This window comes from Zingiber officinale, chromosome 9A (assembly GCF_018446385.1).
Source record: "Zingiber officinale cultivar Zhangliang chromosome 9A, Zo_v1.1, whole genome shotgun sequence".
Lineage (NCBI taxonomy): Eukaryota > Viridiplantae > Streptophyta > Magnoliopsida > Zingiberales > Zingiberaceae > Zingiber > Zingiber officinale.
In genome coordinates, this window is record NC_056002.1 from 13986296 (window position 1) to 14130474 (window position 144179).

General features: G+C 37.7%; 7 protein-coding genes, 3 long non-coding RNA genes and 5 other non-coding genes across 16 annotated transcripts; 13 read left to right on the forward strand and 2 right to left on the reverse strand.

The window, feature by feature from the left end:
* Positions 1-52906: 52906 nt before the first annotated feature.
* Positions 52907-56536, forward strand: LOC122020866 (protein FLX-like 1). Its single transcript, XM_042578896.1, has 5 exons — positions 52907-53328; positions 53419-53651; positions 55031-55194; positions 55979-56061; positions 56139-56536. Exons 1-5 carry the CDS (start codon positions 52954-52956, stop codon positions 56235-56237), a joined length of 954 nt encoding a protein of 317 aa, XP_042434830.1. The 5' UTR covers positions 52907-52953; the 3' UTR covers positions 56238-56536.
* Positions 56537-57062: 526 nt separating this feature from the next.
* LOC122020928 lies at positions 57063-60831 on the forward strand. Of its 2 annotated transcripts, XR_006122374.1 has the most exons (3): positions 57063-57441; positions 58173-58219; positions 60535-60831. It is a non-coding gene; the product is annotated as an uncharacterized LOC122020928 (long non-coding RNA). The 2 variants fall into 2 exon arrangements; XR_006122373.1 differs by lacking the exon at positions 60535-60831 and having other exon boundaries at positions 58173-58950.
* LOC122021993 lies at positions 57725-57808 on the forward strand. Its single transcript, XR_006122744.1, has one exon. It is a non-coding gene; the product is annotated as a small nucleolar RNA SNORD36 (small nucleolar RNA).
* Positions 57961-58044, forward strand: LOC122022211. The gene has a single exon (XR_006122917.1). It is a non-coding gene; the product is annotated as a small nucleolar RNA SNORD36 (small nucleolar RNA).
* LOC122021996 lies at positions 58198-58278 on the forward strand. Its single transcript, XR_006122747.1, has one exon. It is a non-coding gene; the product is annotated as a small nucleolar RNA SNORD36 (small nucleolar RNA).
* On the forward strand, positions 58420-58505 carry LOC122021995. The gene has a single exon (XR_006122746.1). It is a non-coding gene; the product is annotated as a small nucleolar RNA SNORD36 (small nucleolar RNA).
* Positions 58676-58757, forward strand: LOC122021994. The gene has a single exon (XR_006122745.1). It is a non-coding gene; the product is annotated as a small nucleolar RNA SNORD36 (small nucleolar RNA).
* A 520-nt stretch (positions 60832-61351) lies between the features above and the next one.
* Positions 61352-74162, forward strand: LOC122020104 (polyadenylate-binding protein-interacting protein 11-like). Its single transcript, XM_042577867.1, has 10 exons — positions 61352-62150; positions 62281-62391; positions 71074-71118; positions 71197-71269; positions 71350-71462; positions 71592-71651; positions 71739-71786; positions 71961-72029; positions 73767-73828; positions 73918-74162. The coding sequence occupies exons 1-10, from the start codon at positions 61359-61361 to the stop codon at positions 73973-73975; spliced, it is 1431 nt and encodes a 476-aa protein (XP_042433801.1). The 5' UTR covers positions 61352-61358; the 3' UTR covers positions 73976-74162.
* A 1247-nt stretch (positions 74163-75409) lies between these two features.
* LOC122020092 (spastin-like) lies at positions 75410-81378 on the forward strand. Its single transcript, XM_042577841.1, has 13 exons — positions 75410-75812; positions 75900-75991; positions 76102-76118; positions 76540-76738; positions 76839-76934; positions 77013-77128; positions 77244-77324; positions 78511-78634; positions 78749-78798; positions 79904-79994; positions 80086-80121; positions 80200-80300; positions 81114-81378. The coding sequence occupies exons 1-13, from the start codon at positions 75502-75504 to the stop codon at positions 81228-81230; spliced, it is 1431 nt and encodes a 476-aa protein (XP_042433775.1). The 5' UTR covers positions 75410-75501; the 3' UTR covers positions 81231-81378.
* A 585-nt stretch (positions 81379-81963) lies between these two features.
* On the reverse strand, positions 81964-84242 carry LOC122021893 (pentatricopeptide repeat-containing protein At2g45350, chloroplastic-like). Its single transcript, XM_042580064.1, has one exon. The coding sequence runs from the start codon at positions 84164-84166 to the stop codon at positions 82268-82270; it is 1899 nt and encodes a 632-aa protein (XP_042435998.1). The 5' UTR covers positions 84167-84242; the 3' UTR covers positions 81964-82267.
* A 4341-nt stretch (positions 84243-88583) lies between these two features.
* On the forward strand, positions 88584-92572 carry LOC122021376 (protein cornichon homolog 4-like). Its single transcript, XM_042579502.1, has 4 exons — positions 88584-88771; positions 90803-90984; positions 91999-92121; positions 92202-92572. Exons 1-4 carry the CDS (start codon positions 88706-88708, stop codon positions 92233-92235), a joined length of 405 nt encoding a protein of 134 aa, XP_042435436.1. The 5' UTR covers positions 88584-88705; the 3' UTR covers positions 92236-92572.
* Positions 92573-98031: 5459 nt separating this feature from the next.
* On the forward strand, positions 98032-98346 carry LOC122019045 (non-specific lipid-transfer protein EPAD1-like). Its single transcript, XM_042576553.1, has one exon. The coding sequence runs from the start codon at positions 98032-98034 to the stop codon at positions 98344-98346; it is 315 nt and encodes a 104-aa protein (XP_042432487.1).
* Positions 98347-99680: 1334 nt separating this feature from the next.
* On the forward strand, positions 99681-100262 carry LOC122019046 (protein DETOXIFICATION 48-like). The gene has a single exon (XM_042576554.1). It carries the CDS (start codon positions 99681-99683, stop codon positions 100260-100262), a length of 582 nt encoding a protein of 193 aa, XP_042432488.1.
* A 373-nt stretch (positions 100263-100635) lies between these two features.
* LOC122021135 lies at positions 100636-109580 on the reverse strand. Its single transcript, XR_006122458.1, has 4 exons — positions 108931-109580; positions 101349-101410; positions 101163-101259; positions 100636-101056 (listed from the first exon to the last, which is right to left on the reverse strand). It is a non-coding gene; the product is annotated as an uncharacterized LOC122021135 (long non-coding RNA).
* Positions 109581-127687: 18107 nt separating this feature from the next.
* On the forward strand, positions 127688-128407 carry LOC122021315. Its single transcript, XR_006122502.1, has 3 exons — positions 127688-128001; positions 128076-128177; positions 128308-128407. It is a non-coding gene; the product is annotated as an uncharacterized LOC122021315 (long non-coding RNA).
* Positions 128408-144179: the final 15772 nt, after the last annotated feature.

Here is a 144179-nt window from a genome sequence, read left to right on the forward strand (position 1 = left end):
TCTATTTGATAAGCCCAAAACTAAACCTGAATTTAACACAAAGTTAAACCAAACTCTATAATTGAACCTAATTCATCTCACAAAATTATAGAATTCCCTGATTTGAAATCTAGATCGGGTGAGATGACTAAGGATTAAATTAAATCATAATTCAAATTAAAGTAATAATTAATAATTCAAATTAAATTAATAATTAAAATTCAACTTAAATTAATAATTAAAAATTAAATCAAATTAACAATTAACAATTTATTTTAAAAACTTATTTAAAATTATTTTTAAAACTTATTTAAAAATCTTTTAAAAACTTATTCAAAAATGTTTTAAAAACTTATTTAAATTTTATTTAAAAAAAACTATTTAAAATGTTTTAAAAACTTATTTAAAATTTTTTTAAAAAACTTATTTAAAATGTTTTAAAAACTTATTTAAAAATCTTTTAAAAACTTATTTAAAATGTTTTAAAAAACTTATTGAAATTTTTTTAAAAAACTTATTTAAAATGTTTTAAAAACTTATTTAAAAATCTTCTAAAAACTTATTCAAAATGTTTTAAAAACTTATTAAAAAATCTTTTAAAAACTTATTTAAAATATTTTTAAAAACTTATTGAATTTTTTTTAAAAACTTATTTAAATTGTTTTAAAAAACTTATTGAAAATTTTTTTAAAAACTTATTTAAAATGTTTTAAAAACTTATTTAAAAATCTTCTAAAAACTTATTCAAAATGTTTTAAAAACTTATTTAAAAATCTTTTAAAAACTTATTTAAAATATTTTTAAAAACTTATTGAAATTTTTTTTAAAAACTTATTTAAAATGTTTTAAAAACTTAGTTAAAAATCTTTTAAAAACTTATTCAAAAATGTTTTAAAAACTTATTTAAATTTATTTTAAAAAACTTATTTAAAAATTATTTTAAAAACTTATTTAAAAATCTTTAAAAACTTATTTAAAATATTTTAAAAAGTTGTTTAAAAATCTTTCAAAAAAATATTCAAAAATATTTTAAAAACTTATTTAAAAAATAACAATTCTAATAGCGCCAAATGAAGGCGCCTCTGCGCTGGCAAAGGCGCCCTCTAGGATCGGCGGGAAAATTCCCGTCGAAATCGACTGAGGCACCTCGGACCGAGTCCGAGACGCCCTAAACGCCGCGTTGGAGGCGCCTTCAATGAGATTAAAGGCGCCTTCGATACCGAAATATGCAGCGAACAGAGAGTTCGCTGCAAGTTGTCTTCTCGCCGAAACCAGTGATCCAATGCGCCTTAAACCCGGATTTCCACCCTTCAACTCCTTCAAATACCCTACAATGCCTCCTAGATATACTCTAAACTATCCTAAATTATCCTTTACATGTTTTTAGTGCTTGTTTTGCAAATTTTTATGTATATGGTTGAAATTAGGAAGCGACGCAATGTTGCGTCTGTAACACCCACAAAATTATAAGATAAGTATATGGGTGTTAGTTGCTTTAGAGCATAAAGGTTAGAAGAATCAAAAAGAAAAAGAAATAAGAGAAATAAAAGAAGAGGTGAAGGTTTGAACCTTGAACCTCTCACAAAGGATAGAAATAAAATTATGTATGATAACCACTAGGATAATGAATAACATGTGAATGGGAAATGATGGAAATTGTAGTTAAAAGTAAAGATATAATTAAGTGAAGGAACAAGAGAAAATCAAGTAACTTTCTTCCCCTTGTTTACCTCTTGGTTAAGAAAAAGGAGTAGCAAAAGACAAGTTGTCTTTCTTCCTTTTTCTTCTCTATTTTTGTGGAGCTTAAGAGAACAATGAAGAGAAGAGTTAAGGGGAAGGAATGAGGACATATTCTCATTAGAAAGATACATGCATGAATTAAGGAGGAAAGGAAGCAAAGTTCATCTTTGTAACTTCCACCCACTTAGCATAAAAAGGAAAGGAACTAAAGGATTTCATTTTTTTTTCCTTCTCCCTCACCCTTGCCGAAACTAGAAGTCTCCTCCCTCATTTCCACAAGCCAAGTTTAGGTTTCTCCCTAAGAGAAAACTAAACTACAAGAAGGAGCTTTCAAGGTGTACCCTTCCAAGCAAGAGAAATCAAAAGGAGTGCTAGAAGAAGAAGCTCCCTTCTTCCTCTTCACCAAGGGTACCAATTCTTTAAAGATTTACAAGTGAACACTAGGTAAGCTTCCCCTCACCTGTGGTACAATAGTTTATATGGTTTTCCATGAAGATAGATCGCTTAAAAACCTAGGACTTGCTTTATGAAAAATTCGGCCAAAACAAGAAGAAGAGCCTAAGAAATTTGTAATTAGATATGCTCATTATTTTTCTTTGTGACATGTATTTTTATGTAAGAGGTTAATCTAAGGGTTCCACGCTAGAATAAATAATGAAAACTTAGATCCATAAGCCTTAGACTCTCGGCCAAGCATGAACAAGAAGACTAGGTAAGTTTAAGACTCAAACTAAGCATGTTTCCTTATTCTTGTGTTATGTACCCTATGATAATGAGGTTGTTAACTTTTTCTATTACTTGTATGTTGTTTGAAACTCCATTTCCATGCTCATGAATATTCGGCCATGGAAGAAGTAAAGGCCTAGGAGAGTTTTAAACCTAAAACTAAGCATGCTAAGATTTCTCCTAAGACAAGACATGAAGCTAAAATGTTATGCCATGATTGTATGTTAGTTATGAATCTTATTTCATGCTTATGAAGATTCGGTTATGATGAGATTTGAAGTCTAGGAAAGTTTAAACCAAGGCTAGGAGGCTCATGACCTTCTTGATAAATGATATGAAACTAGTTGATGTTTTTATGGTTGTTTGTTACATAGAATTTTGGTCACATGTAACTTTCGGCCACACTAAGTTTTAAAGCTAGGATGTGTAGATTTTTAACTAAGTTTACTCATGTTGTTCCTTGTTATGATGCCATGAGAATTGGGTAGGGTTTCCATGCTTTTAGGCCATATGAAAAACAAAACCAAGCTCACATGTTTCGGCCACCTTTGGATTAAAGGCCTAGGAAAACTTAGAACCCAACTTACATATGTTCATGATGTTTCTTGTGATAAGTACTATGAAATATAGTTGTGGTTTCCATGCTCTTATGCCACTAGAAACTTAGTTTCATGCTTGATAGGTTTCGGCCAATACTAGTGTAAAGGTCTAGAGAAATTTTGAAACCAACTTATATATGTTCATGATGTTTCTTGTGATAAGTACTATGAAATGTAGTTGTGGTTTCCATGCTCTTATGCCACTAGAAACTTAGTTCCATGCTTGATAGGTTTCGGCCAATACTAGTGTAAAGGTCTAGAGAAATTTTGAAACCAACTTATATATGTCCATGATGTTTCTTGTGATAAGTATTATGAAATGTAGTTGTGGTTTCCATGCTCTTATGCCACTAGAAACTTAGTCCCATGCTTGATGTGTTTCGGCCACTACAAGTTTAAAGGCCTAGAGAAAATTTAGAACCCAACTTATATATGCTTATGATGTCTTGTGATGCATGCTATGAAATGTAGTTGTGTTTTCCATGCTCTTATGCCACTAAAAACCTAGTTCCATGATAGGTATGGTTCGGCCACTATAAGTTAATGGGTCTAGGAAGTTTGAAATTTAAAACAAATGTGCTTATGTTGTTCCTCATGAAATGTATAAGATATTGGCTTAAGGTTCAACACTTCCATGCTACTTGTAACCTAGAATGAGACATGCTAGGGTTCGGCCATGATAAGATTAGAAGCTTAAGGAACTTAGAACCCAAACTAAATATGCTTAAGTAGTTCCTTATGAAATATGATATGATATGGGTTAGGGTTTACATGTTTGCATGTTGCTTAGAACTTGATTTCTCTTCATGAAAGGTTTCGGCCATGAAAGAATTGGAAACCTAGGAGGGCTTAAAAATTTAGGTTAACATGTTTATGACCTTTCTTATGCTAGTATGTGAAGATAGCATGAGATTTTTATGTTTGTATGTTGTCTAGAAATCATGCCTCTATTCATGACTTTCGGCCATATGGGTTTAGTGACCTAGATGTACCTCACATGCTATGAATGAATCAAGAGATGTTATTTAATGATTCCATGAATGGTTATGTCTTTTTATGATAAGTGATATGCTCTTTTATGTATGCTTATGATCCATGTATGTGCTATGTGTTCAATCATGCATGTTTTAGGATATGATAAAATGATATGTTCATTATGCAAGCTTATGATTCATGCATGTGTTGTGTGCCCAAATATGCATGCTTTATGATATGATAAGTGATATGTTCATGTTGTATGCTATGATTCATGCATGTGCTGTGTGCCCAAAAAAATGCATGTTTTATGATATGTCAAGAAACATGATATGCATGAAAGAATAAGAACTATGATATGTAGGACATGCTACTTTACTTTATGTATGACTTGTACCAAGGGTGGGCTCCATAAGCGCCCCGGGGTCGATGGACTAAGAAACGGGCCTCGTTAGAGATGAGCTCCTAAGTGCCCCTAGGTCGATGGACTAAGAAACGGGCCTAGTATGTATGCCTTGTAGGGTTCAAGACTTGCTACCTTGGACCTACATAGGGCGCGCGCATTTATGTATGTGGTACAAGCCGGGGCCCCAATCATGTTGAGATTATGTTTAAGTATGTATTGTATAAGTTTTCAAAAGACATGTTGCATATGTTGCATGATATATGTTAGGAGTTTACCATGCTTATACTTTATGATTATGCCATGATAGTTATGATGATGTTATGCTATGACAGGATACGTTTGATGATTATGTTATGTTATGCCATGATACTTTATGTTATGTTACGATATGCCATGATCTACTCTTGACATGATACATTTGTCTTTATACCTTATGACTTGTGATTTTAATATGCTTTACGGTTTTTGTGAGTAGTAAAGGAACTTACTGAGCCATGAGTGCTCACAGCTTACTTTCTTGTACCACAGATAAAGGCAAGGAATGGATGTAATAGGGGAGCAGCAGGAGGGGCTAGAAGGATGTGTGCGGTAGTGGACTGGCTAAAGGAAAAGACCTGCTTTTGTTTAATAAGAAATATGCCATGTTGATGTTTTCATTTTATGACTCCATGACCTTAAGTATGTGTTTGGGTATCAAGACTAAAAAAAAATTATGATAGGTATGCTATGTGGTTCCTTTATGTCTATGGTGATTTTTAAGTAAGAAAAGGTTTTTAAATTCTCTTAGTAAGACTTTCGCTGTGTTAAGTATGTATGTGTCGCAAGTAACCCCCGTCGCCTTAGCAGGAGGGGCGGGGCGTTACAGTTTGGTATCAGAGCCAAGTTAGCATTTCCACTACACACATGTCAAGCTTCCATCCTGCCGCTCCAAGTAAGATTTTATATGCTTAATGTAATTTTTGTTTTTGATGCTTTAATATTATGCATGTTTACTTATTCTTGATTTAGTTAATTTAATTTTTTTTTTTGATGCTTTAATATTCTGCATGTTTATTTATTCTTTGATTTAGTTTAATTTAACTTTTGTTAATGCTCTAATATTCTGCATGTTTACTTATACTTTGAATTAGGATAGGTATGCATGATGGTAGGATAGGAATAGTAATAACCTTATGACAGCGAATAGGGATAACGATAATTTGTTATTGTTTAATGAAGATAAGCATGGCTAGGAGACGTACTACCCGAGCAGACGAGGCAATCACTCCACCAGATCTGACTCAGGTAGTCACCGACCTTCAACGTCAAATCACAGAACAACAACAGTTGATCACGACCTTGATGGGTCAACAAGGAACCCCTACCACCCCACCAGTAGTTCAGAACGCAGTGCCCGTTGTGTCAATAGTTGCACCAGTACCACCGGTAGCTCCTGCCCCAGTGGTTCGACAGGAGACCTACTTGATACAGGAGAACTTGCGAGCCGTGGGATGCCCAGGCCTGGTTCAAGACAGTAGAAAGCACAGTGGAACTTTTGGACTGGCCTGAATCAGAGAAGATCAAATGCGTATCTTTCTGCTTCTCCGGAGATGCGAGAATGTGGTGGGAAAGAGTTAAAGCTAAAAGGCAAATTAATCTGATGAATTGGACGGACTTCAAGACGGATTTCTTTGAAGAATTCTTCCATACGCAAGTGACGAACCGGCATTACGACGAGTTCACCGAGTTCCGGCAAGGTGACTTATCAGTGAACGAAGCAGTAAAACGCTTCAACCGTCTAGCACGCCTTTGTCCCGAATTAGTGCGTACCGAGAGAGAAAGGGTCAGACTGATGCTGAAGATGCTTCGACCCGAGATAGCACTGAATGTGGCCGGTGGAGTTAATAGACCGCAGACTACAGAGGAATTAGTCAGCAGTACACTGATTACGGAACATTATCAGAAAGCAATGAAGGAGAATACAGGTCAGACATGAGCCGAGGGACAGAAACCTCAGAGTACCAAAACAGGCTGGAAAGGAACTTCTATCGGAAAAAGAAAGCAGTGGGACAATGCAAAAAGTGGGTCAGTAAATAAGCAACCGAGATACCCCTAGTGTTCTATTTGTGGGAAGCTGCATTCCAGATTGTGTCACAAAGGTACAAGAAAGTGCTATAATTGTGGACAGGAAGGACATTTGGCCAGAGACTGTCCTACTCAGATGCAGGCACCATTCCAGCAGAACAACCAGAACAGGGGTGCCCCTTCACAGCTACACCAGATGCAAACAGCTATAGAAGGGACTTCGATCAGCCAAGGGAGGTTGGAAGACCCGCCAACGACGACGAATGCCAGGGTTTTCGCGCTTACCAATGAAGATGTGGCGAACGCCTCTACCATCGTTACAGGTCAGCTGCCTATTTTCAATCAGCATGCTTTAGTATTATTTGATACTGGGGTGACACACTCGTTCGTCTCAACACCATTTACAAAGAAATTAGACATACCACCTCAAACCCTAAATGGTACATTCTTAACAACCCTACCATCCGGGGAAGTTATGCCATCGGATCAAATGTTGCGGGTCGTACCTATCCGAATCTCAGACAGAGAACTCTACTGCAATCTGATAGTACTTGACATGCGGGATTTTGACATTATATTGGGCATGGACTTCTTGAGCAAGTACGGCGCCTCAATCGAGTGCCGTAATAAGAAGGTAGTCTTCCGACATGAAGCTGAACCGATGTTTGAATTTATTGGGGAATCTGGGAAAGAAACTGAAAGATTCTTATCAGCGGTAAAGGCACGAAGTATGGTAGATGAAGGTGGTAATGGATTTCTAGCGCAAGTGGTTGACACAAGATAAACTGGAAGTCAGAAACTAGAAGAGGTCAGAGTGGTATGCAACTATTCGGAAGTATTTCCTGATGAACTACCGGGATTAGCACCCAACAGAGAAATAGAATTTACAATTGAGTTAGTTCCGGGTACTAAACCAATTTCCAAAGCACCTTACCGAATGGCACCGACTGAGTTGAAAGAACTTCAAGAACAGCTACGAGAGTTACTCGACAAAGGATTTATTCGTCCTAGTCACTCTCCATGGGGAGCTCCGGTACTGTTTGTGAAAAAGAAGGATGGATCTATGCGAATGTGTATAGATTACCGAGCACTGAACAACGCGACAATCAAGAACAGATACCCCCTTCCGCGGATCGATGATCTGTTTGACCAATTGAAGGGAGCAACTGTCTTTTCAAAGATTGACTTAAGGTCCGGCTATCATCAAGTGAAGGTGAAACAAGAGGATATACCAAAGACAGCCTTTCGAACAAGATATGGGCATTATGAGTTTGTAGTTATGCCCTTCGGAGTGACAAATGCTTCGGCTGTGTTCATGGATTTGATAAATCGGGTCTTTGCGGCGTATCTTGACAAATTCGTGATTGTCTTCATTGACGATATTCTCATCTACTCGAGAACCCAAGAAGAGCATGTCGAACACCTGAATACGGTATTACAGATCCTTCGAGAAAAATGACTATATGCAAAATTCTCCAAATGTGAGTTCTGGCTTGATCGAATATCATTCTTGGGTCATATTATCTCCAAGGACGGAGTAATGGTAGATCCGAATAAGATTGAAGCTGTAAGCAACTGGAATAGGCCAAAGAACGCCAGTGAAGTCAGAAGTTTTCTTGGACTAGCAGGCTACTACAGGAAGTTTGTAGAGGACTTCTCCAAGATAGCAGCCCCGATGACCGTTCTCACCAAGAAGAATAAAAAGTATGAATGGACGAACGACTGCGAGAAAAGTTTTACGGAACTGAAACGGAGACTGACCAGTGCTCCGATTCTTACTCTTCCGGAAAGCAACAAGGACTTTGATATGTATAGCGATGCTTCCTTCTTAGGACTCAGAGCTGTACTCATGCAAGATGGCAAAGTCATTGCCTATGCCTCTAGACAACTCAAAGAACATGAAAGGAATTACCCCGTTCATGATTTAGAGCTAGCAGCGGTGGTCTTCGATCTAAAGACATGGAGACATTACTTATATGGGGCTCAGTGTAGGATTTATACAGACCACCAGAGTCTAAAATATTTTTTCACGCAGAAAGACCTAAATATGAGACAACGCAAATGGCTCGAGCTAGTCAAGGACTATGATTGCGAGATCTTTTATCACCCTGGTAAAGCAAACAAGGTAGCCGATGCACTCAGCAGGAAGTCCGGCACTACCTGACGGAGCTATTTTAAGTTCGAGGACGAACTTTCTATGAGGTATGGGGTATTGTAACACCCACAAAATTATAAGATAAGTATATGAGTGTTAGTTGCTTTAGAGCATAAAGGTTAGAAGAATCAAAAAGAAAAAAGAAATAAGAGAAATAAAAGAAGAGGTGAAGGTTTGAACCTTGAACCTTTCACAAAGGATAGAAATAAAATTTTGTATGATAACCACTAGGATAATGAATAACATGTGAATGGAAAATGATGGAAATTTTAGTTAAAAGTAAAGATATAATTAAGTGAAGGAACAAGAGAAAATCAAGTAACTTTCTTCCCCTTGTTTACCTCTTGGTTAAGAAAAAAGAGTAGCAAAAGACAAGTTGTCTTTCTTCCTTTTTCTTCTCTATTTTCATGGAGTTTAAGAGAACTATGAAGAGAAGAGTTAAGTGGAAGGAATGAGGACATATTCTCATTAGAAAGATACATGCATGAATTAAGGAGGAAAGGAAGCAAAGTTCATCTTTGTAACTTCCACCCACTTAGCATAAAAAGGAAAGGAACTAAAGGATTTCATTTTTTTTTCCTTCTCCCTCACCCTTGCCGAAACTAGAAGCCTCCTCCCTCATTTCCACAAGCCAAGTTTAGGTTTCTCCCTAAGAGAAAACTAACTACAAGAAGGAGCTTTCAAGGTGTACCCTTCCAAGCAAGAGAAATCAAAAGGAGTGCTAGAAGAAGAAGCTCCCTTCTTCCTCTTCACTAAGGGTACCAATTCTTTAAAGATTTACAAGTGAACACTAGGTAAGCTTCCCCTCACCTGTGGTACAAAAGTTTATATGGTTTTCCATGAAGATAGATCGCTTAAAAACCTAGGACTTGCTTTATGAAAAATTCGGCCAAAACAAGAAGAAGAGCCTAAGAAATTTGTAACTAGATATGCTCATTATTTTTCTTTGTGACATGTATTTTTATGTAAGAGGTTAATCTAAGGTTTCCACGCTAGAATAAATAATGAAAACTTAGATCCATAAGCCTTAGACTCTCGGCCAAGCATGAACAAGAAGACTAGGTAAGTTTAAGACTCAAACTAAGCATGTTTCCTTATTCTTGTGTTATGTACCCTATGATAATGAGGTTGTTAACTTTTTCTCTTACTTGTATGTTGTTTGAAACTCCATTTCCATGCTCATGAATATTCGTCCATGGAAGAAGTAAAGGCCTAGGAGAGTTTTAAACCTAAAACTAAGCATGCTAAGATTTCTCCTAAGACAAGACATGAAGCTAAAATGTTATGCCATGATTGTATGTTAGTTATGAATCTTATTTCATTCTTATGAAGATTCAGTTATGATGAGATTTGAAGTCTAGGAAAGTTTAAACCAAGGCTAGGAGGCTCATGACCTTCTTGATAAATGATATGAAACTAGTTGATGTTTTTATGGTTGCTTGTTACATAGAATTTTGGTTACATGTAACTTTCGGCCACACTAAGTTTTAAAGCTAGGATGTGTAGATTTTTAACTAAGTTTACTCATGTTGTTCCTTGTTATGATGCCATGAGAATTGGGTAGGGTTTCCATGCTTTTAGGCCATATGAAAAACAAAACCAAGCTCACATGTTTCGGCCACCTTTGGATTAAAGGCCTAGGAAAACTTAGAACCCAACTTACATATGTTCATGATGTTTCTTGTGATAAGTACTATGAAATATAGTTGTGGTTTCCATGCTCTTATGCCACTAGAAACTTAGTTTCATGCTTGATAGGTTTCGGCCAATACTAGTGTAAAGGTCTAGAGAAATTTTGAAACCAACTTATATATGTTCATGATGTTTCTTGTGATAAGTACTATGAAATGTAGTTGTGGTTTCCATGCTCTTATGCCACTAGAAACTTAGTTCCATGCTTGATAGGTTTCGTCCAATACTAGTGTAAAGGTCTAGAGAAATTTTGAAACCAACTTATATATGTTCATGATGTTTCTTGTGATAAGTACTATGAAATGTAGTTGTGGTTTCCATGCTCTTATGCCACTAGAAACTTAGTCCCATGCTTGATGTGTTTTGGCCACTACAAGTTTAAAGGCCTAGAGAAAATTTAGAACCCAACTTATATATGCTTATGATGTCTTGTGATGCATGCTATGAAATGTAGTTGTGTTTTCCATGCTCTTATGCCACTAAAAACCTAGTTCCATGATAGGTATGGTTCGGCCACTACAAGTTAATGGGTCTAGGAAGTTTGAAATTTAAAACAAATGTGCTTATGTTGTTCCTCATGAAATGTATAAGATATTGGCTTAAGGTTCAACACTTCCATGCTACTTGTAACCTAGAATGAGACATGCTAGGGTTCGGCCATGATAAGATTAGGAGCTTAAGGAACTTAGAACCCAAACTAAATATCCTTAAGTAGTTCCTTATGAAATATGATATGATATGGGTTAGGGTTTACATGTTTGCATGTTGCTTAGAACTTGATTTCTCTTCATGAAAGGTTTCGGCCATGAAAGAATTGGAAACCTAGGAGGGCTTAAAAATTTAGGTTAACATGCTTATGACATTTCTTATGCTAGTATGTGAAGATAGCATGAGATTTTTATGTTTGTATGTTGTCTAGAGATCATGCCTCTACTCATGACTTTCGGCCATATGAGTTTAGTGACCTAGATGTACCTCACATGCTATGAATGAATCAAGAGATGTTAATTAATGATTCCATGAATGGTTATGTCCTTTTTATGATAAGTGATATGCTCTTTCATGTATGCTTATGATCCATGTATGTGCTATGTGTTCAATCATGCATGCTTTAGGATATGATAAAATGATATGTTCATTATGCAAGCTTATGATTCATGCATGTGCTGTGTGCCCAAATATGCATGCTTTATGATATGATAAGTGATATGTTCATGTTGTATGCTATGATTCATGCATGTGCTGTGTGCCCAAAAAAATGCATGTTTTATGATATGTCAAGAAACATGATATGCATGAAATAATAAGAACTATGATATGTATGACATGCTACTTTACTTTATGTATGGCTTGTACCAAGGGTGGGCTCCATAAGCGCCCCGGGGTCGATGGACTAAGAAACGGGCCTCGTTAGGGATGAGCTCCTAAGTGCCCCTAGGTCGATGGACTAAGAAACGGGCCTAGTATGTATGCCTTGTAGGGTTCAAGACTTGCTACCTTGGACCTACATAGGACGCGCGCATTTATGTATGTGGTACAAGCCGAGGCCCCAATCATGTTGAGATTATGTTTAAGTATATATTGTATAAGTTTTCAAAAGACATGTTGCATATGTTGCATGATATATGTTAGGAGTTTACCATGCTTATACTTTATGATTATGCCATGATAGTTATGATGATGTTATGCTATGACAGGATACGTTTGATGATTATGTTGTGTTATGCCATGATACTTTATGTTATGTTACGATATGCCATGATATGCTCTTGACATGATACATTTGTCTTTATACCTTATGACTTGTGATTTTAATATGCTTTACGGTTTTTGTGAGTAGGAAAAGAACTTACTGAGCCATGAGTGCTCACAGCTTACTTTCTTGTACCACAGATAAAGGCAAGGAATGGATGTACTAGGGGAGCAGCAGGAGGGGCTAGAAGGATGTGTGCGGTAGTGGACTGGCTAAAAGGAAAAGACCTGCTTTTGTTTAATAAGAAATATGTCATGTTGATGTTTTCATTTTATGACTCCATGACCTTAAGTATGTGTTTGGGTATCAAGACTCAAAAAAAAAATTATGATAGGTATGCTATGTGGTTCCTTTATGTCTATGGTGATTTTTAAGTAAGGAAAGGTTTTTTTTTAATTCTCTAAGTAAGACTTCCGCTGTGTTAAGTATGTATGTGTCGCAAGTAACCCCCGTCGCCTTAGCAGGAGGGGCGGGGCGTTACAATAACCATGCTTCACCATGTTCAGGACCTAGGTTTAACATGCTTATGACCTTTTTTATGCTAGTGTGTGAAGATAGCATGAGATTTTTATGTTTGTATGTTGTCTAGAAATCATGCCTCTACTCATGACTTTCGGTCATATGGGTTTAGTGACCTAGATGTACCTCACATGTCACGCCCCAGGTAGTCCCTGTCCGAAGAAATTTCGGCAGCATCTCCCCTGTACGGGTGACAATATGAATCTCAGTATACATATATCAATACCTCGGCCACACTCGGCCGGAACAATACAGACAAATAGTAAAACAATCCACGCAGTTATATTCGATATTTCTACGCAGATATAATATGATCAATCCACGCAGTCATATACAGAAAAGATGATATAGAAATCAACGAAGATATACGTACACATCCTACCCCACTACAACGAAGAAACGAAATCCACGAAGTAATGAAATATTCGCAGCGGAAAACAAAAGTAGTAAACCCAATGTGCGTCATAAAGTCCACAATACAAAATCCACATCACAAGTATATAAGATGCAAAAACAAAACAGAGCCCGACAACAGGCAAATCCTCGCGATAAAGGGGCTAGCGACTGGAATCTCTCCTGACGGCCTCAACCTGAAAAATAGTAACAACGGGGTGAGTTCAAAGAACTCAGCAGGTAATCCAATAGATATGTACAGCAACATATAACTACCAGTAATATCCTAAGGTACAGTCTCCTAAACCATAGGACCTACAGTACAGTCTCCTAACAATATAACAGGTATGCATAGCTGAATAAACTGTAATGAGTAACCAGAAGCATTTTACAGCAAGAATAATACGAAATGCATAACTGAAATAAATCAACCTCAATGAAGGAGGTGCATCGGTACATACTGATAAAGATAGTCGGAACAAATACGCATGTATCCTATATGTATGTCAATCATATGCACCCAAGTGCATCATCCAATATGCAACAATCACAATAAATGCAATGCATATGATGCAATATGACATGGTCACCCCGACGAGTCATCTCACACACAATGGTGAGACCGCGTGGGTAGGGCTGCACTCCGCCGTCACTACCCCTCAAGAGTGACCGAGTGGACGGGATGTTGTCGGAGTACACCTATCCTCCTACCTCAAACATAGTGAGGGAGCGCAATGCTCTCAACTCCCGGTACGCGATGACGGGGAGGGATCCCGACTGCAACCCCGCTGTATCGTGCTACCCATGAGCACCCCGGCGGTGCACCACCGAGCAACCTGCCATACACACCCTGAGTGCTGTGCCACTACCCATGCAGTAGACACGTTGTGTGCAGGCCCTCATGTAGCCGGCCGACGAGCTCAACAATAATGGAGTCGTCCATCGCCCAGAATGCAATCATGCGGTATGGTGCATGCGGCTACAGAATGTCATACCTGAACGCATCCTCCTCCATATACGTAGGTGCCAAAAAGGTAAACGTAGATATATAACAGAGATATAAACAACATGAATCCAACAATATATAACAAGTATCTCCAGCATCTAATCATGGGTAGATAAGCACTATAAGTAACCATAACCACGAACACATATACACATGGCAAGAGATAAAAGTAAACCAGACTAATGTAAAGCATCTAACAGTAGAAGCATGTGATAGGTATCAACTAAGCTAAGACCAAGGAAGAAATAAATCTACCATCTATCACTAGTAACTATATATAAACTATACATATCATAAGACAGTATCAAAAGATAAGTCAAAGGGTACCCGCCTCAAATAGAAGGTACAATCCAAATCTGAAGTCAACGTCGAGACGCCTGTCTCAAATCAGACTCCTGCATCAAACAACATATATATTTTATTTAGCTAAATCCACGTGAATAGCTAAATAAAATCTCTAACACTAAATTAGGGTAAAACCCTAATCCACAATCTCAACTTACCAATTTAAATCTAATGGTCGATTAGGGTTAGTTACCTAATCCCTAATCACCAATTAGATTAGAAATCCAACGGTTGATTAGGGTTAATTACCCTAACCATTTCATTAGATTTCTTCTACACAATTAAATCTACACACATGTATTAACTAATCATGGATTAATCCAATGCATTTCTAATCCAATACATGAATCAAATTCATCTAGAACAAGATCATCAAACTAATATCCAATTTCAATACATGATCTACAACAAGATCAATTATCCTATTCCTTACCTCGAATCCAAGGTGATCACCAATAGATCACAACCAAAGGGGTTGCTGCCGGTTAGGGAAAGCTGCTGGATACACCTCAAAGATCACAATCCCAGCCTCACAGCAACAGAACTCACCTCACTGATCGGATCAAGAGAAGAGATCAACAAGGAGATCACATATCAACAAGAAATGGAGATCTCTAACCAAGCAATACCCAAATTCCAACAAAAACTCACCTCAAACCGGGACCTCAGTCAACAGCAAGGAGGTGGAGGTCCACTGATCCGATCAAGGGAAAACCTAGCACGAGTCTGATCCGATTCCTTCCCCTAATCCAACAACACCTCCCTGATTCCAACCTCTCCAAATCCGTGACCTAATTCCACCGCCAAGAAGATGAGGATCGGTAAACAGAGAAGAAAACCGAAGCTCTAAAATCCACAGCTAGGTTTAATAGCTTACCTTTGAAACCCTAGGGCATCTTCAAGCCGGCGATCGAATCGGGGAAGAAAGGATCGACAAAACCGAGAGGAAAGATCGGGAAAGGAAAGGCTCGGGGAAGACCTGAGAACAGGAGATCAGGAGGACCCGCCTCCTTGTTCGACCTCTAGCAAGGTTCCGGCGACCTCCTCCCCAGGCGGTGAAGACGATTGCAAGCCCGTCGGCGTCGAGTTGTTTGCGAGGAACAGAGAGCGATCGAGAAGAAGAGAGGGGAGAAGGAAATCGGGGAGATCGAGAGGGTCGGGTCGGCGCTTTTGGGGGAAGAAGGAAATAAAGAAAAGGGATTATATAATAAAAGCATTTCCTCTCTTAAATGGGTATCCCAAATAGGCTTTATCTAAACCCGAAATTGATCCCCTCAAAACCCGTCTTACGAGTTCTGAAAAATTCCCAGAAAATTTCTAAAAATTCTGAAAAAATTCTTTTAAGGCTATTTCCCAAATAACCTTATTTATTTAAATTTTTCTGAGATCTCACATCACATGCTATGAATGAATCAAGAGATGTTATTTAATGATTCCATGAATGATTATGTCTTTTTATGATAAGTGATATGCTCTTTTATGTATGCTTATGATCCATGTATGTGCTATGTGTTCAATCATGCATGCTTTAGGATATGATAAAATGATATGTTCATTATGCAAGCTTATGATTCATGCATGTGCTGTGTGCCCAAATATGCATGCTTTATGATATGATAAGCGATATGTTCATGTTGTATGCTATGATTCATGCATGTGCTGTGTGCTCAAAAAAATGCATGTTTTATGGTATGTCAAGAAACATGATATGCATGAAAGAATAAGAACTATGATATGTAGGACATGCTACTTTACTTTATGTATGGCTTGTACCAAGGGTGGGCTCCATAAGCGCCCCGGGGTCGATGGACTAAGAAACGGGCCTCGTTAGGGATGAGCTCCTAAGTGCCCTTAGGTCAATGGACTAAGAAACGGGCCTAGTATGTATGCCTTGTAGGGTTCAAGACTTGCTACCTTAGACCTACATAGGACGCGCGCATTTATGTATGTGGTACAAGCCGGGGCCCCAATCATGTTGAGATTATGTTTAAGTATGTATTGTATAAGTTTTCAAAAGACATGTTGCATATGTTGCATGATATATGTTAGGAGTTTACCATGCTTATACTTTATGATTATGCCATGATAGTTATGATGATGTTATGCTATGACAGGATACGTTTTATGATTATGTTATGTTATGCCATGATACTTTATGTTATGTTACGATATGCCATGATCTGCTCTTGACATGATACATTTGTCTTTATGCCTTATGACTTGTGATTTTAATATGCTTTATGGTTTTTGTGAGTAGCAAAGGAACTTACTGAGCCATGAGTGCTCACAGCTTACTTTCTTGTACCACAGATAAAGGCAAGGAATGGATGTACTAGGGGAGCAGCAGGAGGGGCTAGAAGGATGTGTGCGGTAGTGGACTGGCTAAAGGAAAAGACCTGCTTTTGTTTAATATGAAATATGCCATGTTGATGTTTTCATTTTATGACTCCATGACCTTAAGTATGTGTTTGGGTATCAAGACTCAAAAAAAATTATGATAGGTATGCTATGTGGTTCCTTTATGTCTATGGTGATTTTTAAGTAAGAAAAGGTTTTTAAATTCTCTAAGTAAGACTTCCGCTGTGTTAAGTATGTATGTGTCACAAGTAATCCCCGTCGCCTTAGCAGGAGGGGCGGGGCGTTACAGCGTCCACCTCGGGCACAATCCCATCCACTGACGCTAGATTTCCCACCGAGCAGCATAGACTTAGTTTTTCTCAGCATTCATACTCTGTCATTAAATGTAGACACCTAAGTAGACCTTGTTTCATGACTTATTGTCCATCTGTCGTAGAGATGATTGCCCACTATCAGTTGGACAGACTGGTTTACTGCAGTCATGCAGTAAATCGAGATCTGTGTGCCCAGTTTTTCAACAACCTTGAGCGAGTTGACGATTTGGTCTATTCTACCAGGGTTGATGGAAATGACATCTAGTTTACACCTGCTTTATTACGCACCAGTTTAGAGCTTAGACAGTCAGCCTGCCCTTTCCTGTGCTACCCTAGTAGGGATCTGCCATTTGGCGACCCCTACTCCCACATTACTCTAGATACACTCTATGAGTATTTTTTTGGTGAGGAGAGACCACTTGGAGTCTCTGATTTTAGGTCAATGTCTCTCAGGGTGCAGGATTACGTCATGTATAGAGTCCTCACTGCATGCATTCTACCCATCACATCTGGGGACGTCCCGAAGATGCGTCCTTCCCACTCTTTCTTTTTGTATGCATTATGTCATCATCTAGATATAGACATTGCATTACACATGTTCTCTAACATAGTTCATGCAGCTAGTCTCGTCACATCCCGAGTAGTTCACATGCCCTACTGCCATATACTGACATCCATCTTTTCGATGATAGAGGGAATAGATGTGACTCGGGGGACGATCATTCCTCTTACCCGTTATGATGAGTTTGAGCTGGGTTCTCTTAGGTTAGTGCATATAGATGTCACTACTCAGGGGGTCCTAGCATGGGTGGGCAGGCCTTCGCCAACGGCCGAGGATGAGCCAGTTGCTTCGAGAGGGCCCGAGGCAGATGCCGAGTTTTTTTGCCTTCTTTGCTCCAGCCGAGGGAGAGGAGTGGTTAGAGTTCACAGCCGAGGGCATTCATGGATAACCCTCCACTTCGGCGGGGCCCTCGACCTTGACACGACCATCCACCTTCTTATCGGTCGAGGACCGACTTACACGTCTCAAGATTTACTCCGCATAAACTCGACGACTTATCCTGGATGAGTTTTGCATGCTTCGCGCGAAGATAGCCTCCGGCTTTTCCTCTCTTCGTCAGGGACAGTCTACACCCGAGCAACCTCTTGCACTACCTCCAGCTAGCGACCCTCCAGTTGATGATCCTTCTGCCTGACTCTATATATTGTATTTGATCATACACACTCATGCATTGTATATTGGATCTGGACATCCCCTCAGTACGTTGGTTGCTTAGATGTTTGATTAGTTGGACTATCGTCTATGTTAGCACTTATTTGATTTTGCTTACTCTCAAATTGGCTTTCAAAATTGTAGGAAAAATAATATTTTCAAAATCCTAATTTTACTAGACTTTCAAAAATTTGGTCTTAGCCTAGGCACTAACCCTAGATATCATGTTCCCCTAGATTTCTACCAGAGCATCTCACAAGCACACTAGGCTTAACTTGCTTGTGTTTGAAATAAACTTAGAACGGCGTGAGATGTATAAGGTACAACTTAGACTTCAGAATGCTTATCTCTATGCATCGCAATAAGTCTGGGCGTTAAAAACCAATAATACAGTAATCAAGTTAAGTGATCCTGACTTAGTCAAAACTAACTGGATCAATTAACTTAACTTGACTAACCAAGTGAAAGCTACTGTCTTTTGACAAACAGCTAGTAGCTAAAGGTTAGACAATTGGTTAAGGATATTAAAATTTGGTTATCCCACGATTAAGTGTACTCATGCTTAGACTTTAGGGTTCTGATACTTCGATAAAGGAATTCATGTTTTTCAATAGGCCAGTTATCATAAAAGTCTTTTTAAATTTTTTTTTTTTTTGGAATCTCAAATTTCACAAAACTTTTTTAGCCAATTTTGTTTTAACTGTTAAATTAGCTAAGTGTTCTTAAAACTACTATTCTTAAAAATTTGGCTAAGTCTATTTTCAATATGTCTACTTTCAAAAACTTAGCTACAAACTTAGCTATGTCCCTTTAAAACTTATTCTCTTCAAAAACTTTAGCTAAATTTTTTTTACCACTGTTATCAAAATATTAGCTAAAGTTATTTATCAAGCTACTATTTTCATTTTTGCTAAGTTAAGCTTTTTACTCATCTTTTAAATGATCTAAGTTCTTTTAACTAAAATTTTAAAGCATTCTTTTAAAGTTAGCTAAACTTAAGTTAATTTACGGACAACAATTTTTTGAAACTTTAAAAGAATAACTTTTCTATCTTACGTTGCTTTATTACATAACTTAAGTTTTCCACACACTTAACGGCTTTTCGTTTATCTAAAGTTATTTTCCTATAACCAAGTATCGGAAAACAAAAACATCTTACTCTTTCCCTCCACAAGTTTTTGATATATGGCAATGGGGGAGAGTAGCATAAAATTCAAAAGAAAGCTCTAATTAAGGGGGAGCCTCACACTTTAAAGTTTTAGCTTAAGCTTTGGTTGCATCTAAAATTGCTTACTTATGCTTGCTTATACTATAACTTTAAAAATTGGTACTTATGCATCTGTTTACTTATGTCTGTTTGTACTTAACTTTGAATTTCAGTTGTCATAATCAAACAGGAGGAGATTGTTGGTGCGGGAAGCATCCGACGATCAAATCTGTGTTTTAATAATGACAAAGGGTTCAAAGTTAAGTTGTTTTGTGATCTAACAGTTTGAATGAGCTTGCAGGAAAGTCTTAAATGTACTTAGGCAAAAGTCCTAGCTGCGATTAGGCATGTGGAAAACCTTAGGGGGTGGTAACCCTAGGTCATAGGGGGTGGTAACCCTATGAGGAAAGTCTTGGCGGGTCGAGGGCTTCAGGCAAAAGTCCTAGGGGGTGGTAACCCTAGGTGGAAAGTGTTGGTGCAATCGACCTAGGTTTTGATCGGTACAATCATAGTTTTGATGTGTGTGTCAAAGAGTTTAAGTTAGGTTCACCCTTGTATCTGATATGTGTATTTGAGTTGTGCAGGTTCGCAAGATATACATGCGACTCAGGTTGATGGCTTCGGGTCAGGTGAAGGATGAAGCATCCGAGGGACCGTGGGCAAGGCAGCGAGGATAAGGGCCGAGGGAAGCAATTTCGAGGCATACGCGAAGGATGGCATTGGGGATGAGCCGCGAGCTTGAATGCATCTGAGGGACGAGAGCCAAAGAAAGTATGCTTGAAGGTTCTGTTAAAGCTGCAAAGGAAGCATCAAAAGAGTCGTAAGGGTGAGGGTACGAGTGCACGAGAGATTGTACTCGGAGTAAAAGCATAAATTTTAGGGTTTACTGAAGTAGTACTGTAGCAGTCGACTGCATGTTTTAGCAGTCGACTGGGCGTGAACAGAATAGTTCTATTCGTTCGGTCGGTGTGGATCAGTCGACTGCACCAGTCGACTGCTAAAACTAGCAGTCGACTGGTAAATGACCGTTGGTGCTGGAAAGTAGTCGTTGGCTATCTCTAACGGTAACACCAGTCGACTGATGGTTTTGCCAGTCGACTAGTGCCGAGATGAGTTGATATGATGATCAACTCTCTCCTCTTATTTAAGGGAAGCTTTGGGACTTGAAGGAGATTACTCATGCTTATTGAATAACTCCTTGTCATTGCCCAAAGCTTCCAAGCCTACTCTCTTCCTCCTAAACCTAAGTTCATCATTGTAAAGAGGAAGAGATCCTTTGTGAGAGGTTTGCTCCACCGAGAAGGAGAAAGCTCTAGCCGGAGATTGCCGGGGATTGATCCACCGAAGGATCAAGGGCTCGTCCACCTCAAGGACACACCGTGGAATAGGAGCAAGCAATCTCCGAACCACGTTACATCGAGCTTGTTAGCGATTTGGTATTCTTTCTTTATTATTTTCATTAGTTAGTTGTATTTCCGCGTGTGCACTAATCTTTTGTAGAGAAGAAAAGAAGTTGGGGGTGGCCTAGCTATCCAACTCCCCTTCTAGCCGGCCACCGATCCCTTACAAGTGGTATCAGAGCGAGGACGCCCTTCAACGGACTAATCGCCGAGAAGAGCATTTCATCAAAATGGTCGGCTCAAATATTCATCCACCCAAATTCGAAGGGGACTTCTCTTGGTGGACGAAGAGAATGGAGATATTTTTTAATACCGATTTTGACATTATGCTAATCATGAGAAGTGGTTTCGAAGAGCCCAAGGATGAACACAATGAGACAATCGATATAACAAGATGGACCAAAAGGCAAAAAGAAGAGCATCTAGCAAATGCCAAGGTAATCCATCATCTACACAATGTTCTTCCCCAACAAGAAATAACAAGGGTTGGAACCTACTCAAGCGCCAAGGAGTTATGGTAAAAGCTAGTGGAGCTTCATGAAGGGACATCAGAAGCAAAATTGGAAAGAAAAGACCTCCTTCGAACTCAACTCAACAATTTCAAGCTTGAGAAAGGAGAAAAGGTGTCAATTTTACATTCTAGAATTAAGGAAATTATTAATGGACTAACAAGTGTAGGTGAGACACTCTCAAATCGAGACATGATGATGAAAGCCCTAAATGCTTTCCCAAGAACCACAACTTGGAGCTCCATTGTAGATTCATACTACATATCAAAGGACCTAGAGAAATCCTCTCTAGATGAACTCTTCTCAAGAATGGAGCTCCACGAAACAAGAGTTGAAGGATTAGATGAAGAAGCACATAGATCAAGAGGAGTAGCCCTTGTGGCAAACAAGGGAAAGGGAAAGAAGAAGAAATCTTCATCACCACCATCTTCCTACTCCGAAAAATCAAGTGCCTCAATGGATAGCGATCAAGAGGCATATATGGTAAGGAAGATGAGAAAGGCATTTAAATCTTTTTCTTCTAACAAATCTCGTGCTAGGAAAAGTACTAGAAGCAAAAGTAGGACAAGGAAGATCATTTGCTATAATTGTCAAGGAGAAGGACACATAAGAGATGATTGTCCTCTCTTGAAGAGGAAGGAAGGGAAGAAGAGGGAGGAGGAGAAGACAAAAGAAAAAGGGAAGAAGGCTCAAAACCTAAAAGCAACATGGGATGATCCTTCATTATCATCGGAGGAAGAAGAGCATCATGTAGTCAATTTTGCGCTAATGGGAATTGATGATATAGCCTCCACCTCATCCGAAAATGAAGAGGGAAAGAGCTCAAGTGAAGATGAAGAGGGGAGCTCAAGTGAAGGGGGAGGTCAAACATCGGATTCGGACGTCTCGGTAAGTGAGGTACATAATCTTCCTCTTCATGTCTTAATTAAAATTATTTCAAGCACAAATGATGATTTGTTTAAGGAAAAAAGAAAAAATAAAACCTTGAAAAATGACATTTGCATGCTTAAAGAAAAATTAGAATCCATGTCTATTAGGGATGATGATATGCATGCTTCTTCTACAAGTTCATATGATTCATGTTTAGAAGAGGAAAATAGGAAATTAAGGGAAAAGGTAGAATATCTTACCAATGCCCTTAGAAAATTTGAAATTGGCTCTAAAACCCTAAACATGATTATTGGGAGCCAAAGGGCAAGCTTTAAGAAAAATGGGTTAGGATACAAGGAACCCAACAATGAAAATACCTACCATTGTCTACTTGCTAGGGGCCAATCAAAAACCAAGACTATAGATAGAAAATGGATCCCCAAGGAATATTTGGTTAACCCAATTAGAAAGAATTTCTATTGGGTGCCAAAATCAATCCTCAAGGGTTAGAGGATTTTAGGTTAGTCAACCATTAAAATCATAGTTCAAATCCTTGAAAAATGGTTGACTTGAGACCTTAAGGGGGAGCACTTAGCCTTGATAGAAATTCATGATCAAGGGGGCTAAGTAGGAGTTATCTTCATCTCACAATGATTTGTATTATTTTCTAACCTTAAATGTGAGATGATAGGATGATACAAATAATTCACTTATGCTTATAATATCTTGATGAGTTATGAGATGTATCAATTTTTAGTGATCATAGGCCAACTATGGGGAAAGCAAATGTTTAATTAATGGACATCTTGCCCATAGATCATAGTTGGATATTTCAAATGTTTTGAAAAACAATTCTATGTTTTATTTACAGTGGATAGTTATTTTGAAACATATGAATTCAAAACTAGGGTTTAAGTTGATACAAACTTGAGTATTTTTCAAGGTGTTTGAGTTTTTATTAAAACTTTAAAAATATGATGAATTTTCATGGAAACATATTTTTCCTTGTTAAAGAACATTATAAGAAATATGTGTTCAAAATTTCATGATTTTTCAAATTTTCTAGAATTTTCTATGCATTTCTGAAGTTGGCTGTAAATTGCTGAAATTCGGGTTGGTTTGTGCCAGTCGACTGCGACAGATAGCAGTCGACTAGTAGCTGTTTTCCAGCACTTTCAAGAGCTGGTTTTGGATATTTTTAAGTCCACATTGATACCATAGTATGTCTACATGTTTGGTACAATTTTTGATGGTGTCAAAGGGGGAGAAATGCAAAGGTTTAAGTTAAAACCTAACTATGTGCAAAACTTGAAAATTATGGTTGAGAGCATATGTTAAGGGGGAGCTTGGGTATTATGCTTCATGTTTACATATTGCTTCTAATTTTCATGTTGATATTTATGCCTAACTTAAACATATTGCCACACATCAAAAAGGGAAAGATTGTTGGTGCAATCGACCTAGGTTTTGATCGGTACGATCATAGTTTTGATGTGTGTGTCAAAGAGTTTAAGTTAGGTTTACCCTTGTATCTGATATGTGTATTTGAGTTGTGCAGGTTCGCAGGATATACATGAGACTCAGGTTGATGGCTTCAGGTCCGGTGAAGGATGAAGCATCCGAGGGACCGTGGACAAGGCAGCGAGGACAAGGGCCGAGGGAAGCAATTTCGAGGCATACGCGAAGGATGACATTGGGGACGAGCCGCAGACTTGAATGCATCTGAGGGACGAGCGCCAAAGAAAGTATGCTTGAAGGTTTTGTTAAAGCTGCAAAGGAAACATCAAAAGAGTCGTAAAGGTGAGGGTACGAGTGCACGAGAGATTATACTCGGAGTAAAAGCATAAATTTTAGGGTTTACTGTAGCAGTACTGTAGCAGAACTGTAGCAGTCGACTGCATGTTTTAGCAGTCGACTGGTGCAGTCGACTGGGTACGAACAGAATGCTTCTGTTCGTTCGATCAGTGTGGATCAGTCGACTGCAAGTTTTAGCAGTCGACTGCACCAGTCGACTGCTAAAACTAGCAGTCGACTGGTAAATGACCGTTGGTGCTGGAAAGTAGCCATTGACTACCTCTAACGGTAACACCAGTCGACTGATGGTTTTGCCAGTCGACTGGTGCCGAGATGAGTTGATATGATGATCAACTCTCTCCTCTTATTTAAGGGAAGCTTTGGGGCTTGAAGGAGGTTACTCATGCTTATTGAATAACTCCTTGTCATTGCCCAAAGCTTCCAAGCCTACTCTCTTCCTCCTAAACCTAAGTTCATCATTGTAAAGAGGAAGAGATCCTTTGTGAGAGGTTTGCTCCACCGAGAAAGAGAAAACTCTAGCCGGAGATTGCCGGGGATTGATCCACCGAAGGATCAAGGGCTCGTCCACCTCAAGGACACGCCGTGGAGTAGGAGCAAGCAATCTCTGAACCACGTTACATCGAGCTTGTTAGCGATTTAGTATTCTTTCTTTATTGTTTTCATTAGTTAGTTGTATTTCCGCGTGTGCACTAATCTTTTGTAGAGAAGAAAAGAAGTTGGGGGTGGCCTAGCTATCCAACCCCCCTTCTAGCCGGCCACCGATCCCTTACAGAAAGTCCTAGTGTCGCAAACCAGGTGGAAGACTGGACGGGTCGGGGAGCGGGCGTCTAGTAGAAAGTCCGGAAGCATCGAGCGCTGAGCAAAAGTCCAGTCGATCTGGAGGATTGTACTTGCAATAGGTAACTCTTCTGAGAGAAGTAGGTGAGGGCGTGTTTCCTGTAGAGGGAACTATAGGCGTCGGGTCGACCTAGGGTTTCCGGTCGGAAATCCGAAATCAGACCCGGACAGTCCGGAGACTGTCAATATTTTATTTACTATGACTATTATGTGCTAACTTTGTTTTGCAGGGTATGTGTTTGGGACTAACACATTTTGCAGGAACAAAGGAGCAAGTCACACCTCGGATGAACAGTGTCCGAGGCACCACCATGGAGCTTGGAGGCGCCTCGGGTGCAAGGCTGAAGCTGGTTGCGAAGTGGAGCTGGAGGCGCCTTCATGGGGATTGGAGGCACCTTGAACAGCTGCTTGGAGGCGCTTTGGAGTGGCGTTGGAGGCGCCTTCAGATAGATAACGAGCAGCGAGCAGAGGCTTATCACAGAGTTGATTTCGGGATATAATTTTGGGTTGGAGGCGCCCTGGATCTTGATGGAGGTGCCTTAAACACCCTATATAAGAGGGTCTCGACCAGCAGCTAGAGATATCACATTCTAAGCTATTCCTTTGTTACAAGTTGCTAACGAGACAATCCCGAAGTGCTGCAACAACATCCCGACAACCCGGAGCTTAAGTTTTCAGTATTCTATTGTCGGTATAAAGTTTCTTTACTGCTTTTACATTGTACTTAATTTGTAATAACATTTTTTGAGCTTATAGTTGTTGTCCACCGGAAGCGATCAACGATCGAGGGCCTTGGAGTAGGAGTCGCCACAGGCTCCGAACCAAGTAACCAACTTGTGTTAGCATTTGTTCTTTTCCTTTCCACTGCGTTTATCTACTCGATATGTTTTAACTTGAATGAAATAGCCACGAGCGCTATTCACCCCCTCTAGCGCTTCTCGATCCAACAATGTGAGCCTATGACTATCCAGGCAAGAGGTGGTTTCGAATATTTTGTCTCTTTTATAGACGACTATTCGAGATATGGGTACATTTACTTGATGCGCCACAAGTCTGAGTGCTTTGATAAGTTCAAAGAATATAAGGTTGATGTGGAGAAACGTCATGGTAAAAGTATCAAGACATTACGGTCTGATCGTGGTGGAGAGTATCTCTTAGGAGAGTTTAAGAGTTACTTATCAGAGGTCGAGATTCAATCCCAATTGTCTACACCTGGTACACCTCAACAGAATGGTGTGACGGAACGAAGGAATATGACTCTTATGGAAATGGTTAGATCAATGATAAGTTATTCAAAATTACCAAATTTTTTTTGGGAATATGCTTTGGAAACAATGGCGTACATTCTAAACTTGGTACCTTCTAAGTCAATACCCTTTACTCCCACAGAATTGTGGAATGAGCGTAAGCTTAGTTTGAAACACATTCAGATTTGGGGTAGTCCAACACATGTGCTGAAGGAAGACACTGATAAGTTAGAATCACCTATAGAAGTTTGCTTGTTCGTGGGATATCCAAGAGGAATGAAAGGTGGTTTGTTTTATAGTCCTAAAGATCAGAAGGTCATTGTTAGCACCAATACCCAATTTTTAGAAGAGGACTATGTAATGAATCACAAGCCCATGAGTAAAATTGTTCTTGAGGAAATAAGAGAGGGCACTTCTACTTTAGTACCAATGGTACAAGATGAGATACCACAAGTAACTGCAACACGTGTCACAAATGATGCACAATTACAGGTAGTGTCTCGTCGTAGTGAGAGGGTTGTTAGGCAACCTGAAAGATTCATATTTTTGGGAGAGTCTTTGGACTTGATCCCAGGTGAACATGAAGCTGATCCCTGGACATATAATGAAGTACTCCAAGATAAAGATGCAGCATCTTGGCAAAGTGCAATGAACTCTGAAATAAAATCTATGCATTCTAATCAGGTTTGGGAGCTTGTAGAACCACCAAATGGTGTAAAAGTCATTGGATGTAAATGAGTCTACAAAAGAAAAAGAGGAACAGACGGGAAGGTGGAAACCTTTAAAGCGAGGCTTGTTGCGAAGGGGTATACTCAGAAAGAGGGAATCGATTATGAGGAAGCTTTTTCACTGGTGGTCATGCTTAAGTCTATCCGGATCCTTTTATCTATTGCTGCTCATATGGATTATGAGGTTTGACAAATTGATGTCAAGACAGTTTTCCTTAACAAAAGTATTGAAGAAACCATCTATATGAAGCAACTAAAGGGATTCATTGCGAAGGGCAAAGAGCATCTTGTATGTAAGCTCAATCGGTCCATTTGTGGACTGAAGCAAGTTTCGAGATCTTGGAACATCTGGTTTGATGAAGTGATCCAGTCTTATGGATTCATTCAGTGTCCGGATGAGTCTTGTGTATACAAGAAAAGTGACAGAAACGTGGTGGTATTTCTTGTATTATACGTAGATAACATTTTACTCATTGGTAACAATGTCAAAGTGCTGTCAGACGTAAGGGTATGGATATCTAAGCAATTTGATATAAAGGACTTGGGAGAATGTGAACATATTCTTGGGATCAAAGTAATAAGGGATCGTAAGAAAAGGATATTGTGCTTATCCCAAGCTCCATACATCGATACTATAGCTAGCTCATTTTAGCATGCAAAACTCCAGAAAAGGTTTTCTACCTTTTCAGCATGGAGTACCTTTATCTAAAGACATGTGTCCTAAAACATCAAAGGAGGTAGAGGAGATGAAGACAGTTCCTTATGCTTCGGTTGTAGGAAGCCTAATGTATGCGATGCTATGTATAAGACCGGATATCTATTTTGCGGTGGACATAGTTATCAGATATCAAAGTAACCCAGGACAGGGATATTGGACTACCGTAAAGCATATATTAAAGTACCTAAAAAGGACTAGAGATTATATGCTGGTTTACCAGGCAGATGATTTGCTCCCTGTGTGTTACATAGATTCGGACTTCCAATCACATAGGGACAGCAGTAAATCAACCTCGGGGTATGTGTTTACTTTGAGAGGTGGAGCCATAGCATGGAGGAGTGTTAAGCAGAAATATATTTCAGACTCCACTATGGAAGCTGAGTATGTGGCAGCCTCTGAGGCAGCCAAAGAAATTATATGGCTTAGAAATTTCTTGATGGGCTTAGATGTGATTCCTGGTTTGCCCAAAGTTATCATAATTTATTGTGACAATAGTGGTGCAGTAGCAAACTCGAAGGAACCATGAGCCCATAAGGCAAATAAATACATTGAGCGCAAGTACCACCTGATACGAGACATCGTAAAATGATGAGAGGTTGTTGTCGCCAAGATTACATCAGTAGATAACCTCGTAGATCCTTTCACTAAGGTCCTTTCGGCGAGAGCATTTGATAAGCATGTTGAGGGGATGGGAAACAGATGTATGGCAGCATTTATGACATCATAGTCTTTTAGTATAAGTGGGAGATTGTTGGAATGTATACTATAAGCCTAGCTTTTGTATGAACATCTGTTTTGAAATATTTTGAAATGAGAATCACTTTAGTAAAATGTTTGCATTTTATATTTATATATATGTCAATGCAGTTGTCCATTTAATTTATATTATAGATAACATGATGTGTGGTGTCACACAGAAGATCATGTTATCGGTTCCTTATAAATTATAAATAGTAGCTCACAACCAAGATGGATTGGGGCAAACCAATGGAATGGTTGTAGTATATTTTGGCAGTAGTTTGTCTTGACTATAAAATTACACTAGTACACTATTTGTGTATTGAGTAGGACCGTTTGAGGTTGTTCGATTTGTATTGACTACATAAAATAATAGAACCTCTGTTATTATGGATGTGCGCCCTTTTAATCCCTATATAATAACACGCACGTATACTTAGTATTTATTTCTTTAACTTATCAATGGGTGAGATTTATTTGTTAAATCAATAAACCCGATGAGTTGGAAAATAATACTATTTATATGATGTGTTGTTGATTATAGAAAGAATATGTGTCCTAATTATTTAGGTTGATGATGTCCTCTTGAGGAGCTCATAAAGATTATCATGTAAACCCTGCAGGTGGACTTAGTCTGACATGATAATAAAGTTGAGTGATACTACTCTTGAAATCATATGTTAATTAATTGAGTTGTCAATAACTCATTTAATTAATGAGCATACGATATCTTAAACACGGGGAGATTAATGCACTCATTATAAGAAGGAGCTCATATTATAATATGGGATTGATGTGCTAGTTCAATAATAACCCTTTAGTGGTATGAGTTATTATTGATGGACTTGGGTTGGGTGTTCGAGCTGAACATAGGAAGCCCAAGCCCATCAGGAGACCTAAATCAATTCCTCCTCTTGGTCCATGTTGTAGCCTTTATATAAAGTCTCGCATCCACCCATCCATAACTTGGTTTGGTTTAACTTGGTTTTGGTTTGATTTTCTCCATCTTCCTAGGGTCGACCGCAAGGTTATAGAAAGGGAGATTTTTTTATAAACAGAATTATATTATTTTTCTTTTTTGTAACCGACGGCAAAGGTTATAAAAGGAGTAGGTGGTGCCCCCTAAAATCTAATTTTCCCACAAGCCTCCTCTTCTCCTTACCTAAGGTCGGCGGCATCTAGACCTGACCACGGTTCGGAACCGACGGTTCGACGATTCAGAATCGCTGGTTCGACGGTTCCAGGTAGGTCGACCCTTAACCTTAACCGCCCAAGACGGTTACAGTTCACGGTTCAGAATCGTCGGTTCACGGTTCGTCACGGTTCGTCACGGTTCACCACGGTTCAAGATTAATATGTTAAAAAAATTAAAAATTAAAAATTAAACATTAAACATTAAAAATTAGAAATTAAAATTTATTGAAAAAAGGGCTTGCACTTATTTAAGTTGCCTACGTATCCCTTTAGAGGAATCAAAGCTCACGTAGTTCTTTTACATTTTTATCCTTTTACATTTTCATTCACTTCCATTTCCTGTTCCTGTCGTATTTGTTCCTTCAGTATCAAAATCTTCAACTTCATCATCTAAAAGTTGTATTCCTTGGATTCTTTTCTCCGCTCTGGTCCAATCGTCCAGTAATGCTTGGGCTTCCAATGAGTCGGGAGATAAAGTTGATCGTCGTTCATCTAATATATTGCCGCCGGCACTGAACATCTGCTCCACAGCAACAGTTGACACTGGACAAGCTAAAATTTCTTTTGCGATCACGGAGAGAACGGGAAAGCTTTGAGCCTTCTATGACCACCACTTTAAGATATCGAAATTTTCGCTATCTGCTTCATTAAAATCAAAAGAAGTCGTAAAATAATTCTCAAGTTCCTGTGTGGAACTTGAGGATCCTTGTGGACGTTTTGTCCGTTCTTTTAATAAGAGTTGTACTTTTGTAAGTTTTAAATTACTACTAGTAGTTTGTTAAATTTCAGAAATATTAATTTGTGTTCCATATTTTGCATAATATTGATTATAAATATCATATAAATAAATTCTAACATTATATATAATATTAACTAGATCAGAGGAAGAAGAATCTTTAATTGGAATTAAAGCACCATAATATAAAGTTAACATTTCTTGTAAAACTTCTAATTTAAATCTAGGATCTAAAGCAAATGCAATAAAATAAATTTCAGGAATTAAATAAAAATATTTTTCCCTTTTAGTTTTCATAGCTAAGATGCAAGGAGATAAACATTCATTATTAATATGTTCATTTAAAACTAATACTATATTAGAAAAATTTTCTAAAACTAATTGAGCAGTGGGATAATAAACACCGGAAAGTTGTTCGGTTATATCATTAAATACTTTTAAAATTTCACAAATACTACTACAAATATTCCATTGTTGTGAAAATAAATATATATTAGTATTAGTGTTTTGTGTAAAAAATGAACATAATAATTCTTTATATTGAAATGAATCTTGTAATAATTGGTATGTTGAATTCCAACGTGTTGGTACATCACGTGGAAATTTTTTAGGTCTCATTCCATTAATTTTACAAAACCTACCCCATTGTTTCATTATAAATGGATGAGACCATAAATAAGAAATTACAATTCTAATTGGTTTAATATAACTTTCTAAAATTTTTAAACTATCTTGAACATATAAATTTAAAACATGGCATACACAACGAATATGAAAAAATAAACCTCCAATAATAGGTTGGCAAACAAATTTTAGATCATCTATACAAGCGGTATTAGAACTAGCATTATCTAATGATATTGAAAATATTTTATGAGTTAAACCATATTCTTCTAAAATTAAACATAATAATTGTGTGATATTATGAGCATTATGTGATTCATCAAAAACTCTATAAGCTAATAATCTTTTTTGGAGGTTCCAAGAGTTATCAATCCAATGGCAAGTCACACTCATATACGAATGTGTTTGCCAATGATCACTCCAAATATCGGAACATAAAGAAACTTTATTATCTAATTTACTAAATTCATCAATTAAATTCTTTTTCCCTTGTTTTACTAATTTTTTAATTGTACGAGTAAGTGTAGTCCTAGGAACACGTTTAGCACAAGGATTAAGAGATTTTTTACAAAAATCTTCAAATGTGCATTTAGATCCAAAACTAAAAGAAAGATGTTCTACGGAAACAAATTTAGATAATGATTCTCTTAATTTATTATCTGAATATAAAAATAAATCGGAATCGGTACTACCGCTAGTTGAAGAAAATCTTGATAATTATGTTTGAGAACGGTCGAGTCCATATTCCGTCGGGTGCTTCGTTTCTACATGTCGTTTCAACGACTCATAGCCGCCGCCAGCTTGGAATTTGTAGGAAGCATTGCAGTGCTTACATTTTGCACGCATTTCTCCCGACGGAAGAGTGACCTTCTCAAAATATTTAGTAAAAATAGAAGACTTTAGAGGAGGAAGTTCCCGAACCTTAGAAGTAATTGCATTAGTATTTCCTTGTGTTTTGGGTGTCGGATTCGGAAGATGCTCGATCTCATCATCGGTGGATTGAATGTTGGGGTCCTCCTCCCGCGGATTCATTATTTGCTTTCCCTTCCGAGCTCGAGATGATGCACCTCCGCGGCCTCCTTCCATTGTAATTGAAAATTGAAAACGAAAGCGTGTAGAGATTAGAGAATACGAAAATGAGATTAAGAGTAGAGAAGATGTGTGTGAAAAATGATGAAATGAGCTCTCTATTTATAGAGTTTTGATAGTAACGGATACTAAATCATAGCCATTGATCAAAAAATGGTCAAATGATCCTAACCGTTGAAAAAAATACCCAAAAAACCCTCCCAACGGCTATGAATCACCGGTAACCGGCGGTTCAAGCTGTTTAAAAAAAAAAATTTACGGCTAACCCGCCAGTTTTACAACCAATGAACCTGGTCAACGGGCAACCGACCCGTTGACCCGGTTACGGGCCCGGGCCGGGTCCGGGCCAGACCTGGCCTGGGGTCGGGTCCGGGCCAGACCCGGCCCGGGGTCGGGTCTAGCGGCATCCCACCTTTTCCTTGGTGGCCCCCCCCCCCTCTCTTCCTTGGTGGCTGGCACCCCCTTCTCCTTGGTGGCCGGCTGATTGGAGAAGAAGAAGAAGAAGAGAAGGAAGAAGATTAGAAGATGCTCCATCCTAGAGCCTCCTTTTGTAACCGACGATTTGGAGAAACGAGAGGAAGGGTTGTTGTTGTCTTGGTAGATCGTCGCCTACACAATATCCAAGAAGAGGAGTGGAATACCAACACAAGAGGCTAGCGATCTTGTACTTCGATCAAGGTGTGCTTTGATTATTCAAGAACTTTCTTGATTGATCAAACACATGTTTGATCGAACATGCGAGTTACTAGGAAAAGTTCTGTTCTTGTACATTTTTTTTGTACAGGGAAATTGAAATAGAACGAAATTTTAGCGCCTTCATTGACAACACCAAAAGGCTACTCCACAGTTTGAAGAATGAAGAGTCTGTCAGATTTCCTTTCTGTGTTGGTAACATTATTCTTTCCAATTCTTGTAACCAATTCCTGTAATACATTTACGAACTGATAGTGGATTGTCCAACAAAAGCACTCATCGAGTGCGAGCCTTGGAGTAGGAGTCGTCAAAGACTCTGAACCAAGTAAAACTAACTTATATTTGCGATTGACTTCTCTATTTTCTTTTCTTCTTTTATTCTTCCGCTGTGTACCTGTTGTAATTCGCTATTGATTTTTGACGATCGCTATTCACCACCCCCCCTCTAGCGTCTTTTCGATCCTACAATCATAGTATAATTAGAATGGATCATTCTGTATTTGTGAGATTGTGTAATCTTTTAAGTGGTTTACGATCTATAACAAGGAGGAGAACAAGTAGTAAAATACTCTTTTTGCTAAGTCATAATGTTACAAATTGTGAACTTGGCTTCTTTTTTTATCGATCGAGAGAAATAGTGAGTCATCATTTCCACAATGTTTTGAGAGCTATAATAGAGTTGGAGGAGAAATTTCTCTTACAGTCAGATGAGTCACAAGTTCCTTAAGAAATCTTCAATGCAATCGATTCTACCCATTTTTTTAAGGTGAAAATATTATCCATCCCCCCCCAATGGGAATGGAGTAAATCAAGAAACCAAAGCTAACCATTATACGGGAAGGTAATTCCTCAGTTTTTGTCGAGAATTGACTCTTGCTCAATTCTGCAAACCTGTCATGTAGTAACCAACTCGGCTATACCTTGGGGGCATCTTTTGACTAGTATAGAATCATGTCTATTTGTTCATAATTATTAATAATTTAGACATGGTTATATCAAGATTGTGTTGGAGCAATAGATGGAGCACATATTAGTGTTAAAGTTTCTCCCTTTGATGCACCAAAGTTTCACGGTGAAAAGGATTTTCCAACACAAAATGTTTTAGCAACATGTACATTTGATTTGAAATTCACTCACTACTAAAAAAGTGGTCTTTCGCATCGGCATGTTTTGATCGTAAAAGTAGCATTTTCGACGTAAATTGTCATTTACGACGATCTTACGACAGAAAAGGGGTCGACGCATACGTGAGGGCAGCAAATACTCCACAACGGTTACCATGCCGTTGTAAATGTATTCACGTCGAGAATAAGGGGTTTTTGCGATGTGGATGCTTTCGTCGCAAACAATTCAAATTTGTGACAATATTTGTCAGGTCGTCACAATTGTGACGCAAATAAAGGTTATTTGCTACCCATATTTTTTCTGTCGTCCCGTCATAAATATATTTGCGACTGTGAAGTATAGTCGTCGTGTAGATGCAAATATATTTGTATTTGCAACCAACAGAACAAAGACGCGAGGTCATCGCAAATCTAATAGCATTTGTGATGGACAAATGTAATCATGCTCCCGTCACAAAAAATTATTTTGCAATTAACCAGAATTTCAGATTTATTTTATTTTATTTTTGCCCAATTTAATGGGTCTCAACAACCTGTACATGATTATTAGGTAAATATATTTTAGCCATTCAGAAATTTCACCAAATACAAATTACAATTAAAATTCAACAATAAAACCCAACAATACATGACATTTCCAGCTCGTATACACTATTGGCTAATAAGTAGTCCAAATTCACTAACCTAGTACCATAGAAGATCGTCTTAAATAAATCCCAAGTCAACGTAAAAAGTCATTTGGCTTATGGATGCTCGATGCATCAACAACCTATTTATAAAAGGTAGTTTAATTACAAAGTAATTATAAGGAAGAACTTATAATTATTTTAGTCACCTAAAATATAATACCAGTGTACTTGCATTTCCTTCTGCTCTCACAGATGATCTATTCGGATCATTATTTGCTTTGGTAACAATGGTTTGGAAGAAATTCTCCAAGGCAATAGCAACTTCATCTCGTGCTTCAGCTCGTGCCTTTTCAAGCACGTACTCCCTTACTTTATCAATTATCATTTGCATCAATCCTTCTGGGATTGACTCCAAAGAAATAGGAGCCACATTAGATGAACTCGGAGCAAAATGAGATAAACCGGGAGCTGCATTTAGAGTTGGAATCGTACCCAAACAGCGCATACGAGGCCGCCCCTCTCCTCCAAGAAGGCTACCCAACAGCTTCTCCTTGAATGTGGTTGTGACATCTGACTCAGGAACTTGAGAAATGACATCTCTTATAGCGTCCTGCACCATTGAAGAAATTAGATTATAAAAGAACCATTTAATTATTTATAACTCCAAAAACTAGCAAGTTTTTATACTTACAAACATAGTCTTCATATCTGCATCAAGTGTTTTCCCCGCTTTCGGCATGCGAGTCACAAGGAAAACATCGAGGCGAGAAGTGTCTATGCTAGTAGCTCGCATCTATAATATAAAAAGTTACCAACACATTGCCAACAAAAATTTGATAATATCATCATATTGAAGGAATCAAATTATAGAGAATTTACCTTTTCAATGATCTCATCAAAACCTATTCTTCTAGTCCGATGTGGATACCTCAACAAAGCCCTATTTTTCTTGTTTTGTTCAGAAATTTCCTTCCAAAAGATGTTACGAAGCATTAGACATATAAAATATTAGTATAGTCATACAAAATGTTGATAAATAAAGAGTAAGAACCATGATGCTTTGGTCCTTCCAATAAGCGACTAGGGTCTTCCATTGATCATTCGAAACATGACTATCCGGGATATCCATTGGTACACTATCAGTGGCCACAAAAGGAGCAAAATACTTTGTCTTCAAACGACTCTTGAAGTCCTTCCACCTCACTGCCACATCCATTAATACTCTTACTTTTGCCTCCGGATGCAAAGTATTATTGTCTTGAAATAATAATATTTCATGAATACTTAAAATAATAGATTATTATAATAGTATATCAATAACTATTTAAACAAAATTATCTTAACTTGAACTTCCTCCCAAATATCATCAGTCAAGGATGATGGTATATCTGAGAACGATGGATATGTGAGGGGGAGCTTGGAACCATTTCTCTCCAACACACCAAGAGTGGATTGCAATTTCATCTTGTCCAAACCAGCAAACTTGCCATTGTCGCCAAGGTGAATCTCTAATTTCCTTGATGTACCCCACCGTATACAAGGACGAGCACCACCACGACCTCTCCTAGAGCCTTTAGATGTAGAACCTATACTAGGTACTACAAAAATTTTAATTCCATTAGTAGTAGGATACAAATTAAATCATAGAAGAAAAGTTGAGATAAATATGGATAGATGAATATGTTGTAACAAATGTATGGCTGCCTTAACTAAATATAAGATGTATCATAACCTGAAATTGTAGCATCATTAGTAGCAGTAGACCCTTCTTGCTGCTAGTGCTCTAGTTGACATGCTTGCAGCTGTAATTAAGGTGCTTCCTGTTGTGGTTGTGGTCGTGGCGGCGGCGGCGGCTGTGGTTGTGGTGGTGGCTGAACCTCTAGCTATGTTTGAGGTTGTGTTTGGCTTCCTTCTTCATGTAGTGACTATTGCTCAGGCATCAAATTGTGCCCAAGATTCCTTGATGATATGGTAACCCTCTTCTCAATAATGTCAACCATCGTGGTGCCACGAAACTTTCTTTTTCCTCCCATGCTCACTGCTAATATTGGAATGAAATAAGGTAAGTAATTACAATTGAAGGTACAATAATTAAATACAATGAGGAAAAATAATCAAAGAAAAAAATAACAGATAAAGATGGTAAGTTTTGAAAACATGATATTCTGTCCGATATATATAGGTACACATTACACGCGTAACCAAATTTGTATGGAAAGAGACTTACATTCATAGAATTATGATACACACATATATATCAAGCATCTTCATTTTCATTCATTTGTCTTTCAATTCATTCATGTTCACCAATGTGTCAGTAGCAATAGCCTCCACCCCTTGTCTTACCCAAGTGACATCTTGCTCACGAGCAATTGGGTGATCATCAAGGGGTCGTGGAAAATAACCATCAATATCATGGAATCTTGAGTAAACGTCAAAATTATCTCTAAGTGACATTCTCATTACAACATTCCAATTTGAATCAATCGGATCAACCACATACCAACATTGTTATGCTTAACTAGATAAAATGAATGGTTCATCCCTATTATTATTACCACCATGCATCAAGCGGCTAAAGTTCACCAGTGTGAACTTGAATTCATCTTCCATTTTGCCTCTCTCGTTGTCAATCCAGCCACACTTGAATAGAGTGTACTGAAGATCAGCCGTATATCTAACTTTAATAATATGTGTTAGAACCCCATAATATATAACTAGTCCCTCATGTGGAGTTTTGCACTAGCAAAGCTTAAAGTGCTAGCTCTAAGCATAACTCCACTATTTTGAGTTGCCTTAGACTCTTCATAGCTCTTTGTTTGAAATCTGAACTCATTCACAATGCAAACATTGAAGCTACGAGCCCACTTGTCACGACCACATGCCAACTTTTTAACCACATCAGATATTTGTGTAGTGAAATTACTTTGCAAATCACGTATCTGAAAGTTTATAGCAAATGTTAGTTTTTAAATTAGTATTCATTACTGTATAGAATGACAACATCCATGTAAGTTTAGTATAGCTTACATGGTTCTTAAACCACTCGTGGAATGTTTCATTGTGAATTCATTGGATATGGTTCCTTCCCGCACGTGGATATTGCCCCGCAAGTAATGACATGTGCATTATGTCCAATTCATTTCATAGTTAGTCCTATGAGTAGTTGTGCCTTAACCAAGTGGGAAGGGACAACATCTGACTCAAGAATAATAAAAAAATACATTAACCAAACAAATGTATATTAAAATTCCAAAAGGTAAATTAATTAAATGACATATATTGTGATTAGACTTTCTTAGTTTTTACAATTTAATGACATATAAATTTTTTAAAGAAAGATATAATCTTGTTAATGCTGGATTCATGTTGAAAGCATTTTTATTACATCATATTGAGGAGAAAGTTATCATTTGAAAGAATATAGCCACAAATCACCACAAAATGCTCAGGAGTTATTTAATCTTCAACATTTTTCTTTGCACAATATAATTAAAAGAGCTTTTTGAGCTCTTAAGAAGAGATTTCCTATTATAGGAAGTTCCATGGAACCAAATTATGGCGTCGAAACTCAAAAATAAATTATTCTCTATTGTTGTATTTTACACAATTACTAGATTAATGCTAATTCAAATGAGGGATTGCTTACTGATGTTGATACTGAACTTAGTAATAATAGTAAACATCAAGAGTAAAATCATATTAATAGAGGTGACAATGAAGATGCAAGAAGGAGAGAATTTGCTTAAGGATTTCATAGATGCGACTATATGGTTAGATTATAATATGTGATATTTATGTTTATTTGTTTATCTTGTCTATTTAGACAAATTCTCTTGTAATTGGATGATTGTGAATATTGACATTTTAATTTATTATGCTACTTGAATTTTATGTCATATGACTATTTATGTGATTGTGCATTTTGATTGCATGTTACAAGATTTTTATTTTTAAGGATGTCAACAAAGGACTTGCAAAGTAAAAAATGCAAGTGCATGCAAGGTAAATAATCAATGTGTTTCAAATAAAGTAATGAATGATTACCTCATTGATGCATATTTAAACCAATATAATATAAGCAATAAGGTTGATAGAACCTTTATTACACATGCATTTGAAAATATTATAAATGAATTGAAAGTAAAATTTCCCGACAAACCTATCAATAAGGACAAGATTCAAAATCACATGAAACATATTTGGTTTCACGTTATGATCTATTTAAGAATGCTATGAGCGGTTTTACATGGGATCCCACCATAGAAAAGTTTGTTGTTGAACCTGAAGTTTAGCAACAACCAATTGAGGTGTGCTTCATGATATGCATTTGAAAACTATATTTGATTTTCTCTTGTGATATTATTTATGAATGAATATTTATGCAATTATATCATAACTGTTAGGATCGATGGTCGCGGCTAGAGAGGGGGGTGTGAATAGCCGCCCCAAATTTTCGCGTTTCTTCCTACGATTAGGGTTAGCGCAGCGAAAATAACTAAATAGAAACACAAAAAGGAAAGATCAAACCTCGAACTCGAACTCGACGATGTAACGAGGTTCGGAGATGAAACTCCTACTCCTCGGCGTGTCCGTAAGGTGGACGAAGCCTATCAATCCGTCGGTGGATGAGTCCCCGGAAAACCGGCTAATAAGAACTCCTTCTGGGTGGAGAAACCTCACCACAAACTCTTGCAACAGCAAGATCAAAGTACAAGTACAAGAAGCACAACAAGATACAAATATAAAGATGAATGTAACAACTCTTGCTTGCCTTCTCGTCGTTGACTGAAATCTGTAGATGAAGCACCAACTTCACAGAATCACAGCAGCAGCTGAAACCAGTCGAGGAAGCCCACGCGAAGCTTCGGAAGCGAGCTTAACAAAGCTCTAGAACAGCAGAAGCAATTACTTGCAGAAGCAAGAAGAAGATCAAGAAGAAGCAGAAGCTTCGGAGGAGAAGAAGAAGTGAACTGTAGCAGCCCTCGATCTCCTTTTATAACCTGCATCCACCTACGAAGAAGAAGCCAGAAGACAGCAGAAGACAGAAGACCGTTGTGAGCCAACGGATAATTCTAGACCGATCAGGCTCCAACCTGATCGGTCCACACTGTCCCTGATCGGTCTTGGGGACCGATCAGGCTAAGCCTGGACCGATCATCGGTCCAGGGTGCTGCTGATCGGTCATGGGGACCGATCAGGCTCTATGCTGATCGGTCCCTAGACCGATCAGTTGTTCTTTCCCAGCTCTGTCGCCTTCTTCTGATCGGCCTCCTGATCGGTCTTCAGTCCGATCAGATAACACACAGAAGCTCACTGTGTGGTTACTGATCGGTCACCAGACCGATCCAGATACCCAGTGTATCACTGGATCGATCCACTGATCGATCCAGAGCTTGGTTTTTGCCCAAACCAAGTCCCAAACCTTCCAAACCAACATCCGGTCAATCTTGAACTGTTGGTACATCATACTTAGCATCCGGTTACTCCCTTGACCTGCTAAGACTCCCCAACAAGTGTCCGGTCAATCCCTTTGACCCACTTGGTCTTTTCAACACCAGATGTTCGATCACCCTTGATCCATCTGGATTTTTCCCTTGCCCGGCTTCACTCACCAGGACTTCCCAATTGCCTAGCTTCACTCACTAGGACTTTCCCTTGCCTAGCTTCACTCACCAGGACTTCCCAACTGCCTGGCTTCACTCACCAAGACTTCCCAACTGCCTAGTTTCACTCACTAGGACTTTCCGACTGCCTGGCTTCACTCACCAGGACTTCCACCGAGCTTCACTCACTAGGATTTTCACTCTGCCTAACATCCCAGTTAGGACTTCCCAGTCAAGTATCCGGTCAACCTTGACCTACTTGACTCTTCTTCATTCAACCTGATCAGACCTTGATCAGTATCTCTCCGCATGGACAACTGCACCTGCATTGTCCATGTCTACATGTGTTTCTGTATTGTCAAACATCGAAACCATGACCAAGGTTTACGCTTGGTCAACTAGGTCAACCTTGACCTACTGGAAATTGCACCAACAATAACTTGTAGATAAAACCAGAAGTTGTCGAATGGAAGAGTAAGCCTATTCGAAATGATGAGAAGTTTGTTCAATTATATGGGAAAAATAGAGCTAAAATTGCATCAGAAATACTAAATAGAATAGCTAGTATAGAAGTGGAGAATAATATTGGTGGAAATCATTTTGAAACCATTGATAAAGTTGAATTTATGATATCTCAACAAAAAAACTATTTGGACAATTCAGATGTAGTTAATGAGGATGCCTAAATTCCAACTTCTGGTTCTGAACTAATTAAATCTCAAGCTAATTCTTTTGTTGGATCATCATGTTGGAACCCCATGGTAGTTTTGATGTGATTAACCAAGTTAAAGTTAGATCCTATTGTGTTTGATCCTTGTGTCTAAGTGTGTAGGAGCTTAGGAACACAAGCAGTCGAGCGGAAGACTCAGTTAACGAGAAGAATGACACAAGAAGGGAGCTGACGGGCTCGGTGCATCCAACGAACAAGATGCTGCGAAAGAGTACACCGGTGGACAAGAACGATGTGCACGACGTTCTGAGGGACGAGAAGCCGGAGCGGAAGTCTGTTTGAGGAAAAGGTTAAAAAATGGGTTCAGGTGAGCCTTATTCCAGTTGGCCTAAATCACCCGAGTGAGAGGAGCAGCGAAAGAGCAAGAGAAGAAGCTTGGAGCTCGGCAGCTACTGAAGCCTTCTGCTGGAAGGCGCCTTCAAGCACTTGAAGGTGCCTTCAAGCTTTCATGACACCTTCAAGCACTTGAAGGCGCCTTCAACCCTTCATGGAAGATGCCTTCAATGTGCATAGAAGGTTCCTTCGACCAAGTAAATTTTGTCGTTGGCAGTGGATAAAGTTTTATTCGATAGTGTTTTGCTGGAGGTGCCTTCCACCATGTTGAAAGCACCTTCTAGCCTCGGATAAGATTTTTTAGGGAATATAAAAAGACCCCTGGACCTAGGAAATAGACATCAACTCCTGTATTCTTTTCCTAGCACATTTCCAAGCGTTCAACAATTATAATAGGCTTCTCTGCCTATACGAAGGAGATCTTTTCTGCACTTTCTTCTGTCTTGGATTAACAATCACCTAGGTTGTAACCAAGTAACTCCTTTGTGTCTTTTACTTATTAGTTGCTTAAATTTCTGTTTATAAGTGTGCTACTAATTTGAGTTGAAAGATCGAGAAGGATTTTTATTTTTATTTTTTCATAGGCAGTTCACCCTTTCTTGCTAGCCATCAGTAGTCCAACAATTGGTATAAGAGCTCAACTACCTCAGAAGGACTAATCGCCGACTGAAGCACCGAAATGATGGTCGGACCGACGATCTTCCCACCAAAGTTCGAGGGAGAATTTGCATCTAAGAAGAAACGCATGAAGGTATTTTTCAAAACTGATTTTGAAATACTATTAATTATTAAATATGATTTTGTAGCTCCCAAAGACTCCCAAGGAAATGAAAAGGAAGAACATCAATGGACCAAAAAGGAGCAAGCAGACATCGTAGCGAACGAAAAAGCTGAGTTCCACCTACTCAGCGTACTTCTACCCCAGGAAGTAAATCAAATAAGAGATTACAACTTAGCAAAGGAATTTTAGGAGAAGTTCCTGGAGTTGCACGAAGAAACTTCCAAAGTAAAGCTCGTGAGACAAGATCTACTTCGGAACCAACTGACAAACCTCCAGATAGAAGAAGGTGAAACAGTCGCGCATCTGCACTCGAGGATCAAAGAACTCATTATCAGACTAATGAATCTCGGAGAAAAGGTAACAACCCAAGATTCACTAAGGTACGCTTTAAATGCATTTCCTAAGACATCTAAGTGGACCTCTATAGTCGACTCATTTTATATATCTAAATGTTAGGACCAAAAGTAGCTAGAGGGGGGGGGGGGGGGGGGAATAGCTCGTCGCGTTCGCTCGGTGCTTGGCGTTGCTCGTTTCTTCAAGAATATGCAGCGGAAAATACAGAAACAATCACACAACGCTAACACGGTTGGTTTACTTGGTATCCACCTCACAAGAGGTGACTAATCCAAGGATCCACACCAACACACACACCCTCCACTAAATAAAACTCTCCTTTATGGTAACTACCAAGGGCGGAGAAGCCCTACAAGACTCAATACAAGAAGAGAGGGAAAGGATACAAGAAATACAAGCTTACAAGCTTACAATGAGTATAAACCCTAACCCTAGCTTCTCTTCTTGGCTTTGATCCGCCTCTTGACTTGGAAAACTTCCAAGATCCTTCAAGAACTGGCGATCTGAGCTTTGTGAGTGTTGTGGAGGAGAGAAATCTGGAGTGAATCGGAGAAGAGATGCCAAGGAAATGAACGCCTGCGGCCTTTATCGACGCCAACGGTCGGATCCCGATCGATTCAATGTTCCCAATCGATCGGGAGGCTTTGGATCGATCCACGGATCGATCCGAGCTTCTGAACTCTGCCGATCGATCCACGGATCGATCCGGCGCTTATCGCGCGGCTCGCCCCAATCGATCCACCGATCGATTGAACATCCGGATCGATCCACGGATCGATCCGAGGCTCTGTTCGCTTAGGGAAGCTTAGATCGATCCACCGATCGATCCCTCTGGATCGATCCATCGATCGATCCAACACTTGGTTTTGCCCAAAACCAAGTTCCAAGCCTCTCAAACCAACATCCGGTCAACCTTGACCTGTTGGTACATCATGCCTAGCATCCGTCACTCCTTTGACCTGCTAGGACTTCCCACCAGTGTCCGGTCAATCCTTTGACCTACTTAGACTTTTCTATTCATGCCAAGTATCCGGTCACTCCTTGACCTACTTGGACTTCCCAACACCGGATGTCCGATCATCCTCGATCCATCTGGATTTTCCTTGCCTGGCTTCACTCACCGGGACTTTCACCTAGCTTCACTCACTAGGGTTTTCCTTCACCCGGCTTCACTCACCGTGACTTTCACCGGCTTCACTCACCGGGACTTTCACCTAGCTTCACTCACCTGGCTTCACTCACCAGGACTTTCACCTAGCTTCACTCACTAGGGTTTTCACCTGGTTTCACTCACCAGGACTTCCCTGTCAAGTATCCGGTCAACCTTGACCTACTTGACTCTTCTTCAATCAATTTCTTATTGTCAAACATCTAAACTCAAACCAAGACTCAGCTTGGTCACCCAGGTCAACCTTGACCTGAGGGATGTTGCACCAACAATCTCCCCCTTTTTGATGTTTGACAATACCACAATAACACTTACAATACCACATGTAAGTTAGGCTAATCCTATAGCCTCAATCTTCATGCCACTAGGTAATGAACATATAAATTAAGCTCTTCATTCTCCCCCTACGAGGGCACACTCCCTCTAGGTAATGAAAGTCTAACTTATACACATTCATAGGTCCTTTCATTCTCCCCCTATTGGCACACATCAACCCATCTTTGGGCACACATCAAACCATGCCCCAATTTTGGGTACACATCAACAAATCCATTTGTTGAAAACTCTCCCCCTGAAGAGTTGCTCATCGTTGTTCACAACATCACTCGTTGTGATCAACACGATAATGAAGGTCCCATACCCTTCATTTATCCTTAACTTCTCCCTCAATGTAGACAAATATCCAACCTTGAGCATTATCTAACCACTTGAGTTCCCACTTGAAATAATGAGGATATCCACTCCCTATTTCAAGTTCAAAAGCTCATACATGAGCATTTTCTTTAAAGAAGGTTAACCACCTTCCAAGGTTCATGAAAAGTAATTTTTCATGTCTTTAAAGAGTCCCTCCCCCTAAAGACATGGTGGTGACTTCTGTCATTGCACCAACAATGACTTGGAATCCCTAAACCTTTAGGAAACCCAAATTTAGAAGTTCTGAGGTTCAAATACTCAAAATTTGAAACAAACCTCAACCTAAACTTCAATGAAGCCTTCCTTAACCAATCCATCCTTGTTTTCACATGAAAACACCCTTTGTATGTATACAAATGTATTTTAGGGGTTTGGAATGGTTACCTAGACTCAAAGAGGTTCAAAGATGTTGAAATCAAGCCTTCCCAGCCAAAATCAGCAACTTGGATCGATTGGAGTTGGGTTCCAATCGATTGAACCTTTCTGAATCGATCCACTGATCGATTCAGACTACCTGGATCGATCGGCTGATCGATCCAGCGAGCTTCTGCTCGCGGGAGACTTGCCTTCTGAATCGATCCACGGATCGATTCGGGCACTCCAATCAATCCATGGATCGATCGGAGCTCTGATAGTTGCTGAAATTCCATTTCAGTCAACTTCAGAAACCCCTAGAAAATTCTACAAAAATCCAAAAATCATGAAATTTCGTGTAGACATTATTTAGGGCATACTTAATCATGGAAAAATAGCTTTCTATGAAAATACATCATATTTTCAAAGATTGACACAAACTTGAAAACTTGCAAAAACTTTAGTGTTTTTCTTCAGGTTTGTGTCTAACTATTCAATGGTGATTACTATCAAAAGATAGCCTTCACCAAAATTTTTGAAAACTTGCAAAAACTTTAGTGTTTTTCTTCAGGTTTGTGTCTAACTATTCAATGGTGATTACTATCAAAAGATAGCCTTCACCAAAATTTTCCAAAAACATTTTCAAAACATTTTCAAAACCAATATCCCATCATGTTCCTTGGGCATAATGCACATGACTTGTACATTAGCTTTCCCAATGATGGGAAAACACATAACTATGTGTTTTGATGAACCTAAAAACTCAAAAGAATGCACTAAATCAACATGTTGAGTTTTGTTCATCATCCTAACATCTCACTTGTATCTATTGTGGACAAAACACATACAAGTCACCTTATAGTCTTTGTGAGATGTAGATTTTGGTTTTTGCCCTAATCTAGGGATCATGCATATTTATCTAGGCATTTTAGAAATATTAGACATCCACCTAGGATGTCACTCGTTAATAAGTGTTGTTAAATTCCATTTGTCCTTAATTACAAGGAATTAAACTTAATGCATGATAATGTTATGGCATACATCAAAAGAAAATAATTTTCAAAAGAAAATATCCTATTACTACATGATGTATGAATGTCATGACATGGTATTTTTGAATTTTTCATAATAAAACATGAATGCAAAACTAGACATGATGTCATGGCATATGATGGGCAAACAATCATGGCAAGATTTAGCATAAATAAAATATACCTAGATTAACTATCTAAGTATCCTTAAAGTCTTAGTTAAACTTACACCTTAAACCTAGATTGCCCTAAAGTGCTACAAGAGAATGTCAAAGCCTAAATTGGCATTTCTAATTTCCTTGATTTAATGTATGCCAATTGAAAATAAACATGTCCTCAAATGTTGGCATATTCCATTTTTCCTCAAGAGTGATTACATAAATCAAGGCCCGGATTGCCTTAAATTTCCAAGAGAATACCAAAATCCCAACTTGGTATTTCTCAAGGTTTTCCCAATTTGTGCCATTTTAAGATAAAATCAATTTTTCACCATTAGACACATTTTACTCTTTCAAGGAGTAATCAATAATTCCATTTCATTTTCAAAGGTTAACTAAAACCTTGAAAATGCTCCTTGAGTGTCAATTTCCTCAAAGTTGGGTTAACTACCCTTCTAATCGGAGTTGACACTCTCTAACCCATCTATGGGGTAGAGAAGATGCTCCTAGGAACCCAACACCTATTGGTGCTCCTTGGATGCTCTAGGTACTCACTATGGATAACTTCCCTACATACCTTCCTAGTGACCTTGTTGGGCTTCTTAGAAGCCTTGGTCACATTTTCTAGGTCAACTCTAGGGATAGCTTCCCTTGTAACCTTCTTTGTAACTTTCTTAGACTTCTTAGAAGTCTTAGTCACATTTATTGCAAAAATACTCTTAGGGATAACTTCCCTAGTATTCTTGGCTTGACCACTAGACCTAGGGTTTGTTCCATAACTATATGGAACTCTATGGTAAGAGGGCACATCCTTCTTAGCCTTTGGTTTGTATCCCAAACCTCTATGGCCATTAGATGACCTTTGTGCTCCTAGACCTAGGCTATGCTCATTTTGCCCTTTTAGGATATTTTCCATCCTTTTTAGGGTCCTTTCCATTTTATCAAGCCTTGACCTCAAGACTTGATTTTCTATCACTAAGTCCTTAGTTTTAGATTTTTCATTTGATTCATGAGCATATTTGTTCTTGGGCTTGTATCTAAAATCTTTAGAGTTATTGCCCAAGTGTCTATCTACCTTCCTAACCTTAGGTTGGGTAGTTTTGGCATGTAGGGCCACATGTTTTTCCTTAAAGCCCTCATGCTTTCTATTCTTATGGTAAATTGCATTAAAATGATAAAAGTTAGAACTATCATGCTTTTTACCATAATGTAAAAGAGTAGGCTCAATAAATGTTACCTTCTTCTTTACCTTAGAGACTCCCCCTTGACTAGAGCTTCCTCCATGAGCCTTGACCACCTTCTTCCCCTTAGGGCATTGACTTTGGTAATGCCCCTTTTGATTGCAAGAGAAGCACACGATGTGCTCCTTGCTCTTCTTTGTTCCGGGGATGGTCTCCTTGCCCTTTTGTGCCACTTGGCCCTTCTTCTTGGCCAATTTAGGGCATTTGCTCTTGTAGTGCCCACTTTCCCTACACTCAAAACATATTATATGATTTTTATTTTTAATTGAAACATTTATACCTTCTTGTATAGGGATGGCACTTGCTCCTCCATTTGATATTTCTTGAATTTCGGAGGTGGCACCATCTTCTTCTTCTTCACTTGACCCGGATGTAGAAGCTTCTCCTTCTTCTTGATCCGGCATCACCAAAAATTGCTCCCCCTCAATCCTAGAGGTGGAGGCTTCATCATCTTGAACATGAAACAAGGAGTATGCTCCCTCCTTGTTCCCTTCGGTGCATTCCCTTGAGGATGAAGCTTCTTGGATTTCCTCTTCTTCGGAGGTTGAGCATCTCTCAACCTTGGAGTCCTCCTCTTGATCTTGCTCCAAAGAGTCACCCTCTCCGGATTCTTCATGATCTTGTACAGTGGAGGGGATCTCTTCATGAAGCTTGGCCAATTTGCTCCATAGTTCCTTTGCATCTTCAAATTCTCCAATTTTACAAAGGATGGTGCTTGGCAATAAATTGACCAAAAGCTTGGTCACTTTGTCATTGGCCTCGCACCTTTGGACTTGCTCTTGGCTCCACTTGCTCCTCTTGAGAACTTTGCCCTTTGAGTTTGTTGGAGTCTTGAAGCCTTCCATAAGAGCAAACCATTGCTCTATCTCCATCATAAGAAAATTTTCGATTCTTGATTTCCAAGAATCGAAGCTTGTAGATGAATATGGTGGAGCCACCCTTGTGTCAAATCCAAGTCCATCTTGGAATTGCATCTTGAAGTTGAGCTTGATAAAATCTTGAACTTGAAGAATTTTCTCCAACTTCTTCACCCTCTAGCTTTTCTTGTTATGCTTGACCCTTCCGGCGATGATTCCGGTGAAGAGCGGCCTTGCTCTGATACCACTTGTTAGGACCAAAAGTAGCTAGAGGGGGGGGGGGTGAATAGCTCGTCGCGTTCGCTCGGTGCTTGGCGTTGCTCGTTTCTTCAAGAATATGCAGCGGAAAATACAGAAACAATCACACAACGCTAACACGGTTGGTTTACTTGGTATCCACCTCACAAGAGGTGACTAATCCAAGGATCCACACCAACACACACACCCTCCACTAAATAAAACTCTCCTTTATGGTAACTACCAAGGGCGGAGAAGCCCTACAAGACTCAATACAAGAAGAGAGGGAAAGGATACAAGAAATACAAGCTTACAAGCTTACAATGAGTATAAACCCTAACCCTAGCTTCTCTTCTTGACTTTGATCCGCCTCTTGACTTGGAAAACTTCCAAGATCCTTCAAGAACTGGCGATCTGAGCTTTGTGAGTGCTGTGGAGGAGCTGGCGAGAAATCTGGAGTGAATCGGAGAAGAGATGCCGAAGGAAATGAACGCCTGCGGCCTTTATCGACGCCAACGGTCGGATCCCGATCGATTCGAATGTTCCCAATCGATCGGGGAGGCTTTGGATTGATCCATGGATCGATCCGAGTTTCTGAAACGCTGGATCGATCCACGGATCGATCCAAGACTATTGAGCGGCCCCCAATCGATCCATCGATCGATTGGAACATCCGGATCGATCCACGGATCGATCCGAGGCTCTGTTTTAGGGACCGGATCTATCCACTGATCGATCCAACACTTGTTTTTGCCCAAAACCAAGTTCCAAGCCTCTCAAACCAACATCCGGTCAACCTTGACCTGTTGGTACATCATGCCTAGCATCTGGTCACTCCTTTGACCTGCTAGGACTTCCCACCAAGTGTCTGGTCAATCCCTTTGACCCACTTAGACTTTTCTATTCATGCCAAGTATCTGGTCACTCCCTTGACCTACTTGGACTTCCCAACACCAGATGTCCGATCATCCTTGATCCATCTGGATTTTCCCTTGCCTGGCTTCACTCACCAGGACTTTCACCTAGCTTCACTCACTAGGGTTTTCCTTCTGCCTGGCTTCACTCACCAGGACTTTCACCTGGCTTCACTCACCAGGACTTTCACCTAGCTTCACTCACTACTTCTGCCTGGTTTCACTCACCAGGACTTTCACCTAGCTTCACTCACTAGGGTTTTCACCTGGTTTCACTCACCAGGACTTCCCTGTCAAGTATCCGGTCAACCTTGACCTACTTGACTCTTCTTCAATCAATTTCTTATTGTCAAACATCTAAACTCAAACCAAGACTCAGCTTGGTCACCCAGATCAACCTTGACCTGAGGGATGTTGCACCAACACTAAAGACCTCGAAGTCAGTCATTAGAAAATCTTTTTTCTACATTTGAACTTCATGAATCTAGATATACAGAGATGAAAAGGGAGTCTAATCAGAACATTACTCTAAAGGCAAGAACGGGCGATCTAGACCCGAAGCGTCATTTGATGAAGACGAAATGACTCTAATGGTAAGAAAATTTAATAAATTCATTAAATCTAATAAATTTAATAAGTCGCAGACAAAGAAACACTTTCGAAGCAAGAGAAAGGCCCGATGCTACAACTGCCAAGGGAAAGGGCACATCAAAGACGACTACCCAGAATTAAAGAAAAAGGACAAGGACAAGGGAAATAGACCAACAAGATCCAAGCACAAGAATTTGAAGGCCACATGGGATGAATCGTCATCCTCTGAGTCTGAGATCGAAACTTTCTCCAGATTAGCCTTACTGGCCGACCACAAAGAAGAAGATGAAAGCAGCTAAGAGATAAGCATCGATGAAGGGAAATGATCATCAGAGGAAAGCTGCGATGAAGGGGAGCATCAGATCACTAGGTAAGTGAGGTACGTGCACTATCTCCAGAACAGTCTTTTAATTTTATCAAAATATTTTCTAAAAATTTATGCAAATTATAAAAAAAAAGTATTGATTTAAAAAGATAATTAGCTAATGCATGTCCTATGATAATCTGAAATTAGAAAATGAGAAATTAAAAATACAATTAGAGAAATTGAAAGATAAACATGTATGTTCTAATTCCTATCAAAAACTAAAATTTAAAAATTATGAAAAATCAACTAGTATATTAGAAATTACCAGGGATAAATTAGAAAAATTCCTAAAAATTATGTTTCATCAAAATTTATGATTAATCTAGTAGGTAAGAATTTATATTGGATTTCAAGATCATGTTTAGACTAAAAAGCTTATAATTTTAAAATGTCGGAAAGGAAATTAAATATTAATTTTTTTAAAAGACTTTGTCTAGAAAATGGTTGTTGTTCCAATATCCAAGAATGTCTAGTGTCTCGCCACAACCTAGAAGCCAATTATTGAAATAAATATTTAATTGACTAACTGTTAAACAGTTGACTGGTATAATCTTTTAACAAGTTATTTTTTTAAAAAAAATAATTCTTTTCAAAATTCGGTCTATGTATTGAAATGATCACTTGTCAAATACCAAGTATGACTTTATGAATTTTAACATTCTATTTATTATTATGTACCCCTTTAACTTGACTCTTTATGTCAATTTTTTCATTTTTTTGATGTGATCAAAGGGGAAGGAATAAGTACACGTTTAAGGGGAGTTAGAATTTTTATCAATTTTGAATTTGCAACTAACTTGTTTAAATTCATTGCAACATTATAATATTATTATGCAATTTCATTACACTACTTATTTTATTATAATTTTGTTTGTTATTACCCTAAGTTGAACTTGGGTTGATGCACATAAAAAAGAACGAGATTGTTGGAATCCCGTGGTAGTTTTGATGTGATCAACCAAGTTAAAATTAGGTCATGTTGTATTTGATCCTTGTGTCTAAGTGTGCAGGAGCTTAGGAACACAAGAAGTCGAGTGGAAGACGCAGCTAGCGAGAAGGATGGCACGGGAAGGGAGCCGACGGGCTTGGTGCATCCAAAGGACGAGAGGCTGCAGAAGACTACACAAGTGGACGAGAAGGACGTGAGCAACGTTCTGAGGGGCGAGAAGCCGAAGCGAAAGCCTACTCTTGAAAAAGGCTGGAAAATGGGTTTGGGTGAGCCCTATTCTGGTTGGCCTAAATCACCCGAGTGAGAGGAGCAGCGAAAGAGCAAGAGAAGAAGCTTGGAGCTCGGTAGCTGCTGAAGCCTTCTGTTGGAATGCACCTTCAAGCTTTCATGGAAGGCGCATTCAAGCACTTGAAGGGGCCTTCAACCCTTCATGGAAGGCGCCTTCAATGTGCATGGAAGGTACCTTCGACTAGGCAAATTTTGTCGTTGGCAGTGGATAAAGTTTTATCCGACGGTGCCTTGCTGGACGCGCCTTCCACCATGTTGAAGGCACCTTCCAGCCTCGGATAAGATTTTTCAGGGGCTATAAAAAGACCCCTGAACCTAAGAAATAGACATCAACTCCTGTATTCTTTTCCTAGCACATTTCTGAGTGTTCAACGACTGTAATAGACTTCTCCTCCTACACGAAGGAGATCTTTTCAGCGCTTTCTTCTGTCTTGAATTAATAGTCACTTAAGTTGTAACCAAGTAACTCTTTTTGTGTCTTTTACTTATTAGTTGTTTAATTTTCTGTTTATAAGTGTACTACTAATTTGAGTTGAAAGATTGAGAAGAATTTTTGTTTTTATTTTTTCACAGGCAATTCACCCCTTCTTGTCGGCTACCAGCGGTCCAATACATCATCCAATAACAATAGTGCAAAGAAAGGTAAAGTTGATGATAACGATATAAGCAATGCAATTGAGCAAGTAACTCGAGCTATTATCAATTCAACATTAGAAATGGTTAAGTCATATAAACTTTCTATTTCTGAAAATGAAGTGTGGAGTAGTTTGTCGAATCAATTAAGTGTTGAGTAACATAAAATTTCTACATGTTATTTATATCTTGTTCAACGTCCAAAGATGTTAAGAGTTTTACTTAGATGTCCTTATGAATATCATAAAAACTTGTTATTATAAATCATGGATGGAAAGAATCTATTGCATTAGTTTGTTGTTTGTTATGTGATATATAATTGGATGATTATATTTGGATGCTATGTATTTGGATGATTTAGATATTTGTTTGACTATTATTATTTAATATAAGACTTGTTTCTGGATGATTGAATATACTTTATTCTTATTATGGTAGAATATAATAAAATGGATATTACTTTTAAGATGGTTCATTTTTTTTTACTTCACTCTTTTTTAGTTACTAAATTAAGTGAGGGATCTAGAGATTGCAAAGGACATTGAAACTTGATTAAAAAATAAATTGACAATATTTTTCTAGGAACAATTCAGAGTATCACTTCATATCTAAGTTCAGTGGATATTATTGAAGATGGAATAGTCAACAATAATTTTTTAATTGTAATTCTCTCCTATAAAGTTACAAGATGGTTTGATACACAAGTAGATTTTTTTTCTACTTAATAGATGATAAATGAATAGAAAGAGCTTTGATAACTGGCTATGTTTTTGGTAGGATTTTTAAATATTATTGAAGTTTAACAAAAGTGAATAAGAAATGTCTCGAATGCTGTAAAATAAAATTTATAAATAGAATAAAGTAATATTTTCTTTCTAAATAAATCAATATATGATTAATTAAATAGTAATATAAAAGAAATATTTTTTAATAAAAAAATAACCAATTAAAATAATGAGAGTATTTTTTTATTTTATATATTTAATCTTGATCTCTTTCTTTCCTACGTAAATACTTACTTTCCTTCCTCCCAATTGTTTTTTCACTGATTCTTCACCCATCCAAAAGAAACTTAAGTTTCGTGTCTGCCCTAGTTTATTTGATATTGGGTCAAATCCAGATTCGTACTTGACCCGACAAGAGAACTTGCCCAGGTCTGACGTAAATTGTGAGGGTGTGGGTTACGGCCCAATAAATTAACGACGTTAAGAAAAGGAAAAACCATAAAAGAAGACGTTAATTGAATCGATGGAGAGTTAGGGCTCGTTCGACCATGTCCGGAAGGAGCCGCATGCCGCCTCCGCACGCCCCCGTTCCTCCGCCGCCTCACCACGACGCTCCGCGCCCCCCTCTCTTCGCCGGCCCAGGTCTCCTGCCGATCCATCCAGCTGCGCTCCTCGAGGAGGCAGGGAGAGACGGCCCGCCCTTCGGCCTCCACGGCGGTCGACCGCACCCTCACCCGGCCGTCATCGAGGAGCACCTCGCCGTCCAGCACCAGGAGATCCAGGGCCTTCTCGCCGACAACCAGCGCCTCGCCGCTACGCATGTCGCCCTCAAGCAGGAGGTCGACGCGGCGCAGCATGAAATCCGGCGCATGTCCCACGCCTTCTCCTCTATGCAAGCGGATAAGGATCTGCAGATCCGGGAGGTACGCCCGATTTCGTACCTTGATCTATTGTTTTTGAATTGGGAAAACATATTAAGTTGCTGTTTTCTTTGCAAAATTACATCTGAGAAGGTTTATGAGAAGTCAGTTAAGCTGGAATCGGAACTTAGGGCAGTCGATGCTATGAAGGGTGAGCTGATACAGACACGTGGGGACATACAGAAGCTCACTGCTGCCAAGCAGGAGCTAACAGGCCAAGTGCAGGCGCTCACCCAAGAGTTGACTCGGACATCTGCAGATTTGCAACAGGCACCTGCTATCAAAGCTGAGATTGAAGCCACAAAGCAGGAAATTCAACGGGTGAGGTAACATTCAGAAACGACGCTAATGTTGTTGTATGTTAACAAGCCCTTTTTGATACTTTCTATTTTTGTGTTTTCTAATCAAGCTAAGCATGAGCATAGTTACAGCACGTTATACACAAAAAAATCTTATGGGAATATATTATATATTATGATAAAATTATATATTTCCTAGGGTTCATATATGGAATTTACCATAAAGCTTTCATACTGATAGTGAATGATTATCTCTACTTCAAATGGATATTTGAAATAATAATTTTTATAAACTGATTTCTGCAGACATTGTTAACATTTGGGTTTTATGTATTGTATTTCAGAAACAGATTATAGCCATTCATAATTTAGCGTAAACTAGTGTAGTTGGTGTTGTTACTTGCTAAAAACATAATCCTACATATGAAAAGCTAAACATGATAGACACCTTTGGGGTTACTATATCAAAATGATCTGCAAAAGATAAGTACTTCTTAGTTTTAATTCAGCTTAGTATTACTTTAGTTTTCAATTAATTAAACTTCTTATTCACCTATATTAAAGCATAAAAGGTCCTTGTTTTGATAGGATCTTGTGCTATGTCAAATTTGCTTCCTGCTTTACAGTTGAGATAGTTTTTTTTTTTGGTTTCTTGCTCAAGTCTGTGAATGGAGATTGGTGTATGATCTCATGGATGACTTCTTATCCCTGAGACAAGTCTTAATCATCTTAATTATGATAATTTGGTCTTGAAGTATGATCTTGAGGTATAGTTTGTGAATGTGTTCACAATCTTTGATATGACTCAAATCACATCTTTACATTAGAATTTCAACCTTGGTGCTTGGGTATGCTTTCTCTATTGCAAGCTGGTAAATCATAAGGAATATAGCCAAGAAAATGCATTGAAATTGCCATTTATTTTTTTATTAAAACATAATTGTAGGCCTAGAAAGGCTTTGCTGATCTAACCCCAGTTGGATATGTGTATCAAGATGGTTAAGTTTTCCCGCATGGCTTGTGTAATGTGCATATGGCTTGTATTTGGTTGGTTGCAATTACATTAGAATAAGTAAACTGTTTGCATACCAAAACTAATGAAAGCAAGGACTCAAACTTTAGAGAAATCATCGCCCCAAAAGTTGCAAAAAGCATACCTTTATCCCTCAAGTATTATAGTTATGAGAAAAGGCCAGGCATTTTGATGTCTATATTTATGTCAATCTGTTATTTTGAGAATTTGGGACTGAAGATGGCTTTAGATTTAGCAGTCCAACGTGGAAAGCCTAACCTGATAAGAAGAAGCTGAAGTAAAGCCTTTTTTGCCTGCTTCTTGTGCTCTTTGAAGTATCTTACTTGTCACCTCAGGCAGGAAGTTTTATTCTGTGGACAATAATGATATGTAGGGCTGCTATAGAGTATGAGAAGAAGGGATATGCAGAGAATTACGAACAAGGACAAGTGATGGAGAAAAATCTAATTTCAATTGCTCGGGAGGTTGAGAAGCTAAGAGCTGAGGTTGCCAATGCTGAAAAACGTGCCAGAGCTACCACTGCTGCTGGAAACCTAGGTGGGTTGTTGCTTATTTAATTTATGATCTGTCAGAATCCTTAAATATCAACATGTTTCTTCGATGTTCTTGTTATCTTGATCCTTAAATAACAACCATTTTCTGAATTGATTGAAGCTATTTCCATTTGGTCATCAGCTTAAATCATCAATGTTATACACAATCTAAATGAGCAATTAATGATTCTCAATGGCCAATGATTCATAAATCAATCTGCTGATGTCACCTTTCAGTTCTAGTACATCGGCTGAATTTCTCGAAAGCTTTAGTTGTTAGGGATTAGAGAAGACTCTGTGCTCTGGCTCTTAAGTGGTTTAATCAAAATGCAGATACTAACAGTTAATTGGAAAATCCTAGGACATCTTTGGTGGTTATCTATTGCCAATGTAATCTTACAGTCACGTCTTAAGATTAAAAGATGAATTTATAGAAAGAAGATGTACAAAAACTATGCAATCAGTCGAGAAACTCAGGATTGTTATCTTTCAGATCATCTGGATCTGTTAATAACTACTTTGGTCATTAGATGTGGTATAGACTTTTTATTTGGCTTTGGCTTTGGCTTTAGGTATGCTTTTCATTTTACTCCAATGGAAAGTGGAGCAAGATTATGAGTTCTCATGCCTTGTATAAATTAGGAGCCGCACAGGCAAGTAAACTTAAAATTAGCCACAGAATTCCTAGTGGAATTGTAGTTCCTGGCGGAATCTTTGTTACTAGTTCCTCTGCAATGATATATCATATACGCAACAATTTCATTAAACTTAATGTGTTTGAACCACAGCTGCTGGTTATGGTGGTAACTACGGCAATCCTGATCCCAGCTATGGCGGAAATCAATATCCTTATGGCTACGGAATGAATCCCGTAAGTTTTCTCACTGTATGTAATGCAAATTTGAATGGCCAAATGTGAGCAGAAGCATTTGTCTCTTTAAACCTCAGATCGCTGGAGCTGCTGATGCTGGCCCTCAGTATGGATCTGGATCCGGCCATAGTTCTTGGGGTGCATATGACATACAAAGAGATCACGGGCGCAAATAAGTAAATGATTCTATAAGAGAATCATCTCACTAATTCTACCATGAAGTGTCATTTTGATCCTGTGGATGCAAAGTAAATTGTTCCTGAGTTACAATTCAGAGTGTTGGTAGCCAAAAATGACAAGGCGCTCAAAGTTCTACCGAATATCTTGATTAGCATTGTCTATGTTCAAAAAAATTTCACTTGTAATGGGCACTTATCTTCTAAATTATGTAGTTGCTTTAAGTAATTGCATTACTGGTTATATGTTTGTTCCATTCTGGTTGTCGCTAATGATGGGTTTCTTCTGTTCTATTGTACTTTTGCAGTCTTTTGTTGAGTTCTATTGCCTTCGCATGAGGATCTCATTTTCTTAAACACATGATTTAAAACAAAGATAATCTGTTTATAGAATAAATGGACAAGGTACTTCTATTTTTTACATTGTCTTTATTCATTAAAACTATTTTTATATAAAATGGATATTGCTTGTATAAAATTTTATATAAAAAGTATAATAAATAAAGTTCTTATAATCTGAACTATATTATAGTAGGACAGAATGCAATTTTTAAATATATTAATCTGCAATAATTAAATGAAATCGGATTAAAATTCTTATATGATTTCAAACTGTTTTAATTCTTTTTCAATGATTAATTTGTAGGAAAAATATATTTCTATTTTTTTGCAATAAATAAAATTCAATTACAAATAAAAAACTCTTTTATCTTTTTTACTTAAAATAGAGACTATCTTGCCAAACTCCGATTGCCACGTGGCACCCAAGGCTTCTAATTTTAAGTGAGAATTATAATGGCTCTGGGTTAACGAGATCTATAAAAGGCTCATATGCCGATGCCCTAAGGCCATCGTTAGAGAAGATATGACGGCGTTGAAGAAGCTCGATCTGATCTGACCGTGCGTTCTCCGGAAATGTCCTACGCCGTGCAGCCGGCGAAGCTTAGCTTCGAAGAGCCGAGGATGAGCTCATCGAATTCGCATCACCCTCACCTCTAAGAACGCCAAAACCTTCAGAAGGGTACGTACCTTGTGAGATCTCTGCCGTGTTTGTTTTTGTCGACGATCGCTGGATCTATTGTAGTCTATCTTGTTGTGTTTCCTCTGGGCGATAACCTTGTGAAGGGAACAAAGGACAAGAGTCTCAAGTTAAGGGCCCCGTGATTTTGCCAACCAAGGTCCTCTATATCACCACGAGGAAGTGGTATTATTCAGTCAGTTTCCTTTGCTCCAATTTGTTTATGTTGTGTGTTTTTAGTTTAAATTGTTTCGAACTGTTAAAATTTTAACCTTTGTGGATGGAGAATTTTCCAATATGCTTTTTAATTTGTCAAAAATACGGTATTCTGTTTTGCCGTAGAAATTGCTGTTATTTGATTAATTTCATCAAATCCCCTCTCTCTTTTTCAATATCAGAAGGGAAGTTTCTTGGTTCTATGATTCCATCGATGTGGTTCTGTTAGGCTGTACCCTTGTGTGATTTGACTGTGCAGATGATGATAAATATGGTAATTTAGCACAGAGAGTTTTCTATGAAGTTCCAAAATCGAGCTTTTTAAAACTGATGCACACTTTACTCATGTATGAGAGTTGTCTTTAATACTGTTTTACCGTGGCAACTGCTTTGTTATTTCTCGTTTTTTCAATACCAGAAATGAAAGGTTATGGGTTCTATGATTCCTTCGATGTGTTTCTCTAGGTTGTTTCCTTGAGTGGTTTGACCGTGCAAATGATGAAAAAAATACGATAATTTAACACAGAGCTTTCTATGAAGTCTCAAAATCGAGCTTTTTAAAACTGATGCACAGTTTGCTCATGTACTAGGGTTGTCTTTAGTACTGTTTTATCGTAGGAATTGCTTTGTTATTTCTTGTTTTTTCAGTATCAGAAATGGAAGCTTATTGGTTCTATGATTCCTTCGATGTGTTTCTCTAGGTTGTACCCTTGAGTGGTTTGGCCGTGGAGATGATGATAAAAATATGGTAATTTGACACAGCTTTCTATGAAGTCTCAAAATCGAGCTTTTTAAAACTTATGCCATGTATGATGGTTGTCTTTAGTACTGTTTTACCGTAGGAACTGCTTTGTTATTTCTCTTTTTTCAATATTAGAAACGAAAGGTTATTGGTTCTATGATGCCTTCGATGAGTTTCTCTAGGCTGTACCCTTGAGTGGATTGACTGTGCAGATGATGATAAAATTATGGTAATTTAACACAGAGAGCTTTCTATGAAGTCTCAAAATCGAGCTTTTTAAAACTGATGCACAGTTTGCTCATCTATGATGGTTGCCTTAGTACTGTTTTATTGTAGGAACTGCTTTGTTATCTGACTAACTTCTACAATTTTTCTTCTTTTAAATATCAGAAATGAAGGTTTTCTTGGTTCTATGGTTCTTTTGATGTGGTTCTGTTAAATTGTACCCTGTGTGATTTGACTGTGCAGATGATGATAAATCCTAGTTATTTACACAGAGCTTTCTATGAAGTCTCAAAATCGAGCTTTTTAAGACTGATGCACAGTTTATTCGTGTACGAGGGTTGTCTTTAGTAATGTATTATTGTACTGATGTGGTTCGGTTAGGTTGTATCCTTTTGTGATCTATGATAAACACAGTAGTTTAGCACCAAGAGCTTTTTATGAAGTCTTAAAATTGAGCTCTGTAAAACTGATGTGCAGTTTCCACGTCTATGATTATGATATCTGTTTTGTTAGCTGATTATAGTATTCTAAATGGCAGTTGAGATGGCCGCCTAGGCACCGCCTAGGTGGGAGGCGGACCTCAACCGCACCGTCTTGAACCACACCGCCTTATGTTTAGGTAGCAGTAAAGCATTTCTGGTTCGGGCAATATGTCCGGGCACGCGTGACAGGTTCGGACTTGTTGTCGGGCCTAGGCGATGCATCTAGATGTGTCACGTCTGGTGACGTGTCTGACGCCGAAACACCTAAGTCGATCGCCGAACATAATAAGTTTTTTTTTTTAGTTAGTGTTTAATCAAAACTTTAGATTAATAATTTTAATCATGATTGGGATAATTTGAATAAACTTAATTATTATCTTTTAATTTAATATATATAGTTAAAAAATTATTGTTATTTATTTTTTAAAAAAATATTTAAATTAACTTTTTTTTATTTTTAGTTAATATATTTATTATAATTTTTTTTAAAAAAATGTTGATCCTTTATTTAAGTTTTTATCCTTTAGTTAATATATTATTTAATCGTGTATAAAAATAATAAAAAAATCCAATTCCCTAGGCATTGTTTAGAGAGCACAGATCTTCTGAATCACAATTTGCGGTCCAGTGGATGGACCGCTACATCAACTTGTGCGGTCCATCCTCTAAACTGCAAATTGTGGTCTAGAGGATCCTGGTTGTTGCTTAGATGGTCAAGACGGTAGGCGGTCACTGATTGCGCTACCATCATTTACAACATTGGTTGATTATATTCAACATATTCTTGTATTTTCAATATCAAAAGTGAAGGTTTATGGTTCTATGATTCCTTTGATGTGGTTCAGGAAAGTTGTACTCTGCCTTAAGTTGCTATCTGATTCTAAGATGAAAAACATTGTAGAATGGAGCAGTAAATGTGGATGATATTTTAATAAATGTGATTCTGTCACAGAAGCATTGCTTCTCCCTGGTTGTTCATTCTTGATTAGTGTCCAAAAGGCCATAGAATCAAAACTCTAATTGAATCTCCTATTCTTCACTAAATTTTTTGAGTCTCTCTAACAGTTTGATCGCCTAATCTTCCTGCACAGTCAGAAGATAAACAGAATGTGAGTGAAATACAGTTGGACTGAGGCATCCAATCAATCATCCAAAGTGAAAATAATTCCCTTTGATTTTTTGCTAGTTATGCAGCAAAAGTTGATTCCTTAAATGAATATTTAAGCTTATTGATTACACCGGTCCTTTTTCTTAAAAGTCGAGTAAGTTTTAGTTGATGCTTGACCTGCAACCAGCGATCTTTTTCAAAGTCAACCCATTAATGTTATTCTCCAGCATCAGTATTTTCTTGAAATCTTTCAAAGTCTAGAAAACGTTAGTTAGAGGGACTTTGACACTCTGAAACTTGTTTTAGCATTCTTGATATATTGCTTTAGCTTATTGGATCCAACAATTTAGGGGAACTGGCTGGTTTCAAGTTGCTTACGAAATTTTCAATGTGATCTTTTTCCCTATTGCAAATGTTCATTTATCAGCATGATGGTGGTTGCAAATCAATCCTTTGCTCGTTTCATCGCTTGACTTTAACATTGCGATGCTGATTCTCTGTCCCAGGACAGCACCTGGGGCCATTTTGAGTTCCTAGTGCACAAGCACATCATAGAGTTCTACAGAGGCTGTTAAACAGGTTACCTCCATAAGCACAAAAACCTGGTGTCGCGGTTGAAGTAACTATTCGCAGGTCCATGAACTTTATACACAAACTGAAGCAATGTGAAGTAACTATTATATTTTTTATTTTATTTTATTTTATTTTTGATGATTCTAGAATAGTTGCCATCTTGTGTTCTGATATTATCCTCCTTCAGAACCCTTTTTATTGATTAATTATTGTAGTTTTCCTTTGGTTAATCCTGTCGTTATAGTTCTTGATGGAAGCATATGAAAAAATGACATGTACAGGATTAAAATGCCATCTAAATTTGTGATTTAAATGTATTTATTTGATCATGGACATTGAATTTTTGATGTAGATTTCTGAGATTATTGTAAAACAACAAGAAACAAAGTTATTTATATACAATTCGATGTAATTTTAATATTGCTAATTACAAAGTGTTAACTATATATATGTGTTAGTTGAGTTCTACTGAAGAATATGTGGGTTATAAATCCATGGACGTAAAACCTTTAAAAATATATGTAGTATTAAAAATAAAATTATTTGAGAACATTTTACTGGATCGTTGTTTTAAATAATAAATAATTATATCGTCGTATTCGTCTTCTCTTACTCCACGTGTCTTGAGGTTAGCCTTCCATGTTACGTGACATGAATACATGCCATGGCGCGATGCTCCCGCAAAAAACAGCATAACTACACGTTAACCCATTCGGTACCCGCAACAACCCTCAGTCGGACCCACTCTAGTAATCAAATGACCGAGCGTGTAAGAAAAGAAATTGCCCCAGTTCTACCTCTCGCATTTAATATTGACCGTCGGATACTTTTCCCAGATGGAAAAGCCGGAGCCTACCGTCCGATTCAAGTTAGAAATGAACAAGACCGAGTAGAGAGAGAAGAGATTGACGCGACGGCCCCGAAAAAGTTCGCCAGTGCGATCTGGTCACCTCCTCTCCCTTTCATCTCCGTCGCGGACTCGCAGCTCCTTGGTTGCGCTAGTCCATCGGGTGAGCTTACCCCTCCTGTTCTGTACTCTCAACTACCCTGTCCACCCCTTCTTTATTCTCCCCTCCGCGGAGCAGCAGCTGAATCCCTCGTCGGAGAGGAGGAACAGGTGGTCGTTTGGGAGCTCGTTCCGGAGATGGCCATCGTGGAGACCATGAAGGGCGTCGATCTGGCGTCTGCCGTGAGCTCCTCCGCCCCCGTCGACGGCGTCTTAGCGCCGGAGCTCCGCAGCACAAAGGATCTGACTGTGCCCGAAATACGCAGTCACCGAGACGCGTCCGCAGACACCTTCCTCTCGACTACCAAGGATGTGACTGCGTCTGCGGCACAGAGGCCTACCGGCGTCGCCTCCACCACCGGAGACGAGGGGTTTAAGCGGGAGATGCGGGACCTGGAGGAGCTCCTGTCGAAGCTGAACCCGATGGCTCAGGAGTTCGTACCCCCGTCGCTCACGGCGATGGGGAATAGCTTCGGCGCCGACGGAGTTATTTATCCGAATGGTCTCGGGGTTGGCGATGGTGTTGGGAATGGTGGCAGGCGGGTGAGGGTCACTGATGCAGCTGTTTTACATGGATTTATTTTCTTCTTTATTGTTGGAAAACATGGATGTATTATCTTCTTTATTGTTGGAAGTGGTTCTGATTTTTTATGTTCTTGTGCTTTTCTTCCAGAAAAAAAATGGATATGGTCATGGGAGGCGTCGGATGAATAGCCGGACCAGTATGGCACAGCGAGATGAAGTGATTAAAAGGACTGTGTATGTTTCGGACATTGATCATCAGGTAGTGACTAATAAGGTCATCCATAATGTTAAATAGCTTTTATGCTCTTTTTTGTTTGATATGCTTTCTGGAGCACAAAAGCCTTTTCCATTGGTTACCTCTTTTCTATTTTGCTTAAACAGTATTGACTGGGATAGGACACTGGAATGAGACATATCATATGTAAGAAAATCTAAATAAAATTTAAAGTCGATCAAATAAAATGTATCAGAGTCATGTTACAAATGACAATGTAAAATTGTTGACAAAAGGATATGCTACATTGTTTGATACGGGAGTGGGTGAGTATTTGGGATACCGAATTATACAATTGTCTGGATGGGAATAATGCTCCCTTTTTTTTTATTATGTGGTTAACTTGTCTGTTCTAATCAAGTTTGATTTTCTCCTTCAATTAGTGTACTTAATTTTTCTCTAGGCTTTTTACTTGTCTGTGCAGGCAAATACACATGATTGGTTCATATGGCATAGTATAGAATCATTAATGTTTGCTCATGTATGTTGTATAGATGACTCTTTAGAACACTGAAACACTAAAATGGCAATTAGATAAATATGCTAACAACTAGTACTCTATAGGTTTATTGATCTAATTTTTTTTTGTTGTCTTTTTTTCTGATTATTACTGATGTTTAGGTCTGAAAATATTTGTAATCATTTTTCACTATTATTTGATGTGTAAGTATCCAAAGAATGGAAAAACTATCCTGTTGTCTAACTAAGATGAACTAAGTCCCATGATATTTGGCAATGAGCTGTACTAGTTGTCATTGGCAAAATCTACCGTTTCGCCTCTTAACACGCAGACAAGATGATCTTGTCATAGGCGGCACACAATAGAAAGATGAAATATAGAAGAGAGAAAGCAGAAGAGAGGAGAGGAGAAGAGATTGGAAATAGAGGATAATAGAGGGAGAGAAGAGAGAAGTAAGGAATATCAGGCATGAGTATTAGGAATCAAAGGCAGCATCGGAAAGAGGAGAGGAGATGAGAGAGAACAACAAAAATAATTCCATTGATCCTAAAGTGGACCATATTCAGATGTGATTCATTTGTAGTGTACTAAATAAGGTAAGTAATGTTTGTGTAGTGAACAACTAGTGATATTATAGTTGTAAGTACCTTATGGTAGTTTTGATGTGGTCAACTGAGTTAAGTTAGGTCTTGTTTGTGTTTGATGTCTTGTGTCTAAGTGTGTAGGAACTTAGGAGCACAAGAAGTCGAGCGGAAGATGCAGCGGACAAGAAGGATGGTACGGGAAGCGAGTCGATGGGCTCGGTACATCCGTGGGACAAGAAACTGAAGAAGAGTACACCAGCGGATGAGAAGGACGCACATGGCACTTCCGAGGGACAAGAAGATGGAGCAGAAGTCTACTCGAGGAGAAGGCCGGAAGATGGGTCAGGGTGAGCCCAATTCCGAATGTCCGAAATCACCCACACGAAGTTGTTGGAATCTACCAGCAATTGTTGGAGATGCCTTTAAGGAGATGGAAGGGGACTGACATTAAGGGGGTCGTTAATGTAGCGGATCTATATTTTTTCAAGGAGATGGAAGGCACCTTTCATGAGGTCGCCTTCAATACCCATTAGCCGAAGATAAAGTTTTATCTTCGACAGTTAAAACTTGTCTCATTGAAGGCACCTTGGACCTCGTTGGAAGCGCCTCAGAGTACCGGATAGATTTTTCCAGAGGCTATAAAAGACCCCTGGATCTAGGAATTAAACAATAACTTAACTACAACTTTTGTAATCACTTCCTAGTCTTTTTCTAAGCTGTCAACGTCTGTAAGAGACTACTCTGCCTTTAACAAAGGAAATTTCCAGTGGAGTTTCTTAACGCCTTGGATTAACAACCACCTAGGTTGTAACCAAATAAATCTAGCCTTCTTACTATTCTTTTAGAAGTTGTTGATTTTATGCATTCTTATTTTGTTTAATTTAATCGTGCTAATTTAATCAAGTCAAAGATCGAGATAGGATTTGAATTTTATTTTGTAGGCAATTTACCCCTATTGTCGACCGCATCAGGATCAACAAGTGGTATCAAAGTCCAACTATCTCATAAGGACTAGCCGCTGACTGAAGCAACAAGACAATGGTCGGACCAAGTATCTATCCGTCGAAGTTTGAGGGGGAGTTCGCGATATGGAAGAAACACATGGAGGTGTTTTTCAAAATAGATTTTGAAATACTTTTAATAATTAAATATGATTTTGTAGCTCTCAAGGACTAACAAGGAGCTAAAAAGAAGAGTACCAATGGACCAAAAAAGAATAAGCCGACTTCGTAGCGAACGGATGAGTCGAGTTCCACTTGCTAAGTGTACTTCTATCTCAGGAAGCCAATCAAATTGGAGCTTACGAATCAGCAAAAAAACTTAAGGAGAAGTTCCTGGAACTACACGAAGGAACGTCTGAAGCAAAGCTCGCGAGACGGGACCTTCTCCGGAACCCATTGACGAACCTCCAGCTAAAAAAAAGGAGAGTCAATAGCGCAACTGCACGCCAAACTGAAGGACCTGATCATCGGACTTACGAATCTCAGAGTAAAGGTAACAAACTGAGATTCACTAAGGTACGCTTTGAATGCTTTCCCTAGAACACAAGAATGGACATCCACACTTGACTTCTATTACATTTTAAAAGATCTAGAGGTAAATTCGTTAGAAAATTTATTTTTAACTTTAGAACTTCACGAATCTAGATGTCAAAAATTAAGGAGCCGAGTCATAACATTGCCGTAAAGGCAAGAACAAACGATTCAAACTCCGAAACATCCATCGACGAAGACGAGGCAGTGTTAATAGTAAGAAAATTTAGTAAATTTATTAAAATTAATAAATTTAACAAGTCGTTTGCAAAAAAGCACCTTCAGAGCAAAAGGAAGATTCGATGCTACAACTGCCAAAAAGAATGACACATCAAGTACAACTAGCTTAAACTGAAGAAGGAAAAAAGACAAGGGCAAAAGACCAACAAAATTAAAATACAAGACCTTGAAGGCAACATGGGACGAATCATCGTCATCAGTATTGGAGCTAGAAGAGTTCGTCGGATTAGTCCTGATGGCAGACCACCAGAGAGACGCCGAAAGCTCCTCATAGATGAGCATTGATGAAGGGGGAGGATTTTTAGAAGAAAGTGGTGACGAAGGGAGAGCATCAGACCATGAGATAAGTGAGGTACGTGCATTACCTCTTAAAAATCATTTCAATTTATTAAAATGCTCTCCAAGAATATAGTGAAATTAAAAAAAGAAAATGCTAAGTTAAAATTAAACTTAACAAATTATGCCCTTTAGACATGTATGATAAACTCAAACTAGAAAATGAAAAAATTGAGAATACAAATAGAAAAATTGAAGAATAACTATGTATGTGTAAAATCGAATAGTCTTCAAAATTCAAAATTTAAGAATTACAAAGGGCTTAATTAGTATTTTAGATTTCACAAAGGTTAAATTAGAAAAATCCCTAGAAATTATATACCATAAAATTTTTTGATTAATCCTGTGGGAAATAATTTATTTTGGATACTAAAATCATGCGTAACTCAATAATAACAACAACAACTAAGCCTTATCCCACTAGATGAGGTCGGCTATATAAATCTTTTTACGCCATTGAGCTTTATCTCTTATTATTCATTATCTATAGTTAAATAAATTTTATCTTGTTTTATTGTTGCTAACCAAGTCTTTTTTGATCTTCCTATTACTCATTTGATATACATGTTTATCATAGTTTCACATCATCTAACTGGAGCATTTATTGGTCGTTTAAGTACATGTCCGTACTATCTTAAACATATCTCTCGGAGTTTTCCCTCAATAGATGTAATTTTGACTTTCTCTCTAATGCTCTCATTTTTTATTTTGTCGATCCTCGTATGTCCACACATCCACCTTAATATCTTCATCTCAGCAACTCTCATCTTCTGCTAATGTGCTCAAGTCATAGTCCAACATTCAGTTTCATATAACATAGCAGGTCTAACTGTAATTTTATAGAACTTTCCTTTAAGTTTTAGAGATACTTTACGGTCACATAAAACATCCGACACTCCCTCCATTTCAACCATCCTATTTGTATTATATGTAAGACATCTCTCTCAATCCCTTTATGGTTTTACAAAAATGATTCTAAATATTTAAAGTTCTCGGTTCCGGGCAACTCCTCTCATATTTTAACAATTGTCTCATTACTGCTAATATTGCTAAACTTAAATTCCATATATTCTGTCTTTAATTTACTAAGCCTAAAACCTTTTCCTTCTAGTGTTTCCTGCTAAGATTATAGTTTAGCATATACTCCTTCACGTGTTTCATCTACTAAACAATATCATCTACAAACAACATGCACCACTGGACTGTGTCTTGAATGTGTGCAGTGAGTTCGTCGTGTAAAAAGATAGGGACTTGGAGCTGATCCTTGATGTAACTCTATCTTTATGGGAAATACTTCAGTTACTCCACCTGAAGTCTTTATTTTGGTTGTTATATTCGTGTACATATCCTTAATTAGTTCAATATTTGTTACGCTAACATCTCTCTTTTCTAAAATTCTCTATATAAATTCCCTTGGGACTCTATCATAAGCTTTTTCTAAGTCCATGAATACCATGAGTAGATCTTGCTTTTGCTTTCGATATTTTTCAATTAATTGTCTATGAAGATATATAACTTCTATTGTCGACCTTCTAGGCATAAACCCAAATTGATTTTCAGTCCTTGATATTTTTTCTATTACTTTTTTCCAAAGTTTCATGGTATGACTCATTAGTTTAATACCCTATATTTTGCACAATTTTGTACGTCTCCCTTGTTCTTATATAAGGGAACTAGGGTACTTATCCTCCATTGATCAGACATTTTTTCATTTTCAATATCAAGCTAAATAATTTTGTAAGCTATTCAATACCTTGTTTCCCTAGGCACTTCCATACTTCTATCGGAATATCATCTTATCCAACGACTTTTTCATTGTGCATCTCATTTAAAGTTTGTTCTACTTCTTAAGATTGAATTCTACGATAAAAATTGAAATTTCTATACTCATTTGACGTACTTAAATTATCTAAATTAAGTTGGTTACCTAAACCTTCATTAAAAAATTGATGAAAATACCTCTTCCACTGCTCTTTTATTTCTTCATCGTTTATTACATTCATCTTTAATACATTTTATTTAGATAAAAAATCTTTTGTTTTCCTTTTTCTCATTTTAGCTATTCTATAAATATCTCTTTCCCTTTCTTTTATATCTAATTTTTGATATAATCGTTCAAAAGTTTCATTCTTCGCTTCGCTCACTACTTTCTTAGTTTTTTTCTTGGCTATTGTATATTTTTTTAAAGTTTTCCTCGTTCTTACAAATATATAATATTTTATAAGATATTTGTTTTTCCTTCATTTTCTCTTGTACCTTTTCATTTCACCACCAAGATTCTTTGCTTAGTGGTGCATGCCCCTTTGACTCATCGGGTACTCTCTTAGCTATTATTTTCAATTTTGATATCATCTTATTCCATGTTGTATTAGAGTCATCATCGTATATTTCACCTAATACTTGTACTTCTACCTTCTCTTTAAATATATTTTGCTTCTCATCCTTCAACTTCCACCACTTAATTCTAGGAGTCATATATATTTTCTTTCTATTGATATTATGTTTGAGGCATATATCCAACACTCCTAACTTATGTTGGATAGTTAAGCTTTCTCCATGATGACTTTGCAATATTTACAAATCTTTCTCTTCTTCTTCCTAACCATAAGAAAGTCAATTAGCGATTAATTCTTCTCATTTTTGAAGGTGACTAAGTGTTCTTCTCTTTTCTTAAAAAATGTATTAGCTAATATAAGGTTATATGCTATCGCAAAATCTAATATAGTTTTCCCTTCCTCATTTCTCATTCCAAATCCATAACTCCCATGTACCTTTTCATATTCCTCATTTTTCATCCTAGCTTGCCCATTAGATCACCTTCTATTAAAATCATTTCATTTGGCGGAATATTTTGTAATATTTCATCTAAGTCGTCCCAAAATATTGATTTAGTAGCTTTATCTAATCCTCCTTGCGGTGCATATAAGCTAATTATGTTCATAGTTTCTTTCGCCACTATTATCTTAAGGGTTATAATTCTATCATCTTTTCTAACTACTCCAACTTCATCCTTTAATGAACTATCTACAATAATACTCACTCCATTTCTTGCTTTACTCTTTTCGGCGTACCATAACTTAAAATCTGAGTTCTCTATCATCTTTGCTTTCTCACCTACCCATTTTGCCTTTTTTATATACAAAATAATGATTCGTCTCCTAATTATCGTATCTACTATCTCTATTGATTTGCAATGAGGGTTCCTATGTTCCATGTTTCAAATCTTAGATTATTAGTTTTTCTATCATATTTATTCTTACCCAACCTATAGTGTGAGAACTCTTGGTTATTTAACACTACACATAAGTTCTCATAAAGATATAGTGGTCCTTGCTGATACGTTACAGTTGGACCTTGTAATGTGAATTCTTGCATATTTAGCACTACACCCGAGTTCTGGAGATGTAGCAGTCCTTGTCGAGACGTTACAGTCGAACCCTGCAACGCGTTCCTTCCGGGGAACAACCTAGCATTAGCACAATAGTTTAATGGATCTATTTATTGAATATTTGTTATATTTTTAACGCTGGATAGCAACCTAACGTAACCCTCCTCCTTTATTCGGGTTTGAGACCGATCATGACCGGTCGTCATGGGCGGAGTTTAAAATCATACGTAACTCAATAAATTAATTTTTATGCATGCTAGAAAATTAATTTGCTTAATTTATTCTTATTTGGTAAATTCAATTATTGCGTCAATTTTTTGGTCATATTTTCTACTCAAAATTTTATCGGTACAAAATGGAAATATTATCTACAAACATAAAAAAATTTTAAATTTTTTTTTATTGTTAAGTTATTTTCTATGAATTTATTAATGAAAATAATATTTTAAAAATTAAAAATATTTTGTAAATTTATTTTTGAGAACTTTTATTTTTCTACGATAAACATGATGTTTTCTATCATAATAAAAATTTTCGACATTTTTCAAAGATTATTTGAATTATTATAAATTTTTTTGGCCAAAAACAATGTTTTTGTTATTAAAAATTATAGAACATTATTTTTGAAAACTTTAATTTTTTGTGGATAAATATTAAGTTTTACATATCCAAGAAAATTAATAGAAGTTTTAGAGTTAAAAATATATTTTTAAAAATTTGTTTTTGAAAATTGGGTTCCTGTACTGATAAATCATTTCTGTTAGATTAAATAATATCTTTCTATGAAAATGCTTCTACTGATCGACCTTATTCTGTTTAAGTTCGACAAATATTTTTAGGATTTTTTGAAGCCGAAAAGTAGTTTTTAAATTATTTGTGGCAAAACAAAAGATTATGTTAAGGGGTATTGTTAGTACTCCATGATAGTTTTGATGTAGTAAATTGAGTTAAGTTAGGTTCTATTTGTATTTGATGTCTTGTATCTAAGTGTGTGGAAACTTAGGAGCACAAGAAGCCGAGGTGATGACGCAACGGACGAGAAGAATGGTACGGGAAGCGAGTTGACGGGCTCGGTATATTTGAGTGAAGAGAAGCTGCGGAATAGTACACTGGCAAATAAGAAGGACGCGCGCGGCGCTTCCAAGGGATGAGAAGCCGGAGTGGAAGTTTTTGCTTGAGGAGAAGGTCGGAAGATGGGTTCGGGGGAGTCTAATTCCGGATGGTTGAAATCACCAACACGAAGCTGCTGGAGTCCGTCGGCAACTGCTAGAAGCACCTTAAGGAGATGGAAGACGCCTTCGAGCCCTCATGGAAGGTGCCTTTAACCCATTAGTCGAAGATAAAGTTTTATTTTCGACAGATAAAACTTGTCTCATTGAAGGCGCCTTGGATCTCGTTGGAGGCGCCTTTGAGCACCGTATAGGTTTTTCCAAGGTCCAGGGGCTATAAAAGACACCTGGAGGTAGGAATTAAACAATAACTCAACTACAATTTCTGTAATCACTTTCTAGTCTTTTTCTAAGCTATTAATATCTATAAGAGGCTACTCCGCCTACAACAAAAGAGATTTCTAGTAGAGCTTTTTCAACGCCTTGGATTAATAACCACCTAGGTTGTAACCATGTAAATCTAGCCTTCTTACTATTCTCTTAGAAGTTGTTGATTTTATACATTCTTATTTTGTTTAATTTAATCGTGCTAATCTAATCATGTCAAAGATCGAGATAGGATTTGAATTTTATTTTGTAGGCAATTCACCTCTTTCTTGACGGCTGCATCGAAACCAACAATAGTATTCTATCTGATTCAGCAACTCATCATAGGAACAACACTACAATGTTAAACCAAATACGAACTTGTCTTCTAGATGTTATTGAATAGATTAACTTTTAGAGAATATTGCTATGTTGGTTGAGCCATATTGCTTTGTTTGACTGGCATATATTTTTCCATCTTGTATTTTAAGCTTTTTAATGATCTGAATTTTAGAAGCAAGTCCCTTTGTCAGCATAATTTAGAATTTGTTTCGATTCATGGATACGAAATTTCACATTATCTGTTGCAGCATAGAATCCATTTGAATTTGTTCATACTGGAGTTTTGATTCATGATTCTGTGTATATTTAGGTTACTGAAGAGCAGCTCGCAACACTTTTCGTTCATTGTGGGCAGGTGAATTGTTTTCCTATCCTTCATGTGTCTTAATAAGATTATAAATACTTGTAGATGAATGAATGTCTTATGCAACAGGTTGTTGATTGTCGCATGTGTGGGGACCCAAAATCAGTTCTTCGGTTTGCTTTCATAGAGTTCACTGATGAGGGTATTTTCTTTTTTTGAATCCTTGGGGTGAAATTGTATTTAATCACCACTGATAATTGCCACTGGTTCTTTCAAAACTAGAGGGTGCCCAAGCTGCTTTAAGTCTGTCAGGGACTGTTCTTGGATTTTATCCCGTAAGAGTGCTTCCTTCGAAAACTGCAATTGCACCTGTCAACCCCACATTTTTGCCTCGAGTAAGAGAATTTTGAAAATATTGGCTTTACCTCTAATATATGTACCAAGCTGATTAAACCTTTATGAGTATATTTTAGTTGTAGCCAGGATTCCCATTATTACTGATTTGAGAATTTCTGTGATTTCAGTCTGATGATGAGCGTGAGATGTGTTCAAGGACTGTCTACTGTACAAATATTGACAAGAAGGTTCATTGTAGAAAACATTGTTTGAAATGTACAATTTGTGTTAGCATAAATTGCTCATTTCTAATTCTTCTTTCATGGCTACTATAGGTGTCTCAAGCAGATGTTAAACTCTTCTTCGAATCTATTTGTGGAGAGGTTGGTTGCAATTGGCATAACCTCCTCTTTAATATATTTATATCGACTATTATTATTTAATAACTAACCATGGCTTTAGAAATTAAGATTGGATATTAAATGATATTTTTTTGTAATCTAAATACCTCATAAAAATGCAGATAATTAGATGACAATGCAAATTATATTTTACAGGTTTATCGCTTGAGACTTCTTGGAGATTATAATCATTCCTCAAGAATTGCGTTTGTTGAATTTGTGATGGTTAGTGACTCTGGCTTTGGTTAATCCGCATTGAATGATATGATATTGTTCTTTATCTTCTTTCTATTGTTTTTTTTTATGTTTTCAATTAATGTATGTGTATGATGAGTTTATTAAAAGGTTGTATTTGAAATGTCAAATTATAATGGTGGCATTATTTCTCATGTTAAGTATTGGTTGTGAACCACCTTTTATAGTGGCAATGTCCTGCCACAAATCATGGGTCAAATCTATTATTATGTGCTTCTGTTGATGGTCCAACATTAAATGCCAATTTTTTTCAAGAAGTTATATCTAGCAGATCTGCCATATAAAAAGTAAAAGGGCAGTCCGGTGCACGAAGCTTCCGCCATGTGGGGTCCCGGGGAAGGATCTACGCAGCCTTATCTTGTTTTTTGCAAGAGACTATTTTCAGGATTCGAACCCGTGATCTTTTGGTCACATATCAACAACTTTACTGTTGCGCTAAATCTCCCCTTCAGTCATATAAACAGTACTGTAAATTTAATTTTGAATACATTAAAGATACATCTTGACTCTTATATGTTGGTATATCAAATTACAAATAACATATTGTGGGGTCTCAAAAGCATTTGACCGAGGCTTTTACTATCCAACAAGCAGATCAACATATGTTACTATGTGAATGTCCATCCACTACTTTTATAGTTTGTCTCATATGAAGGTAAATGCTTACCAACTAGATTCATTCATAGCAGACTTGTAAATGATTGACATATTCATCATCCCTCTTAAACTGTTTTGATTAAATTTGTGATTGTTATGGGAAATCTAACAGCAAACAATTAGATACTGGAGATGATATGATGGTGTATGTTGCAGTGCATGCAATATGTTCTTCAATTTTATTTTACATCTTTTTTTTCCATGAAGTGCTAGATTTTAATTGTTATTGCTGTATTATAAAAAAAAAACAACCAGACATCACACCTACAAATTTAATGTCCTGTTTCTTGATTCAATCCTAATTCCCATGATTCTAAACCTATTTCTTAGATCTTAGTAATTGCATTAATCTGATATAAACAGGTAAGTCCAAATTTCTTTTCACCCCTAATGATAGGGCTTATATTATTTCAATTGGACCAGATTAGCTTTCACCACTTGAATTGACCAGTCTAGAAACATTGATAAACTGTAATTACAATAGTTGGTATGTATGTTATTCATTTGTAAGCTCAGATAGACACTAGTAATATGCCGGATTAAACTATTCTTGTTGTAGAAATTACAATCCTTGCAACACAATGGAGTGATTTCATTTTCACTCATGTTGGAGTTTCCGAGTTCCTCAATGTTTAGGTCCTATCACGATATTAGGTTGAATCAGGGCATCCTTGTATATTCAGATGATCCCTACATTTCGTCCAAGCAACTCTAGGTAATCCTTCACAACACACAGTGGCTTAATCCTTTTTCATTAGGATATAATTCCTAATCTAATAAATTCATAATTATGATATTGGTGAGGATTATAAAAATCTGCAATCCTGTTGTATTATATTTGGCGAACTAGTCATTCTTATATTATCTCTCATGGGGATGATATTTTTGCCGACCCTACTTAATGGGATAAAGTTTAGTTGTTGTATGGGGATGATACTTACATTAGTTTAATTGTTACATACTTGTGCATGTTAATTTACTATTTCTAATGTTCAGTGACCACCTTAATCATATTATATTTGATTTCATTATCGGAATTTATCATTTTAGGCTGAGAGTGCGACTGCTGCTCTGAACTGTAGTGGTGTGGTTTTGGGATCCTTATCCATAAGGTAAGCTCTGTGCAATAGTTCAATCACCATTCATGTATCTTTGTTTTCTTGGGATATTGAAAATGTTCTGATACACTTATTTGATTTAGGGTAAGCCCCTCAAAGACTCCCGTGCGACCTCGTGCACCTCGCTCGCCAATTCATTGAGTCACACATCTTTATGAGCTGGTCTGCGGCAGTACATACACACTTAATACAGAGATATGGAAAGTTATCTTTTAGTTGATAAGTTATTTCCATGTAGTTTTCCCTCCCATAAATGGTTGGATTTTCCTTTGCTCACGAAGGTGTTCTGAACATTTAAGGCTTTGAAACATTTATCCGAGTTCACAGACGATCTGAGCAACTTTCTGGTGGTAAAATTTCAGCTGTTTGATGGTCTTATTTACTAATCACTATTTTAAAATGCTCTTCTACCATGAAAATGCTTTTGTTAAGTAGTTAGTTTAAAGGCGTCATTTTACCCTGTTAAGGTTGTTTTTCTATGATATGATTATAGCATAGTTCTTGTCAACTTTTTCCTCTTGTTCTACCCATCGAGCGGGACTTGATCTATTTATTGTATGAATTCATACTTTTGTATATTGTTTGATTCATTTTTATGCTAAAAATGAAAATAAAAATATTTATTTTCTTATTGGCTTAAAGAAAATTGGTCAATTTGGTTCAAACCTGTCAATTGGGCTCACTAGTTATATGATTTTTGTTCAGTTTACATTTGAAAGTTTTCTCATCGTGTCTGATTTAAAAATTGGTTTATAAAACTGACAAATGGAATTGTGGTTGTTTTCCTAGTTGTTTGTTGCCAAAGCATTAATGATAAATTTGAGAGTCCACTTAAGTTTTCATTTATTTTCATTCTATATATAAAATAAAGTATAAGATGCATCAGAGGTTAAATGACTCGAATCGTTAATTTTATGTACAGTTCATAAATAAAATTCTCTGATAATCTGATTATGTACAGTTCATTAATAAAATTCTCTGATAATCTGATTGTAATTTTATTCTTAAAATTCTAGGATAATCTGATTGTAATTTTATTCTTTAGCTGTACTATTTAAATATATAAAAAATATAAAAGAGATGCATATTTATAATTCTATTTCAGTCTGTTATCCTCTCTGTTCTGGTCGTCAAAATCATATTTAATCTGTTTTAATTTGGATTGTAAATAAATTGAATATTTGTGAGTCAATTGAGTCTTTAAGAATTTATTTATATTTATTTAATATATGATTAATTAATTACATATATTTAAATAATTTATTAAATTAAATGAATGAGTTTGAATATATATTTAATTTATTAATATTTATAAATAATATCTATGAATAATTATAAGAAAACTTTTTTAAATGAATATATAATTTAGTTCATTTTGAATTTAGCTTGATTTCGTCCGATTATCGTATTAAATAAATTTGGACATCCAAAAACACGACTCGATTTGGTTTGTTTACAGTCAAAGATTTAACCAATTGGGGAACCAGTTCACTTTGAGCCGATCTGTTTCGGTTTGAATTCCGGCTAATCGGTTCACTTTGAGCTGATCTAGTTCGGCTTAAATCCCTTTTTTTCCCCTTCTATGGCTTTCATTATTCTTCGATTGCTTCTCAATCTTTCCCTTTCCTTGTCCTCTCGCCCAGCCCGATCGAATTAATGCCTCGCCGATGAGCCTCCTCCGTGATCTGGTCGATTCCTTCTCCGGATTCTTCTCCCCCTCAGCTGACCACTCGCCGCCGAGCTCTTCCACCAACGGCGCCACGGATTCCCTTCCCTCCGCCGCGCCTCCCGATGTCGTCGCCGAGCGCGTTGCCCTCAAGCTCAAGGGATACTTCGATCTGGCCAAGGAGGAGATTGACATGGCCGTTCGGGCCGAGGAGTGGGGCCTTGCAGACGACGCCATCGCTCACTACCGAAACGCGCAGCGCGTCATGCTCGAGGCTAAGGCCGTCCGAGTCCCAGATGTCCTCTCTTTGAGGTCGGACATTCTACGGGATTTATTGGTCCGATGATATTAAGGGTTTAGGGGGTTTACTGAGCCCGAGCTGATGTTTTGCTGTTGCAGGGAGAAGAGCCAGGCTAACACCTATCGGCAAAAGATATCCAAATGGCAGCAGCAGGTCGCGGATAGACTACAGGTGCTATCGCAGAGGACAGGTAATCCTTTTTATGGAAAGCAAATCGATTGTGAATGCTTCTTTCTAGAACATCTTTTCCTTGTTTTCCTAGAAAACTAACTATTTGCTTTTCTTCTTTCGCATGATAAGCTGAGCCGTCCACTAAGGTATGCATCTCCTAGTTGAATTGTGAGTAATTTCTCAACTATGAAGTCAATTTGAATGCATTCAAACACCATCATCACTTATTCGAGTGAACTATATCATTTTCTGGTGCAATTTGAGAGATGGATGCTAGATTCATGTGTCCTGTGACTTATCTAGAGATTTGCAAAGCTGCTATATATTATTTTAGTCCCTTCTCTAGCTTTATATGCTGCTGTTGAGAACTGAATAGGAGTACTTAATATTTTAAATTTTCCTTTCAGGTATTTAAATGTTTTTGCTTGCTAAAATAATCTGGTTTTGAGATACTAAATTGTCACAGGAGTTCTTTGTTTTGTTGTTGGGTTCGACAATAGCTACTGAATATGAATCTCCCATGTTTCCTTTCTCTCAAGTCAATTGTCATTGTATGTAACTTTGTAGCCCTACCCAAGCACTAGTTCAAGCAGACCTACCATGTCTAGGGTTCCTACTGCACGGAAAGCTACAAAAATCTTGCCTAGTCAGAAAAATGGTATTGAAAACTCAAAACCAGTATCCAAAAATCAGGATTCCCGTCTGGTTGAAATGATTAACACTGCAATAGTGGACAGAAGCCCCGCTGTTAAATGGGATGATGTTGGTATGAAATTATCAGATCATAATTAAATTGTATTTTGAAATATTTTCTTTCAAATATATTTTGTAAGTTGGTATATGACCCATTCTTGTTTGATGTGAAGCTGGTCTTGACAAGGCCAAGCAAACTCTTATGGAAATGGTAATTTTACCGACTAAAAGAAGAGACCTTTTTACCGGTCTTCGAAAACCAGCTAGAGGTACATCTTTAGTTGATATTTGCAAACTTTGAATAAGAGGAATCCCTGACTTTCGGATTTTAAATTTGTATATATTAGGTCTTCTCCTCTTTGGTCCACCTGGCAATGGGAAAACAATGCTTGCCAAAGCTGTTGCATCAGAATCAGAAGCAACGTTTTTTAATGTTTCTGCTTCATCTTTAACTTCAAAATGGGTACATGATATTCCCATTTTTAGATTTTTTTTTTAAAAAAAGAGGTTGTATGTATTATTTATCTGGAAAGTTTGATGATACTATCTTCTGTCATTTTCAATTATTGGTGAATTAGGTTGGAGAAGCTGAGAAGCTTGTTCGAACTCTTTTTGAGGTTGCTGTTGCTAGGCAGCCATCTGTAATCTTCATGGATGAAGTGAGTTATTCCATACATTATACACACGCATATATAACATGATAGGTTATTTAAATGCACTTCATCAGTTTTTTTAAAATAAAAATAAAAATAAAACTTGTAATTAGGATTAGAAAGAGTTACTTTATCAAATTAGGGAATTCTTGACAACTATAGCTTAGTATGATGGTAGATGGAAATAAGGCTCGTGGCACACAGATTAGTTTGTTGTTCTTTGTAATTCATGAAAAAAAGATGATTAGGTGGTGAAAAGTTACTAATGAGAGTGTGGAACCATGATAGTGTTCACTTCCATATACGCATGTTGATGTCTTTGCTTATTCTATCTGAAATTCCTGCAGCTATCATACTTCTTGAATTATAGAATCCAATAAGCTATGTCTAAAATCACCTAGGTTTATGAATGTTTAGCATTTGTCTTTTAATTGAGGTTTCAATATAGTTTTTCTCATGAAATAACAATATCATCAGCAAAGTGGATAGTTTCTGAAGCTTCGATATATTTGCCAAAAAGTTTGCCAGTTAAAGTAGCCTAATTACTGAGTATGGATTGGTGTGCTAAAACATCCCTGCTTTTCTTGAAGCTTACATTTAGTAGGTGCATTTTTTTTTTCAAGTTATCACTTTTCTTCTTGATGAATGTTTGGCATAATTCTTTGTTGACTGAGAAAATAATCTGAAGAATTCAGCAGTATGAATCCTTGAAACATAAAATTGCTGAAACCTGGTATTGTGAAGATTCTAAGGTAGGAGGTAGAAATTAAGAAAGCTCAAAAACTTGTATTGCATATCAAAGGTTCTATAATGAGGAAATGCTTCTATACTATTAGTAAATTGGCATGTATCCTTGTTTCCTTCCTGAAGAAGCAGTTAGATGCAAGCAAGTATTCTTGCTACTCCTGAATTGTTTGATTTAAGTATGTGGATAGTGAATAATTTTATTCTTTGTCCTTACCATATGGAACATCAATGTGGCAACTGTTCCTAGAATTAGATTGGAGACTTTTCGAACAATGTTTTTTGATTTTGGATGTTAAACAATATTTCCTTTTTTTTTCATGATCTATGAATTTCATCAATTATTCTCACTAAGAAACATGTTTATGTCCTTAGGGGCTATTGCCTATTTTTTCTCATATGAAAAGTTAAGATTAATCTGATTGAGTTTGCATTTTTCATTCTGAAGATAGACAGTGTTTTGTCCAATAGAGTTGCTAATGAGAATGATGCAAGTAGAAGGCTGAAGTCAGAGTTCCTTGTCCAGTTTGATGGGGTGACTTCAAATCAGAATGATTTGGTAATCGTGATTGGTGAGGACATGCCCCTCAATTTTAGGTTAACATACATATTTTGTTAAGTCATATCTGATTTAGCTTTATATACTTTGCACATATATTGTGTTCTGAGGTTAAATATTTTTGCAGGTGCAACTAATAAGCCTCAGGAATTAGATGATGCTGTTCTACGTAGGCTGGTGGGTAAAATATTAAGACTTGACATGCCTAGAATAAATTTGTTACATGGGTTTATATTCTTCTAGGACTTTCTTCTTATTGCTTTTATGTTTAGTTTAACTTAAAATCTATGTCAGGTAGCATATGTTGATAATTGATATATCCTGTAAAAGGGAACCATAGAAAACAAAAGAGGAAACTTGCATCTCATTGTGGTTTCATCATTTGACCTCCTTTTTAATGTTTGCATGGATGCTATCACGACCCTCTGTGATCTCATGCCTTGCTCGATACTGTGACCTGCCATGAATGAGACTATGCTAAGAGTGACCTGAACCATGTGGGGCTTGCCCCGTTTGACACTCATAAATTCTGATACTACCTTATCTTGATATAAATGTTTTAAAAAAGTAGGAAGTGAGAAAGATAGCATAAAACTTTATCTCTATCAGTTTTAGCTTACTACCTGTTAAACCTTAGACAAGTTAGGTTTTTGATAACAAACTGAATATCAAGATATTTTTCCTGCATCTTCTTCCTAATCTGGTGTCTTGGTTGATCTCAGCACTTAGACAATACCATTCTTATCATTGACTAAAAATCAATATGGGAAACTAGCACTTTAAATTGTGGAACGTCCTGTGGTACGTTGACTGAAGAGAATTTCTATTGAATTGGATGCAAGGTAACTATCCTATAGAATTTAGTTATTTTTAGGACAGGATCTAAAGATTGATGGTAACTAGAAAGGTAACTAGACGCTTGCGACTGATGATGAAAGCACACTGTTGAACACAAAGGTCAATTAAAATTAATTGCCTCTCCTTCTCCTGTTGAATTTCAAATACCAATGTATTTGTTGTTTTGTCTCACCACACTAAATTGACAAGGGAATACAGGACTTGTGAGAAAAAAGAAACATTCACTGAATAATTTGAAGTTAAAAAATATTGTGTTTGCAAAGTAGCTTTAGCTGCTTTGCCTATCTGATTACGATATGCTTTTAAATTGTAAATTAACCTTGGGTAGAATTATAGCATGGCTGCACTTTTTACATTCTTTTCCCAAAATGAATATTGGATATTGTGCTTTTACTTTCTCATTAATATCCAATTGATAAATCAGGTTAAGAGAATATACATCCCACTACCAGATGAGAATGTGAGGAAACTTCTCCTCAAGAATCAACTAAAAGGAAGAGCATATTCCTTGCCAAGTAAGCATAAAATGCCTGTTTCCATAACATCATCATATATATATATACAATTGATCTTTTGTCCAATCTTAATGCTTAATTTACACTACAGGTGGCGATCTGGAAAAACTTGCCAGAATTACAGATGGTATAATATCTTTTCCCATTTCATGCATAATGAAATACTTGTCCTTTTTCACTTAATTGTATGGTTATATACATTCAGGGTATTCTGGGAGTGATTTACAAGCCTTGTGTGAAGAAGCTGCCATGATGCCCATCAGAGAGTTGGATCCTCAGAATATTCTTACTATAAGTGCTAGCCAGGTGAACATCAACCTTCCTATAAAGCCATCTTTTACATTTTAGTTAGTGTTTACAAGTTACATAAGTTCATTTTGAGTTATATGTATGTGTCAACATAGTTATCGAGCCATGTTTATGTGAATCTTATCCTAACTGTTCGTGTTAGATTTATGCCTGATTGAACTAATTTGTTTCCACTTCGAGCATTGCTAGTTTATGCATCAATACTACTACGAAACTATTAATCCTGAACACTATCAAGTTGATTTGTTCATGAAGGCATAAAAAAATGTGTGATCTCCTACTGACGTTATGCTTTCTTAGTGTCCGCATCTGAAATATCACGTCGGGTATGCAAAAGAAGTGCTATGTTGTTTATTTGATGATAACCAATCTCTCTACTAATTCTGGCTTCTCTCGTAATGTGCATAAACTAACTCTTCCTATGAGGGTGACGAACTCTTTGCTGAACATAATTCTATAGAGGACCCCGTTGTAGAGATTTATATGTTGTTTGTCAAATCATATTTCATCATTAACCATTAGTCCTGTTGTATTATACGATCTCAGAATATATTAATGGGCGATATGAATCTCGGTTTCATTTGTAGTATACAGTTCGCAACACGGTACCATCATGAATGTAACAATGTGATATGCATTTATGTTTATATTGACTAGAATAATTTGATTTATGATATAATTAAGATGGCACAAACACAAACTGCTGCCCTATATGTTTAGCTTGTTTGATGGATAAACATTAGAATTCTAAATCCTAATGTTTTTTTTTTTTCTAAATTATTACTTTTATTTAATCACCTTTGAATTCAGGTGAGGCCATTAAGATTCGGAGATTTTCAGAAAGCAATGGTAGTGATCAGACCAAGCTTACAGAAGAGCAAGTGGGAGGAGCTGCAGCGATGGAATGAAGAATTCGGTTCAAATTGATTTACCATCATATGCACCATGCTCAGCCCTAAACACTCTTTAACATTTATCGAAAATAACAAGTCTGGGATGTGTCTACTACAATTGCATATATTTCTTCGATGTAAATAACAAAACATTGATAATAAATGAATCATGAACTGTGAAAGTTGGGATATATATATATATATATATATATATATATATATATATATATATATGATAAATTTTATTGGCTCAAATTCATTATAATTTAACTCTTAAATTTTAAAATTTTAAATTTTAAATACATATAATATATCTCAAAATAAAATTAAAAAAATTAGTGAGATGAATATAGGCGTCTGTCATTCATGCACATGTACCGATTCTTGTACGGGTGTCTGGATCAATTTCAGACATCCGAAGTCAATACCGGATAAATTCGCAGACCTTCCAAAGGTCTATATCATATCAAAATATTATATATATAACTGATATTTTTTCAGTTTCAAAAATCTGTAAAATGTTTTAATTTGGTTTGAAAACAACTTAAAATTTTCAATTTAATTCAGTTCAAAAGAATAAATTAAAAACTAATATTATTAATTAAAATTAATTTATAACTAATAACAAAAATTATTAAAATTTAAGTAAATTAGGAAATAAAAAATTCATCTAAATTTAAATAGTTTTGTTTGATTATAACAGTTTATATAAATTTAAACTGAAATTAAATTAAAATTGTCAATTTTATCTGGTAAGTAAACCAAAACTAAAACGACAAATCTCATATCTAAAAATAATAATAATAATTTCAGCCAGTCTCATTGACTATTTCTAAATGACTGACCTGACTCATAGAACGACCACCAGGATAAATCCAAAAGCAAACGTAGTGGTCAGTCCAGACACCCAACATCTTTTGATTACATGTTCCATTTGGAAAAAGATTCTTGTAAATATATCATAAATAGGGATCAAACCGTGAATATCTGGGTGACAACCTGAGTGCCTTTCTAGGGACACTAATCCTGTGTCTAAAAATCATATAAATGTAAAAAAAAAAAGAGCAAGTATCATAAACATGCACAATCTTTGGAAGCTGTTGAACTGTACAACTTGGGTATGCAACAGACATCCAATGAAGAATTAACCTCTTGAGTTTGAGTTTGCAATTGATCTCCCACAACAAACTCGTACACCTTACCATCTACTTCAATCGAACTGCATCCGGGAAGCTTTTTCATATTTTTCTCCCTCATCAACATCCTCAACTTCCACGCATCACCCCACAACCCTACACCGGCGTAGAGATTCGACAGGAGCACATATGAACTCGAGTTCCAAATCCTCTCTCCGGTTAAACATTGCACCAGCTTTTGGCCCATGTCAAGGTCTCGGTGGTTCCTACAAGCACTGAGCAATGACCTCCACACCACATCATTTGGCTCCATCGGCATACTTCGAATCAAACCCAATGCCTCCTCCAATTTCCCTGCTCGGCTGAGGATGTCCACCATGCATCCATAATGCTGGACTTTTGGCTCCAAGCCATGTTCTTTTTGCATCCTCTCAAAACACATTAGCCCTTCGTCCACCATCCCCGCATGACTACAAGCACTCAAAACTGCAATGAATGTTATATCATCAGGCTTCAGCAATCGTCTCTCCATCTCCCGAAAGAGTTCGAGAGCCAAATTGCCGTGTCCGTGACAAGCAAAACCACTGATCATTGCATTCCAATGGTCCACACTGTTCGCCGAAATGTCAAACACCTTCAGCGCGTCATCTAGTCGACCGCATTTGGAGTACATATCGATCAGAGCAACCCCTAGGTTACCATCCATCGACAAGTTGCTCCTCTTAATGTACTCATGAATGGATATTCCATCATTGATGCGTCCTAGTTCAGTGAGCGCCGTGAGAACAATCGCTAGAGTGGTATTGTCTGGAGCAGCATTGTCTTTGCCTCGCATATTTGCAAAGAGATTCAAAGCTTCCCTGGAGAGCCCATTCTTGACATAGCCATCCATCATGGTGTTCCATGTGATCAAGTCTTTCTCAGCCATCGCCTCAAAGAGTTTCTTGGCATAGTCAATTCTTCCGAGTCCCATGTAGCCGTTAATCATGGTGGTGCAAGATATGACATCCCTTTCAGGCATTTTCTCAAACATGTCCTCAGCGTCTACTACTCTACCACACTTCACATACCCATCGATCATCAAGTTCCAGGAAACCATATCTCTCGCAGGCATTGAGTCGAACAGTTGGCGAGCAGCGTCAATGTTCTGAACAGACACAGTGTATCCACTGAGCATGGTGTTCCAGGTTACAACATTCTTCCTTCGACTGTCCATTTCGTCGAACAGCTCCTCCGCAGCGGACATCTTTGCCTCCTTGACGTACCCATTGATCATCGAGTTCCAAGCGACTGCGTCCCTCTCGAGCACTCTGTCGAACACCTTTCGGGCAGTGTGGGGCAGCCCGCACTTGGAGTAGAACGCAATCAAGCCGTTCTGGAGGTAAGGGTTGGAGGCGAGGCCGCTCTTTAGCAGAAGGCCATGGATCTGGGAGCCTTCTAGAAGACGCGAGATGCGGGAGCAGGTGGTGAGGGCGAGCGAGAAGGCGAACTCGTCGGCGGCGACGCTGTCGAAGAGCATGAGTGCGAAGGCGAGGAGGGCTTCGCGGGGATGGCTGCCGCGGGAGGAGGAGCCGATGAGGGCGTTCCAGAGGAAGCGGCGGTCGGTAAAGGGGAGGGAGAAGAAGAGGCGGCGGGCGAGGTGGCGCAGGGGAGGGTGAGGGGAGTAGAAGAGGCGGCGGAGGAGTGGCGCGGGGCGGCGGCGGAGTAGGCCGGAGGTGACGAGGCGGGAGTGGAGCTGGCGGGCGTCGCGAGGCGTGCGGCATCGAGGGAGGAAGTCGAGTGCGGCGGTGGCTGCGTCCGGCGGCGAGTGGGAGCACGATAGAAAGAGTGGCATGGCGCTAACCGCTAAGCCGCCGAGGACAACCTCACCCGTTCATCCAGAACGAGTGCCTCTCCCACATATTGTTGTAACGGCCAAAGCATAAATCATCTATTTTCCTTTTCGAAAGAATTTCACTTTGCCCCTAAGAGCCATGTGAAATTCTATATTTACCCCTAAACTTTATTGGGTAAAAATCAAAGGAATGTTTTTTCCTTTTGATTATGAGCGTGCCGGAAAAAAGAAAATTTCCCTATTTTTTTTTCCTTCTCTGTCCATGATGACCGATCACAATAGGGATTTTCTGGTCCGTAATTTGCAGATCAGAAGATGATCCATTGTATGAGGACCATTGATTTAGATGAAGCCCACCTTTAAATTGGTAGGGCTCATCCAAATCAAGGGTCTACAATAGTGGACCATCCCCTGGTCCATAAATTGCGGACCAGAGGATCTGTCCTCGACCGATCATGGCCGATCCTAAGCCCGGATAAAGGAGGAGGATTGTGTTAAGTTGTCAGCCAACATCAAGCTATAACAAATATTCAATGAATGAATCTATTAAACTATTGTGCTAATATTAGGTTGTTCCCCGAAAGAAACGCATTGTAGGGTCAGACTGTAATGTCTTGGCAAGGACCGTTACATCTTCAGAACTCGGGTGTAATGATAAATATGCAAGAGTTCGCGTTACAGGGTCCGACTGTAACCCTTCTTTCCGAGATCCTTGGAAAGAAGCAGATCGTACAAATGAGCAAGATAGTAACAACCTACTATCTTACTGAAGTGAATTACAATGCAAGCTTATAAAAAATATACTGACAGGTAAATGCAGTTGAAGCTTTGGTCGGTACTTCCGGATAGTGTGGCTTGCTGAGCTGATGAAAACTTATAGCACGGGTTGCTTGCAGAACAGAACTTGTGTCAATCAGAGAGTATTACCGAGCCTCAATCCTCGAGCTCCATTTTATAAGTGCCAATGTCATTCGGTCGACCAAACTCGCTCCCTTCCTTCCTGGCTGGAGTCTGACGCTGGCTTGATCTTTTTGCATTTATTGATCTTTAAGGATTCGATCGACCGATCATGCTTTTCAGTCGACCGAACAGATTCTTTCTCTGTTCGTCGTAGATTTCCGAGATCCTCTTTTAAGGCTGCATTTATTGTTGATTGGTTCGGTCGACCGATCTGGCCTTTTTCCATGTCTTGTGTTGAGTCACCACGGTTCGGTCGACCGATCTTACTGTTCGGTCGACTGATCAATGCTTGATCTGACTCGGACTCTGTTCTGGTCTGATCTGAATATTGTACTGGTTTTCCCTTGTTCGGTCGACCGATTCTCCGATTCAGTCGACCGATCCTGCCAAACCTGCAAAACAGTGTTAGACAGTAAACCTGCAAAACAAATGTTAGCACAACAATATAATAATGCATGAGTAATGTCGGACAGTAGAACTGCCTTGATCTCAACTTGGAAACCTTCCCGGTTTCTTCAGTTGGATTAGCGATCTTAGGTTGTTCGTTTCAGGAACCCGACCTCACTATCGCTCCTCCAGTTGTTTACCTTAACTTACCTGCCAAACATGATCCTCCAGACATGTTTGGACTTTGCCTGCTCAGTGTCTGATCACCTGATCCACTAAGACCTTTCCTGCAATACTATATTAGCCAACAACAATAATAGCAATACAGAATATAATAGTAAACCCAATCCTAGATTTACCGAGATTCGCTGGTCCGGTCGACTGCGCGCAGTCGACCGGAAACCATCCGATCAACCTTGCTTGGAATTCACTCCTCCAAGACTTCTCGTTACCTAAGGTTACCGACCCATAGGATTTTCACCACCTGACTTCACTCACCTAGACTCAGTATTCGGCTACCAAGGGATCAGGTCCTCCAAACCTATCCACCTGGCTTCCACGATATACCGAGATTTCCCTTGCCTCAGTATTTGGCTACCCAGGGATCAGGTCCTCCAGACCTATCTACTTGGCTTCCACGATATACCGAGATATCCCTAGCCTCCAACTAGGACTTCCCTTGCCTAGCCTACAACTAGGACTTCCCTAAATCAAGCTCCATACTTAAACATACTTAAACATATTTGTCTGTCATTAAAATCATAGAGGTCGATTGCACCAACAAGGTCTAGATTCGAATATTATAAAAACAACAGAATTTTTTTTTTATCAAACTATGATAAAGCAAGCAGTCACCTTAAGGGGATTGTTTTTAATGAAATAAAATTTATCTCTTCTACATCTTATAAATAAAAAATGCAAGACAGAAACATCTTAATCTAAAAAAAACAAAATAATTACATCCTTACATCTCTTGCCCTCTTCAAGAAGAAACTTTTTGCATTCAGCATATTTCTCCTGAAATGCATACCTGCAATCAAATTCCTACAAAAACTTACTATTTCCTTATTTATGGATAGGACAGCTCTAATCAAATTAATCGACATCCAATTAATTATTACAAATTTTGGTGAAGCCCCTTATTTTCTTTATTCAACTGTTCTATTAAGTCCGCCACAGCTACAAGAGAGCAAAAATGTCAAGCGCATGAATCTTATGCTATATAAAAGATCATTCTCTAAATATGACTTAATTGTTTGGGCAACTATATAAACCATACCAGATTGATAACTTCTCAACTCAGCATCTCTGGCATGGTTCCACTCTTCCTCATCTGAGATCTTCCTTTTCTGAGGATTGTGAAGAAAAATCACAAAAAAAAAACCAATTTAGAGAATTTAAATGGAGCACTAGAAGGGGGGAAGTACCTTCAAATTCTTGTATTTTTCATACAGTTTGAAATTGAGTGATTCCATCTGCATTAAGGAAATCAAAAGCACTTAAGTACTGTGCATATGATCATGAATACACGTGGTCAAGAAGACAAAATCGCACAGAATCTAAGACTAGTTAGCTTCAAAGACCTCTTTTCATCTTGCTCCATTGTCCATCAACTATACCATGTTAATTCCTCTTCAAAGACAGATAGCTTCTACCCACCAAACTTAAGGGTGCACACAAACAAGACAAAATGACTTACCCAGAAGCAAACTTCCCAGTTAGATCGTGCAATAATATGGCTGGAAGTCTCCAATTTGCATAGATAAATTTGTGGATGTCAAAAGCACCACTAGAAATACAACTGCTGTATTAACAGAAATACTCCGGATAAAACCATACCATCATAAATTATGAACCAAATGCCAGTCCTTAGAACTTTTGTATATCAGGCAAGATATCGATACAGAACCTTAAGTTTGAATGCTACTGTGCAAACTTTCAGCTTGATAAAGGTATTTTTTACCATATCACCCAGAAGGACCTCAATCATACAGTTACTCACATTTCTCCCATGGAACACACAACAATCAAATACAAACCACCTCACAGGAATCTAGCTATGTTGGTTATGGATCATATGGGGAGCACAAAACCAGAAAATCTTTAGTTATTTTTTTTTTCAAAAAAAGCCAAATCTATCCATTTAATCTCATAACCGACAGGTACCCAAACTAGACTCCAAAATAACAATCTAAAATGATTACAAAATAGAATAAAATTTTGAAAATTCAAACAACAATTAACCATAGCGACAATTTGGCAATTAATCATAATTAACGATCATCAACACCAGTAATTCTATATAAAACAGCACTTTGATGGAAACCAATTTTAAAAAATAAAATTAATCATAGCAAGTCCAATATCAATTTTCTTAACGTAATAAATATGACACTTAGGAAACAGGAAGTAGTACAAATCTTCAAAAAGGAAAGATTTTGTTATACCTTAGCATCTGCGACAAGTTTGGTCGCCACCTGCTCCTTTCATCCCGCTTCTTAAGGCGAGATAGGGAACGCGGCGAAGATTTCTTGAGGAGAAAAATGATGATATGTTCGATTCAGGTTTTTCTAGGAGGAAGATGAGGTCGCCAGCGGCAGCGCGACGGTGAAGATTAGATTAGGGCTGGCGAGGCGACGGTGAGAGAGAGAACCGGAGAATGGGCGGGGATTTTTCATTTTCGAAAAATGATTGGATTTTTATTTCTGCAATTGCCTAAAAGGCCCCTGTTTTTTGTTTCTAGCCCATTTTATTTTTGTAAATTACCCATTTAAGCTCTTCGTTCTTGAAAGTCTCTTTTTTCGCCAAATTATTTTTGTTAAAAAATATATTTTATCACTTAATAAATTTAATAATAAGTTAAATAAATATTAGAATAAATGTAGCACAAGGAACTCAATAGTTTTTTTTATAATTCATATTATGAGGAACTTTTATCTAATATATATATATATATACATAATATTATTATTATTATATATATATATATATAATAATAATAATAGATCGATTATTATTATTATTATTATTATTAAAACTGAATTATTTAGATCGATTAATGAGTTTTAACAAAAGAAGTTTGACCTAGTCCCCCACTTCCATCGGATATCGCAAGGGCCAAGGAGAAGCTCGATTTGCTGCCATCGCTTCTATTCCGAGCTTTGTCGGCGGTGGAGCTGACAGGGGGAGGTGATGGTGTTCTTCTGGCTCACCGCCTTCTTCCTCCTCATCATCCTTATCGTTCTCGTCATTTACCAGGTGCGCTCTCCTTCTTTCCCTAATAATGATTAATGGTCGACAAATTGCATTTTTTTCCCCTTCCCTAAATCCATTGGAGGTTCATGCCCTATCTCATTCAACCGTTTGAGAGAAGAAAAAGCTGGTCTTTTTAGTTCTTTGTCCTTTCTCGAGTTGGAACTGGTGAAGCTCCGGTTTGGATGGCTCATTTTCACTTTCTAGCTCTGCTGACTACAATAATTTAATTTTTTGAGGCCCCTAGTCTTCTTTGGTTGTGTTCCGGAAGCTGGAAATGGATGTTATTCTACTTTGGTTGGAACCGGTGGTTTCATCAAGTTTTGTTTCAGATAGCTGTCTATTAGAGTGATTTCTAGTCTTTAATCTCAAATTTATTTTCCATAATGGATAGAAAATTGTTTTTGTGATGAGGATCTTCGATTAGAATGGCATTATGGGGTTAGAATTTCTCTTTCATACATTATTTTGTTGAAAAAAAAAATTAACCCTTGATAAAATTTCAAGTTGTTAGTTCATGTTGCCTCTCAATCTCAAGCAGAATTGAATCTTGAATTTAAAGAAATTCACCACATTATTTGTTTCATTTGGATAGATTCATTCTTATGGCCTTTCCTGACAATTGTATGGCATATATTTATGATTTTGGACGAATGGCCAACTGAGTCATGTTGTTGCATGTTCTGGACATGGCTAGCCTGGAAATGCTTGGGCCGTTTGGCTGAGTATGTATTATCCTCTGACTCTTTTCAAATTTAACCTCCTAATTTCTTTAACGTGAGGTTTACTTTGGTGAAAATATAAGAGCAAAGGGAAAAGGAAAGGGAAAAGATAACAGAATTGTACATGGATTGTCGATGACTCATGTAAATGCTTTGCATTGCCTCCCTTTCTCCCTCCATAGTTATCCATCCAAGTAAGCCCAGCCTAAAGAAGAACTAAGTTCCTCCTCTAAAGATGTTGAAATTTAGAATTTCTAGGTCAGATTCGTGATTTATCCATGCATTATATGATTTTATGTTAGGGAAAGAAAAACATTGATAAGCTTTTTTCATGAATCAAACGCCATTTTGATTATTGGCTAAGATGTATAAGATAGACAAATAATTTTCTTCTTGAGGGAAAAAGAATCATTTTCATTTTACGAGTCTTTTTCTTTTGTTTGGAGGCTCATAACAAATTCCTTACCTTCAAAAAGGGTATTAGTTTTTTTTGTTTTTTGACTATATGTCATTTTATTTTGTATTTATCTAATTTAGATTTGGTGTTACTGAAAAAAAAAATTGTTCAAGAACATTTCTCATTGATTTTAAGAATAGTTTCCTCATTTGGTATTTGTTGTCCTATCTGCTCATATAACCAAGAAAAACATGTATTCTCCTCCCATTAGATGGGGCCTTAGTGAATAAATCTGACTTAAACAATCAAGTATATACTTCATCTTGAATATCTTCTCTATAAGCTCCTATCTTCTCTTTTTATATTTAGATATTATTTACTGAGGATACGGTGACATGAGGTTCATTAACAGATTAGTTGAGAAGTCTTGTTGCAGTGTGCTTTGACTTATTAGTTCAATCTTCCATTTTATCGGAGAGATGATGATGACTTTGTCAACGTGTTAGTGAGCTGTCTTTAGACACTTTATTTTTATGATTATTATTATTGGTATGCAGGATGCCTTAGGCTTTATTAAAATTGAAACTGATCAATTCAAGCAGATGAGATAGAGGATTCCGTAGTAGAAGAGCTCCCTTTAGGAGGGGAATAAACATGTTGTGATTCCAATTTCTGAGGGGATGATGTGAAAAAGGAATAAGAGGAACTACTTTGAAGGGCTTCTTTAGCCAACCAATCACACATTTTTATATTGAAAGACATTGCTTGCTCTGGCTTTCCATTGTAATTTCTTATTGTCCTACCAAGTTAAGTAGCATTCTTGCTACATAATCATCTATTGGTTTAACTCACCTTTTCATGCCACCTGAAACTCTTTTTTCTGTTATCCTTGTAAATTGTTTGCATTGTGTTTTGCAGCTCATGTGCTTGGCTGACCTAGAATTTGATTATATCAATCCTTATGATTCAGCCTCACGAATAAATAAAGTGATATATCCAGAGTTTGGTTTGCAAGCGGCCTTGTGCCTGCTCTTTCTCTTGTCGGGAAATTGGTGGATGATTTTGCTTTCTGCTCCATACCTTTATTACAACGTGAGATTGTAAGTTTCTGGTTGCTCACTAATACTTTCATGACCAGCTACACATTTTAGAAGGAAGCAATACTCTTAATTTATTGGCAGGCATTTCTTACAGCCAACCTTGATTATCTTCTAGTGCTGTATGAAAGCCATTTTTGTACAGATTGAAACACGCACATATGTGACCATGTATATAATACACTCTGGAAAAAAAATCCCCCAAAACATTTCATCAGTGATATTTGTAATTGAGACCAATATCAAACTCAAATCAAATCTACTTTGTTGCTAATTATCCTTAGGCAGACTGTAGTACGTTGCTCGTTGCTTTCAAAAAGTAGTTCAGACAGATTTGAGTCGCATTTGCAAATTTCATTCGTATAGGAATAGTAGTGTAAGTACAATAAACAAATATATGACAGATATATCTGGAAATATACATCCTTTGTGCTGCTCAACAACTAATCCATTTGACATTGAAGACATGTAGTACACATTTTCCAATAAGATTTTTGGTGTATATCTTGTCAAGATGTGATATCAAATACCCACAAGGAGAGAAAATCAATAAGTCATGCATCTCAACATTTAGCACTATAAGCCTTTTCAAAGAAAAACTTCTCCTCTTGCTTGATAAATAAAACTGTGAAAGCTAAGAAGAATTCCCATTTGAAGATATTGAGTCACATTTTAGATAAACAAGAAAATATTTGGAGGATGACAAATCTAGAAGGATCATGCAATGCCAAGCTTTGTGTCTCATGACTATTGCCATGCTCTCTTTGGTAGAATTGTTGCTGTTAGCCATCACATGTTAGATAAACTGTGGCTTTGTTTGAAGTTGACTTATTGTTCATCTGGTCACTATTTTATATACAACTGTGGTTTAGTTTGAAGTTGATTTATTTTTGCAGTTGGATACGATACATTGTCCAAACTACTCAGTTTACACAAAACCCTGGACCATAAGAAGTAGATTCATATGTGAAACTGAACATAATGTCTTTTCTGCTATTTGGTAAAATCTACTTGCAGGTACCAGCGGCGGCGACATCTGATAGACGTAACAGAGATCTTTAACCAGCTCAACCAAGAAAAGAAAATACGCCTCTTCAAGCTAGTCAACCTTGTTATCCTTCTCTTCTTGTCATTATTCTGGTAAATATACTCATTGCGTAGGCTAGAGTATTATTCTCCCAGTTTAATCTAATAGTTGCTGTTGTTTTACAAACGTGTAGGATGATTTATAGCATAATTGAAGATGACGAATAGTTGCTGACACTCTGAGCTTCCACTTCTTGTTACATCGTCTGGTATTCAGTGTTAGTTACCTTGATTGTGGTTGCCACCAGTGTACTGTATGCTGACATAAGTTGTGTAAGTGTACATGGTGTTCTGTCCCTCATTTCAGTAATGTGATTTGTTGGAGATATTGTGATCATTGTCAACCAAAATAGAGGCCAGCTCTCAGTTGGTTTCTTATCTTCTTCGGAAAAAATTATGCACATGTAAACTTATCAATGTGATGATCTTGTGAGGGTGGTGCCACAATACTTTGTAAACTAAAGAGTATTTATTCTGGTAATCTACCCTGTGATTGGAAATAAAATCTCAACTTATTGTTAATTAACTAAAACGATCTGTTTGCCACAGCAACTTTATCACGTTATTTCGGGATTCTTTTACAGAAACAGAAAAACAATCTTTAGACATAGCAAATTCCCAACCTTTTGGAGAATTGTTCTAATTGATCAACATTTAATTCAAATATCAACCTTGAAAAGAGTTTCACAAATGAGAGAGATACAATTACATTTGTAGGGCATTAGCAATGGATCTGGCAAGGCTAACCTCAAATGGAGGCTTATTGCCTATGGCTTTCACTGTGAGAGGGCATGAGTGTTATCTAGAAATGACTGAAAAAGAAAACACTTGAACAGAAGCAATGACAATAATGTAAACAACCCCTTGATGAAGTTGTCACAAACCAATTTTATTGTGCAAAAATCTCTCACGATGAGTGATATAAGCACTAAAAGCTTATAGTAAGTCGATGATTTAGCAAGTGACGACTATAATAGAGGTTAGTCGTTACATGAAGCTATTATACTGGTCTAAGGCATGCGTTCTAAGGGTCTCACCATTACCATAAAAATTCCTCCTTTGGCCTACTTAGTTTGAGATATGCAATAGATAGAATCATTCCTCTTCAAAACTCATATCGTTCACGAGGAGTATTCATATAGATCTCCAATGTGCTTTATCCCTTGCGAGGAAATCTTTTGAACCCCACCTACGCGCATATACTGTTGGGTGCACAAACCATTAACTGCATTCAAGGGTTGCTGCTGTTTGCCTTCTTCTCCTTGAGACGATGGTAAATCCTTCAGTGTCCGGGCTTTTAATTTTCTCTGCACATTCCAGTGATCCATGAGTATGGAGTTGAGAAACATGACCTGGGTTAGCTACACTACTGGTACTCCCTGTATCTGTGCTATCATTATTAAGTGTGTTTACAGTTGTTTGATCTTCCACTAGGGACCTAAAACGATCCCCTATGGACTTAAAATGAAGCTGAACAGAATCTGTCTTGCCAGCTCAGTCCTCTGCAAAATCCCTGAACTCTCTTTCATTCTATATATGTTTCCTTTGCAAACTCAGTCCTCTATGAAGTTGAGTCCCCGCTGAATTTATCAGTTTCTTCTGCTTTGGTATCTGCTTCAAGGGCCTTAAGGAGTGATTTATTTGTATGGTCTCCACTGTTTGGGCTTGCTGCTGTCAGATATTTTGACATATGAGTTATGGTTGGTAGCTTTGGTGCCGATGGCAAACTTTTCTTAGAACCAGGACTTGCAATGCTTTCTGACTGTGAGTTGTTTAATGTTGCTTTGGAAGCATTTTCCCTTTTGGAGTTAAAACCTTTTCTCCTTGTGAGATTGCCTCTTGCCAGCCTTCAGCAGATTCGATAGGAGATACTGTAATATCCTGTCTGACCTCACTGAGGACTCCACTATTATGTTTCTCACCAAATGATTCTCATCTGTATTTCTCACTTGATTCAATTCTTCTTTTATAGAATCAAGGCGTGAAAATTCTCCCATCACTTCAAGCATCATCTAAGATGATTTTGATGGATTGTTCACGACTGGATCTGCTGTTCTGCATCAGTTAATGTGAATAACCCACTGAGAATAGATCAATAAAGATAAATAGATAGGATACTGAAGAAAGAGGATAACGGACTCACCATGATCAATAAAGTTCAATGGTTATCTCAGAGAAGCAATGATAGATTTTTACCCGACAGATTTAACTATTCATTTGACTTGCAATATATTTCCTAATGCATCTAAGTGGAGTTTCATATGTGTATGCCTTGTTTTTTTTAAAAAATAATCCAGGTGTTTTCCATACATTACCGCTTGATTAATCTAGGAGATGGACGGCCCTCTCTTAGTTCGGCCACCGAGAACATTCGGAAATGCTTGCAGCACTGCAGTTACCTCTGCAGTCCAATCCATCACTGTTGGATTGCCCGGACCCCGAACTGGACACTTCGGTTATTGGCGAGAAACACAGGAGATAAAGGAGGTAACACAAGGCTGGACTCTCAACTCATCACTCAACAGATCCATCAAAGAATTTTTAGAGGGATACAAGAAGATAACTCTTCTCATAAGCTTAAAAACTCAGGAGCATTTGATTTAGAAGAATAGGAATGGGGAATGAGTAGGGGTGTAATCGAGCCGAGCCGAGCCGAGCCGAATTCTTGGATGTTTGAGTTTGGCTCGTTTATAATCGAGCTGAGCTCGAGCTTTATTTAACGAATATATTCATGGCTCACGAGTTTATTCAAACCTAAACGAGCTTAATAAATATGAATTATAAATTTAAATATTCATTAAAAATTAAATTATATATTTTAAAAAAATTATAATATTCTTGTTAAAATTTATAATTTTATTTTAATAAATAAATTTAATATATTTGCCTATGTTTTTCATAAGTAGAGTATAAAATCTATAAATTCAATATCAAAACTATTATTTTTTTTATTTAAAAGTTGATTTATGAGCTTAACGAACATGTTCACGAGCTAACGAACCGAATATTATGAAGCTTGAGCTTGGTTTGTTTATCTTAACGAGCCTCATTAAACGAGCTCAAACGAGCTTTTATCGAATCGAGCTTCGAATAGCTCACGAGCGGCTTGGCTCATTTACACCCCTAGGAATGAGAATGAAAATCATTGATTGTCATTGTTAATGTTTGAATTATAAGAATAGGAATGCAAATAAGGGAATAAATCCTTGAAATTGAGTAATAACTCATTCCCATGTACCTCCCCTTCAATGAGTCATTACCCTATTTTCATCAATCAAAATATTCTCTTATTCCAAAAATACCCTTCACCTAAAACTAAAATTTTCTCCCTTAATATCAAATATCAAAATATATTTATTTATTTTTTCTTTCATATCACTTCTCTCTCCTTGTTCTCTCTCATCATATTTCATCTCTCATCATTTTATCACACTTTCTCTCTCCTTAATCTCTCCTATCACACTCTCTTTTCTCTTTTTTTCTCATCACACTTTTTCTCTCATCATACTTTCTCTCTCCTCAATCTCTTCCATCGCACTCTCTTCCATCTTTTTCTCTCGTCATATTTTCTCTCTCCTCAATCTCTATTGTCACACTCTCTCCTTTTTTTCCCTCAACACACTTTCTCTCTCATCATACTTTCTCTCTCTTCAATCTCTTCCATCACACTTACTGTTCTCTTTTTTTCTCATCACACTTTCTCTCTCATCATACTTTCTCTCTCACCATATTTTCTCTCTCCTCAATCTCTCTCCTCACACTCTCTCCTCATTTTTCTCATTATATTTTCTCTCTCTTCATCCTCTCCCATCATATTTTCTCTCACATCATATTTTCTCTCTCATCATACTCTCTCCTATCACACTCTCTTTTCTCATTTTCTCTCAGCACAATTCTCTCTCTTCATTCTTTCTCATCACTTTCTCTCTCATGAGACTTTCTCTCTCATCATTCTCTTTCATCATATTTTTCTCTCACATCTAATTTTTTCTCTTATTTTCTTTCAAGGGTAAAAAAAGAAATTTTGATTTATTCCGATAGAAAATATGCAACTAACCAAACATTGCTTTTAAGAGTGATATCCATGCTCATACCCATTCCCATTCCACAATACAATGATTCTCATTCCGATTTCTATTCCTAGGAAAGAACCAAATACCCCCTCAAATATATTTTAATCTTAAAAACTAATCTCCTCATCATAGAGAAAAAGAGCCTTTATAAGTGGACTTGAAACAATCCTCCAAGATCAATCATTAATGAGATTTAGAGTTCCTAAGTCTTTGAAAATGAAAATTGCATTTAACAAGGTAGCATTTAAAGAGATTAAACGGGCCGATTTGTAAGTATCAAAGAGTACATATTCCCGAGTATGGATCTTACAAAGGAGTTAAAGAGTATCTTCAATCCCAAGTGGATCTTCAGTCTCGAATGGATTTTCATTCCCGAGTGGAATTTCTTGGGATGCTTTTTGTGTCAGTCTCCCTTGGTTGGAAAAGATTCATCCTTGAATCGAGATTGGATTGAATATCAACAAATGAAGAAAGGTCTACAACATTGAACATTGTAGAGACACCGTAATCACATGGCAAATCAATTTCATAAGAATTACGGCCAATTCTTTTCAAGATTCAAAAAGGACCATCAGTTCGGGGTTTCAACATGCCATGTTGACCACAAGGGAATCACCCTTTTCTTAAGTAAATCCATGTAATTTCTCCTTCCTTAAAAACCGCTTACCTTGTAATTTGTTTCTAAGAATATCAAATGAACTTTTCCATGTCATTTTCTCTCAGTTGAAAAAATTCATCCTTGAATCAAAATTAGATTCAATACAGGGAGAAAGGTTAGCAACATTAAAAGTTGTGGAAACACCATAACTACTGGACAGCTTAATTTTATGAGCATGATCATCAATCTTATTGCATTGGTGTGATAATCATTTTGAATATCAATTTTGGAACTAATCTTGTATCCAAGAAGTTGATTGAAAAGATTATCGAGTAGGGGGATAGGAGAGCGATTCTTGATAGTAATTTTGTTCATTGTACTATTTGAAAGTGTAAATAAATCGAATCGAGCTGAATATGTAAAACAAACTTAACGCTCGAAATAGGTATATTCGAGTTCGAGGCCGATTCGATGCTCAAAAAATTTAAAATTTTTTATTTGAGTTCGGTTCGAATTAGGACTCGGGTTCAAGTTCGGCTCGAAAGATTCGAATATATTTACGAACTATTTGAATTATTGCTAAAATAACTATTCAAAAGGTTTGAAATTTATTTATTTAATATATATTTAACATATATTAATAAAATATTAAAACTCCCAAGTGGCTCGCGAACAATATAATTTGTGCTCGAGTTCAGCTCGAAAAAAAATTTGAATACGAATCAAATATTTCTTAAGACGACTCAAAAAACACGTGAGCTAGGTCAACTAGTTTGCACCCCTAGTTCTACTACCATGTGCATGTGCTACGCACTATCTTTCTTCAACATCACATCCTAAAATTCTTGGATAAGAGACTGGACTTGAAAATGGACAACATTATTTCTTTAACATAAGTAGCATTGAAGGTATGTCGTACGATCAAAGATTCTCCATGAATTTCATAAATTCTAAAAGGTCCATCAGCTCGAGGCTTCAACTTACATGTTGACCATGAGAATCATACTTTCCTTAGGCTACGTTTAGTAGGATGTAATTTGCCTTGTAATGTAATCCTGATTACATTACAAGGCTGATTATTTTGTTTGGTTTAATTTTAAACTTGTAATGTAATGTAATCTGGATTACAAAAGGTAGTGAAGTTTTGTAATCTAGATTACAAATCAAATATTATGTAATCCGATTACATTACGAGGTCATCGTTTAATCAAAAATTAAATGTCGAATATACCCCTAGTCCACCGTCGCTGCCGCCCACTGTCGTCAGCTGCCGCTGCCCACTGTCGCCGCCCAATGCTGTCGGCCGTCGCCGGCGACCACCGTCGACGACCACCGTCGACGACCACCGCCGCCCGTCGCGAAGACCACCGCCGCCCGCCGCGAAGACCACCGCCGCCCGCCGCCGGCGACCACCGCCGCCCGCCGCCGGCGACCACCGCCGCCGGCGACCACCGCCGCCGGCGACCACCGCCGCCCGCCGCCCCCGTCACTGCGGGCAACTGTCGTCGGCCGCCTCTGCCGTCGTCGCCGGCGGTCATCGCCGTCGTCGATTACCGATGGCGGTCGTCGGCAGAGGAGGCCAACGACGACGGTCGTTGGTTGCCGTAAGCTCCGACAAAGATGCGGCGGTCGTCGGTAGAGGTCGCAGAATATTTTTATCATTTTATAATAATACGAATTACATTACTTATAAAAAATAATGAATACCAAACAAAAGAATGTAATCATCTAATCAAAGATTACATACATTACATTACCAAACGTAGTAATGTAATCAAGATTATATTACATTACCAAACATAATAATGCAATCAAGATTACATTACATTACATTACAAGTAAGATTACATTACACCCAATCAAACGTAGCCTTAAGTAAATTCATACTAATTCTCTTTCCCTGAAAATCTCTTGCCTTGTAATTTGTTTCCAAGAATAGCATATGAATCTTGGAAGATGGCATAAAAATCTGATGGCTTATGAAGTTTTCGTGTCAGTCATGGATCCCTCAACACAATGTTTTCTTCCAAATTAGGCGGCAGCGCTCGTGCATGCTCCGAATATCAAATAATATTGAATTAATCTCACGTGCATAAATTGTTAGGAAATCTCGTTTGAACAATTAAGGTGGAACAAAATGAGCAACATCAACTTATAGAGAGGCGAATTATTTTTTACAACTACAAAAACAAAAAAACAAAAAAAATCTAGAAATTGCTCCTAAAAATCTGATGATACATAGGAGAAAATTACTTACCCTTGAATTCCATTGTTTTTTTACTATCTTTTTCTTTCTCAGTCTCGAAGGCAAACATCGACATTTTCTGAAGCACTCAATTTTCTAGATTCCCCAAAAGATGCATCGTATTTTAATTTTTATTAGAGTATACTTAATTCCCAAAATATTCTTTCCGTCTAATTTAGGTTTAATTAAAATAAAAATTAATTTTACTTATTTAAAAGTGAATCGAATTGAACCGAATTGGATTAAAAAAATAAAAACTTAATTATTTTATTAATGAATTTCATTTTACAAATCTTTAAAAGCTCAATTTTTATAAAAAAATTCATTATTAATATAAACAAATTAAAAAATATTTACAATTTTTTTATTATTTATATCTAATTTTAACTATATATATATATATATATATATATATATATATATATATAGAGTTTTGTTAAAATACGGACCTGCCATGCGAACTCATCCGCGATCTACAAAGTTTGTTATTTTTAATATTTTTTTATTTTTTAAATATAAGATTTTTTTTGTGTTTGTTCGTTCTCGCCACTGCTCACCGCGACTCCTCGCCCGCCGACCATCCTCTCACCGCGCCTCCTCGCCCGCCCGCCGACCATCTACCCACCGCCGGCGGCCTCCGGCCGCCTGGACCCACCCATACTATAGCCCAGGGGGTGAATCCGTCGGGGATCGCCGCATGGATTCCGGCCTCACCCTGCAGCGCGCCACCCTACTCCTCTCCGCCTCCCTCCCGATCGCCTTCCTCTGGTTCAACGCCCGCACCATCCTCCTCCGATGCGGGCAGGACGCGGAGATTGCGACGGCAATGCAGGTGTTCATCGCGGCAGCCTCACCGGATCTCCTCCTCCTGTCCTTACTACACTCGCTCCGCGTCTTCCTCCGCTCCCAGAACATCACCCTCCCAGTCACCTACTGCTCCTCCTTCTGCGTCGCGCTCCATGGCCCACTCATGTACCTTCTCGCCGTTCGCCTCCGCCTCGGCATAGCTGGCGTGGCGGCAGCCATGGTGTGGACCAACCTCAACCTCCTTGTTTGCCTCCACCTCTTCCTCCTCCTCTCTGGCGCATGCCGCGATACGTGTCCCGGCGGTGGAGGTGGCTTCCTCTCCAGCGAATGCTTCCGCGGGTGGCCAGCGCTGCTCTGCCTTGCGACGCCATCTTGCGTCTCCGTCTGCCTAGAATGGTGGTGGTGGGCAGGCGACCGGATTCCGGCGCAGTCGCATCCGGATTCCGGTCGTGATCACGCCGGTGGTGGGTAGATGGCCGGTGGCAGGGCGGGTGGCGGGCATGCGACGAGGCACGGTGAACTGCTTCTCGGTGAAACGAGAACGAACAAAGCAGAAGAAAAAAAAACAAAGAAAAAAGAGAAAAAATTTTATAAAAAATAATAAAACAATGACATGCTATTTACCGTAGCATAACATTTTTGTATATATATATATATATATGTGTGTGTTATGGTGGATGACTTTCTTCATCAATTACTAAATTATATGCATAAAAGAGCTTAAATTTGATAACTACTTTCTTATAATTTAGTAATTGATGAAGAAAGTCATCCACCATAACATATATATATATATATATATATATATATATATATATATATATATAGTTTTGATACTGTGCGCGTCTTCTTATACGCTCCCGTGCGCGTTTTTTTTTTTGTTATTTTTAAATCCAAGATTTTCTCATCGACACGTCTTCTCTCCTCGCTCGCCTCGGCGTTCCACGCCGTTCCTCGGAGTTCCTAGCCAGTGACGCCATGTTCCTTTCCTCGGCTTTCCTCGCTCGCCTCGGTGTTCCTCGGCGTTCCTCTCCCGCGACGCCGTGCTCCTCGCCTCGGTGTTCCTCAGCCTTCCTCGCTCAGTCGCTTGCCTCGGTGTTCCGAGTAGGATCTCCCTTGAAGAACATAGCAGCCATCTGAAGAAGCTTCGATTTGCTATGTGGAAGCCAACTTCAGTTACAGATATCGAATCGCCACCCTCCAAGCGAAAAAGATTTACCAGTATCTCGGCTCTTCCTTTAGAGAAGTATTTGCAGGTAAATGCACCTTCAAAAATAACATGACAGCCAAGTTTAAGGACGCAATTAATTATTAAATATATTCATAACCATTCTAGTTTGTGACAAGTCCACATAAGATAACTATAACTTACCTGGTTAGCAAGGGGAAGAATAGACTGGAAAAGATGATCATCGATTAACACAGGCAATGAAGGCATCTGACTCATAATGCCCGGGTCGACACTCATACTGTTTAAAGAGGAAGTTTCCTTTCAAATTCTGTACTAAAAAAACTCAACCGAAGGATGCGACTTGAGAAACTTAAAAGTAGATCATACCTAGTTAAAATGATGGTTATGTTTTCTCTGGTGCAATAGAATAGGTTGATGTTATCTTGAACCTGAAATGTATCAGAGAAACAAAATGTTTTCAGAAAGTTGATCATTGTGTCCTTTAGAAGTATTTGAGGAGTCCACAAATTAATAGGAGCACGGCGTCGCAGGAGAGGAACGCCGAGGAACACCGAGGCGAGCGAGGAAAGCCGAGGAAAGGAACACGGCGTCACTAGCTAGGAACGCCGAGGCGAGCGAGGAGAGAAGACGTGTTGATGAGAAAATCTTGGATTAAAAAAAAAAAGACGCGCACAGGAGCGTACAAGAAGACGCGCACAGTATATATATATATATATGCGCATAAAAGAGCTTAAATTTGATAACTACTTTCTTATAATTTAGTAATTGATGAAGAAAGTCATCCACCATAACACTCAAATATTCAATTTTCTCAGCTATTGAAGCTAATAAATTCTGTTTGATTCAACTAAAGTATATTGAACAATGATTATAACTAAAGCCTCTAACCATAATGAATCTGAAAAGCTCCAATGACTTAACTCAGCATCTTACCTACTTACACATCATGTGAACAAAAAATCAAGGATTTATTAGTGAAATCCTTTGGTAAATAATAATAACAGAAATCAGTACTCCGTTTTTTGAAAGCCTTATGTTGGACTTAAATGCACTTTTATTTTGATTGTTTATTATCATGTTTTTTATACATGAGCTTCATACCCACTTAAATAATTACTCTTATGGTACATATTTAAAAGTTTTAGAAGAACACATATGCATGGTGCTTAGATATTATAGTCATACCCTCGGCTATGGTATAGTAGTAGAGCATTCAGATTATCATCTATATATTCATGATTTAATCCTTGACTTTGGTAAATTTATAAAAAAAAAATTTCCAAATAAGGCGCACAATTAAAAGATACTAAGTTTTTTAATCATCCGTAGCGGATACTTTTCGATATACTTGGTGACAGGAAAAAAATTGTGTAGAGTCAAACTCATCATTAAAAACTAGCCAATAAAATTAACTAAATTTATCATTAAATATCATAATCACACTATGAGGGGACCAAACCACGAACTCTATGCAAATACTTTCTTGCACCATTTACTTTTATCAATCTATATCGCTAAGTGCTATAATATAGGTAATATCAAATTGCTCACTGAAGATAATTACATTTTATGTGGCTTTATGAAGTTCTATATATTTAGAGCAGTGGTCAAAGAAAGAGCAAATCGATTTTTGGCAAACGACAAAGTAGAATTTCATCTTCTTAGCGTTTTACGACCTCAAGAAGTCAACCGTATCGAAGCCTACGAGTTAGCCAAGGAGCTCTGGGAGAAATTCCTAGAACTACACGAAGGGCCCTCGAAGGCAAAACTAGTGAGATGGAACCTGCTCCAGAACTAGATCAGCAACCTCCGGTTAGAAGAAGGCGAAACAGTCGCACACCTCCACCCAAGAATCAAGGAACTCATCACTGGACTCATGAATCTCAAAGAAAAGGTAAGCAACCAAGATTCGTTAAGGTACGCGCTTAACGCATTTCCTAGAACTGCTGAATGAGCATCATTAGTAGATGTTTATTACATTTCAAAGGACCTAGAATCTATAGGATCGATAGCATGCTAGAGGGGGGAGGTGAATAACACTCGTGGCTTTTTCACTCGTTTCAAAAAATACAAAGTAAACGTAGTAGAAAATAGAGAGAAACACGAGGACAATAACTAACACTTTTGGTTACTTGGTTTGGAGCCTTTGGCGACTCCTACTTTAAGGCCCACGATCGTTGATATCTTTCGTTAGACAATTCACTATCAATTTAGAAAGCTTTACAAAAGAACAATATAAGTATGAAACTTTACAATTCTGAAACAAAACTTGTTAACGACGACTTAGTGAAATCAATCTTCTGGCTTGATCGTTGTTGGAACAGCGTTTAGATATTTCCAGAGTGCGCACAGTTGTTCGTTCTTGATCTCAGAAAGTGTTGTTTCGAAGTTGCTGGTCGACCTTCCTTTTATAGCCAAGGTAGACCTGATCCAGATCCACTGATCTTGGGATTGTCTTTGACTCGACTATGATCAACCGACCGATCTAGGTGTTCGGTCGACCTAACCCTTTGAACCTGCCCAACTTCTCATCCACATGCGTCTGCTCGGATAAGGGTCTTCGTTCGGTTGACCGATCTTGTGGTTCAGTCAACCGATCCCCAACTCATTTGGTTCGATCAACTCATCTTGACCACGTTGATGATTATCCACTGTTCGGTCGACTGGACCCTAGGTTCAGTTGACCGATCCCTTGGTCGAACCTAATTAGCTTGTTGGAAATCAGATCTGTTTGCTTGGAGGTTTAGTCAACCGATCCCCAGTTCAGTCGACCGATAAAGGTCGAAACTTTAGCCTACAAGAGTGTTAGTTTACCTGCAAAATAAAGTTAGACGAATATCAAGTAAAGCAATATATAACTTTTGATAGCCTTCAGACTATCCGATTCTAACTTTTGGATTTCCTTCGGAAACCTTACGTCGAACCGATGCCTACTGTTCCCTCAACGGGAAATGCGTCCTCACCTACTCCTCTCAGGAGAAGTTACCTATTGCTAAACCGGTCCTCCAGACTGACTGGACTTTTGGTCAGCTCCCGAGACTTCAGGTTTTCATACTAGACGTCTGCTCCATGACCTGTTCAGACTTTCACCTGATCCGCGACCACCAGGATTTTCACATAGAGTCCCCGACTCTAGGATTTTGCCCAAAGTGCTCGACCCGTCAATACTTTCCACTTTGGGTTATTACCCCTTAGAACCTAGGGTTACCTCCTCCTAGGATTTTTCATAACCTAGGGTTACCACCCCCTAGGACTAGGGTTACCTCCCCCTACGATTTTCCACCTGCCTAGAATCCACTAGGACTTTCCTGCAAGTTCAATCATACTTGTTAGATAATAAGATATCTTAACTTTTGAATCCTTTATCACTATCAAAACACAGGTTTGATCATCTGGTGCTTCCTGCACCAACATAATCAAGTGCTTTAGAAGAAATATTTTCAACATTTGAAGTCCATGAAACAAGATGTGCAAATCTGAAAAATGAGCCAAAGTACAATATTGTCTTAAAGTTAAAGATGGACGAACGAGATTTAGAATCTTCTCTCGAGGACAATGAAATGGCATTCATGGTAAGTAGATTTAAAGAATTATTTAAATCTAAAAGATTTAATTAAGTGTAGGGTACAAAAAGTAAAAGAAAGATAAGATGCTGCCACTGCAATGAAGAAGGGTACGTGAAAAATATTGCCCTAAATTGAAGAGCAAGGACAAGAGCAAGGACAAAGAATAGAACAAGAAGTCAGCTCGGCCCAAATATAATCTAAAGGTGATGAAGGACGACACTTCATCCAAATTGGAAATAGAAGCTATTGCTGAACTTGCGCTAGTGGCAAGTCAATGAGAAGACAAAGATGAAGTAAGTTCGTCCGAAATGAGCATCGCAAACATCAATGAAGGGGGAGCGACATCGGAAAAAAGCATCGATGAAGGGGGAGGAACAACAATAGAAAGCAGCTCTACAAGGGGAGCATCAGATTTTGAGATCGATAAGGTAAGTCAGGTACGATCTCTACCTCCGGATAAAATGTTTCAGTTCATTAAATTATTATCAAAAAATTGTTGTATGTTGGAAAAAGAAAATAAAAAGTTAAAATTAACTTTAGTTGTCTCTTGTTGGTTAGAAGATTTCGATAAACTAAAATTAGAAAATGAAAAATTGAATAAGGAAATAGAAAATTTGAAACATTGTACATGCTCAAATAGTCAACATATTAGAAAATACAATGGCTTAAATTGGTATTTTAAATACCTTAGGGGACAAATTAAGAAAATTTCACAAAAGCATATTATTAACCCAGTAGGAAGGAACCTATATTGGGTTCCAAAGTCGTATTTAAATTAATTATTTTAAATGTAAGACTTTCAGAGAAAAAAATTAAATGTTAATTTCTTTAAATAGCTTTGTCTAGAATTTAAAATATTTCTAAATTTGATATTTACTAACAATTTAGAAAACTTTCCAAATATAGAATGCTTTAATAAATTTGAAAATTCTAGAAAAGATTAATTCTATAATTTATTTTAGAATATCTCATATCTGGATTTTTTTAAAAAATTTTAGAATCTTTCCATATTCGGTATTACCTAACAAATTAGGAATTTTTCTAAAAAATAAAATATTTCTTAAAATTTTAAAAAATTTCAAAAATGATAATTTCTAAATTGAATTTTCTGAAATTATATCAGAAACTTTCCAAAAATAGAATTTCCTAACAATTTAGGAAACTTTCTAAAAATAAAAAAATCTTAATAATTCTAGAAAAAATCTAAAATTAATTACAACACAAATTATGAACCATAAAATAATTTTACGATCATGTCGAAGTACGATCAGGCTCTGATACCACTGTTAGGATATGTCTGTGTAATGTGCGTTAAAACACGTTTCGTAAACATGCGCAATGGAAAATAAAACAATAATAATTTTTAAATTATTACATCACACGCACCACATGCATACAAGGATACAACATGTCGAACATGATCACATAATTAAATTTTTACAGAAAGTAAATTTACGCTAGGTGTACTTTACGGATGACCTGTAACGAGAAGGGCATCAACCATAGCGATGTTGTCGAACCTCGCATCTATTCATATTCACACCGAGCTCCTCAAAACAACTCCTTAAGTATACGTCTTTCATTCGAAAGTTACTAGCTACGAGCGAAGAAAAGGGTTCAAGAGGAAGAGGAAGAGAAGCACACAAGAAAGAGATTTCTTCCTTGTGGTGGTCATGGCAACAAGGGGAAGGCCTTCCCCTTGTTGGCCGCAGCAAAGAGAGAGGGGAGAGGAAGAGGAGAAGAGAAATTGCGTTAAGATTTTCCAAAATACTTACAAGTCAATTAATGATCTCATGTATATAATTTTCTCTTAACCATATCAATATATATCCCTCGTTAATGAGTTGAATTAGAAAGCCCAAATCTAACCCATTATCCCTTAACTAAAAATTAGCTCATTAACCCCTTGGTTTGATTCACAACTATACCAAGTTGGTTCATGACTAATTCATGGTTAAACCCAATGTGGTCCAACTCTTTTATAAGAGATGTGGTCTATCCGCACTTCCATTGTGACAAATATTTCCATATTTATCTTATGTATGGTCCAACTAAACATTTATCTCTTGATCTAAGAATCATATTCTTTAACTTGTTTTACGTCTTTTAGAGACTCGTTAGTGCGTGTGATCAATAGGCTCCCGGTTTATCTTGGCCATTCATAATTAACTACTTAATTATAGAATGATTATGAGTGGCACCTAGTAATACATTATGATCCCCAATTAGTTGGAAAATCATAATTGATCTTTAGAATTAATTCTAAACCCTTTAACAACTACAGTGAGTCGTGCATCGTTCCTTTCACTCGTCTTATACCCACTTAGTTCCGGACATGGTTTATGTGTCTTGTCCCCACTTGGCTGACTATGACACACCTAGCCCAATAAATACTTCCTCGTTCTACGGATTCAAATTACTCGTATATGTGTACAAGAGTTTCGCACTCTTAACATGTCACGCCCCAAGGGTAATGTTGTCCAATCAAAAATTGGATAGCACCTCCCCTGTAACAGTGACAGTTGGAACCAATATACATCAACACTCAACATAAGAAAATAATCATCAGCCTACATGGTTGGATTTGCACATAACCATGCAGTTTATAAACAGCTCACACGGCTGGAAGTAAAATATAATCACGTAGTTTATAAACAACCCACATGACTGGAAGTAAACATAACGAAAATCACAAAAAAATACGAATGTAAGACCAACCAAGTCATTAACCAAAATACCTGCAACCACCCTGACTAGACTCCAAACTCACATCAACTTATTAGAAAGAGCAAATATGCAAAATCAATATACCACCCAAATAGTAAATAAGACTGAAAAGAAAATTGTCCTCGAATGTACAGTGGGACTGGCAACCAGGACTCTCCAAGTATCCTTGATTCATCTACCTGCTACCTAGCGAAAGAAAAACTAGTTTGTAGGGTGGTGAGTGCTGGGACTCAGCATGTAAAGGAAAGATAGTGCATGAACATAAGATACTATACAAATAGAGAGTGAGCCAAAGATATACAGTCTCATAAGAGGAATAGCAAATACTAAAATAAAATTGTAATATATGCTCATACCTGAAACCATATACTAGGCTAGGTAATAGAAGATTAGGAGTAATACCGATCGACTACTGAATTGTTCATCACTACGAAGGTATCATGCGAGGTAAAGACATTCTATCAATAAGTAAACCAGAGTCGAACAACATGCGATCAATACATATATAGCTCAACAAGTATAAACGTATCACATGGCAAACCGAACAACTGTAAACATAAGAAAGCAATAGCATAGGCAGGTATAACAATAATAAAAACGTATGCACTGATGGTCACTCCCGCCCACCCCTCTGCTCCATGACCCCTGTATGGTCGAGAGGTCGGGTCAATGACAAACTATATGACACTCCAGCTATCACTCTCTCGAGTGATCGAGTGGATAGTTGCATAGTAGCTAACTAGCTACATCTGCAACGGGGGTCCCTGCTGCTCGCAACTCCAACTTTCTCTACTCATGAGTGAGCGAGTGGGAGCACGACAGGACAAGCGACATATGCTCCAGCTACCACTCTCTCGAGATATCGAGTGTGCGACCCTGGTCAACGACTCTCTCGACCGCAAGGGAGAATTTGTCGTTAACATGCATGCAATGATGTGATGCGCAAAATACAACAATCATCATATACATATAAACAAGAATCAAGTATGCTACATAAAGTAAGCATGCTCATCATATACATATAAACAGGAATCAGGTATGCTACATAAAGTCAACATGCTCAATACGGTACATAAATAAACAACAATCAAAGCAAACAAGGTTGGTATCTAATATCTGCTAAATATCATAGATGGCATCAAGAGACTGTATGGATATAGAAATGAATATCTAAAAGGTTTGAGTGGAAGTATCAAGCACAGGAAATATTACGAGTGGAGTCAAGGTAAAGCAGTCATTATCCAAAAGTAGCTCATGCACCAAGTTCCAAAGAACTAAAGAAAGTCAAAATAAGAAGTGCCCGCCTCTAAACGTAGTCTGAATCCAATACCCCCTTCGTCGTGACGCCCGCCTTAATCAAAGCCCTACGTCAACGTATCAATTTTAACTAAGTTCATATGAATTAAAATAACTAAACCAATTTACAAAACAGGTAACTAATCCTAGCTCAGACATTACCCTCTGCAAATTCCCTTTACCGATTTACCAAGCCCAAATTTAAACCATCAAATGTTTAGATTATGTAAAGCCCTCTGTTCTCACAATTCCAGCCAAACACCATCACAATTAGGATTACCAACCATGATTTAACCCCTAATTATTAATGAACAAATACATATTAAGCTACAATAGATATCCAAAACCCAAAACCTTACCCTACAATGAATTCATCTTTGCTGACCCACTGCCAGGAAGTGCAATTGCTGGAAAATTGCTCGCTGGTGATGCCTGCTGCTGAAAATCTACAGTCGAGTTTACTATGAAGCTACATTCAAGAACATGTAATCCAAATCGAAACTCAAAACCTCGATCTACAGATCTAACATCCCAAAACTGTAAATGCCTTACCCAATTTCGACATCCACAGCTTCCTCTCCGGCTGGAACCCACCTCAATGAAACCTGGTGACTGACGAAGGAGGAAAATTGCCAGGGAACTCAGTATTAGGGAACGACAGAATGTGATGGAGAGGCGTCACGTTGGCCACTAGCTCGTTGTACTGGCGGTGGTTCGACGTCTCTGGTGCTCGCATGAGGAGGAGAGGTCGGAGGCGTCTGTGGTGCTCGTGCGAGAGAGCGAGGTCGGCGGTTGTGGTGCTCGTGTGAGGGGGAGAGTCGGCGGTTGTGGTGCTCGCATGAGGAGGAGGAGAAGATCGCCGGCTGCTGTGGTGTGGGAACTCGCGAGAGGGAGAGGGAAGAAGGCAGTCGGTTGTGGATTTGGGGAGAAAAGGGTTCGGCGTGAGGAGGAGAGGGCGGCGTCGCGTGAGGGCTCGGGGAAGAGGAGTCGGCGGTGGATTTGAGAGCTAGGGCACGGGATTTAATTTATAACTTAGGAGTTTTTCAATTAAACCCTAGATCAATTTCTCAATCAACTTCCACCTCCGGGTATCCCAAACGGGGTTTTCTCAAGCCTATAAATGTATCCCTCAAAATACGTCATACAAGCTCCGATTAAATCCCAGAAAATTTTTAAAAATTCTCAAAAATTTTGTTAAAGTTATTTGCCTATTAAACCTTATTATTTAATTATTATATAATATGGCTTTTTACATAACATGTGGTGCTTTGGCTAAAGACTTTGAGTAATAATCTTAACAAGTGGTCATGGGGTATAGGTCTCCTTGCAAGGAGCGGTGAATCCTCTGTGAGCTATCCAAACACCTTCGGGCAGTTCAACTTATACCCAATCATCTCGGGTCTACACCTCAATGAGCTGTTTGCTTAATATGTCAAAGACTAAATCTCCATGACCAAGATGACTTGTATACCTCAAGTCGAAGGAAACTTGCACTCATTCTGCAATAAGAACTTCACAGACATATCTATATATATGTAACGACCCGCCTTCTGGGTACTAGGCTGTAAGGCGATTTGCTACAGTTAATGCTAAACTATACTGTGCGGAAAGCTGAGCTAATTTAAATTTGATTTTTGCTAAACTATTAACTTCGGATCGATCCACAGACCGATCTACTGATACTGGTACGGTAGAAAACTTCGGATCGTTCAACCGACCGATCCATAACTAGGCTGTAATTCTGTACACTGCTGGATCGGTCTGCCGACCGATCCAGCCGACCCCTGATCGGTCTGCTGACCGATCAGTGAACCGTGATCCAGCTCCTGATCGATCCACGGATTGATCAGGGAACGAACAGAAAGTTTCTGTTCGCAGAAGCCAGATCGTTGATCGGTCTACCGACCGATCAGAGGATTTCCAGCTCCTGATCGATCCACAGATCGATCAGAATACGAACAGAAAGTTGTTGTTCGCAGAAATCAGGTCCCTGATCGGTCTACCGACCGATCAGAGACTCCCTGATCGGTCTACTGACCGATCAGAAACTCTGATTTCAGCACTGCTTCGTGCCAAAACCTCATACAACAACTACCTAATGCATAATAAACTATTCTAATAACATGTAGTAACAATTCTAAACTGGTTCATGGCATTTTACTCACTAAAACGCATTTTAACAACTTAAAGTGCATGGAAGTATAAATTTCTAAAAGTTCTAATTGTTTAAACTTGCTAAGGTTCGAGAGTGCATAAAACATGAAAACTAGAACTAATAAACTGTAAAGTGCTAAAGTAAATGCTAGATCCCCAGAGGGTCTTTTATTCCAGTTCCTGCCACACACACCATCTTTGCATTGCCCTCCAGCTTCCCTGGCTAATCCATCTTTCCTTTACCTTTATCTGCAGTATAAGGAAAAATAGTATCTGTAAGCTTAAAGCTTAGTAAGAAACCATCTACCTCACAAAAACATGCAAGCGATGCAAATATGCTTTGGAAATCATGTTATTTGAAAACATGCATTGAGCTTATTAAAGCATGGCATACTGAAACATGGTATAAACACTGAAACATGGCATGCATCATAAACTAAGCATATAATCATATCATAGCATCAACTAGAATAAACTATGCTGAAAACTGAACTGAAACTATACTTGAGCTAAACTAGTGTTGTTCTGATGCTGTAGTCACATATCTGAATAAACTTTGAAAGCTAATAGATATAAGTGAAAATACATAATCATGCTGTTTGGGCCCGGCAACTGTACTTGCTATGCGCGCATCCCTAACTAGACCCGGATTTGCAAATCCCGAATTTAGTAGGGTTAACTAGGTTATCTAAACCTAGAACTAGGTTATCTAAACCTAGGGACCGACTATGGGAGCCCAGCCCAATGGATATCTAATCCAGTACAGTGCCCCTGAAAATAAAATACTGAATATAGTTACTAATTACTTATTTTGCGGTTTCTAGGTTATCTGAACCTAGAGCTAGGTTATCTAAACCTAGAGACGACTGTGGGAGCCCACCCATTGGATATCTGATCCATATAAGCTGTAATAAACTGAGAATACTGAATAGATACTTCTAATGTATCTAACTAAGCTGTTGAAGATGCATATGGTGCATTTTTACTAAACTAGCTATTTTATCGAACACTTAGTGTGCCCTAACTCTCCTCTCTATTAGGGAGACCACCTCTAGGCACCCGACAACGTCTAACCTCCTATCTGAAGAGAGAAAACGTGTCCGGCCCATCTAAAGGTGTTCAACTAAATCCCTAATCTGCGAAGAGAATTAAATACACCCTAGATATCGATAAAAATCTGCATACATCCTAACTAAAACATAAAAACTCAATCGGAAGCTATTATACTGCAGGTGAGGGGTTTCTTACCTCAATCGTAAGGTTTTCTTACGATTCGATTCACTAGAACTCCGGTGGAGATGATCTCCTCGACGATCCGCTCACGTCTTTACGTTCCTCTCGCTGAGAAGAACCTCTTTTGTGTTGGAGTCGTCGCCGGAAGGTGATCCGAGGGCCCTTGGGGCTTGGGCGCCGAGAGAGGAGGAGGAAGAGGAGTGGGCGACGGTGAAGGGTTTTGGGAGAGGGATAGGTCACGGTGAAATTTTGATGTTGCCGAACCAAGTTCTCAAAATAAACCAAACCCAAACTTAAATTTCCTATTTATACTAAGTAACTAATTCGGCCAACCCAATTATAATTATAATTTGTTCCCTTTCCTTTCAGCACGACCCTGCTGGGTTCAACTGGTTCCCAACATTATCCCTAAGCCATAGGTCTCGGGTTCGATTCCCGCCTAAGCTATCTTGCGGTTCTAATTATTTTTGCTACTTCCGATACTCAGAAAATTCTGGAAAAATATCTAAAAATTCCAGAAAAATCATAGAATATTTCTAAAATAGTTTTGAGAATTTTTCGGGCGTTACAATCCCCCATACCTTATAAAAAGTTCATCCTCGAACTTAGAACAATTCTGGATACTTCTGTCTCATGCTGGCTTCTGTGTGACTGTGCCAAATGACTTTGACTAATGGTACTTTCTTGTTCTACAATTTCTTAACTGCTCGGTCTATTATCTGAATAGGCCGACTATCATAGCTGAGGTCTTCGCGGATCTGTACCGACTGGGGCTCAATCACCTGGGTGGCATCTGGGGTATGCTTCTTCACCATGGAGACATGAAATACGTTGTGGACCGCTGACATTTCCTGGGGTAGCTCTAGCTCATATGCTACCTTGCCCACTCTTCTGCTAATAAGGTATGGTCCCACATATCTGGGACTAAGCTTGCCCTTCTTCCCCAAACGCATCACTCCCTTCATGGGAGCTACTATGAGGAACATTGTATCCCCGACTGAGAACTCTAAGGGTCTGCGCCGTGTATCAGCATAGCTTTTCTGGCGACTCTGAGCCGTCTCTATCCTCTGGCGGATCTGCTGTATAGCTGCTGTGGTATCTGCGACTAGATCTGTCTGAAGCTCTAGTTCTCTCATACCAGTAGATTGGAGATCTACACCTCCGCCCATAGAGAGCCTCGTAAGGTGCCATGCCGATGGTGGCACGATAGCTGTTGTATGCAAATTCTGCTAGACTCGGATATTTGCACCAACTTCCTTGAAATCTAGGGCACATGCTCGGAGCATATCTTGATGCACCGATTTACTCGCTCTGTCGACCATCATGCGAGGATGAAATGTTGTCTTTGAACTTTAACCCGTGCCCAATCTTGACTATACACACTCCAGTGTGATGTAATCTCTTGTCTCATGCGAAATGATGGTTCGTGGAACTCCATGTAGTCTGACGATCTCCCGGAGATACAACCGAGCTAGCTTTTCCATGGAGTAGGATATCTTGATAGCTAAGAAGTGGGCTGATTTAGTCAACTGTCGACTATTACCCATATGGCGTCAAAACCATTCGTGGTTCTGGGCGGTCCACTATGAAATCCATAGAGATATCCTCCCACTTCCATTCTGGAATCTGTATAGGCCTCCTGGCGCTGATGTTCTGCCTTGACCCTCGATAGGTGAGGCGGATGCTAACATATCTGGCGATGTCTCGCTTCGTCCGGGCCACCAAAATGTTTCTTCGGTCTTGATATATTTTGTGGAACCTGGATGCATCGCATAAGAGTCTTGTGAGCCTCATCTAAAATCTGTCTCCGTAGCTCCTCCCGATCCGGAACACGAGTCTATCACCAAAATACAACACCCCGCTATCGGACACTCTGAATTCTCTACTTTCTGATTCTGCTAGCCCTTGCTTGATTTTCGAATTTCGGGGTCCTGAGGTGACTGAATATCACCAAGCAAGGTAGACTCTAAGGTCATAGTAGAGAGTCGTCCAACGATGAGTTCGAGACCAAATCCACGATCTCCTACGTAGGGTTGGTGACATGTGCTAGAGATAATAAGGAGCACTGGATTTTCCGCTAAGTGCATCCGCTACCTTATTTGCTTTCCTGGATGGTAGATGATGTCTATATCGTAGTCTTTGACCAGCTCTAACCATCTGTGCTGTCTCAGATCTTCTGAGTGAAGAAGTACTTGGACTCGATGATCTGTATACACTCTGCCGAGCTCCATATAATGTCCAAATTTTGAGGGCGAACACTCTGCTGCAAGCTCAAGGTCATGAGTAGGGTAATTCTTCTCATAATCCTTGAGTTGTCTGGAGGTATAGGCGATCACCTTGCCGTTTTGCATCAGTACTGCTCCTAGTCCCAACTTAGAGGCATCACTATAGATGTCAAAGCTGCTGGTGTTGTCTGGTAGAGCCAAAATGGGAGCACTGGTCAATCTCCTTTTTAGCTCGCTGAAGCTGTTCTCACAGTCCTCTGTCCACTGAAATTTCCTGTTCTTCCTGGTAAGAGCTATCAGTGGGGAGGCTATCCTGGAGAAGTCCTCTACAAACTTTCTGTAATATCCTGCTAATCCCAGAAAGCTCCTGATTTCGCTGGCGTTCTTAGGTCTCTTCCAGTTACTTACTGCTTCTATCTTGCTGGGATCTACCATAATACCATCCTTTGAGATGATGTGACCCAGGAAGGACACCTGATCTAACCAAAATTTACATTTCGTGAACTTGGCGTATAGCTGGTTCTGCTGAAGGGTCTGCAATACTAGTTTCAGGTGCTCTGAATGTTCTTCCTGAGTTCCTGAATAGATAAGAATGTCATCGATAAACACAATGATAAACTTATCTAAATACTCCCTGAATACTCTGTTCATGAGATCCATGAATGTAGCTGGAGCATTGGTCACGCCAAAGGGCATGACCACGAACTCGTAGTGTCCGTATCTGGTTCTGAAGGCTGTCTTCGGTATGTCCCCTTCTTTGACCTTCACCTGATGATAACCTGATCTGAGATCTATCTTAGAGAACACTGCTGCTCCCTTCAGCTGGTCGAACAGATCATCGATTCTGGGAAGGGGATACCTGTTCTTGATCGTGACTTGGTTCAGTGATCTGTAGTCTATACACAATCGCATGCTTCCATCCTTCTTCTTCACGAACAATACAGGCGCTCCCCATGGCGAGTGACTCGGGCGTATGAAACCCTTGTCGAGCAGCTCCTGTAGTTGCTCCTGAAGTTCCTTCAGTTCTGCTGGAGCCATGCGATAAGGCGCTTTGGAGATAGGATTTGTACCGGGAATGAGCTCTATCTCAAAGTCGATCTCCCTGTCTGGTGCTAAGCCTGGTAACTCTTCAGGGAAGACTGCTGGGTAGTCACATACGACTCGAACCTCTGCTAGCTGTTGGTTCTTGTCCTGGCTGGCGTTGACTACATGTGCTAGGAATCCTGTACATCCTGAATCCAGTAGCTTCTGTGCTTTCATAGCTGAGAGAAACCTCTTGGCCTTTCTCTTTGGTTCCCCGCTGTATTCGAATTGCACTGCCGCTTCAGGTTGGAAGATGACTTTCTGTTTACGGCACTCTATGGTAGCACCGTATCTGATCAGAAAGTTCATTCCAAAGATAACGTCATAGTCGGTCATTTCTAGCACTATCAGATCACAAAAGAGCTCTCTGTCTGCTATAATGACTGGCACTGCTCTGAGCCAGTGCGTGGATGCCATGATCTCTCCTGAAGGTAGTGTCGTCAAAAACTGACCACTGAGTACTTCTGAGGGTATTTCTAACTTTTCGGAGAACATCCTGGCTATATATGAATGGGTTGCCCCAGTATCAAATAGAACAATAGCACTATACTGAAAAATGCTAATCTGACCTGTGACAACTGTCGAGGCATTGGCTACGTCCTCTCTGGTGAGTGAGTAGATCCTCGCATTCACCATAGCTGGAGGGGCTTCTAATCTGCCCTGGCTGATATGTGGACCCTCTAGAGCGGCCTGCATCTAAGCTGGCTGGCCTGCATACTGAATCTGCTGTGGCTGAGGAAGACCGGTCTTGTTCGGGCACTGCTTGGCCATGTGCCCTTCTTGTCCACATTCAAAGCATCCTCGTGTGCCCTTGCGACAAACCCCTGGGTGGAATTTCCCACAAGTGGCGTACTTTGGATAACTGGGTCGCTTGCTAGATGGTCCTCCTTTTGAGTCACTCCCTGATTTGCGCTTGTTGTTGGAGTTCCCTTTCCAGTTGGAGCTGTGGCCTTGCTGTTTTTGAGTGTGAGAGTTTCCTTGGCCTTTGGACTCTGAGGAGACTTGCTTCTGCTGCTTTATGTTGTTCTGGTAATGCTCTGTGGTCAAGGCACTGCTCACTAACTCCTCTGTGGTTTGTGGCCTATGTATGCCACCAGCCACGTTCACTGCTATCTCTGGCCTCAGCATCTTGAGCATCAACCGGATTCGTTCCTTCTCTGTGCCGACTAGCTCTGGGCATAGACGAGCCAACCTGTTGAATTTCTTCACGGCTTCCTCAACTGATAGGTTGCCCTGACGAAACTCAGTGAACTCGTCGTTGTGGCGGTTTGTAACCCGCATATGAAAGAATTCCTCGAAGAACTCCTTCTCGAAGTCAGCCCATGTCATCTGGTTCACTGGGCGCTTCGTTCTGATTCTTTCCCACCACATGCGTGCGTCTCCGGCAGAAGAAGGCACACTTCACCTTCTCGTGTTCGACCAGTCCAGAGCTCTTGCTCTCCAGTGTTTTGAACCGGGCTTGTGCATCCCATGGTTCATTAGTGCCAAGAAGTTCTTCTGCCACTGCATCAGATAGGCTTCCTTTCTTGGCTTAGCTGCTGGGGCTGCTGGTGCTGTAGGCTGAGCTGGTGGAACCTCCAAGACTACCGGAGTAGTCAAATTCGGTTCCGGGGTGACTGTGGGGGTACTCTGCTGATTAGCCTTTAAGATGGCTATTTCCTGTTGCTGTTCAGCTAGCTGCTGCTGTAACTGAGCCACTAGTGTTGTAAGGTCTGGAGGAGGCACTGAACTGCCTGCCTCTTGCTGGGGCTCAGTAGCTAGTGGTGCCCTTCTAGCTGGGCGTCCTCGTGCCATTTCTAAAGACCTAGAGAACATAACCTAACTAAGGTAATTGTAGTTATATAACTACTGATATCATGTTAAAAGACTAGCACAGACTAACAGGCAATAGACATATAAACATGAACTGTAACTAGAAAGCAAGAAACAATAAAGAGAGTAGAGGTATCCTTACTTGGGAGCTGCAGGTACAATGCTGATGTGTGTGTAGGAAGTATGGAACACTGCTCTGATACCACTCTGTAACGACCCGCCTTCTGGGTACTAGGCTGTAAGGCGAATCGCTACAGTTAATGCTAAACTATATTGTGCGGAAAGCTGGGCTAATTTAAATTTGATTTTTGCTAAACTATTAACTTCGGATCGATCCACAGACCGATCTACTGATACTAGTACGGTAGAAAACTCCGGATCGTTCAACCGACCGATCCATAACTAGGCTGTAATTTTGTACACTGCTGGATCGGTCTGCCGACCGATCCATCCGGCCCCTGATCGGTCTGCTGACCGATCAGTGAACCGCGATCCAGCTCCTGATCGATCCACGGATTGATCAGGGAACGAACAGAAAGTTTCTGTTCGCAAAAGCCAAATCGCTGATCGGTTTACCGACCGATCAGAGGATTCCCAGCTCCTGATCGATCCACAGATCGATCAGAATACGAACAGAAAGTTGCTATTCGCAGAAATCAGGTCCCTGATCGGTCTACCGACCGATCAGAGACTCCCTGATCGGTCTACCGACCGATCAGAGACTCCCTGATCGGTCTACTGACCGATCAGGGGTTTCTGATTTCGAGCTGAAACTCTGATTTCAGCACTGCTTCGTGCTAAAACCTCATACAACAACTACCTAATGCATAATAAACTATTCTAATAACATGTAGTAACAATTCTAAACTGGTTCATGGCATTTTACTCACTAAAACGCATTTTAACAACTTAAAGTGCATGGAAGTATAAATTTCTAAAAGTTCTAATTGTTTAAACTTGCTAAGGTTCAAGAGTGCATAAAACATGAAAACTAGAACTAATAAACTGTAAAGTGCTAAAGTAAATGCTAGATCTCCAGAGGGTCTTTTATTCCAGTTCCTGCCACACACACCATCTTTGCATTGCCCTCCAGCTTCCCCGGCTAATCCATCTTTCCTTTACCTTTATCTGCAGTATAAGGAAAAATAGTATCTGTAAGCTTAAAGCTTAGTAAGAAACCATCTACTTCACAAAAACATGCAAGCGATGCAAATATGCTTTGGAAATCATGTTATTTGAAAACATGCATTGAGCTTATTAAAGCATGGCATACTGAAACATGGTATAAACACTGAAACATGGCATGCATCATAAACTAAGCATATAATCATATCATAGCATCAACTAGAATAAACTATGCTGAAAATCGAACTGAAACTGAAACTATACTTGAGCTAAACTAGTGTTGTTCTGATGCTGTAGTCACATATCTGAATAAACTTTGAAAGCTAATAGATATAAGTGAAAATACATAATCATGCTGTTTGGGCCCGGCAACTGTACTTGCTATGCGCGCATCCCTAACTAGACCCGGATTTGCAAATCCCGAATTTAGTAGGGTTAACTAGGTTATCTAAACCTAGAACTAGGTTATCTAAACCTAGGGACCGACTATGGGAGCCCAGCCCAATGGATATCTAATTCAGTACAGTGCCCCTGAAAATAAAATACTGAATATAGCTACTAATTGCTTATTTTGCGGTTTCTAGGTTATCTGAACCTAGAGCTAGGTTATCTAAACCTAGATACGACTGTGGGAGCCCACCCATTGGATATCTGATCCATATAAGCTGTAATAAACTGAGAATACTGAATAGATACTTCTAATGTATCTAACTAAGCTGTTGAAGATGCATATGGTGCATTTTTACTAAACTAGCTATTTTATCGAACACTTAGTGTGCCCTAACTCTCCTCTCTATTAGGGAGACCACCTCTAGGCACCCGACAACGTCTAACCTCCTATCTGAAGAGAGAAAACGTGTCCGGCCCATCTAAAGGTGTTCAACTAAATCCCTAATCTGCGAAGAGAATTAAATACACCCTAGATATCGATAAAAATCTGCATACATCCTAACTAAAACATAAAAACTCAATCGGAAGCTATTATACTGCAGGTGAGGGGTTTCTTACCTCAATCGTAAGGTTTTCTTACGATTCGATTCGCTAGAACTCCGATGGAGATGATCTCCTCGACGATCCGCTCACGTCTTTGCGTTCCTCTCGCGGAGAAGAACCTCTTTCGTGTTGGAGTCGTCGCCGGAAGGTGATCCGAGGGCCCTTGGGGCTTGGGCGCCGAGAGAGGAGGAGGAAGAGGAGTGGGCGGCGGTGAAGGGTTTTGGGAGAGGGATAGGTCACGGTGAAATTTTGATGTTGCCGAACCAAGTTCTCAAAATAAACCAAACCCAAACTTAAATTTCCTATTTATACTAAGTAACTAATTCGGCCAACCCAATTATAATTATAATTTGTTCCCTTTCCGGAAAAATATCTAAAAATTCCAGAAAAATCATAGAATATTTCTAAAATAGTTTTGAGAATTTTCGGGCGTTACAATATATGTAGAGAATCATATAAAGTCTTACAGTGAGTCACTTCAATGAACTAGTTACCATAACCAGCATCCACGTTTAACTCTCAACATCCCAATATCTTTAGTCAGTGAACAAACAGTTGTTTTGTCGAATCAAGGAGTATGACTCATACTAGTCTTACAAAATTGATGATGTCCGAATGCATCAATTCAACGACTAGGGAAATTTCAATATATTCATAATTGCACATGTAGAGATAATCACTAGTTGCGATCCAATCATAAATTCTCTCATGCTATGAATTATATTACGGACATTCAGTAAATAAGTTTAAGATAATCAAATATATAATATGCACTCAAATAGTGAATCTATACTTATCAAATAAATAGAAAAACCCGTAAGGCGATTGCCTTAGAACATCCTTCAAATTCTAACAGGTCAGTCGTCGCACTCCAACTCAGCGTAATGATAAGTTTTTGGCTGTCCTGGCACCTAGAGTAACTCTGGGCGCCCGGACCGCGCCTCACTAGGCATCTGCCTGGGTGAGCTGCTTCATCGAAGTTTGCCTTGGCGCTTGGAACAACTCTGGGCGCTTGGACTCGCGCCCGGACCCCCTCCGGGCACTCAAACCAACTTTTTTAAATTCTTCTTTTTGTAAACTAAAGTTAGTTCAGGCAATAACATATGAAGCAAAAATGATATTTGATAGCCTCTAGGTTGTCCAATTCTGACATTGAGTTTTGTTGAAACTATAGATCAGATCGACGCCTACTATTCCCTCTTCGAGGAACGCGTCCTCACCTACTCCTCTCAGGAGAGATTATCTTTTGTCAGACCAGTCCTTCATACTGTTTGGACTTTTGCTTAGGGTCTAAGACATCAGGACTTCTTGCTAGACGTCTGAACCCTGACCCATCCAGTCTTCCACTTGATGTCCGCGAATCCTAGGATTTTCACTTAGCATCCTTGACCCTAGGATTTCGCCCAATTTCCTCGATCGGCCTAGACTTTACCCAGTCCTCTAGACTAGGACTTTGTTTCCTAATCGTTGTTAAGACTTTCCACCTGCCTATCCTCAATTAGGATTTTCCTTTACCTAAGATCACTTAAGACTTTCCTACACATTCAGTTCAACTTGTTAGAATAACAATACAACTTAAGTTTGAACCTTTGCCAATATTAAAACACAAATTTGATTAGTCAGTACTTCCAGTACCAACATGGAGACTTTCTTACTAGAGATCTAAAAAAATCTCCCTCCAGAAGGCCTTGTGAAAGACACTCATCAATATTTCAAAGGTGGCTAAAGGAACATCTCGCACCATTCTGTTAAATCTTTAAATATAATCCTTCAGTGTTTCCTTCAGTTTCTATTTCAAGGAAAATAGGTTCATGGCGGTTTTGTGATACCTCCTGCTTCTAGCGAAATCATGTAGGAATATAGTTCTAAATTCCTTGAATGAATGAATAGAGTTTGATGATAGCCGGGAGAACCATCTTTTTGCAGGTCCTAATAGTCTAGTTAAGAATAATCTACACTTTACCCTATTCGAGTATTGATACAGTAGTGGCATATTCTAGAACTTACAGATGTGGTCCTCCGGATCAGTGGAACCATTGTATTCTATGGTGGTAGGAGGTCGATAATTACAAGGTAAGGGGTCTTCTAGAATGTGAAGACTAAAAGGAGAAATGATCGAGTTCCCTGATCGATCTCTCATCGGTGTCGTTGGCCGAGCGACATCATGTAGAGGAGTATTCCCAGTGGATGACTCTGCTAATCGAGCGCCCCCTTGCTACCCAATCGAATGCAGTCTCGAACCCCCAGTCGACCTCGATATAGGATGAGATAAGTGAGGCGGTTCCACATGTACGGGAGGTATGAGTGGAGAAGGGTTCACTTGCTCCCTTATCGTCGCTGCCTGCAATTGATGTGCCAAGTGATAGATCGGATACGAGCGATAGAGGGGGGTGAATATCGCTTTCTTTAAAACTTATCTTTTTCTTTTCAATCAGAAATGTGCAGTGGAAAATAAGAAAAGGGACAAAGTTGTTTACTTCGTTCGGAGCCTAGCTCGACTCCTACTCGAAGGCCCGCGGTCCTTGACCGCTCCGATGGTCAAAACTCTATAACCCTTCTTTCCGAAATCCTCGGAAAGAAGTGGATCGTACAAATACAAAGATGTAAGATAGTAACACTCCTACTATCTTATAGGAAATTAAGTGCAGTACAAAATAAGATATACCAACAATAGTAGTTGAAAGTCGAAGCTCGGTTAGTACTATCGGACGAAGTTACTTGCAGAGTTGACGAAGACTTGTAGCACAAGCAGCTTGTAGAAGAGCACTTGAGTCAATAAGAAGTAGTCAGTCAATTTCAACCTCAAACTTCGAGCCTCCTTTTATAGATGTACTGGACGTTCGGTCGACTGATCCTCCTGTTCGGTCAACTGAACACGCTCCCTTCCTTCCTGGATGAAGTCTGACGCTGGCTCGATCTCCGGCAATCAATGCTCTTTTAAGGGTTCGGTCGACCGATCATGCCTTTCGGTCGACCGAACGGGATATTTCCCTGTTCGTCGTAATTTGCCGAGATCTTCTTTTAATGTTGCATTTATTGTTGATTGGATCGGTCGACCGGTCCTCCGGTTCGGTCGATCGATCAGGGCTTTTTTCCTTTTTGCTTCTGATCGATACTGATGAACTGGCCTGTGCTGAGTCACCATGGTTCGGTCGACGGATCCTTTGGTTCTGTCGACCGATCAAGCTTTGACCGGACTGAACTCTGTTTTGATTTGAACTAATACCTGCTTTGAGTTGACCTGGTTCGGTCGACCGATCCTCCTGTTCGGTCGAGTGATCGGGTTGAACCTGCAAAACAATGTTAGACAATAATCCTACAAAACAGAGATTAGCACAGTAATAATATTATTATGCGTGAGTAGTATGAAAGATAGTAGAACTGTCTTGATCTCAATTTGGAAACCTTCCCGGTTTCTTTAGTTGGATCAGCGACCTAAAGTTGTTCCCTTCGGGCACCCGACCTCACTGTCGTCCCTCCAGTTGTTTACCTTAACCTACCTGTCAAACTTAGATCCTCCAGATCTAGTTCGGACTTTTCACTTAGCCTTGATCGGCTCGCCAGGACTTTCTCCTTGATCTTCGGTCCTCCAGACCTCTCGATCGTACCGCCAAGTTTTGGGTCCCCTCGACCCACTTGGACTTGCACCTGGGTTCCACGATCTGCTAAGATTTCTCCTGCCTAGCCTCCAACTAGGTCTTTCCGGTTGAGTAAACAACCTGCACACTCAGTCAACTTGTTAGATCACAACAAGACTTAACTTGAACCTTTGACAACATCAAAACTTAGGTTTGATTCTGGTGAAACTTGCACCAACAATCTCCTCCTTTTTGATGTTTGGCAACCAAGGTTCAAAGTTAAGTTAAAATATGCAATAATTAAATAAACAAGCAATTTTAAATTTTAACTCTCCCCCTGAGTTAAACAACTCCCCCTGAATTCACTATCTCCCCCCCTTTGACACACATCAAAAGTAGGGGAAGACGCAAAAACCAAGTATAAGTAAGATTGAACCTTAAAGTTTGAAAATTTTAACACGTTAAAAGTTTAGAGAGTTAACCTTTATTTGTAAAAGAACACCAACAATCTAGGATAATTTAAAATTCTCAAGGTATAGTAATTCTTAAAAATTTACCAAAATTTAAAAAGATTTTACTAAGTTTAAAGTTTACCAAAATTCTTAAAATTAAAGTTTAAAGTTTTACTAAGTTTTCAGAAAAATATTTTACCTGAATTTTTCAAAAAGGAAAAAATTTTAAAAGTCGAAAAATATGAAATCCAAGTGTAAAATAAGAATTTTACTAAGTATAAAGGTGTTTGAAAAATAAAAATCAATAAAACATTTTTTGAAAAATACTTTTAAAAGTCTAAAAATATAAAAGAATTGTACTAAGTATAAAAAATTTAAACATTTTTTAAAACAGTTTTCAAGAATAATTTTGAACACTTTTATAAATCTAGAAATCTACTAGATATAAAAAGTTCTTGAAAAAGATTATTAATGTGAAAAGTTCCACTAAGTTTAAAATTATAGAAATATTTTGAAAAATAAATTTTTGAATTTTTTTTTGAAAAATTAGGATTTTCAAAAAATTTTAAATTAAGATACATAAAAATTGTGAAAATTTTAACGAAGTTGAAAAAGTTTTTCAAAAGTATAGCTCAAGGCTCCCCTTAGAATTGATGGCAACCTAAAAATCCAACCATGGGCAAAAAGACTAAGGAAAAATGTCCTTCTGATGAAATGTCCAACCTTTATACAAAGTTAACTACCATAAGATAGTAGCAATTGACTCAGGTTGGTCAATTTAAGTGTATAGAACTAACTAGGTTTTTGCTAGTTAGTTAACTCAAATTGATTCATGTATGTTGTTTAAAGCCCAGATTTATAATGATGCACTGACATAAGCATAAATCTTAGGCTAGGTCCTAAGCATCTCACACATTCTAAGTTATCAAGCAAGGGATCCTACTGTGCTTGTGAGATGCTAGCTCCTAGAACTATAGGAACATGCAGTTCTACGGTAGAACTTAGGCTACTCCAGAAATTAAAATATTTTGAAAGAGTTTTGAAAAACAAAGTTTTGAAGGAGGGATTTTTACAAAAATAATTTTGGAAAAATAAACTAAGTAATAATTTTCAAAAAGAAAAGAATCTATTCTATAAAATACATGCCTAATTGTCTTCTTAAGTTACTAAATTCTGCTTCAGGTAATGGTTTAGTGAAGATATCTGCTAAGTTAGATTTAGATTCAATATAGTGAATTTCAATGCCCCCTTTTGAAAGATGATCTCTAATGAAATGATGTTTTACTTCTATATGTTTGGTTCTAGAGTGATGAACTGGATTTTTAGTTAGATTTATAGAGCTAATATTATCAATGTAGGTTTTTACCTTTTTATAATTTAGATTAAAGTCTTTTAAGGTATGTGACATCCATAGCAATTAGGCTACACATTCACCCATCGCGATGTATTCGACTTCAGTGGTTGATAAGGCAACACACTGTTGCTTACGACTAAACCAACTAACTAAAGATGATCATAGTAATTGACATCCTCCACTAGTACTCTTTCTATCTAACTTACACCCGGCATAATCAGAATCAGAATATCCGACCAAGTCAAATTTTGAAGTTCTAGGGTACCATATTCCTACATTAATAGTTCCCTTTCAATATTTAATAATTCTTTTAACCAATGATAAATGGGACTCTTTCGCACAAATTTGGTATCGGGCGCACATACTGATGGCAAATAAAATGTCGGGTCGGCTTGCCGTTAGATAAAGTAAACTTCCTATCAAGCTTTGATACAATTTTAAGTCAACGGTTTTTCCATTTTCGTCACTATCAAGATTAATGTTACTTGCCATAGGTGTTTTAATTTCTTTTGAGTTTTCCATACCAAATTTTTTAATAAGGTCTTTTGTGTATTTAGTTTGATGTACATAGTTACCATCTTTGGTTTGTATAATTTGAAGTCCTAAGAAGTAATTTAATTCACCAACTTAACTCATTTCAAATTTATTTTCCATTAAAGTCACAAATTCTTTTAAGAATTTTGAGTTGGTTGATCAAAATATAATATCGTCAACATAGACTTGAGCTATGAAAATATCAGAATTAAAGGTTTTAATAAAAAGTGTAGGATCAATTTATCCTTCTTTAAACCCTTTTGATTTTAGAAAACTAGACAGTCTTTCATACCAAGCCCTAGGTGCTTGTTTTAGTCCATATAAATTCTTTTTTAGCTTAAATACATATGTTGGGTTTTCTAGATCCTCAAATCCGGGTAGTTGATTAACATAGACTTCTTCCTTAATATAGTCATTTAGAAAAGCTGATTTAACATCCATTTGATATAACTTGAAACCTTTAAATGCTGCATAGGCTAGCAACATTCGAATTGATTCAAGTCTGGCTACCGGGGCATAAGTCTCGTCGTAATCTAGTCCTTCGACTTGACTAAACTCCATGGCCATTAGACGAGCTTTATTCCTTAGGATTTCACCTTGATCGTCTAATTTGTTCCTAAATACCCATTTGGTGTCTATAATTGTCTTACCTTTTGGTGGAGGTACTAAATCCCAAACTTGACTCCTTTCAAATTGATTTAGCTCTTCTTGCATTGCAATTATCCAGTCAGGTTCTGTTAATGCATCACTTATGTTTTTAGGTTCAATTTTAGATATTAATGCTATTTGACTTAGATTTCTAAAGGCAGATCTTGTTAGAACCCTTAATTCAGGATTTCATATGATTTGATTAATTGGATGATTAGGGTTAGATTTTATTATTCTTGGGTTGGAGTTTTCAGATTCTTTAGGTGGTGTTAAGTCTTCTTCCTCTTCTTCGTGATTAACTAGATGATTAGGATTTGAACCATGTTGAGTAATAGAAATATGATCATTTTCATTAAAGGTTATATTGGTGGTTTCCTCAATTTTCAAAGTAGATTTGTTGTAAACTATATAGGCCCTACTTGTAGATGAATACCCAAGAAAGATTCCTTAGTTTTTGAAGTAAATTTGCCTAAGTAGTCTTTAAGATTTTAAATGTGAACATTGCAACCAAATACTTTAAAATATTTTATGTTAGGAATTTTGTTGAAAAAATTTTCATAAGATGTTTATTTTGATCTTTATTAATTATAATTCGATTTTGGACATAACAAGCTGTATTAACAGCTTCAACCCAAAAATATTTTGGTATATTATATTCATTTAACATTATTCGGGCAGCTTCTTGTAAGGTTCTATTCTTACATTCTACTAAGCCATTTTGTTGTGGAGTTTTAGGACACGAAAACTCATGGTGATAACCATTTTCTAAACAAAAATTATTAAAGTTTTGATTTTTGAATTCACCTCCATTATCACTTCTTATTTTCTTAATTTTAATTTCATTTTCATTTTCTACTTGTTTACAGAAATTCTTAAATGTTTCAAAGGTTTCATTTTTATTAGATAAGAATTTTACCCAAGTATATTTAGAGCAGTCATCAATGATTACCAAGCAATAGAGATTTCCATTCAAAGATTTTATTCCATGAGAATCAAATAAATCTAAATGTAGTAGGTCAAGTATTTTATTTGTTCTATTTTGATTTGTAAGTTTATGAGTTGATTTAATTTATTTTCCTTGTTGATAAGAATTACAAAATTTATTTATAGGATACCCTAACTTTGACAAACCTTTTACTAAACCATTTTTTCTTAATTTTAGTAAATTTCTAAAGTGAGTGTGAGCTAATATCCTATGCCATAACCAAGTTTCATCATCATTTGCTAGAAAACATTTGGATATTGTTTTAGGTAGATGAATGGAGTATATATTTTTTGTCTCTAAAGCTTTTCAGTAATATATTAGTTGAGTCATTGTAACTTATCAATCATTTAGAAGATAAAAATTTAACCTTAAATCCTGAATCACATAGTTAACTTATACTAAGCAAATTATAATTAAAATGTTCAACAAGTAACACTTTTTTAATTGAAATGTTGGACTGTAATTGAATTTCACCTGTACCAATTACCTTTAGCTTGTCATTGTTTCCAAAGGTAACTGACCCTAAGTTTTTGAATTCAATGTTGGTAAATTTGTGCTGATCCCCAATCATGTGTCTGGAGCAGCCGCTGTCCAAGATCCATTTATCCAGCGCTTTGGATTCCTACAAAAAGTAGGATTTTAAACTCGCCCATCGCAGGCGGCCTCTGACCACCTGTCCCGATTCAAACTACAACATAAGGGGAACGTGAATCCAAGGGGATCACAACCAATTGTGGTCGAATTCCGACCATGATCTAGTGCGATTGTGTCAAAATTTGGCAGCTATTGAACCCCGTCCGATTCATGGCCGAATTACGGCCAAAATCTAACCGCAATTAACCTCGATCTGGCAAGAAACGATCCAACCGGAATATGGCCGTGATCCAGCCAAAATCTGACCGTACATGATTTATTTTTATATCTTAAATAAAAGTGAATATATAAATATTTATTTTTCTTCTATTGCAGCGATCATTCACTTGGGACATGATTGATGAGATGGAAATAAAGAGGATTTTCATGAAAAAATGTGGCGATCACATTTGTCATGTACTCAATCATGCAAAGTCGAGGGGGAAAAAACCACCATTCATCACCGAGGAAAATTGGATAAGGATTTCAAATTTTTGGGAAAGTGAGGAGTTTAAAAAAAGAAGTCACCAGAATAAAATAAATCAATCTTTTAATTCTGGAGAATTGTCTGCGACATATGCAGGAGGCTCTATCAATGTGGATGAGCATAGACATAGATTGGTAATTTTTTAACTCTCCTAATATTTTCTTAATCTATTTTACACTATTTATTTATTTCTAATTATCTTTTTTAGACCAAAGAATTGGGAAAGGAGCCTACTTTTATAGATACTTTCACCCGCACATTTTAGAAAAAAGATAAGACTTGGAGCGGGGACAGAGCTAAAGCAATTAAGGTTTGAATAAACTTTGGATCTTAATTTATAACTTAGAATCTATTATTAATGTATCTGCTCTAACTTTATACTCTTGCATTCCTAAAATTTTATTATTGTAAATTTGTTTTATTTTTTTTTTATAATACAGGAAAAATATGTTGAGTTAGAGGTAGCACAGAGATGTTCAGCTTCTGCTAGTTCTGATATTGAGGGGTCTGAGCCGTCTGTTGGTAGTGATTTCAATTTATTGTTAGAGTGTATACTAAAAGCCTAGCTTTTGGTATAAACATTTATCTAGAAATAAGAATCACATTGGTCAAATGTCTACATTTATGATAAATGTAGTTGCTCAATTAATTTATATTGTAGATAACATGGTGTGTGATGTCACACACAGAAGATCATGTTATCGGTTCCTTATAAATTATAAACAGTAGCTCACGACTAAGATGGAAAGGAACAAACCATTGGAAGGTCGTAGTGTAATTAGGTGTTAGTTTATCTTAACTATATAATTACACTAGTACACTTAGAGTGTATTGAGTAGGACCATTTGAGGTCGTTCTTTTTATACTGACTTTATAAAGGAACAAAGACCTCAGTTATTATGGAAGTGTGTGCTCTTAATCCTAATATAATAACAAGCACATATATTTGATATTTATTTCTTTAATTTATCAATGGGTGAGATTTAGTTCGATGAATCAATAAGCCCGATAAGTTGGGAAATGATATCACTTATAGTGTGTGTTGTTGATTATAGAAGGAAACTATGTCCTAGTGATACTAGGTTGATAATGTCCTCAAGAGGAGCTCATAAGGATTGTCATGTTAAACCCTGCAGGTGGACATAGTCCGACATGATAATAAGGTTGAGTGGTACTACTCTTGGACTAAGAGATTAATTAAATGAGTTGTCAGTAACTCACTTAATTAGTGGACATTCGATATCTTAAACACAGGGAGACTAACACACTCATAATAAGAAGGAGCCCAAAAATGTAATTTGGGATTGGTGCGGTAGTTCAATGATAGTTCTCTAGTGGAATGAATTATTATTGATAAAATTAAGTTGTGTGTTCGGGGCGAACATGGGATGCTTAATTTTATCGGAGATAAAACCAATTCCTCCTCTCGGTCCCTATCGTAGCCTCTTATTTATAGAGTACTATACCCACATATACCCACCTTCTATACCCACCTAAAGGGGCCGGCCAAGCTAGCTTGGGAACCAAGCTAGGGCCGGCCTAAACTAAACGGCCCTAGCTTGAACCCAAGCTAGTAGGGCCGGCTATAATTAATTAAAAAGAAAATTTAATTTTAATGTTTATTATTATGTGGAAGATTTAATTTAAAAGAGAATTAAAATTAAAATATCTCTCTGGTAAAAAATTTACAAAAGATTAAAGAAAGAGATTAGATCTCTTTCCTTATTTGTAGATTGGAGAGATGTTTTATTTTCTCTTTAAAATTATTCACATGTTAATAAAATTAAAATTATAGATATTTCCTTTTATTAACCATGAAGAGATTTTAAAGAGAAATTTTATTTTTTAAAATTTCCGGAAACAAATAAGGAAAGTTTTAATTGTTGATTGAAACTTATCCAATTTGCTTCCTATTGATTTGGCCGGCCATCATTGTTTAATTGGGGAAATATTATTTTATTTTTCTCAATTAAATCATGTCAAAGAAATTAAGGAAAATTTATTGTAATTAAATTTCCTAATTTACCTAGGCCAAGGAATATAAAAGAAGGGGTGAGGGTGCCTTCACAAGACACAACATCTATTATTCCTCTCCCTCTTTTGTTCCTTGGTGTGGCCGGCCATCATCTCCTTCTCTTCCTCTTGTGGTGGCCGAACCTCTCCCTCTCCCTTGGAGTTCTTGTGGTGGCCGGATACTACTCGGAGAAGAAGAAGAAGAAGGAGAGAAAGCTAGCATCTCTTGGAGCTTGGTTAGTATTTTGGTTTTTCTCCTTGGTAAAGCTTTTCTTTTGTGGCCGAACCTTGCTTGGAGGAGAAGAAGGTGGTTGGTGGTTTCTCATCTTGGAAGATCGTTGCCCACACAACGTCCGAGGTTAGAAATACAGAAAATCAAAAAATAGTTTCTAGATTTTTTTTTTGGGACAAATTTTGCGACAAATTTATTTTTGTCGCAAATGTATCGTAAAATTCGTCCCAAATTTCGTCGCAGATTTGGGACAAAAATTAGTTTTTTGTCGCAAAAGAAAAAGCTTTTGCGATGAATCAAGATTTGTCCCAGAATTCGTCGTAGATTTGGGACAAAATTAAGTTTTTCGTCGCAAATTAGGAACAACTTTTGGGACGAATTCAGATTCATCCCAAAATGCGTCGCAAATAGTTTTTTTTTCTGCTCAATGTGTTTTAACGTCCCAAATTTGCGACGAATCCAGATTCGTCCCAAATTTGCGACGAATCTGAATTTGTCCCAAATTTGGGACGAAAATATGTTTTTGTCGTAAATTTCCGATAAAAATATATTCTCTAGTTATTTGTAAATAGGCAATGTTTTTTGCGACGAAAATTTTTCGTTGCAAATTTGGGACAAAAGTATATGTTTGTCGCAGATATAATATTATGAAATTTGCAACGAATAAATATTCGTTGCAGATTTACAACGAATTTTGCGACGAAAATTTAAATTTGTCGCAAAAATTTCCAACGAAAATCATGTGTTTGTCGCTAACATTTTGCAACACCATTTTTGGGACGAATATATTTTCGTCCCAAAATTCGTCGCAAAAAAATTTGCGACGAATTTTTTTATCAAATTCGTCCCAAATTTTGTCCCTAAATAGCAATTTTTTTGTAGTGATGATCCGATTGGAATCCGGCCAAGATTTGGAGGGGTCCGATTGAGGTTCGACCAGGGGGATCCATCAACGTGACCCCAATGTGGCAACGTGAAAACGAAGACGCTAGAATATTTTGGATTTTAGAAAAAAAATTATGTGGACCTGCGGTAAGGATATATATAAAACAAAGACTCCTGACAAATATATATATATATATATATATATATATATATATATATATATATATATATTTTGTCAGGAGTCTTTGTTTTAAATCATTGATTTCAATTTTTAATATCACAATTATTTCCTCCAGGTAATTAAGTCTTATTTCATTATCTATTTTAAAAGATATGAAAAGTTATAACAATTTAGATATAACGCGTGAGTAATTACACCTATTGTTTAGGTGAGATCAGACCGGATGTCTCCGGCTCCTCGAACTCAACAAGAACCTCCCCGCAGGATCTTAGATGGTCAGCGGAGAGGTATTTATCGATGTCTTCCTCGATGTTGACAAGAACCCCCTCTGTTGGGGGAGGTATTCGTTGATGCCACCTCGATCGGATTTGGATGGTCAGCATGCGAGGTATTCATAAGCCTTATCGATCTCGATCAGAACCATCTCAATTTGGATGGTCAGCGATGATAGACTCAACCCCGGCCCGGGCTTATAATCAGGTCAACAGATTAGGTACTTGTTAACTTAGTTATCAGATCTTATGATTTTACTATTTATTTGATAAATATAAATTTATCATTTGAGTGCATATTATATATTTGAATAATTTTAAACTCATTTATTAAATATCCACAATGCAATTCATAGTAGGAGAGAATTTATGATTGGATCATAACTTATGATTATCTTTACATGTGCAAATATGAACATATTAGAATTTTCTTAGTCGTCGAATTTGTACATTCGGACATCGTCAATTCAGTAAAATTAGCATGGGTTATACTTCTTGATTCGGCCAAGCAGCTGTTTCTCACTAGATGAAGACATTAAGATGTTGAGAGTTAAACGTGGATGCTAGTTATAGTAATTAGTTCACTGGAGTGATTTGCTGTAAGACTTCATATGGCTATTTATATATATAGATATGTTTGTGAAGTTCTTATTGTAACTCGAGTACAAGTTTCCTTTGATTTGCGATAGACAAGTCATCTTGCTCATGCATGCATATACTTTGACATCTTAAGTAAACATCTCTTAGAGGTGTGGACCCGAGATGATTGAGTATAAGTCGAAATGCTCGAATGTATTTTAATAATCCACAGAAGATTTACTGCTCCTTGCGAGGAGGCATATACCCTATAACCATTTGTTAGGATTATTATTTAAAGTCTGTGACCAAAGCATCACATGTTAAAAGTATGTGACTCTTGTACATATGTATAAGTAATTTGAATCCATAGAACGAGAAAGTATTATATGGGTTAGGTGTGACATAGTCAGCCTAGTGGGGGCAAACACATAGACTATGTCCTGAACAAAGTGGGTATAAGATGAATGAAATGAACGAAATATGACTCACTGCAGTTGCTTAAGAGTTCAGAATTAGTTTTGAGATCAACTGTGATTTTCCAGGTAATTGGGAATTATGATATACTATTGGCTGTCACTCATGATTATTCTATAATTAAGTAGTTAATTATGGACAACCAAGATAAATCGAAAACCTATTGGGTGACACGTACTATGAGTCTAAAAGATGTAAAACAAGTTAGAGAATAAAATTTTTACATCAAGAGATAAATATTTAGCTAGACCATACATAAGACAAATATCAAAATATTTGTCGGAACAAAAGCGTGGATGAGTCACATTTCTTATGAAAGAGTTTATTCATGAACCAATTTAGTTTAGCTATGAACTAACTTGATTTAGTTGTGAACCAAATCAAGGAGTTAATGGACTAATTTTTGGTTAAAGCATAATGAGTTAGATTTAGACTTTCTAATCCAACTCATTAAAGATTACTATATATTGATATGGTTAAGAGAGAATTAATATACAATTCATTATTGGCTTAATAAGGTTTTGAACCTTCTCTCTCCCTCTCCCTCCCTCTCTCAATTTGGATGGTCTGTAAGGATAGACTCAACCCCGACTCGGGCTTATAATCAGGTCAACAGATTAGGTACTTGTTAACTTAGTTATCAGATCTTATGATTTTACTATTTATTTGATAAATATAAATTCATCATTTGAGTGCATATTACATGTTTGAATAATTTTAAACTCATTTATTGAATATCCACAATGCAATTCATAGCAGGAGAGAATTTATGATTGGATCATAACTTATGATTATCTTTACATGTACAAATATGGACATATTAGAATTTCCTTAGTCTTCGAATTTGTGCATTCGGACATCATCAATTCAGTAAAACTAGCATGGGTTATACTTCTTGATTCGGCCAAGCAGTTGTTTCTCACTAGATGAAGACATTATGATGTTGAGAGTTAAACGTGGATGCTAGTTATAGTAATTAGTTCATTGGAGTGATTTGCTGTAAGACTTCATATGATTATTTACATATATGGATATGTTTGTGAAGTTCTTATTATAACTCGAGTACAAGTTTCCTTTGATTTACGATAGACAAGTCATCTTGCTCATGCATACATATACTTTGACATCTTAAGTAAACATTTCTTGGAGGTGTGGACCCGAGATGATTGAGTATAAGTCGAAATGCTCGAAGGTATTTTAATAACCCACAGAAGATTTACTGCTCCTTGCGAGGAGGCATATACCCTATAACCATTTGTTAGGATTATTATTTAAAGTCTGTGACCAAAGCATCACATGTTAAAAGTATGTGACTCTTGTACATATGTATAAGTAATTTGAATCCATAGAACGAGAAAGTATTATATGGGTTAGGTGTGTCATAGTCAGCCTAGTGGGGGCAAATACATAGACTATGTCCCGAACAAAGTGGGTATAAGATGAATGAAATGAACGAAATATGACTCACTGCAGTTGCTTAAGAGTTCAGAATTAGTTTTGAGATCAACTGTGATTTTCCAGGTAATTGGGAATTATGATATACTATTGGCTGTCACTCATGATCATTCTATAATTAAGTAGTTAATTATGGACAACCAAGATAAATCGAAAACCTATTGGGTGACACGTACTATGAGTCTAAAAGATGAAAAACAAGTTAGAGAATAAAATTTTTACATCAAGAGATAAATATTTAGCTAGACCATTAATAAGACAAATATCAAAATATTTGTCGGAACAAAAGTGTGGATGGGTCACATTTCTTATGAAAGAGTTTATTCATGAACCAATTTAGTTTAGCTATGAACTAACTTGATTTAGTTGTGAACCAAATCAAGGAGTTAATGGACTAATTTTTGGTTAAGGCATAATGAGTTAGATTTGGACTTTCTAATCCAACTCATTAAAGATTACTATATATTGATATGGTTAAGAGAGAATTAATATACAATTCATTATTGTCTTAATAAGGTTTTGAACCTTTTCTCTCCCTCTCCCTCTCTCTTGTCGTCGGCCACAGTAAGAAGTTTTGAACCTCACCTCTTGTTGCCGTGAGCCACCTATGTTGGTTGCTACTCGGAAAGCCTAGAGGTTCCACTGTACAAAAATTTTGTACAAAGGTCTGAACCTTTTCCTAGCTACCATGTGTTCTTTTAAATTAAATTTTGGATCGCCTGCGGAACTTAACACGTTTGATCCAAAACTTAATCTATTCGTTCTTTTAGGTTTTGACTTGGGTCTCCTGCGGAACTTAACACGTTCGACCCAAATCACCTTAAGTTATTAATTCCATTAAATATTAATTTCCATAATTGGTTCCCAGTACTGACGTGGCGAGGCACATGGCCTTCTTGGATATGGGAGCAACCACCACCGACTAGACAAAACCTTTTATAGAAATCTAATATTTAATTTTCTAAAATAACTTTAGGTTAACCGAAAAGAACAATCAAATCACAAGGATAAATAAAACAAAAAAAAACACAACTTCGAAAAACATATTTGAAATACTAGAACGTAAGCCTCTTGTATTTGGTATTATTTCCAAAAATAACTAGCATGATGCGGAAAGGAAAAATTACTAGTTATACCTTCTAGAAAGACCTCTTGATCTTCTACCGTATTCCTCTTCTAACCTCGGACGTTGTGTGGGAAACGATCTTCCGAGATGAGAAACCACCAACCACCTTCTTCTCCTCCTAGCTAGGTTCGGCCAACAATAAGGAAGCTTCACCAAGTAAGAAGATCAAAACACCAACCAAGCTCCAAGAGATGATAGCTTTCTCTCCTTCTTCTTCTTCTTCTTCTCCAAGTAGTATACGGCCATCACAAGAGCTCCAAGGGGATAGAGAGGTTCGGCCACCACAAGAAGAAGAGAGGGAGAGGATGATGGCAGGCCACACCAAGGAACAAAAGAGGGAGAGAAATAATAGAGGTTGTATCTCATGAATGCACCCTCACCCCTTCTTTTATATTCCTTGGCCTAAGCAAATTAGAAAATTTAATTACAATAAAATTTCCTTAATTTCCTTGACATGATTTAATTGAGAAAAATAAAATAAAATTTTCCCAATTAAATTCTAATGGCCGACCACATCATGAAATCAAATTAGACAAGTTTCAATCAACAATTAAAACTTCCTAATTTGTTTCTGGAAATTGTTAAAATTAAAATTTCTCTTCAAAATCTCTTCATGGTTGATAAAAATAAATTTTCATAATTTTAATTTTACAACATGTGAATAATTTTTAAAGAGAAAATAAAATATCTCACCAATCTACAAATAAGGAAAGAGATCTAATTTCTTTCTTTAATCTTTTGTAGATCTTTTACAAGAGAGATAATTTAATTTTAATTCTCTTTAATAAATTATATCTTCCACATAATAAAAATTAAAATTAAAATTCCTTTTTAATTTAATTTGGCCGGCCCCTCTAGCTTGGGTTCAAGCTAGGGCCGGCCACCCCAATTTATACCTAGGTCGGCCCTAGCTTGGTTCCCAAGCTAGCTTGGCCGACCCCCTTTAGGTGGGTATAGAAGGTGGGTATAGGTGTGTATAGTACTATATAAATAAGAGACCATGATAGGGACCGAGAGGAGGAATTGGTTTTGGTCTCCCGATAAAATTAAGCATCCCGTGTTCGCCCCGAACACACAACTTAATTTTATCAATAATAATTCATTCCACTAGAGAACTATTATTGAACTACCACACCAATCCCAAATTACATTTTTGGGCTCCTTCTTATTATGAGTGTGTTAGTCTCCCTGTGTTTAAGATATCGAATGTCCACTAATTAAGTGAGTTACTGACAACTCATTTAATTAATATCTTAGTCCAAGAGTAGTACCACTCAACCTTATCATCATGTCGGACTAGGTCCACCTGTAGGGTTTAACATGACAATCCTTATGAGCTCCTCTTGAGGACATTATCAACCTAGTATCTCTAGGACACAGTTTCCTTTTATAATCAACAACACACACTATAAGTGATACCATTTCCTAACTTATCGGGCTTATTGATTCATCGAACTAAATCTCACCCATTGATAAATTAAAGAAATAAATATCAAATATATGTGCTTGTTATTATATTAGGATTAAGAGCACACACTTCCATAATAACCGAGGTCTTTGTTTCTTTATAAAGTCAGTATAAAAGAACCGAACTCAAATGGTCCTACTCAATACACTCTAAGTGTACTAGTGTAATTATACAGTCAAGATAAACTGATACCTAATTACACTACGACCTTCTAATGGTTTGTTCCTTTCCATTTTGGTCGTGAACTACTGTTTATAATTTATAAGGTACTGATAACATCATCTTCTGCATGTGGCACCACATACTATGTTATCTACAGTATAAATTAATTGAACAACTACATTTATCACAAATGTAGACATTTGACCAATGTGATTCTTATTTCTAGATAAATGTTTTATACCAAAAGCTAGGCTTTTAGTATACATTCTAACAATCTCCCACTTATACTAAAAGACTAAGCTGTCATATCTGCTGCCATACATCTTATTCCTATGCCTTTCAAAAAACTCTTGCCTTAAGGACCTTAGGCTATCATCTGATGCAATCTAGGCGGCAACAACTTCTCCTCGTTATACAATTTCTCGTATTGGGTAGTACTTGCGCTCTATTATGTTTACTTGCCTTATAGACTCATGGTTTATTCGAGTTTGCTACTGCACCATTATTATTACAATAAATTGTAATAATCTTTGAACAAACTAGAAATCATATCTAAGTCTATCTTGAGGTTATTAAGTCATTCAGCTTTTATGGCTACCTCAGAGGCTTGCCATATACTCAGCTTCTATGGTGGAGTCCAGAAAAACACCTTTGCTTATCACTCTTCCATAGTTATGACTTTTCCTCCTAAAGTAAACACAAAACCCCGAGGTTGACTTATTATTGTTCCTATCCGATTGGAAGTCAAAATCCATGCAACCCACAAGAACCAAATTAACTGCCTTGTGAGCTAGCATATAATCTCTAGTGCCTCTAAGGTACTTCAATATATACTTTACTGCAGTCCTTGTCCAGGGTTACTTTGATATCTGCTAACTATGTCCTTGGCAAAACAGATTTCTGATCTCGTGCATAGCATACATTAGGCTTTCGACAGCCGAAGCATAAAGAACTGCATTTATTTCCTTTATCTCCTTTGATGTCTACAGAGACATATCTTTAGATAAAGTTACTCCATCCTGAAAAGGTAAGAAACCTTTCTTGGAGTTTTGCATGCTTAAAACGAGCAAGGATTTTTCCGATGTATGAAGCTTGGGATAAGTAAAATATTCTTTTCTTGCGATCCCTTATTACTTTGATCTCAAGAATATATACATTCTCCCAAGTCTTTTATATCGAATTATTTGGACAACCATACCCCTACTTCTGACAACATTTTGATATTGTTTCCAACTACCAAAAATTCTATCTACATATAGTACAAGAAATACCACCACGTTTCCATCACACCTTTTGTATACACAAGACTTATCCGTTTACTCAATAAATCCATAGGTCTGGATTACTTTGATAAGCCGGATATTCCAAGACCTTGAAGCTTTGCCTCAGTCCATAGACTGACTGAGCTTGCACACAAGATGCTCTTAGCCCTTTGCAATGAACCCTTCTGGTTGCTTTATATGGATGCTTTCATCAAGACTTCCATTAAGGAATGTTGTCTTGACATCCACTTGCCAAATAGATAAAAGAATCCGGATAGACTTAAGCATGGCTACTAGTGAAAAAGTTTCCTTTTTCATCAAGCCTTGCTTTGAAAGTTACTACATTCCTTTCTATCCCTCTTTTCCTATTATAGACCTTTTAACACCCAAAGGTTTTTACACCATTTGGTGGTTCTACAAGCTTCCAGATTTTATTAGAATTCATATATTCTAATTCTGTTATTCATTACTCTTTGCCAAGATGTTGCATCTTTATTTTGGAGTGTCATATGTCCAGAGATCAGGTTCATGTCCTTCAGGGATCGAGTCCAAAAACTCTCCCAAAACATGAATCTTTTTAGGTTGCCTAACAACCCTCCCACTACGACAAGGCACTTTCTGCAATTGTGTATCATTTGTGATACGTGTTGCAGTTTCCTTGTGGTATCTCATATTGTACAGTTGGTACTAGATTAGACATGTCTTTTATTATTTCCTTAAGAACAAATTTTCTTATGGGCACATGATTTATTACATAGTCCTTTTCTAAAAATCGGTCATTGATGCTAACAATGACCTTCTGATTTTTAAGACTATAAACCTACTTTCATTTCACTAGGATAACCCACAAACAAGTGAATTCTTGTCCAACTTATCATTGTCTCTCTTCTGCATATGTGCTGGACTACCCGAATCCCAATATGCTTCGAAATAGGCTTACGCCTATTCAGCATTTCTATATGAGTAGAGAGTTCTGACTTTAGAAGGTACTATATTCACTCCCGTTTCCAGAGTATATCCTTAAAATGATTTTGATAATATTCTTATCAATCTACTTATTTCCATAAGAGTCCTATACCTTCCTTTTCCTACACCATTCTGTTGGGGTGTACCAGGTGCAGTTAGTTGGGATTGAATCCCTACTTCTGTTAAATGACTCCTAAATTCTCCCAAGAGGTACTTGCCACTACGATCTTACCGTAGTGTCTTGATACTTTTACTTTGTCGTTTCTCCACATCAGCCTCGTACTCTTTGAACTAATCAAAGCACTTAGACTTGCAGTACATCAAGTAAATATATCTGTATCTTGAATAGTTGTCTATAAAATAGACGAAATATTCAATACTACCTCTTGTCTGGATAGTCATAGGATCACACAAATCAGAATGAACCAATTTCAACATATCTTTGACTCCATACCCCTTAGACTTAAAAGCTTCTTGGTTATTTTTCCTTCCAAGTAAGACTCGTAGGTTGGAAAGATTTCCACTACTAATGAACCCAAAAGTTCATCAGCTACCAATGAATCCTACTCAAGTTAATATAACCTAGCCTTAGAAGTCAAAGATATAATTGGTTCATTTTCGAATGTTACTTTCTCTTAAAGTTAGAAGATGTGTTACTAATTTCCATTTGTTGCATCGTGAGAGTTATTGGATTTATAAATTGTCAACCAACGTACCAGAACAGATAACTTCCCTCTTTTTCTTAATAACAACTTTGTTATTAAAAGAGGCAGAATATCAAGTTCTTTGAATAGTTTAGAAACTGAAAACTAGTTCTTTCTAAACTTGGTGCGTAAAGACAATTACTCAAAAATCCATGTTTTATTCTTATCAAAAGATAAACATCTCCCACTGCAACAGCTACCATTTTTACAGTAGTGCCCATGTACACAGTGTTTTTAATTTTCATTTAGTTGCCGGGTTTCCTGGAACCCTGCAATGAATTGCGGACATGATTAATGACATCGGTATCTACACTCCAGGTTCTGGTAGATAACACCACTAAACATGTTTCAACTAATGAATTAAATACACCTATATTGTTCTTAGTTCTAAGAAGACAGTTTACCTTAATGTCCAAGTCCTATTTCCAATCATTACAATTGGGATTACTAAGTCTTTCTTATAGTATGACTACTAGGGGATTGACAAACATTTTAAATCCTAAGAATCACAAAAATACTTGGTCAAGATCAACTCCATAAAAATCCCCATGAATTTTGTATGCCACGATAGTGTGGACGTATACAAAATCGAAGAGAAGATTTTATTCATTAATTTTATTATCTCGTCAACTTTACTTTATGACGAATAAAATTAATAGTCGATCTGTCTTTGATCAAATATTTGGTCAAAAACTTTTGAATTTAAAAAATATTGATTCCTCAAACAATATTATTTAAATTCACCAACACCTCAAACACCGTGAATTTTGTATGCCACGTTAGTGTGGACGTATACAAATTCAACATTTGTAAAAGGAGAGTTTTAACCCATTAATTTTATTATCTTGTCAACCTAACTTTTTGACAAATAAAATTAATAGTTGGTATCATTTGGTCACACAAATAATAGCAGTGACTCCGATGGGGAGGATACTATTAGATGTGTCTAAGTGTATACCATTACTTGACACTAAGTCCATTAATAAGATTATGCCCCTTCCATTGGGGAAGATCACACGCTCTTAATTAACTTCCTATAGTCATCCAAAAATGGAAGTCTGTTCTAGTGATCCACAAACAAACTCATCCGTTATGGAGGAAGGCACTCAAAGCCAACGCGCAAGCTTGTTTGCATCACTTACAAACCAGTAATGGAGACCATGGGATTTACTTAAAAAATCTCTCTCCCACTTAGTTATTTATAAATGAGGAATTTTAACTATGCTAGCCTACTAAATATGTAAACTAACATGCACACACAGCACAATATAAAAGCAATAAATAGAAAATCTAATTTTCAACTATTATGGCTTTTATCTCTTGTTGTCCTCCGTGTGTTGTCATCCCAAGCTGCTGCCATATTTGGCCACTGCCACCGGGTCTAGCTGTCGCATCCATCTTGCTCCTAGTTCCGGTGCGCCTCTGATCCTTAGAAGGTTCCACGCTTTGCAAGATTCGATCCGCGACATAAATAGAATTTTACATTTTGATCCTATATTCCTCGAAGGAATGTACATGTAAACTAGATCGAACATAAAATAAAATTTACATCCATCGATCCTATATTCCATAAAAGGAATGTACATATAACTAGATCAAAAATAAAATCCTAATAAAACTAAATACAGCTCCTGCTGTATTTTATAATACAATCATGCACACACAATAAAATGCCCTTGACATGTCCAAGGGTCCAATCACACACATAATAACTATAAGCCATAATAGTTGGATCCTGCATCCACAAAGTTAGCACATCCTACTATTATCCTGCCTAAATTATGTATGACATGTGCATAATTAAACTAATACCAAATACACAGAGGCAAAACCCTAGCTCTGATACCAATTGTTGGTTGCTACTCGGAAAACCTAGAGGTTCCACTGTACAAAAATTTTGTACAAAGGTCTGAACCTTTTCCTAGCTACCATGTGTTCTTTTAAATTAAATTTTGGATCGCCTGCGGAACTTAACACGTTTGATCCAAAACTTAATCTATTCGTTCTTTTAGGTTTTGACTTGGGTCTCCTGCGGAACTTAACACGTTCGACCCAAATCACCTTAAGTTATTAATTCCATTAAATATTAATTTCCATAATTGGTTCCCAGTACTGACGTGGCGAGGCACATGGCCTTCTTGGATATGGGAGCAACCACCACCGACTAGACAAAACTTTTTATAGAAATCTAATATTTAATTTCCTAAAATAACTTTAGGTTAACCGAAAAGAACAATCAAATCACAAGGATAAATAAAACAAAAAAAACACAACTTCGAAAAACATATTCGAAATACTAGAACGTAAGCCTCTTGTATTTGGTATTATTTCCAAAAATAACTAGCATGATGCGGAAAGGAAAAATTACTAGTTATACCTTCTAGAAAGACCTCTTGATCTTCTACCGTATTCCTCTTCTAACCTCGGACGTTGTGTGGGCAACGATCTTCCGAGATGAGAAACCACCAACCACCTTCTTCTCCTCCTAGCTAGGTTCGGCCAACAATAAGGAAGCTTCACCAAGGAAGAAGATCAAAACACCAACCAAGCTCCAAGAGATGATAGCTTTCTCTCCTTCTTCTTCTTCTTCTTCTCCAAGTAGTATCCGACCACCACAAGAGCTCCAAGGGGATAGAGAGGTTCGGCCACCACAAGAAGAAGAGAGGGAGAGGATGATGGCCGACCACACCAAGGAACAAAAGAGGGAGAGAAATAATAGAGGTTGTATCTCATGAAGGCACCCTCACCCCTTCTTTTATATTCCTTGGCCTAAGCAAATTAGGAAATTTAATTACAATAAAATTTCCTTAATTTCCTTGACATGATTTAATTGAGAAAAATAAAATAAAATTTCCCCAATTAAATTCTAATGGTCGGCCACATCATGAAATCAAATTAGACAAGTTTCAATCAACAATTAAAACTTCCTAATTTGTTTCCGAAAATTTTTAAAATTAAAATTTCTCTTCAAAATCTCTTCATGGTTGATAAAAAGAAATTTCCATAATTTTAATTTTACAACATGTGAATAATTTTTAAAGAGAAAATAAAATATCTCACCAATCTACAAATAAGGAAAGAGATCTAATCTCTTTCTTTAATCTTTTGTAGATCTTTTACAAGAGAGATAATTTAATTTTAATTCTCTTTAATAAATTATATCTTCCACATAATAAAAATTAAAATTAAAATTCTTTTTTAATTTAATTTGGTCGGCCCCTCTAGCTTGGGTTCAAGCTAGGGTCGGCCACCCCAATTTATACCTAGGTCGGCCCTAGCTTGGTTCCCAAGCTAGCTTGGTCGGCCCCCTTTAGGTGGGTATAGATGGTGGGTATAGGTGGGTATAGTACTCTATAAATAAGAGGCTACGATAGGGACCGAGAGGAGGAATTGGTTTTGGTCTCCCGATAAAATTAAGCATCCCGTGTTCGCCCCGAACACACAACTTAATTTTATCAATAATAATTCATTCCACTAGAGAACTATTATTGAACTACCACACCAATCCCAAATTATATTTTTGGGCTCCTTCTTATTATGAGTGTGTTAGTCTCCCTGTGTTTAAGATATCAAATGTCCACTAATTAAGTGAGTTACTGACAACTCATTTAATTAATATCTTAGTCCAAGAGTAGTACCACTCAACCTTATCATCATGTCGGACTAGGTCCACCTGCAGGGCTTAACATGACAATCCTTATGAGCTCCTCTTGAGGACATTATCAACCTAGTATCTCTAGGACACAGTTTCCTTTTATAATCAACAACACACACTATAAGTGATACCATTTCCCAACTTATCGGGCTTATTGATTCATCGAACTAAATCTCACCCATTGATAAATTAAAGAAATAAATATCAAATATATGTGCTTGTTATTATATTAGGATTAAGAGCACACACTTCCATAATAACCGAGGTCTTTGTTTCTTTATAAAGTCAGTATAAAAGAACCGACCTCAAATGGTCCTACTCAATACACTCTAAGTGTACTAGTGTAATTATACAGTTAAGATAAACTGATACCTAATTACACTACGACCTTCTAATGGTTTGTTCCTTTCCATTTTGGTCATGAGCTACTGTTTATAATTTATAAGGTACTGATAACATCATCTTCTGCATGTGGCACCACATACTATGTTATCTACAGTATAAATTAATTGAACAACTACATTTATCACAAATGTAGACATTTGACCAATGTGATTCTTATTTCTAGATAAATGTTTTATACCAAAAGGTAGGCTTTTAGTATACATTCTAACACCTAAAGGAAGAAGACCTTCCTTTTGCTTCCTCTTCCTCTTCTTGATCATTCTTCTTCGCTTGTGGTTAATACCTTCCAAAGGCGAAGCTTGTTCTCTTGGAATTGTCTTGAAAAGGTTGGCGTGGATACGAATAGAGGTGAGGTTCGATAACATGACAAAAGGTTGATACCCTTCTCGTTACATGTTATCTGTAAGGTATACCTAGAATAATTGTTATTCGATTTCGTTTTATTTTATGATCTAATCTGTGCGATTGTATTT

Coding starts and splice junctions, on each gene's coding strand:
- LOC122020104 (XM_042577867.1), top strand. CDS start 61,359: ATGACCGAGCGTGTAAGAAAAGAAATTGCCCCAGTTCTACCTCTCGCA. Junction 71,270..71,349: donor CATAGAGTTCACTGATGAGG/GTATTTTCTTTT, acceptor TTTCAAAACTAG/AGGGTGCCCAAGCTGCTTTA. Junction 72,030..73,766: donor CGTTTGTTGAATTTGTGATG/GTTAGTGACTCT, acceptor TTATCATTTTAG/GCTGAGAGTGCGACTGCTGC.
- LOC122021376 (XM_042579502.1), top strand. CDS start 88,706: ATGGTGTTCTTCTGGCTCACCGCCTTCTTCCTCCTCATCATCCTTATC. Junction 88,772..90,802: donor TCGTTCTCGTCATTTACCAG/GTGCGCTCTCCT, acceptor TGTGTTTTGCAG/CTCATGTGCTTGGCTGACCT. Junction 90,985..91,998: donor CTTTATTACAACGTGAGATT/GTAAGTTTCTGG, acceptor ATCTACTTGCAG/GTACCAGCGGCGGCGACATC.
- LOC122021893 (XM_042580064.1), bottom strand. CDS start 84,166: ATGCCACTCTTTCTATCGTGCTCCCACTCGCCGCCGGACGCAGCCACC.
- LOC122020092 (XM_042577841.1), top strand. CDS start 75,502: ATGAGCCTCCTCCGTGATCTGGTCGATTCCTTCTCCGGATTCTTCTCC. Junction 78,635..78,748: donor TGATTTGGTAATCGTGATTG/GTGAGGACATGC, acceptor ATATTTTTGCAG/GTGCAACTAATAAGCCTCAG. Junction 80,122..80,199: donor ACTTGCCAGAATTACAGATG/GTATAATATCTT, acceptor ATATACATTCAG/GGTATTCTGGGAGTGATTTA.
- LOC122019046 (XM_042576554.1), top strand. CDS start 99,681: ATGGATTCCGGCCTCACCCTGCAGCGCGCCACCCTACTCCTCTCCGCC.
- LOC122019045 (XM_042576553.1), top strand. CDS start 98,032: ATGCTGTCGGCCGTCGCCGGCGACCACCGTCGACGACCACCGTCGACG.
- LOC122020866 (XM_042578896.1), top strand. CDS start 52,954: ATGTCCGGAAGGAGCCGCATGCCGCCTCCGCACGCCCCCGTTCCTCCG. Junction 53,329..53,418: donor AGGATCTGCAGATCCGGGAG/GTACGCCCGATT, acceptor ACATCTGAGAAG/GTTTATGAGAAGTCAGTTAA. Junction 53,652..55,030: donor CAGGAAATTCAACGGGTGAG/GTAACATTCAGA, acceptor AATGATATGTAG/GGCTGCTATAGAGTATGAGA.